At 38.8% G+C, this 144,179-nt stretch overlaps 1 long non-coding RNA gene across 1 annotated transcript; it reads right to left on the reverse strand.

Annotated features, from left to right (window-relative positions):
• Positions 1–2,498: 2,498 nt before the first annotated feature.
• Positions 2,499–68,236, reverse strand: LOC133225656 (uncharacterized). The gene is made up of 3 exons (XR_009729226.1): positions 67,940–68,236; positions 67,049–67,228; positions 2,499–2,966 (listed from the first exon to the last, which is right to left on the reverse strand). It is a non-coding gene; the product is annotated as an uncharacterized LOC133225656 (long non-coding RNA).
• Positions 68,237–144,179: the final 75,943 nt, after the last annotated feature.

The raw sequence follows: 144,179 nt of genomic DNA on the forward strand, positions 1-144,179 counted from the left end.
AAAATGTCTCTATTTCAAGCATTGCTGAGGGTTGTGCTGCTAAAGTAATGCAGCTGCTGGAGGTATCCCAGAAGGTCCACATCACCATGTCTGTGTCACAGGACAGCAGCACATCAATAAAGTCATGTCCTTGGCTGTCACATTGCTTATCAACTTCAAACAGAAACCCAAACCTAGATCTCCTAAAATCTAGTGAAGAAATTGTAGCCAAAGTTTTCTAATCACTGTCTTAAAACTCTGATGCTGGCATCAGTCATTCACTTCATTCACCTGTGCTGCAACCAAAAAGATGGGGTTTAAATTTGCACCAGAATTTAGTGCTGCTGAGTCAGAGTTACTGAGCTCCACTTTGGTTTTCCTGCTTCCAAACTTCTTTTCCTGCTTTTTATTAAATCAATATTGTTTAAATGGTGTGAGTTTAAATGGGGCATAGCAGCCTAAGTTTTGCTGATGAGTGACTAGTGTTTTGAGGGTAAGGAGTAATTAATTTCTGGAGCTACAAAAAAATGAATATACATACTGTAAAAAGAAGCTACTCAAATATGGGCAGGTGACAGTCAAAGTCACAAGTATCATTGCAAAAGAGCTGCTAAAGTGGAATAATATTTATGCACTGCAAACAGATTTGTGCTGCTGAGCAAATCTGATTCCTCTTGGGAGTATACCTTAGAAATATGTTCCTTTGCAGGCAACACAAGTAGGCAAACAAACACTTTAGTGTCAAATAAAATGAAATATAATACGATATACAAGTCCTCAAATGGAAAAGCAAGAGGTGGATATTCTCTGTTATCACTTCTTAGGCCTCTTCTTTGAGGAAGGGTGACTGGGAAGGATATTTCCTACTATTTGTTGATATTTTTTATAACCTCAGTGCCCCAGAAAATGGAAAGTGGGGACACCAAACATAATGAAACTGGTAAGAAGAGAGCTTACAATCACACTCATGTCCTCCTCTGTTTGCTAGTCATTAGCACCCACTTCCAAAACCATATCACTTTACTCTTTCCAGTACCAAACCTGCATTAATGGAAGTCTAACTGTTTCAGAAGGCGTTGGTGTTCTGTTTACATTGATGTGACAGCTCTCAATAGCAACACATTCAGGTGTGGATCAAAAATGATGAACAGTTCAAAAAATGGTTCAGCCAACCATTCTAGGGAGGAAGAGGCATTTAGACACACAGAAGACAGATATCACATAAAATACACTAAAACCTACATGCATCTGGCTATTTATTGAGTTCCAATAGTATGTTCAGCAACTTGCATGGGAATCTTCCAAAGAAATTATTCAGGTCATTCCAAATTATAGCATCTAATTTTTCCACCCCAGTATTTACACATTTAGATTCCTTATGCAGCTCTTAAACCCTGTTGGAAAATTTTACCAGCAGGATGTATGGGATCTTTCATCTTTAGTATCTGTAGCCAAGTGTCCATGACCTGCCCCATGGATATACAGACTGCCCAGTTCTTTTGAGCATGCAAGGCCAAATTGTTCTGCTTCAGTATAGCTCAGAGACTCCTCTGCCTCCACTGCTGTTATTCCCAAGATCACTAGGAGGTGAAGGGGAAGAACAAACAGGACAAATGCGTTCCTGATGTAAGCAGATGAAACCTTATAACCTCATTTTCCCTCACCCACATTTTAGGACTTGTCAGTTGAGTAACAGCTGTTTACACCAATTATGAATTTGGCCAAAGATATAGAAATAAAGCAGCGGATTATATTCCATGGAGAGTACATTAAAAATAAACTGCGTGTGTGTGTGTGGCAGAACTGAGTCTTGAGTCCTTAATTATAGGAAACAGGAAATACTTTGGTTGCCCTCCTTCCCAAGATCAAAATTAGTTAATAATTACACCACTTCTTAAAGGTTCCTTCTCCCTTTGGCTTTACTGCCACTGGGGAGGGGGAGAGAAAAACGAAGGAGGGGGAGGAAACCAGGGATCACCATAACAATATGTAGGTGGAAAAAAGAGACATTAAATGTTCTAAGATAAGAGCAAGGAAAGCATCGCTTGATAAAATCAGCTAGTCCTTCCCTTGTGCAGCACAGTAGGTCATTCAGGAGCATTCAAGAGAATTCTTTTGCTTCTGCTTTGTGAGGGGTTTTTTGGTGGTTTTTTTTTTTTCATAGGCATATTTAGGAAGCTGCAGAGCATTATCAAAAGACATTCAGGAGGTGGGGTGAGGGGCAGTCTTAGCAAAGGTTTCCCCTTTAGTGCCTTTAAAATGGCTGGCAATTTTCTCACAAAGATCCAGCTGGAGGTGGAGATGAAGGGACAAAAGTTTTTCTTAAATGAGATCAACCTGGCACACTTCTCTACTTTAAGGCATTGTCTCCTCTGTGTTTGCATTTCTTTCTTTTTAAACTAAACAAATTTAAAATTAACAACTCTTCTGGTAATCTGAGCCAGATTCCAAAAAATGTTGCATAAGACAACCCGGTGGCAGCATTTAGCCTATTACAAGCAGTCTGCACAGGCTCAAAACCCATTAAAAATCCTTTATTGACATTTTTTAGACCAGTATAATGACATAATTTGTACAACAGTAGAGGTAAACAGTGAGAATCCAGGCCTGCAGCTTCACGGTGGAAAGAAAACTCACATCTTGTCAATACTGGGCAAAACAGGCTGCAAATGAAGACGTAAAATCAGGTTCATGTTTAAAACATCTAAACTAATATTGCTCTGGGAAAGAAACAACACATTAAGAACAATGTGTGAATATCCACTGACAGCACTAAGTGCAGAATATTGTTTCAATAGTGTCGTTTGCTCATATATGTAAAATAAGTAGGATTCAGCTGGCTAATAATTTATCTGGTGACTTCTTAATCTTGAACCAAAAATATCCTTGAATTTTTCCAGAGAAGCTGATATCAGGCATCCACAGCAACTGTAAAATCTGCCCTTTTTCTGCTTTATACTGGCTGACAGTTCATCATAGTCTTGGCTCTGCAAAAGACATACATAAGTGATTAATTTAAAGCACAGCAAGTAATGCCATTAACATCATGTGCCTATGCTTTCCCATATTCAAGGGCTTACATTTGCCCAGTGCCCTTTCAATACAGACATACCTCTTGGGAGGGGCTTTGAGCAAATCTTATTTCAAAGAACGAAGGAGAGGAAAGAAAAGGATTTTTCTTCATAAAGGAAATTTCTCTGCCAGCAGCATAAAGCAGGGCTGTCCTCAGAGGGTTGCAGGATCCCTTCTCTTGTCTGCCAGCATCAGGGCACTACCCAGCTACAATGGCCACCACTGACTCTCCAGTTGTTAGCCTTGAACACTCAGCAGTATGATCAAGAGGGTTGGAACTGCAACTGAATAAAAGTTCTCTAAACAATGTAAATGAATATACAGTTGTTTTTTGCCACGCTGCAAAAGAAACCCCTCTGAACCTTTTAGCTTCCCTCGAAGAGTCCTGGCCTTGTTTTCTCGAAAACCCTCAGAGAAAGGCCCCAGGGCTGAGGCAGTGAGCATTCAATTGCTGCAGTCTTCCAGCAAATACCATTAACCCTTTGGCTGCTAATTCCCCTCCGCTGAAAAAAAATGGATGCCTGCTCTTGGACTACTCAGCATTTATCTGCTATCCTGATGTCCTTGAAAGTTCAAGGTTCAACAGCAGCTGAGCACTTAAGCAAGCACTTAGTGCAGTTTGGTGGTCAAAAGGATAAGAGCTATTACCTCCGAGGGCTCCTTGAGTGTTTTCAGCCCTGCTGCTGACCCACTGGCTATTCCCAGGCAGCTCCCTCCAACTTTGCTTCATAACGTTCACTAATATTGAATCTGTGAGGCTTACTTAACCAACTAGTGTGAAAAGCTTTGTATCTCCTGAATAAGAGGAAGCAATGTGAGGAAAAACACTTGATGTTACTGGATTTTCAACTGTAAACCCAATCAGCAAATTCTGGAGTGCAGCTATGCTGAACACACACATTCATCAGCAGGAAGCATTGATACTCTAGTCAGACAACAAGAGTGAAAATTTCTTATATCAATCTTGCAAAGACTGTGTTCTGTTGCTGCAAAAAACCCAAAGCAAAACATGTTCACACAGCCTGATAAAGCTCCCCTTTATCCATGTGCTTACAAAGACAGTGGGCATTTGCAAGTTAAATAGATTTGTAACACAGTGGTATAAAAAATATCACTCTTGGTGTTAAGTGGTAATTTCAGAATGTTGAGGAAAGGTTTTTAATGAGTTTACTGTTGGCTGCCATAGGGAAGATGATAGGACTGGGATCCTGGGTCATTAAACGCTTGGAATTATTATTCCTTTTAATATTGCAGCAGCCATAATGGCCAACTCAGTCTCTGCTACAAAGGATCGTACAACTGAGTCTGTTTTTCCCAAAATTTATTTGTTGCTCTTGTTTTTCTACTTTTGAGAACATTCAGCTGTATTTCTGTTCTCTCAGACTCCATAAAAAGCTTTCAAGACTATATTTGGTGAGAAGATAGTGTGGATGTTCAAGACACAGAAGAGTCACCCACTGCATTGTATTATCTTCTGCAGCAAATCACCACAAAAGTAATTACTGTGGTAAAAATCCAGCTCAGTGTTACTGAATGGTTATCAGATTCATCTGGCATAATTGTCAGAGACAAAAATCCCTTATGGTAAAAGAAATAAATTGCCAGTATACTCTGAAATATGCCTTCCCCCCATTCCCATTATTCTGGAAGAACTGAAATATTAAACATGGGCACTAGACAAGCTGTACAAAGCAAAATGAAGTCTGAATTTCTGTTTAATGAGTCATCACATTCCCTCTTAGTAATTCTTTTATGCAAGAACTTCCTTAAAATAGGATCATTAATAACATGCTATTCAAATGCCTCAGATGAATCTCAGGTTTCCACTATAAACACACTTGCTTGTGATTACCGCTTGAGTAACAGGATTTGAGTGTTAGTGCCCTGCTTATCCATTAACAGGTAACACTTAGAATTCAACCCCTGGCAAGCTGTCTTACAGCCTGACCTGCTTTGAACTAAGACTGCTAATGCAAGCAGTTTCACTAACACACATAACAACAGTAACTCCCTAGCAAACTGTCTCTGAAGTCTAGCACTGGTCTGAAATTTTTAAGCCCAATACTTTGGTTTCTGTAAGCTTGTTTTCACTGCTCAGGAGTTAAAACCAGACATGGTTTTGTCAGAAATTACACTCACTGCAAGTGGTCTAGAGGTCTGGGACATGGGACAGGGCTACGTAGAGGATGCTGTGTTCCTGAGGTCCAAAAACCAGTATTCATATTCCAAGAAATTACATTTTTAGACTATGGAGTCTTCAACATTATTGCTGCAGTTCTTCATGGTGCTTTAAACTGAAATAAAATTCTTTGCCTCTTAACATATCAGGAATGAAAGAAATTTATACCAGCTTCAGTGGCCAAGCCATAAACTGATAAGGGGAAACATCAGAAGAGTATGTTGTGTTGCCTAGGAATACAGTGGATTGTTTCAGAGATAACAATCCAGATTGATTCCACTTTGTGTACAATATACTCATTATTTCATTATTGGCTAAAATAATCAATGCAAATTTTTCTGTATTAGTTGGTTATTTTTGCTGCATTGTTGCCTAGCGTAAGTCTCATGAATTGTTGAATCAAAACACTGTAGCATAAAAATCTCCAGGCAGATAGATCATCACTACAGAGCTTTAATCCATTTACATCTCCTGTGGTCACATCTGGTGTTGGCTAAGACTTCAATTTCTGTTTTTTTCCAGCAATGACAAAACTGCTAGCTCCTGCATGAAATATTGGTCATTTGGAGAGACAAATAACAGGTATAGAGATATACACTTACCTACATATATATTCTGGGAGGAAAAAAAAAGGAAGAGGATCATAACATATATATTCTTGTCTGGAAAATAAATGATGTTTGAATTTGCATGGACTGCTCTTGATTCCCATGAGGCAGTTATTAGAAGTTTTCTTCTCATATTTAGTCATGTTTGGAATTGTTTTCAGGATGTTTAGACTCTTTTCTTCAAGTTGTCACCAGCTCATTACCACAGAATTGCATTTTACAAACAAGAGCTGGCTAGAGCCAACTTGGCTTGGCTACTGCTGCCTCAGGGAATTTCTAAAAAATGATAATTTCCCTGCCTTTGGAAATAGACAGGCATGGACCCAACTGCAGGCAATCTCACCTCTTTACTGCCTTTTGGAGCTGAAGCAAGCAGGTTTTGTTTTCTTGGAGGAATTATCCTGTTATTTGAAGAAAGAACATGCATACAGAATATTTTTGCCCCTGAAATACAGTACATCTGAGCAGACATGAAATTTCATCTTAATTATTCTCAAAACGCAGTGCTGTACAATAAGGTCCCTGCTGCACTCCCCTTGAAAGAATTACTGAAGCTGGGTGGCAGAAAAATTTCTTTCAATGCAGTGGTGAATCACGCCATTGAAACCAGTACTCAGTAGGACCCTCAGAACATTCAAAGCAGCCCAAGTCCTTGTCTTTTTCAAAAGAAGCGAAGGTGATCATAGCACCTACTGCACCTACATCCTTTTTCCTTAAGGGTCCCTGAGACTTAAACATTGTTACATTCATGATTGGCCCATCTGCACCTTGCTTGACTACAATTTACCCACCACTGATCCTTACACGCACACACACACACACACACTTGCGCAGTGATAATGTCATAATTAGCAACTGATGGTTTTGTCTAACAAAAATTATCTTGCTGCTGCCTTTGATCTTTCTGAGAGTGTCCCTTCTCGGCTTCAGCTTCACAAACTGCCTTCAAAACCACAGCCTCCACTTCCCTATGATTCTCCTTTTTGCAAAGGACTTGCAAAGATCTCCCCAGAGAAGAAAGTGCTAGCTTTATAGAAAATTAGAGGCAAACTTTAAGGGGTGGTCTGCCCACATGATTGCTCAAAGGTCCGAATGATGCGCTTTTTCTTGTAATTACGGTTAGACAGTAAGTGATGTTTAGTGATAAATTAAGTCAGCACATCTGAAGTTGACTTAGAATGAGAACAGGATATTAATCACCAAATAGCCATCATTTACCTTCAGTTAAAGCATAAATTGCAATTGTGAATAGATCAAACCAAATATAAGCTTATTCCTAAAACAACCTACAGGACAGATTCTCAGGCAGTGAGAGCTTCCAAAGTTTAATTAAATTCAGAGCTACATCAATTAACGCTAGCTGAGATCTGAGTCCAAAGGTTCATCTGTGGAGTAAATCAAGCACAAGTTACCTTAATATTAGTAAGAATATCCACATTGTTTGTTCTGAGTGCACAGGGCCATATTCTGATGCTTCTCCCAGATGGAATTGTACAAGCAGCTTCTCTGAAGTCTGCAGAATAATTCCCTCAAAATCATGCTCTAAGTGTAAGTAAGTGGCTACCTACAGTTATAGGTAATATCAAGTTAATTCCAAGTTAGTAAGACCTCCTGCAAGAGAAAGTCAAATTAGCTAAAAGGTAAGCCTTCACTCAGATTACAGAAACAAAACCAATGCACCCAGCAACTTCGAGTGTTCAGGTCTTCAAATGGACCTCTAGGCCAAGTTTGTGAAAATCACAAAAGAACAACTGGGCCCTTGAATAATTTTCACAGCTCAGTGCAAAATTCCATGCTTGGTGGAAAATTCTTGAAAATGATAGTAACAATTAAGAATAAAAAATGAAAATGTTTTAGAAGCTTTCTAGTGAGGTATATTTGTTATTTCCTTGCTCATGCTCATCCTCATTCTTTTGGGAACGATTTCAGACAGCATAGTGCCTATGAAAGCAAGAAATCCTACTTTTCAATCTTTGCTGTCATTTCCTTATAAGATTTTGGTCAGAAAATGAGACTAACATTTCACAAAAATGTTTGCAGCATTTTTGTCATGGTCTCAAAATGGATAAAAGTGTGTCAGAAAGTTTGACAAACATCAAAAATGTGCCTCTATGCTGTCAAGAGCATTCCCCTTCTTGATGAGCCAAGGCATGTACTACTCCCACATTCACACTTCTGCCAAAAGCTCTGCAACCTTTTCCTGTGGGAAGTCCTAAACATTGAGCTGGGAGATTTTCCCTCTGCATTAGGTAGAACACATCCTTTTACCACGATAACAGAAGTGCTACTTATCTTGGAAACAGGCTGATTATTTGAGCACTGCATCATCTGAGTACTTTTAGATGTTCAGCAGCTGAAGTGTCCTATTGTGGATCATTCCCTTGCAGAACAAATGTTGCTGTCTGAGGCTGTTCCAAACATTTGTTTGGCACACGAGCATTCCCTCTCCTTTTGAAGCAGTATTAAAAGCACTGTCAGCTCATTAATGGATTTTTTTTTTTACTTTTCTTTTGGCAGAAATGAAACTGTCACTGAAGGAAATATCTTGTAAACATTGAAACAACCACAACAGCATTCCATGTGCACACGCTGGAAAACAAAAACAAAATAAAAGCAGCCTTTTGCAATGAAACATGTCTTTCCTGAATCAGCAAAGACTCCTGTGACCTTGCAGCCGTTCTTTGGAATAGCCACTGAAAGCTGCATGAATCAAATGACAAAATAAAAGCACTGTAGTGCACAGGACAAATCTTCCAATGTTAAAGGAGAGCCACTGCTCTGAAAACACCAAGAACTGAAATCTTACCCATAGATTGACTTGTATACAAATGTCACCATGCCCACTTCAAAGGCCACATTTCCAAGAGGACTCCGCTTCCCTCAGAGAAATTCAGTAAAGATCAGGGTTTTAAAGGCCTCAGGAAACTGGATTTTCAGTAGAGCTTATTCCAGAAGGCTACCATTGATACTTAGATAAGACACGGGTAACACAACAAGTTTATACATAAAAAAAAATCCTTCTGATAAATAGCATGACGAGCATTCTATGTAGAAATGTAAGAATGTGCTTGTCCTTAGTCTCCTCCTCATCTTTTCCCCATTTAAATTGTTTTAATCTGAGACACTAAAAACATATAAATTCAGCTTGATGTACTCTAGGTATGAAAGGAAATAGACTTTATCTGAATTCATAGACTCTAAATAGGCACTCTCTGTAAATAATTCTGTGCCTTTCCTTCCATTACTGCTTATCTTTGACTGTTGTTTTTTCTTTCCTAGGTATTTTTGATGAAAGATGTGCTACAAAAATACGTGTGTTTTTCCAGAACATGTCTGATTTGGATGAAACATTAAAAAATCATTTAAAATCCTAGCCACTGAAATAAGCTACCAGAAAAAGGCCTTCCTCAAGTACATTTCACTTTAAAGCACCTAGTCCTCACACAATAAGGCAGGGGCAATGAAAAGTTGAAACTGGTCCTGCCTTCAAAAGGTCAATATGACTTGCTACCTCGTATCTGTGTCTTTTGGGTATGGCTAAAAATTGAATTGCTCTATTTAGATGATATTTAGATGTATGTACAAGAACAGGAAATGGAACATGTTTATCAAACTTAGACTCTGTGCTTTGGAAAATAATTTGTTAAGATTAGTGCCTTGCTAACACCAGGAAACTCCAAATAATTTTTTAGATCCATGCAAAATCAGACATTTGACTGCAAAAAACTCAAATAAAATATATTTTGGGTTCTTTTGATTCACTGTCTAAGGTTGCTTTGTAACTTCCAGGCTTGTAAGAAAGGCTAGATAAAAATTCTTTTAACAAGAAGTTAGGAGCTTGTTTAAAAGTGACAACAATAGCTTGGGGAGATAAGGCAGGTAGATAGATAGACAGGTAGATACACAGATATAGAGAGGTGCTGGGACTTAGAATGAAGTTCCCTGAAATGCCTTAGCCTCAGGTGCTCTCAGTCTCATGACAGATTTGTGATATGGACTTTGTCATCAATCAAGAAGAAAACTGGATCTAGAACTGCCATGTAATGTATGGGACAGTTTCTCCTAAGATGCAAGGTTTATGTAAGATAACCATCTGTCTCACTCATGCTTATAACGGTTTGGGCCAAATAACCATGCCCATCTTTGTGTCTCATAGCTGTCAATATCCGCTGAGCAGCCAATGATTCAGACAGCCTGAGTAATTATCTAGACCAGACCAAATTCTATACATCTTACTTATCAAAGATCACAGGAAATCTGGAGCTTGTTCTGATGTCCTCACAAGAGTGCTTGCAACAACAAACGAGCCTGCAATGCATTTGCAGGAAATTAAATCACTGAAAGGAACAAGTCTTCCTGGTTTCATATACCCATTTTGTGAAGATTTGCCTCTCTTTTTGGACCATATTACCTTGTGACTTCAATATTGTTTAAGAATATTCAGTAACTCCTGGTGCAATTAGTCCAGAAAGAGGCTAAAGGGAATATGTCCCCTCTCCTCTATATTTAATGTACCCATTTAGCAATTCAGTTGCCAAAATCTTGTGGAGGTGCTTGAAGGCGTTGTTAAGCTTTCAGTTTTACACTGAGAACTGGACAGGCAATATACACCCCAATACAGTCATAAAATATTATTTGTGAAAAGCACGGCATCCCTGATGTAGGTCAATTATTAATGAGCTTGGCTATGAATTAGTGTGTTTCAGTTGCAGAAAACAGAAACACAGTTTAGAATACCCTAGAACACTTGAATAACTAGTCCCATTTCCAGAAGAACAGGGAAAGCATTGGTTACAGCCCATTTTATTTCCCAGACCTTAACATGACAAGGAAAATATTATGTTTATTGAAGTCTTTCAACTAAGAGAAGGGATAAGACTTCATATTACAAAGTCTTGAGCAGACCCCAATATAAGTCTGGAGAACTGATGGCCTCTATTCTTGCTACTTTCCCGCTCTCTGATCTAATACTTTTAGGAATTTGTAGAATCGTAGAATCAAAGAATCATGAAATAGTATGGGTTGAAAGGGACCTTCAAAGGTCTTCTAGTCCAACCCCCCTGCAATGAGCAGGGATGTCTTCAACTAGACGTTATGTCATATCCGCTGTTGTATTTATCTGAGTACTTTTCTGCTGTACTGGAAAAGTTTACATTTCCACAGAAACCAGCCCTGGAAGGAAATTTTTCAGAATTTTACTGGAGAAGGAAACCTTGAAAGTATTTTTCCATACAAAACAGATTCCAAAGAACTGGCAGTAGCTAATCTAGTGAACACTACAACTATTGCTTCATCCCTCCTTATTTCAGAATGACTTCCTAAACCATTATTATCAGTACAGGTTATGTCCAGTCACAAAGCCTACATTTTTCCATTTGAAATACTATGAGAAATAATCATGTCATGACATTGGCAAATATGTTTTCCCTGAAGAAAAGATGACGAAATTCCATGAAGTCAAAAGAAAACTAAAATTTCCTCTCAGCTTCACCTATGTTTTCATTGTGCCTTAGAAGAGTTAGTGTTAGCAAACTTGAACACCCGAGTTTGAAAAAGGGGATGTTTGAGCCACTGGAAAATGAGCAACACAAGAAAAAAACGCTTCTTTCATTTGAGTCTGAAACGGTACATGTCAAATTGTAATGGAGTAGGAATAGGAGCAGACCTTTCCATCTTTAACAATATTTAGTTATTTTGAACTTTTCTTGGGTGGCTTACATAAATAAACACACAGCAACTTGCACACAAACAGGTTGTATGGTCACATGTCAGCAACTTTGGAGGCTGATGAAGGTCTCACATATCACTTAGATATCATCATAGATCTGGTAAAAGGAGCAAGGAAGTATCCACACTCATCTGTTCCTTTTCTTTTCCAGGCCAAATCATAATGAATCATCGCCATCTCTTTATCAACCTTGTATCTGTCACTGTCTTGAAAGGGCAGGGGGAGAACTGCAGCAGAAGAGACATAGCAGTCAGCTGCATCCTCAGGTACCTCAGGAGAACTGCTGACATCCCCCAGACTGACAGCTGCCTACACAGGGCATTACGTCACTGCATCACGCGCTCATTAACCAGGTGCTGCCAGGAGCGAGAAGCTAAGAGAAAGGAAGGTATAAATCATGTTTACAAACCACATGTGTGATGTCTTTCAGTCCATTTGTGGTCTTTCAGTAGCCCTATTTAGTATTCTGTACATCTGCTTGGGGTTTTGGTTTTTGGTTTTTTTTTTTGGTTTGGACTCGTCTTTTTTTTTTTTTTTTTAATCTTCCATGGCGTTTCCAATCATATCAGCTACAGAATTGCTTACATTGAGGTATCCATAAATTAGACTGCAGCCTAGGAGTTTCTAGTGTGTGAACAAAAGGCACAAATGCAAATGCAAGATGTTTAATTCACTGTTTATGTGTGATGTTACCCAGGTGCCAGTGACATCCTTCTGACCAGCGCAGAGGCACAAGGGACCAACTCAACATACATTTTTAATGTGATCAGCTGTGACAGCACATACACAGAGCAGACCTTGCGGCCTTAAAGCCATCCTTTTGGAACACTTCTAGGGGCCCAGAAGAAATGGTTTAATTAATCTTCTTTTTTTTCAGGATTGCAGCTTTTTTTTTTTTTAATATAAATTATGTACACTGAAAACCTGCCAATTATAGCAAATTAAGGGACTTGGCAAGTGCATCCCTTGGAGACAGATGGTAAATAACATTCAGATTCTGAGTTGAAATAGGGCTAGTGATTAACTGGTACAGGATAGAAAAGCAGTCCAAATAAATGAAATAAAAGGGTTTGATATGAATGCAAGTACCGTAGGTTCCTTTTTTGTGTGTGTGCGATAATAATGGCACCAAAAATATTGATGATTCATAATTAATATGCTGCAACCTCTGAGTGGCAGCAGGATTCTAGATCTTTAGCACTATTTTAAAAAACAGTGCCAGTTGTTTATTTTGCTTTCGCGAGACTGCAAACTGTCATTTCATCCTCTCTGGAGGATCTGCCAGTTATAAAGACAAGAGTGCAGCCTCACAACAAAGACAAAGTGCCCCTGTGAGTTGCAGAGGACCACAGGCAAAATTTCAGCGGAAATGGGTCCTCCTGAGGTGCAGACTGATATGATATAAGAGTAGAAGTACCTGAGGAGAGTGCGTTTGTTTCCAACTTGAGCTGCAAATGAAACAGGAGTGATGATCGCAACCTCATCCCCCACTGACCATTTCTCCATTTCAAAAATTCACTGCACCTACTGTTCAGAACAAACCTGCAGTCCCTGGCACAGCAGAGGTGGTGCTGATCAGAAACACACTGGCAGAGCTGCAAGGGGCTGGGAAGATCTTGCAGTACCTGTGTGAGCTCTGTCTGGGAACAATGATTATTGCTAACCTGTCAGTCTCAGCAGCACTAAAATACACCAAATCTAATTTGGCTTAAAAATGCAAAAGCAGAGATATATTTTTAAGAATCCAGCCAGAGATTAAAAAAAAAAATGACAAAGTCAAGAGTGTGTTAGTCATTTAATTCGTACTCTGCTTAGGATACTAAATTCAGGAAATGACTCAATCATGCACACAATTACAGCTATTTTCAGACCATAAATGATGCAGTACGCCAATGCTGATGCAAAAACATACCACAATTAGTTTCTGCAAATGCTCTTGCAATAACGCATCATTTCCAATCTAATTATGGCAACAGCATGCCTCAGGGCACACCTTTCTGTATGATTTCATTATTATTTGTAGGGTGACCTGACAATGATGTCACCAGAGTGCTGCTTCACCTTGCATGCTCCCAAGCACATGATAAGAAGGTTAATTGCTTTGATATGTGTTTAAAGGGTCCATTTTTCTTTAGATGTTAGAAGTACACAAAGCAATCTAGTTACTGCACTTTTCAAAGTAATACTTACACTCAGGAAGAATTAACATGGAATAATGACTGAGAAATTGGAGACAAAAGTAAATGATGGAATCTTTTCTAAGAATTAGATTATTTATTCAAGAAAATTTAACATGTCAGTTAGCGACTTTTCCTACAAACAAGTGGCCAGAGCTTTAAAGAAAACACATGAACAATAAAACCACAAGAAAAACTTCTATTCAACTTGTTCAGATTTAGAAAAAATTAAAATCCAGAAAAAATCATAGTAAACTTTAAGATTAAAATCTTGGCTCTGAGGAAGTGCCGGAGCTCCTGCTAGATGCATTAAGACTAGAATGACAGGAAGAATCTGCATCTTTACCTCAGCTGCCACTCTGAAATTATGTGTAACCCACTGCCTATAAGAGGAATCTCTCACTCTTCATAAACCCCTCCAATACCCACTCAAATGCAATAAGCCAGAGCTATAGGAGCCAGATTTTTAAATGAGGGACTCCAGTTTTCCCTTGAGAATTATTTCACTCATAGCCTTGAATACTTTTTCCTTCTTAGTTCTCAATTCAGGCTACAATATGTTGGTGAGATCAGATTTTCTTATGCTGGAAAATAAATTGAGCTCAGACAGATTATCACATTACATAGCAACATCAGACTGATGAATATTTTTCATGTATTTACAAAAATTCTGGAAGTTTAAATTATATTGTTTAGACTTTATTTTTAATCCACATTTCCAGTTGCATACACTCAAGGTCTTTCCAATTGCAAAAGATACCTTGCTAGCAAACACTACGTCACAGAAACTTGAAAGCATTGACTCAACTAAGAATTACATTTGAGTCAGATCTGTGAATATTGCCATGAAATTTCAAGGAACACATGGGAAATCTCAAGTTTCTCTGATACGTCTCAATTACATGAAAAATCTTGCCAATTGCAACTTTCTGTTTCTAGCATGCCATTATATTAACACATCTTATATGTTCAGACTAGTTTCACTTAGTTCTTCCCACATGTGACAAAAGGAAAGGCCTAAATATTTGTGCAGTGTGAACAAGTCTATCCTGCAGAAATTTCCAGTCTCTAGCATGCAACATTATATCCCCTCAAATTCTCCTCTCTTTTAACCCATTTGATCAAATGATGTTTAAGGGAAAAGTAGGCTCTGTGATGTAGTTCAAAGAGATCAGCAGAATGAGGAAAGCTAACGATAATCTGAACAATAATAATATTCCAAAAATTTCCACAGGGCAACATAAGGTAATTTTAAATATTATATAGACTTTTCTTTATCCATGGGTAAGATCTCTAAGAAATCCTGTTAACTGATTTATTCTTATTTTTTGGGGGGGGTTGTTGGGATCTTTTTGCTTCTTAAAGGAAAATATTCCATGAGATCAAAAAAATATCACATGGGACCATTAAAGGCAGGGTGGAGGTGGAGGGTGTTCTTCCGAGGGAAAAAACAAGATTATATTTGCTGGTTAAAGGCCAAAACAAGAATTCTGGAATAATAAGAACAGCTTTGTTTATGCTGTTGTGTTTGGTATAGTTATATATATATATCTATATATCTTTGGTTGGTTGGTCAAGAACTGAACAAACACTGCAAAGCAACAGTTCACAAACTTTTCTTAGTTCTGAACAGCTGTTTGTTTTAACTATGTTCATGTGCCTTTTCCATTATCTTACAGGAAAATTATTTTTTTTCATGTGTATGACTGCCTGGAGAATGGCTGCTCTCCACATGAATGCCAGTGCTCTGTTGAACAAAAGGCTAAAAGGCAAGACTTTTCCAGGCTAAAAGGTATGGCTTATCTGGTAAATGGCAGGAAAGCTATTGCATGACTTAAGCAACCAGTCACAAATTAGAGAGAAATAAGTAAATCAGGTAAAACACATTTGTGTTTGTTGCATGGCAAATATTTTTTATTAAAACTTGCCTTATTAAACATCTGACAGTGGCTAAGAACAGTTTTTGAATTCCAGGAAGGGCAAAACTCAACAATTAATCTTCTTAACACATTCTTGGTCCCTTCCTAATTAATATTTAAAGACATATATGCTGGAAAACATAATATGGTGAAATATGTATTTTACTAGCTTTTTAATTTGATTATTTGAGTAATAACACTGCTATCATCATATCAGAGTTTCACTGTGCTTGCTTCTCTCCTTGATCACCAGCTAAAGATGGCCACTGCCCTGAATAACTGGTAGTTCAACAGGAAGATAAAGGAAAACAGCTGGCTTCAAAAAGCAGATGGGTGGATCACATGGTAATAGTGAGAGCATAATTAACACAAGCATCATCAGTCACAGCACACCAGCTGCCAGCAAACCTGCACACACCGCTTTTGTGTTGTTTTGGCTTCTTCTTCAGAAAAAAAAAAACTCTTTAAACAAAGTTGAAATTCTCAAGAAGGCTTTTTCTGCTTAACTCGGGACTCTTGCCGAGTAGCTCTCCAGCTGTGTGAACCCTGGACCTGCCACAGCGTTATGTAAACTATTGATGAGCTCTCTGAAAAGATACAAATCTCAGCCAGGTTTGATGATTCCCCTGAGCTGTGAGAATTAGATTAAAGCAGGAAGCCAAACACACCAAAGGGGAAAAAATATGAGACTATGATTCCTTTGAGAGAATAATGGAGGGAACTGTATCACAGCAGTGCAGAAAACAATTTCACAAGGCGTAAATGAATACAGAAAAGAAATCCTATAGCACTCCTTTTGTGCTTGGACATATGCATTGCCTCTTGACTCAGATTTTAAGTGGTTCCTTTAAAAGTAATTTAAGAGTTTCATTAAGGATCTGGAGGGTCCTTTTATGCACATTGTCATCTAAAGGTCAGGGACCTGGAATACTTCTCAGATGTGCAAGTCAAGTGAGTTCTCCAGTCATATCTTGATCCCTGCTGGAATGAAACCTAATTACACTCTATTCTACTTCACTGTATCTCTGCTATCCTTGAGAAAGAAACCAGAGCATGGTGGCCTTAAGAACTTAACATGGTATGGTCCTGGCCAAATGCCTGAATGATGAGAGGAACAGGATACAGCAGGACACATTGAAGCACATGCTTACCACACAATTCTGCTATACCTATAAGGTTCCCTGTGACATATGTGGCTGGACTTCTATCAGGAACAGATGATAACAACCTGTTTTGATGCAATGTGTTAGTATGTTGGTTTCTTACTATTGCATTGTTTCTCCTCCTCCCTCTCTGTCTCACCTAGCTGCATGTGTGTGCATACGTTGTATACCTACTGCAACTAGATCAAGAAGTACTATGGTAGTACCAAGCCAATACTTGTGGAGTATGACATAATGTAATTGAAGCAATTCCACTCTACTCAAGAACTAACCATAACCATTGATGAAAATAATAAACAAATTCAAAGCTGCTCAGATCTTAAAAAAATATATTCTTCTGCTCTCTGTTTTCACACATTTGTTTCTTATCTTCCCTATTTAGCAGAGGATTTTAAAGAGATGTGTCAAAATATCATAAGACGGGCTGTTTTAGTATCAGTCAAAATGGAAATGAGAACTTTCGGTTGCTTATCAAACATACTATAATTAACACTCACATGTTTGTGAAGTTCACTTCTCGCTTATCTAACAAACAGAACAACTGTGAAATAAATATTAATAAAATACTATGGAAACTAAAAAAATGATTGAGAGTTTTTCTACAACTTGATTCTGTGTTAAAAACCGTTTGGGTAAAGTAAAAGTTATTGCCAGGGACAAGTCAAGTGCTGTAAATTCTTTACATGGAAAAATGTTGACAGTACTCTGAAGACGTCAATTTTTTATATTTTTTTTTAATTACCACAAAAAGAAAATAAATCTTCAGTTACAATCTAATTCTTACTTTGGAATGCTTGATTTTTATTTGTAACAGTGATCAAAAATCAAACACTTCATGATTAACTAAATGACATGTTTTGAGCTTTTTAATGGTTTACTAGGACACGACAATTGTTTCCTTCTAATATTTTCCAATACTTTTAGAAGGCTGTTGATAGTCAGTGCTAAAGGTGCGTTACTTAAGTAAAGAAAAATAAATAGATTGTAAATTTATAAAGGATTATAAATTTATAAAGGATATATTCTGGAACAAAAATAAATTTTCACTTACTGAATTAATTTTCACTAAGAGTGATCTGTCCTATTCACTTCATTTCCATTATGAATGGTTTAAGCCATAATATTTCAAGAGCTAGCCAAAATTGCAGTCTACAAAGTTTTAAATTAGGTTCCCAACATTTCTATAAAGCAGGTTTTCAATTTCTAGCATACATGGAACACAATAATTTATAAATTAGTGCCCAAAAACATGTGACACTGTATTCTTGATTAATATGTTCTTTGTAGTTTTAGAGGGGATATTCTGACTGAAGATGTTGATACAGTTACTCATTAATTAGTCACTTATCCATGCTTTTATGATTTAACATTTGAATGAATCAACACTTAGGCAAGAATGATTACTCATTTTTTCTAACAGATGTAGTGAAATATAAAAAGCTAAGGGAAGTGATCATGGTCACACACAGAACCACCAATAAAAGGAGTCCACCTTGAACAAGCAGTGGGTCAAATACACTGAACAGTTGCACACCCCATTGAAAGAAATCAGCCATAACTACACAGAAGCTTTGAAATCATATTTCTGGTCTTACCTTAAGCATAAATGCCAATTTTCTAACTATGCTTTAAATCAGGATTTTTTTCACTATTTGTCTCTACCAAAGAGCTTCAAGGAAGGTTGGAACAATCAGTCTCAAGGAAAAACTTTTATTGAAGGAAAAAGAACAAAATTTTCCTTTTAGGAGTATTTTCCTGTTTCCTCTTCCCCAGCCCAACTGACTGCAAATACAACAAAAATAGTTTTGGTTTTAAAGTAAACTGGCATTTATTTTTTCAATATGTTCATTTACAAGTGTCAAATTTAATCTGGTATTATACACATACTTTTGGGTAATAGTCTCTATTGTCTCTTTTGTAAATGAAATTCAGTTTGCATACTTTAAACTTACTTTCTAAAACACTTGGTTTGTGTTAGTTTTGAGCTGATTGAAAGCATACATCTTGAAGCAAATTAGATAGCAGCTTTTCAGAAATACCTCTATCTATCACAGAGAAAAGATCTTCTGGGCTACAAGGATAACCAGACTATGTTGTATACAATGTTTAATGGTATATTAGCTGAGCTGTGTAGTTTACTACATCACCTTACAGAAGCATCGTAGTACACAGTTCAGGTTGTGACAAATATCTGAAGTGTATCTAAAAACCAGTTAATATACCACACCATTTTTGTACAGACTATGATGTCCTATGGAAACACGTACTCTGTTGAATCATTTGGAAAATAGACGACAGTACTAGAACACAAATTTTCTTCAATTATCATAGCTAATACTGCAACGGTATGAAATCATGCTTAGAACCAGTTTTAGGGCAAGCAGTCACTTTTCTGAATTCCTGCCTAAGGCGGAGACTTCTAGACTAAGTTAAGTAGCATTAAAAGCCTTATGTTGTTGTGTAAAAGGAAACAGGAGCCTGCAATACAGCCTTTCCCAGGCATCCAATCTTAATTTTAATGCTTATTGTACTTATGACTAGCACGTCACTTGCAAATGCAGATGTTTGTTTCTTCATTACCACATGTGAATATCGCACATATTCTGTAATACCATGTTATGAAAAGGCTTGCATTTCAAGTTCACTTGAAGTATTTCACCTTTATTCAAACTTGTTGTATTACAAATGCTGGTTATATGGTAGCTTCTCACCATTGTGTAATTTCAAAGGACTGGGTGCAAATCTTTCAAGAGAAAGTAAATATGTTCTTTCCCAGGATTTTTTTTTTCACTTGTCCATACTCTGTGCAGTACAGACCATTGTAACAACCACAAATTACTTCTCTGCAACATTTTTAATAAGACATAATGATAAATTCTGTTTCTGGTATAGCAGAGGAAACATAAATTTATCAAAGTAAGAAACTGCAACCTCCTTTTACCACAGGCAGGCTTTTAAAGAGCACTCCTAAGGCTTTGCAGATATTGCAGAGTTAAAAAGCACTTTAGGTATTGATATACAGTACTGTCCAATAAGGTACCCCAATACTCATACAGGAACCTTGGTACTCTAGAGGTCTATTTGACTGTCTTTTCAATGGCAATAATAATAGCAAAGAAAACATCATTCTAACCCTGACTGGGATCTAAAACCACTCAGCAATCTGCAGGGCTGTATGAACTTGCATTTTGCAATGTTTTCAGTAGCACATTCTGAAAATAAGAGCCATATATTGGGGGGGGGGGGAGGGTGAGGGGGGAAGTAGCTAATATTTTTCTTCAAGTTCACAGCAAGCTAAGAGGAAGCCTTTTACTTTGGTTGTTGCTTCAACTCAGTCCAAGTCATTTCATCATTGTCTTTCACTGTTTCCCCACATTAACATTCAGTATGACACTAGCCTATTAATAGATTGTATAAGCATGCACTGCAGACATATTCACCAGCACAGTTGCACATATGGCTGTCACTCCACGTTCTGCACTGAAGGATGGGTCCTTGCAGAAAACATTTCTGCCCTCAGACTTCCACTAGCCAATTTGACATCTTCCCCAGATCACAGACCCGTGCTGGCACCTCCAGGGGCATGCTTGGGCCTATGTGCATGCTGGCTCCATGAATATTTAACAGAGAAATTGAGAAGAGACTTGCTAGTGATCCATCTGTTAAGCTGCTGGAGCTATACCAGGGACCCATGAATTGGCTGCAGACTTCTTCCATAATAATGCCAAGGTTCAACACAGAATTTAAGGCATTCAGTTGATCCACTGCCCAAAGCTGACTACTGGCAGGAAGGGTGGCCACAGTGCATAGCTGGTGACAACAAATTTACTGCAAAATAGAGCCAAAGCTATCTCTGAAATAATCAGCTGTGACTAATAATAAATAGTAACCTCACACTATCATATTTTTAGGATAAATTTGGCATGTTTCTACCCTATTTAAAGCAGCTAAGGTATGCTTTTCCTACCTGATTTAGGAAACATTGGCCTTATGTTAGCATGCTAAATAATGTCCCTTGGACTTTTTGGCTTCCAGAACTCACTTCCCCACCTAATACTGCATAATAATAAATGTATTTTGGAAAGACAGAATGGGATATGAGAGAGAATAGCTCAGCAGATCTGTTCCTTATGCCATCCCTTGCCACCTAATGAAATATGGTTGTTTCTTTGGGAACAACGTGGTCATTTCTAATAAATCATTGATGGCTCATAAAAAAATTGAGTCAGTCTCCTGCAGTGTATATCACTTCTATGTTAACATGAAAACTGTAGGACAAAACATAAGTTTTCTCCCTCTTCTATTTATTTCAGAAATTTTAGGGTTTGGTTTGTCATTTAAAATTTAAGTTATCTTGTGGTTTACAAGTAAAGTAAGTCACATTATTACTTTTCAAACAAGTTCAACTATTTTAAAAGAAAGTTTAGAAGAGAACAGTTGGTTGTTTTTCTCAGCATGAAGCAACAGTTTTGATTTTAGGTTGGATCTGCCTGCATTTTGCTTTTTCTCCTTGTCTCCTTTCGACTCACTCTCTCCATGGGAGTCATTCAAGGCTGGAAAAAGCCTCTAAAATTTTGCTCCTTTATAAATCCTTTAAGCTTGCTTAAACACAATTCTTAACAAATGAAGTCAGTTGACACCATCTGAACTGGACGTCAGCAAATACAGGGAGAAGCTGTGTTCAACATAATGGCCTCTAGTTATTCTTAATTTCTACAATACCAAAACATAACCCTGTCTACTAGGTTACAGAGCTGAAAAGACTTCTATGTCTCCACACTGACTACAATGGGCAGCATCATGAAAGATAACTCAGTCTAAACACAATAAAATGCCCAACTGCAATAAAGCTCCTAAGCACCATTAAAAAGACAGAGTAGTTAGTAAAACTAAGACTGTGGTTTGATGGCACCATAAATCTGTCTTGAGGCCTTCAATTTAATAGTGTAGCAATGTGAAGCACAGCCCTACTCTGGCTGAAACTCATAATTTTGCATAAAATTCACCCAGGTTTTTTCTGACAGGCTGTTTCCATGCAGGTATGTTTGTTCTTCAACGTCTGGTCCACGCAAGAGTTTCTCTGTACTTCCCTCATTTGGTCTAGTCCTGTATTTCCTGCTCTGTATCATCAAAGGACTCTGGATGTCACCAGCTTTCTCTAAACATGATCCCAGAGCTTCCATTTTGGCTGTATTTCCAGTTTTGTTTGTCAGTGTGGTTGAACCTTTCCTGACCATGGACTCCTGCACCAGCTCCAAGTAGTCAGAATTTTGTTACCCAGCAGCCGGCACAAACAATGCCAGAGTTTTTCTATTTCATGCCTTTACTTTTTCTGTTTGGTGGCTTTGCCTTTCCTGAAGTTCTGTCTTTTGGGATCTGAACAGGAGCTGCTGGCCTTACCAGAACTCTGTCAATGCACATTAGGATAGGATCTGCCATTTGCTTCTGCACAGATGCTTCGTTATAGGTTCCAAAGTGACCTGGAACAAAACAGCTGAAGACTGGGCTCCACAAAAGATTACCAAAAAAAAGCCAAGGTAGGCACTGCATGCAGCAGTCTTAACCATACCAGTTATGTATTGATTATTCTGCAACAATAATCAAGCAAGACCATGTTGCTTGTCATCTTATGGTTAGTCTAGATTGCCAGTGGCCTACAAACATGGTTATTCTTCTGGGATGAGGCTTGTGAGGTGAACCAATACTCAGAGATCTTCCTGCTCAGAGGCACTGTTCTGCCAGCATCATTTGCTCCTTGCACAGAGCTTGAGATCCTCGTAACAGCTGATAGTCCTTTCAATCACTTCCCAAATAGCCCCCTTAATGCCTAAAACAGTACCCACAGAAATTTTATCTTCAGAGCCCTTAGCCAGCTGCAGACATACCACCTGGGATTTCAGAAGGAGGTTTTAAGAAATTATTACCATGGTCAACTCACTTTCTGAGCTACTTGTAAAGGAAGAAAACACAGTAAATCTCTGATATTGCCGGATGGTCAAAACCTGCAATGAGGTTTGTCCTAACAATCTGTTGAGCAAAGCTAATTACCAGGCAGATTCTGTAGAGTCTTAAAAGTTTCTCCATCTGAGGACCCAGCATATAAACAGGATTTGCAAACCACATAAGACATTTAATGGTGGGAGGAACTGAAATCAAGGTTGGAGTTAATATTGACAGTACACAGTTATTCCAATAGCCATTACGAAATGCTGTATAGCTTTGATCCCATGAAAAAATTCTGTGCTTGTAGCACCGAATTAGAAGACAATTGGGTTTTTTTGTGTTTTGTTTTTTTTTATTAAAATAAAAAAATAAAATAATAAAATAAACATTTTAATAAAATAAAATAACTCTTAGGAAGAGATGTTGTTTACATCCTTATTTGAAAAGGAAGAGTTTATGCATCCACATACAAAATGTTTAACATTTTTGCTGAAAATGAAAACAAGCAGCACAATTTTGACCTGTACTGTAGAGCAGCATGGAGGAATTTGATCGTTGTAATCTAAATATATCCTGCAAGCAGTCATTCCTGTGGGAGGGCTGCTTGCAACAGCAGCAACGATAAACAGGATGATGCACAACACATAACTTTTTGCTTCTTTAAAAACATTCTGTTCCTTTCATAGTGAAACCTGAAGTCTGTGTGTCTGTAATTCTCTCTTTTAGCACTTCCAGTTCCTTCCTTTCCCCCAAAATAACATCTTTCACATACTGCTCTCCTCATTTCTCCTGCTGCACACAAACCACATCATGCAGCTTATCTGGCTCAGAGCTATGCTGCACTGATCAGCTAGTCAGTACACATACTTTGACCACTTAGATGTTCCCTCTCAGAATACATAATAGACTAAGTTTTAAAAGAGTTTCTTCCCAGAAGAACATTCATCATGGTTTCTACCTAGGCATTGGATACCATCTATCCTGGCTGAATTTTTTTCATCCTTCTATGAACATTTCCTAAGTTGATGAACGGGTTTCACACCTACTGGGCATGAAAGGTGCAAGCTGTTGGGAGGAAGAAGCTAAGGGGAAAGTGACAGAAGAAACAGACAACGTGATTTGATAAGCTAATTTCTTCAGTAAAATGGACTAAATATGTAAGTCAGTACAAGATCTTGTTTCATTTTCCTGATAGCAATCCTTTTCCAAGGACATAAGCACTTGAAGAAAGTGTATTTCTTTGTTACACTTTAAAGACATCCTTCAGAAGTTCATGTGGGTGTACACCTATACTGCCAAGTGAAACAGGACCACTCACTGAGTCTAAGTAGCTTGATTTGACTGCATTTACACTGCACAGGATTTTGCCCTGTGATTTTTTTTTTTTTTTTTGGTTTGGACATATATTAACTTCTGCTAGCCTCAGACTCCAACAGAAATGACTAGTGTCAGATAGTCTGAGGAATCAGCTGTGACCCTGTAGGCAGACTTTGGATAAGGTACTGCTGACAGTTTCTACTCTCACTAAAATCGAGATTCCTAGTAGACAGGAATCAAGGTCTCTTTTGTGTGTGCTTTATAAGACAAAGATACACAGTGATGACAAATGTGCTAATCCAGTGATGGAAATCTCTTAAGAAGTATGGAGTTTCTTTCTTTCTTTTTTTTTTTTCTTTTTTTTTTTTGCACAGCATGCAAGAATAAGGAACTCATAAAGCTACACTGGAAAGACTTTCACCACCCCCCCATCACCAGATTCCCACACACAGACACGCAGAGAGAAACCTTCCCTCAAAATTCAGCCTGCCGATGTTATAGGGAGCATTTCAGAATTCTCCAGCAGAAGCAGCCCTCAGGGAATAGAGCTCTGGGTTAAAAGATTGAACTGCTTTCCTTAGCCCTGGTCAGACTCCCTTTGAACAGCTGGTGTCATCCAACCCATACTTTGCCTGCCTCATCCTCACAAGCAAATCAGATATATGCTTATTTCCCTGAGTCATTTGCTTGTAGCAAACCTATCTCAAACATGTGATCTTATTACAATACTGTGACATATATGTTACTACAAATTTACAATGGAGTTATATTGATTCTTCATTTCCACCAGCATCCCCAATGGTTCCTGAAGTCATAAATAAACTTCTGTTTAAAACTGTAGTGGTTTTAGAAGGAACTGCTGCAATGAAAGATTAAAATTTCTGATTTTTGCCTTTGCTGTTTATTTACTCTTCCAGAACGTTATGAAGAAACACTGAAGTGATGACAGGGAAAATATTTATCTCTCTTTTGTCTTCCTTCATTGGAGGGGGGAGAAGGAGGCAGGGAAGAAGATAGAACTGTGAGGGCTGGAGGGAACTTTTTAAGGCAAAACTGTTAAGACAGACAAAGAGATGAAAGAATATTGTAAAAATTTATCAACTATGTTTGTTTGATAAATGCTTTTTATGTCAAGTAACACAGATGATGAACAGTTTAAAAAGCTGATTGAATACCAGAGTAACTGATTTGTCAAACACACTATTTGATGAAAGACAACAATTTATTGACTGATGGTTGGCTTTTGTTAATCAGATCTCAAATTCCTCAGTCATGAAAAACTCTCCTGAGGCCAAATCCTGAAATCTTTAATTTGTACCAGAGGTTGCTCTACACCAGAATACATAGCTATTCACTGCAGTCACGATGGTGTTATTCAACCAGTGGGCAATGCACAGGAGATGAATCTCTGCACTTGAGAGTCTGGTCTTTAGGTCTGAAGAATGCATTTAAATGGCCATTATAAACATCTCCACCAACCTCTCTCTCTATACAGCTGCTGATGTTTGTACAAAATATAGCTGAAACATGCAGAAAACTGCATGAAAGCACCAATCCTGAGGAAGCTCACCATCATCAAACATTTGAGCTTAAAAATACAGGTTCCACTGCAACACAGGAGCAGTTAAACCAGGAAAAGGATGCAGGAGATAAGTAGATTCACCCAGAACTAACAGTTGTAGCTATAGTTATCAGCAAAACAATTTCTCATTTTGTATATGCTTTTAATCAACAGCATATTACATTTATCACTGAAATAGACCATGCTTTTAATGTTCCTGGTGCTACTACTGACCTTTCCAGAAAATCCCATATTAGGTCAAAGGAGGTGATCCTGCCCCTTTATTCTGCTCTCGTGAGTAAGACCTCACTTGGAGCACTGTGTGCAGTTCTGGTGTTCTCAACATAAAAAGGACATGGAACTGTTGGAACAAGTCCACAGGAGGGCCACGAGGATGGTCTGGGGGCTGGAGCACCTCCTGTATGAAGATAGGCTGAGAAAGTTGGGGCTGTTCAGCCTGGAGAAGAGAAGGCTGCGTGGAGACCTCATAGCAGCCTTCCAGTATCTGAAGGGGGCCTATAGGGATGCTGGGGAGGGACTCTTCATTAGGGACTGTAGTGGTAGGACAAGGGATAATGGGTTAAAACTTAAACAGGGGAAGTGTAGTTTGGATATAAGGAAGAAGTTCTTTCCTGTAAGGGTGGTGAGGCACTGGAATAGGTTGTCCAGGGAGGTTGTGAATGCTCCATCCCTAGTGGTGTTTGAGGCCAGGTTGGACAGAGCCTTGGGTGACATGATTTAGTGTGAAGTGTCCCTGCCCATGGCAGAGGGGTTGGAACTTGACGATCTTAAGGTCTTTTCCAACCCTAACTATTCTATGATTCTATATTAGCTTTCCATGGTGGCCGTATAGACTTTGCAGCACCAGAGAGAAATATTTCCTTCTTGTTGCTGGTCTTCATTTGACATGGTCAAGGAAAAAGGCATGAAAAGAGTGAATACCCATGAGTGTAGGAAGGTGGGAAGTGGATGCTGGAAACTGAAATGCCAGTGCAAGGTTCCATAAACTTGTAGAGCAGAAGATATTGTCATTATTTATTTTGGCTTGTATTTTGCCACTACACCACCCCATCACTCCATTTCCCTCTCCATCCTTATTTCATTTTAATGACCAATGCTAATTTTGGGCAGCCCTAAGGAAAATGTGTTGTATAAAAGCAGTAGGTGCTAATGTGAAAATAAAACCAAACTAGAAACTATTTCAATAGCTGCCACTGCCTAATGATTAGAAGTCTTGCATTGATTTCTAAACCAGAAATTCTATGCTGCTTATTTACTTGTACTTAAACAGAATCATATACTGTGAATGTATTTGCAGATAGAGCTGAACTCTTTTTCACTCAAATTACTGCAGAGAAAAAAGATTTATACTGTTTGATTGCATATGTACACTAGCACTTCAGGTTACTTGCTTCTGTCAGAGCTGCACTTCTGTGCATGAATGACTCAGTTTAGCTTTACTATATACTATTACTACAAAGTGATATACTGTTGCCAGAGAGGCATGTGAAGAGAATAGGCATCCTATGCAACTTGACATTCACTGGGGATTGCACTTGAGCTATTTCTTATGTATGACTGCCTTTCTCCCTGCCTAAACTTTATAACCATTGCAGGAGGTCAGCTGAAGAAGCCAGATCAGAGGAGAACTACTGATGCTAATTGAGCTTGAGAAGAGCATTCTACACAAAACTCCCGCTATAAAAGACAGGGTCAAACAAAAGAAACATCTTGATTGGATGGAAGTCAGGGCATAAGAACAAAAGAAGTGCCTAGCTGGAAATACTTTGATGATTTGATTGAATCTGGAAGCAGGTTCCCCTAGCTTGAGCAGTATGCCTAAATTGACCAGAATGAGTGATAACTTGACATGGGCTATACTGCTAACTGCAAAGCAAAGTAAGATTTCAGTCCTCAGTGTAGGATATCCTCTTTCCTCACATTTTGTGTCCTTTCCTCATTCTTTTATCTTTTCTCCAGTTCTGGCATTAAACTTTCCATAGCTTAGTAGGAACATATGAGTAACATCTGTAAAGTGGGAAAAACCCAGGACAACTCATCCCAGAGCTGGTGCCCTCCCTAGCTCAGTCAGCCTGCAGCCCTCCACAGTAAGATGTACATAGCAAGGGCACTGATATGGCTATCTCCCATCCAGACCTGTTTCTGAACACCCACCTAACCTCTATCTTCCTGAACCCCTGGCTCCACCATACCCTCCTGTTGTCACAGGTTGTGCCACAGGAGGTGTAGGCTCCACCATATATCATTTGCAAGCAGGGAAGAAAGCAGAGCTGGCAGTCTGCGAGTCTGCGTGCTTGTGCTCTGCAAGAAACTTCTGGCTCTCATTTCTCTTATTAGGCTTCCCACTCAGAAGTGCACCTAATGTGCACACCTGCCATGTGATATAATTTTTACATGAGAAAAAAAATTAAAAAAAAAATTGAGATGAAAAAAAGTTATAAACCAGATTAACTGTAGGTGATTATGTAGTAAAATGAATATGCAATGGGAGACAGATTATATACAGATACTGATACAGATTTATTTTAATATTTTTTGTAGATAAAAAACATAAATCACCTTCATGCTCAACTTAAAATCATAGAATCATAGAATAGTTAGGGTTGGAAAGGACCTAAAGATCATCAAGTTCCAACCCACCTCACATGGGCAGGGACACCTCGCTCTAAACCATATCACCCAAGGCCTCCTCCAACATGACCTTGAACACCACCAGGGATGGAGTATTCACAACCTCCTTGGGCAACCTATTCCAGTGCCTCACCACCCTCACAGGAAAGAATTTCCCCTTTAAATCCAATCTAAATTTCTCCTGTTTAAGTTTTAATACCTTTCCCCTTGTCCTATCACTACAGTCCCTAATGAAGAGTCCCTCCCCAGTATCCCTATAGGCCCCCTTCAGATACTGGAAGGCTGCTATGAGGTCTCCACACAGCCTTCTCTTCTCCAGGCTGAACAGACCCAAATTTCTCAGCCTGTCTTCATACAGGAGGTGCTCCAGCCCCCTGATCATCCTCGTGGCCCTCCTGTGGACTTGTTCCAACAGTTCTATGTCCTTTTTATGTTGAGGACACCAGAACTGCACACAATACTCCAGGTGTGGTCTCACTCACGAGAGCAGAATAAAGGGGCAGGATCACCTCTTTCAACCTGCTGGTCACGCTCCTTTTGATGCAGCCCAGGATACAGTTGGCTTTCTGGGCTGCAAGTGCACACTGCTGGCTCATGTTCATTTTCTCATCGACCAGCACCCCCAAGTCCTTCTCCACAGGGCTGCTCTGAATCTCTTCTCTGCCCAGCCTGTAGCTGTGCCTGGGATTGCTCTGACCCAGGTGTAGGACCTTGCACTTGGCATGGCTAAACTTCATGAGGTTGACATCAGCCCACCTCACAAGCGTGTCAAGGTCCCTCTGGATGGCATTCCTTCCCTCCAGCATATCAATCAAACCACACAGCTTGGTGTCATCAGCAAATTTGCTGAGGGCGCATTCAATCCCAACTGTCCATGTCAGCAACAAAGATGTTAAACAAGACCAGTCCCAACACAGAGGTGAGACTGACTGGTCTGTAATTCCCGGGGTCATCCATTTTCCCCTTCTTGAAAATGGGGGTTATATTTCTCTTTTTTCAGTCGCCAGAAACTTCACCTGACTTTCATAATTTTTCAAATATGATGGCCAGCAACTTAGCAACTTCATTCGCCAGCTCCTTCAGGACCCCCGGATGGATTTCATCAGGACCCATGGACTTGTGCATGTTCAGATTTTCAAGATGGTCTCAAACCTATTCCTCTCCTGCAGTGGGCCCAAGGTCTTCATTCTCACAGTCCCTGCATCTGCCTTCCAAGACTTGGGTGGTGTGGTCAGAGCCTTTGCCAGCGAAGACCATGGCAAAGGAGTCATTCAGAGCCTCAGCCTTCTCCAAATCCTGTGTAGCTAGTTCTCCCAAGAGCTTCCTGAGGGAGGCCTACTTTCTCCCTAGTCTGTTTTTTATTTGCTATGTACTTGTAGAATCCCTTCCTGTTACCCTTAACATCCCTAGCCAAGTTTAATTCTAACTGGGACTTAGCTTTCCTAACCTGGTCCCTAGCTTCCCGGACAACATCCCTGTACTCTTCCCAGGCCACCTGTCCTTGCTCCCACTTTCTATAAGCCTTTTTTTTTCATTTGAATTTTCCTCAGCAGCTCCTTATCCATCCAAGGAGGTCTCCTGGCCCTCCTGCTACACTTCCTTATAGTTGGGATGCAACACTCCTGAGCTTGGAGCAGGTGATCCTTGAATATCAACCAAGAGTCTTGAGCCCCCCTCCCCTCTAGGGCTATATCCCATGAAACCTTACTAAGCAGGTTCCTGAAGAGGCCAAAGTCTGCTCTCTTGAAGTCCAGGGCAGTGAGCTTGCTGCACGCTCTTCTCACTGTCCTGAGGATCTCAAATTCAAGCATCTCATGATTGCTGCATCCAAGGCTGCCCTGGAGCGTCACATTTCCAATAAGCCCTTCCCTGTTGGTGAGCACGAGGTCAAGCATGGCACCTCTCCTTGTTGGTTCCTCTATTACTTGCAGAAGGAAGTTGTCTTCCACACAATCGAGGAACCTCCTGGATTGCTTGTGTCGGGCCGTACCGTCATTCCAACAGATGTCAGGGTGGTTGAAGTCACCCATGAGAACAAGGGCCTGTGAGCGTGAGGCTTTCCCTATCTGTCTAAAGACTGCTTCATCCTCAGATTCCTCTTGATCAGGTGGTCTGTAACAGATCCCCACAGTAATGTCTCCCATCGCTGTTTTCCCTTTAAACTTGACCCACAAACTCTCTGTTAACTGCTCACCAGTCCCCAGACAGAGTTTGGTACTCTCCAGCCTATCCCCAACATAAAGGGCAACTCCCTGCTTGCCAGGCCTGTCTTTTCTAAAGAGTCTGTAACCTTCCATTCCAACACTCCAGTCATAGGAGCCATCCCACCATGTTTCTGTGATGCCTATTATATCATATCCCCGTAGACGTGCACACATCTCTGATTCCTCTTGTTCCCCATGCTACGGGCACTCACTTAGAAAAATGCCCAAAGAAAGATACATCTAATACAGTAACAAAAATTACCAGAACTTTTCTGATTGATAGATAAAAATGTCTGATATATGCCCTGCATTCTCTAAGGATTCTGTGTAAATGCTGTGACATTCAGATCATGGACTGGATTTCACTATTTATGTATTTGTGTTGTGCTTCTTATTTTTATTGAGCTTCAAGTAATCCTTTACCAGAAAAAACTATGACATACTTTGACACTGAAAGCAGAGCAGATGAAAGAAAGAAGAAAAAAAAAAAAAAGGAATATTGGGAAATAAGACCAAGCAAAAAGCATGTATTTTTGAAGTCTGCAATCGTGACCAAAATTTTTACTGGAAATGAAGGCATGCTATTAATATGATTCCCCATGACACTACAAAAAGAATCTTGCAATAGAACAATTCAGGTAAAGAAACTAACTTCAGATCCCTTCAGGAACAAGTAAAGCTGTGAAAACACAACTGCAGTATAAAATCTGTTTATAAGCATTGGATTTTTTACACGTTTCAGAATGATTCAAACTAGGAAAAAGAAAGTCAAATAATTAGCCCACAAAACTATGGACATTAGAAACTTTTAATATGATCAAATTTAAAAGTATATGGGGTTTAATGATAAATATGTATCAAAATGCTCATGAGAAAATATTGGCATTACCAATGCTTTTCCATTTCAATAAATTATTGTGTAATACACTTTAATCATAATGGAGAGATTAAAATCATTATGTGGGTTGTCTTGTTTACCAATACATTGGAAATCAAAATACTATAACTAGTACATCTTACAGTAGAATGCTAATGAAAAATATCATAAGCATGTGTTACCAAGAAAATTTTGAAAGAAAAGTTGAGCTCTTTTCAATGGGTTCCTTGAAACAACTTTGAATTTTTTAAAGATTTTGCTGAATTAATTTGTTACTCTGTTAATAACACCACAATTACAGGGAAAACAAGTAGTAAGAAGGAGTGATTCACTGGACTCATTCTATTGCAATGAACCATTACATTCTAAGTATTTTTTACTGTGTAGCATATCAGTCTGCATTCCCAGTGTTTTAAAAAAAGTATTCGGATACTATGTGTCGTGGTTTAAGCCCAGCTGCCATGCAGCCTACTTGCTCACTCCCCCCTCTTCCTTCCTCCCCACCCTGCCACCATCCCCCCGGTTCCCAGAGGGATGGGGAGAAGAATCAAAAGAATGTAACTCCCACGGGTTGAGATAAGAACAGTCCAGTAACTAAGATATAACACAAATCACTGCTGCTGCCACCAATAATAATTATGATAAGGGAAATAACAAGGGAAGAGAATACAACCGCCCACCACCCACCAACCAATACCCAGCCCAACCGAGCTGTGATCAAGCCCTTCGGGGTAACTGCCCCCAGTTTGTAGACTGGGCATGACGTGCTGTGGTATGGAATACCCCTTTGGTTAGTTTGGGTCAGGTGTCCTGTCTCTATTTCCTCCCAGCTTCCCCTCCTCCCTTGCAGAGCATGAGACTCACAAAGTCCTTGGTCAGACTAAAGCAGCAACTGAAAACATCAGTGCCATCAGTGTTGTTCCCAGGCTGAAAGTCAAAAATACAGCGTGCTAAGAAGGAGAAAAATGACTGCTACTGCTCAACCCAGCACACGGTGTGAGGTATTGCCTAACGAACATATTTTATTACCTTGCATTGGAGCATTACTGCAAACTGAGCAGTCTTAGAAAGAACCTAATCATTACTCAGAGCCTCAGAGGAGTCAGCAGAACTTTTATATTTCTTAACATACACCCTGTTTGCAGCTTGCCCAGCACATGGTTAGAAAGAGGCTATGATCACCCCAGGTTGCTCATCATTATTGTTTCCACAGTGGTGGTCTGATCATGAAATCTGCTCAATAAAACACTGGCTGACAAATGATGATGCTGAGCTCCCGTTTCATTGAAATGCACTTTACCTTGAGCGCAAAGAAAAATCCCCTTTCTCTTGTACAGAACAAGAGCACCCAACTTCTCATAATTTAAGGACAGTCTCAGTACTTGGTTTGTTGCTTTGTATAATCAAGGAGGAAGTAACTCCTGATCATTTGCCCTTTCATACCAGCAAGCCCCCATGAGTCTGTCTACTCTTTGCAAGTTTGTACTCACTGATCCTGGACCAGCCCTGCACAGAACATAGTTTTCAGAGCACTGTGTGCTTTGGGTGACATTTTCAGAAGCACAAGAGAAGCTTTTGTGTTGGGCTGTGTACATATCTGGAGGTCAAAACCAAACATAGCAAAGCAGTATCCCTTCTTGAATAGGTAAGTCCCAAACCCCATTATCAGATAAAGAGATCTTGGCTCTAAAGTGCTTAAGTCACCTTTGAAAAAATATAATCAGGTGCTTTTGTAAAATGTAACTTGTTTGACTGCCTGGCTCCTGAAAGAGATCAGCTGCCTCATGCACACAGAAACTTTGACAGACACAGTAGCATGCAGAAATTGCACGTTTAGCCAGCTGCCTCCTTCGTTCTGTATTTAAAGTACAATTTCCTTCAGGAGAAGGAAAAGATTAGGAGCCTGTATCTCACTTCATTTACCCTCAGACACAGAAATACAAGTCAGTATTTTGAGGAGCAACATGAAAAAAAATCTATCACAAAAGATAAAAGATTATAATTTGAAAATCTGCCTCTTTCCTCAGAAAGGAGCTTTGTGAGGGAAGCTCTCTGCTGTTGAGGAGAAAGCACACACGTATATGTAAATGTTGTATGTGACGCACTGCTTCCCTTCTAAACATAGAGCATGTTATCAGCACCACTGTACATATCAGCAGCTCAACACCATGTTTATCTAATGGACCATAACAGAGAGACAGGCCGAGCGCAACAGATAGTGACATGTGTATGTTCTGAGCTAGTACAAGTCCTTTTTTCTCTTCTCCAAATGGGGAAGGGAAGGGGTGAGGGCATTACACGAGACAGATCACACGGCTGTCCAGCAGCCACTGAACCATAGCATAAAGGCCTTGTTTAGATAAATAATGACTCCTTTACTTTATTCTTAGATGTGGAAGTCTCTAGAGCTGAAACATAATGTTCCACAACTGCTTTTGGCATCTGTTTGTCAGAGAGAGGATTGGGCCATTTATAAGGAGAACCATTTTCACAAAGGTCTGCTCTGTTGTAGAGAGAATTCATCTCTTCCCATCAATATATCCCATCCACTTACAAAGGGCAACAAGGCAATGAGCTAAAGGTTTCAACAGAGTGTTTGGAAATGAACTAGGAAATCAAATCATGTGTCTTCCTCAAGCCTCTTCTGAACATCCTACAAAGTGTCCCAGGAAGAGTGCATTAAGCAAAAGAAAAACCCTCGTCAGCTGAAAAGTTTGGATTGTAAGACTTTATCTGTTTTGTTTTTTTTTTAACTTTATAATTGAGAACTCTTTTAGAATTTAACCTCGCAGTTTCCTTAGTTCTGGAAATTAGAACAATGAAGCTGACATAATTCCCATATACATCATGCAAAGGTTTAAGATCTCCTTATAAACTCAGTATCTGAAGGCATATGATTCACAGAAGACCTCGCTAGTTATAAGACAACCACAGCAGTCTGAGAGGAGGTATTTTCTCTCATTTCAGGAAGTGAACACTAGAAGGAAAGAGAAAAGTAAATAATGATGGTTACTTCTGAATCCTATGTCAGTTTCTGCTGAGAAACTGCTTTGGAGGAACACCTGCACTGTGAATAGTTTATTCATCAAATTATTCCTTTTTCCCTAGTTGTGAATTACCAGAAAATGGATCATGAACTCTATTAATCTATTATATACTTGACACTCACTGCTGTGCAAAAAGCACCTTAGTCTGTGCTCAGTTCATGACCCGATCACAACACATTTTACTAGTCATTCTGGAGAGCATGTAAGTGTTGAGTCCATCCAGGAAACACCGAACTTGAGCTTCACAACCAAGTGCAGCTCACTTCATTGTTCGACAAATACAAGTTCTCTCCACCTGCAAGGAAAGAGTGTGTCATACTCAAACACACCTTCAGTGGATGTCAGGCAGGAAGAAAGAATGAGAGGGGACAGAGAGGCAGAGAGCGCCTCCTTCTGAGGTTAAAGCCGGGTGAAAACTTGCTGTCTGGAGGAGTCGTCTGGGAGAAGGGAAAAAGCCCGGGGGGCATGAAAGCCTGGATATGTGGGGACATGTGCAAAGAGACAAGGGTCAGGTATGGTGACCGATTTTGAGCATCTGGCTTTATTGCACTTCTGGGAACTCTATTACTGCAGAAAGGATGGAGGGAGAATGCTTTAATTGACAGGCTAACACCAACAGGCTGTGATATTCAGGCGAGACCTCTGCCTGGGCAGGAGGGGGAATGAATCTTTAAACTGACTGCACGAGTGCTTCTGAATTTTTTGCCTTGCTTTTCATCTTTATAATGCTGTAAATTTTAGAATGAACTTTAAAGGGTAACAAGAAGGTATTATTTGATATACCTGCTTCATGGATAGTTTAACTAAGGCTCAGGAAAGTGAAGAGGTTTACTCCCTGTGTGAGAGGAAAGAATGGCAAGAGCATAACAAAGTGAAGGGCATTCGGGAATGCTATTTCAAGTATTCTAGAAACAAAACCACATAGTGACACCAAGCCATTCAGGAAGCTATAATTATCTGCTCTGTTTTGGAGAATACTTGTGACAAACCAGCCAGTGTTGCAAGTGGTGGCCTCAGATAAGAAAAGGAGTCTGCAAAATTCAAGCTTCAGCAGAAAACTTAGGATGAGTCACAACCACGGTTAAAACTGAAACAAAAGCCCACATTGCATTAAGATCCTTCATTAAGATAAAAATACACACACACACACACACACACACACACACACACACACACACACACACACTCCTTACTGCCTCCTACCAAGAAGAGTTCAGTCTTTTCCTGATGATTTTATATACCCACCCTCTGGGGATACAGCTGACTGCTAGCAATCACCCTTGATACACCACCAGGTATTTCCTGAGGGGAAATGACAGTCCTAATAGCTAGTGGCTGGTAAGCCTCCAGCTGACTGAGCCAGGAAAAAAAAAAAATCCTAGAAAAGAATTTAGAGGGGTTTTATAGGTGCAAAACTTTGCATCTCCCACTTCCATCTGCTTCTGGTTGCCAGGCTATAGAGCAGAAGTCTGTAACACATCACAGTGTGGCTCAGGTTCCACAGATAATCTCCACTACTGAGTGAACATGAGGGTGTGAAGGGCTCTGAGGATGCATTTCACAGCTGGTGAGGGGGAAGATTTTCGTTGAGAGAGAGCAACAGAATCCACAAACCTTCCGAGGGCTGCTTTCAAAAGCAGGTAAAGCTGTGCCTGTGCCACCCTCAGGTGCTGCCAACTTTGTCATGTCCTCGTGGCACAGCATCCTCAGCACATGATGTACACCTTAACACCCTGCTATGCCGAGGAACCACCAAATAAGCTATTGCTGGCCATCCTGGTTAACTTCACTCCCTAGACTTGGCAGCAAGGGGCTAGTCCCATCTGAATTGGGATTCTCAGTGAAATCCAAGTTCAGCCAGGTATTTAAATTACACTGTTGATGATCAGTGAGCTAACTATGCCAACTTGCAAATTTGAATTAATGGCAACAAGAAAGTTTTACCAATGGGAGAAGGGAAAATTCCTAACCAAGTAAAACAACAGGCTAATATGCACTACCTAAGCCATAAAGTATAATGCCTTGCAGCGTTCTTTGGCAAAGCTGTACCAGCCGGTTACTTCCTCCTTCCCACTTCGAGATTGTCAAGTTTTCCCACATAAAAAGGTCTGTTCAAGCTGTTTCGACTCTTCTGTCTTCCCCTTTCCTGCTAACCCCTCTGCTAGTTGTGTCAGTTAACTGCTGCAGTTTCTGTTAATTCACCTCTTAATAAAAATATGCACAGTAGTAAGAGAACTTTCTGTCTTCTTACATTTGTGAGACTCTTTAATGAGTTCTCTTATTACACAACTTAGTGGGAGCTGCTTTAATAGTCTTTCCACTTCTAAATTTCATATACTGCACAAAAAGCCGTTGCCTTACTTTAGCATTGTTACTCTCCCCAGTAGTATTAAACTGTAACTGTCTGACAGTATTCCCAGAACAAACTCTTCCAGTTCATGACATGCCTTTCTTTTGCTCAGAAGTGGCTCTCAGACACAGAAATGACATATATAAAGCAGCCATTTCTCAAGCCAGCTTGTTGGATGCTATCCGCTTTCCTTGGCAGCCGCTGACACGAAACCCCTCTTCTGGGGTGGATTCCTGATGAGAGGGAGAGTTACTGGAACACATTGCTTTAAGTTTAGACTTTTGCTTCCAATTTTTCACAGGGTTTGTCTGTGAAAGAGTGGGGTATAAGACACCTGCCGCCATCTAGAAGGATGGATAAATCCCAGTCCCATTAAGTTCAAGAAAGCTTTTACTCCCAGGAATTTTGGCACTTCCAGAAATTCCACTGCTAAACCTCCCAGGGTGAACATGAATCTAAAGAGGAACTTCCCATCACTTCAAACCCTGGATGACTTTGGCACTGGTCAGTATCAGCTTTGGGATTTAGAAATTTAAATCCAACTAATGAAGAATTAAAAAAAAAAAAAAAAAAAATGATGAGACAAAACCAGAAGTCTCCTGCTTAAATATTTTCTCTCTCAATAATATACATACATGCATATATACATATATATATAGTGTGCATACATACATGCATACATAATATGTATAGAAACCATGAATAAAATAAACCAAATCCATATATTCTAAAGATTTTGAAAAATCATACCCAGATAGGTATAGTATGCAAACCTAAGGCACTCTATATATGGCTTTTGGCATCCATTATTAGTTAGCAATAGTAGAATTAAATATTTAACAATAACAAGAAATTAACAACATTTTGTTGGCTTTTGCTTTTTGCTGTAAATCAACTTTAGTCTGCTGCTAGCTGGCTTTGTTTACTTAAATATGTTTCTGAATACTTTGTTAGAGACAAGTGTTGTAATGTTATTGCCAAATTTTTGCCAGATTGAAAATGTGCATAGCTTATTTTCCTTTTAAGACTGCACAAGAACACTGTTTCTGGCCTCAATTTGTAACTCCTGCAAGTTCTTACTGATTACATTTTTAAGACTGTAGTGCCTGCATGGACAAAGCATAGATCATGGCCCTCCTGTGCAAATTTTCACTAGTTTGCACAAATTCCTCAGTATGTGGTTCTGAATAAACTGGACTATATCACTGCCTCCAACACACAGCTTAGAACTGTAGCTCTAATAAAGACATAGGCACATGCCAGTTTCAAAATATTCGCTCAAAAGGGAGCCAGAGAAGCAAAATCTGCATTTAAAAAGTGCAATGCATTATACAGTTATGCATCTTTTTTTGAGAAAAGACTACCAGCTGCCAAAAAAACCAATCTTTAATGGACTTCCTGACTTGAATTCACTACAGGCTTTCTACACAACTCAAGCTGTCAGTGTTTGTGTGTCAGTGTTAGTACAGTCCACCTCTCAAAATCTCACAAGCTGGAGCACAGAGATGAGCTAAGAGAGTGCATGAACAGAGAAGTGGCTGGGGCCAGTAGGCAGAGCTGTGGTACCTTTCTTTGCTTATTTTTAAAGTGGGGGGGATATCGATAGGGAAAAACGTTTGACCTGGAGTACTGTGTTCAGCTCTGGAGCCCCCAAACTAAGAATGACATGCAACTGTTGGAGTGAGTCCAGGGGAGGGCCACAGAGATGATCAGAGGGCTGGAGCACCACTTCTATGAAGACAGGCTGAGAGAGCTGGGGTTGTTCAGCCTGGAGAAGGCTCAGGGAAGACCTTACAGCAGCCTAAAGAGGGCCTACAAGAAATCTGGAGAGGGGCATTTTGCAAGGGCATGCAGTGATAAGACTAAGGATAATGGCTTTAAACTGAAATAGGGTAGATTTAGATTAGATATTAGGAAGAAATTCTTTACTCTGAGAGTTGTGAGATATTGGAACAGCTTGCCCATAGAAGCTGTGGCTGTGCCATCCCTGGAAGCGTTCAAGGTCACATTGGATGCAGCTTTGAGCCACCTGGTCTAGTGGAAGGTGTATCTGCTCATGGCAGAAGGGCTGTAACGATGATCTTTAAGGTCTCTTTCAGCCCTAGCTATCTTATGATTCTAAGATGACTTTGGAAAGAGTGGGATAAAAACCAAAGTACACTACCTGTCAGACAACAAAAAAGGAGAGACATTATTTCTGTGCCCTGAGTAAAATCTGAGCTGTCACCCTTCCCCCACTACCCCTTTCCATGGTCTTCCTTCCCAGATCAGCAACTCACGCTGGTGACCCTCTTTGGGCCATTTTTTGCTGAAGACAAGATTTCTTTGTGCAGGCAGGATTTTGCAGAGGATATCACTTTCCAAATGGCACCTCCATGCTCCATGACCTGACTTGATAGCAGCGGAGGTGGTTCCTTAGCCACTCAGGGAGAATTTGCCTCCATGCTTCTGAGCAGTCAGCTTTTTGCTCCCTTCTTGCAGGCTCCACCCAGTACGGCAAGCATGGAGCCAGTCTAACATTTTATGCGAAGAACTGTGCAAAGGTTGTGGGATGCACACCAGGCTCAACAGATTGATTTAACATGAAATATTTACAAGTTATTTAGATTACATTCAGCTTAATGTCTGGAAGTAGAACCCAGATGGTTTTTTCTGCAAGTGCCAGTAATCATTTCTCATTGGTCTCAAAGAGTAATCTGGAGAGAAAAAAAAAGAAAAAAGAAAAAAGAAAAAGAAAGGAAAATAAAAGAAAGAGCAAGGCAGTTATTCCACTTATTATACGATCTGTAATGAAAACAATTAAAGTCTTCCTGTTCTTAACTCCATACCGGATTCATGTCCTGTACAAACACCTGCATTGAGGAAAACCTCTCTGGACTATCATAACAGCATTATCCACTTTCTGAAAAATGATTCCTTATAGATGTCAATCTGTAGTACGCATGTGGTATGTGTTACTCAGCCTTTTACATGAAGCTGAGCAGAAATAAGGGAATACTTTTACAAAGAGAAGTAATTGCACTCTCGGGAAAAAGCAGCTGATGTCTGACCATGGTAATTTAAACATTGTTCTGGTGTTTTGGACAACCATCTATCAAAACACAGCTAATATATACCATAATTAGAAAAAAAGACAATGAGATAGAGAAGGTAATCCTTAATGGGATAAAAAAAAACAAAAAAAAAACCAAAAAAAAACTGATATAATGAAGATTGGTCTCTGGAGAGAGAAGCAAGGGGGGTTTCGAAATAATCTCTGTTTGTTTACAGTGAAAACAAAAGAATAAAAACCACAGTTACTGGGTGCAGGAAAGACAGTGGAAAGAGTAAATACCAGACTGTCTTTAGCAGACAGGCATGGTCAGAAGCAGGAGAGTGGCTAATGTCCACATGTAGTTGACTTTTATCAGTGTCAACAATACATACCGATTATAATGGGCAGGCAACCAAATGAGTATAACTTGTAAAGGAAGAGAGAATATAAAGGGGGAAAGAAGAAATGTGTTCTGCTTTTGTTGTAAATCATGACATAAGGTAAATTATGGGAAGGGAGGAGAAATTCTTAAGAGAGTGAGAGCAAAGATTTGAACAAAAGATCAGTAACATGAATTTAAAGTAAAAAGAGACACAAATGTAAAAGGAAGTCTGCACAGTTATTCCTTGAAGAGAAAAGGACTGCCATCACCAGAATTCCACAACTACTTTCAACTTTATCCCTCTCTGTGGGGTTAGAGTTATTAAGCTGAAGTGCATTTCTTAATGACTGGATCATATTCTGAAGTTCAGAATTACAACACAGCACAGGAAATATTTATTTCTCCAACAGCCTGAGATTTATTGCCTCTTAGTGAAGACTTTCTATGTCAAATGACACTTTTCAAATCACTTTATTAAAGAAATGTAAAAAGAGCAAAAGGGAAACAAAAGGGAATGTGCTTTTTTGTCTGTCTTGTTGAGAAATTGATCATCTTTTGTGTTCAAGAATTAAATAATTTTTTAATAAATAATACTAGGACAGAAACTATACCAGTAGAATGCAAGGCAAGTAATTTCAGAAAGTTAGTTACATCGTATAATAGTGGGGAGGTAATAATAGAAAGAACTATTTAACTAGTTGTTACGGAGTGATCTGCCTGAAATAATACTAACTGAACTGCATGCAGAAGTAGTAGCTGCTCCTGTGCATGACAAAAGAAAATAACCTCCTGATACACATTGGAAAACAAAGACCAAGAGAAGCCATGCTGAATTTAACCTTGATTTGAACAGAGCGTGGCTCCGACATGGGTGACTTTTAAGACAAAAGCTTTGCTACCACCTGCCCCCCAAAGCGGGAAATCTCATATCTTTTCTGCCCAAGCATAAGTCAGCACAAGGATTCTCAACAAGTTCACAGTTAAAGGCTTTAGGCTGACTCTGAGAACTGGTTTTAGATTGATTCCTTCCCCCATGACCACCCTGAGGATGCTCATGTTAAATTCATCCTTCACTTGTTTTCTTCATTGCAGGGAAAACATCAGTTGCTCAGACAGAAAATGTTATCTCCCTCCTTTATATTTCTTTCTGGGTTTTCTCCTCTCCCACCCCCCCTTCTTTTTACTCTTTTTTGGTTGTTTTTGTTTCCTTTTGCTGACTGATATTAAACAAGCTTCTAATTCCCCATGAATCACCACAAATTCAAAACTGCAGGGAATATCCAAATCATTTCCACAATATAAAAATATTTTCTTTTCCTAAGATCTACCATCAAGGAAAAAAGACTAAAAAAATTAGAAACGGCAATGGTGACTTATGGGAGAGGCAGAGCTGTTGGCTAAAAGAGAAGAGAATGGTCCATACTTGTAACCAGGATTTGTCCCTTCAGGGCTGACATTGTAACTACAATCATCCAAGAATTTCAAGGGCCCATTCCGCAGCACCCTGCTTCACAAAGCTTCTAGGGCTTGAAATGCCTTCAAGAATGAAGATGTGGAATAATCAAAAGTAAAAACTATTACTCTTCCCCTGTACGAGTACAGAAGAAGTGATTTATTATGGAGGAGAGGTTTACAAAGTAACAAAGTCATATCCAGCAACTCCATCTCCCCTTGTAAGAAGTAATGGAACGATCTTTTAAACATTTTTCAGATCACCGCATTCTTTTTCCCTCATTCTTTTCTACTAATATCTTCATCTCCAAGTTCCTTTTTCTTTTCCCATTAATTTTCAAATGATCTTTCCTTTTCTTTTTATAATATGTAAGCTCCCTTCCTGCAACAGCTATGAATGATTTTTATCCTTTAGCAAGTTGAAGCTCTGATGACATAGCTCAAATGACATTTCCTGTTCCAGAAGTAAAAGGTTGAGAACTCAATTGAGAATAAATAGTTTCAAATTAAAATAACAGTACAGTTATTAAAAACACTCAGTGCTTTTTGTAATGCTTACCTGAACCAGAAACAAGCTTTCAGTGTTGAAACTGTACAGAGAGTAAATTCTCCTTTATATGTGTTCACGTTTTCTCTTAACATGCTTAGTGAAACAAGTCAAATGTTTCAAAATAGGAACATCTAGAGTGAGAGGCTGGGCCTTTCCAAGAAACAGTTGTAAAATACAAGAGTTCTCATTAAAGACTCTTGAATTTTTATTCATATATTCATAGATCTATATCTGAAGATCCAATATTTGGATGCACTTCAGTTGTAAACCCAGACCTTTGATTAGATAATTTTGTACAACAAATTGGTTTAAATCCACCCACAACCAAACCAGAATTTCCTTATTCTTCTCAAATTTTAAATCTCAGCTGTTAAGGATGACACATTGACATGGTGCTTCATAAAGCATATCAGAAACTTTACACCTGAGATGTCAGAACAGAGAGAATCACAATGAAATGTTATCACAGGCATGCTTGAGAAGTAAGACACACATAGAAGTTGTTTAAAAAAAAAATAAAGATCTATGGGATAAAAGCAATGGTAGATCTTATCCATGAAATCATACACAATCTTTTATCCTATTTATTTAAGGATATTTGAGCTAAGTACATCAAGAAAATAAATCAGTCACAATGCCCACTGTTTTTTAATTTACTTAATTGATATGCAATACAAAAGGAAAATTGCAAGTGCATTTATGGACACAGATAGTATATATGGCATAAGGTGTACTATCTCATAATATATTAATATAGTAAAAAAGCCAGAACATAATGAATAAACAACATTGAGGTAGTTGCAATAAGTGCCCTGATCCATCATGTTTCCAGTTGCCTCTGCTAAATAAATGTATATTTTCATTGCAGAAATTTAAAAAAGTCTTGAAAAACAATGGAAGGGCACACTGTTATTTCAGTTGCAAGAGTGAATCTTAGAAGAAGGAATTCATAGAAATGGAAGTAATAACCATTTGAATATCAATAATGATCTGAGCAATTCAGATTCTTGGCATGAATACAATGATATTGGAATGTCGTTAATTTCTTTTTTTTCTGGGGAGGCCATTTCACTTAAACATGCAGTGCTTGGACAGCTTTTCTACATTTAAATAGGAGTACTCAATTTTGGTATTTTCTATAGTTTAGAAAATCACCCTACTTTGAATACAATGCAGGCATTTCTACATGGAATCTCCCAGATTCCTGGGTCAAACCAAAGACCAGAGCACTTGCATTTTAAAGCTATCAAAGGAAGCAGAAGCCATAGTTTCTCCAGTTACGTATTACAGTGCACAGAGCTAGATGGGGAGTGTGTGCCTGCGTATGTGTATCTGTCTGTCACTGAAACTTTTCAATCAAGGGAGCAGTAAACTTTTCCTGTGTGTTTTCTCTGTTAATTGGTTCCTTCTATCATTCAGATTCCAGAGGATGCTGAAAGCCCCCAGTAAAGACATGGTATGTAGGAAAACCTACAAAACAAGTCTTTTTTTTGTTTTGTTTCTTTCAGCAACTTGTGAAATTCCTCATCTTCATCTTTCATTCCCCAGGGAGCAGTCTCTGAGGAAGTGGACGGCACCAACAAATCATCCGCTTTGAAATTACAGACTACTTAACTGAGAAAACTTGAAAGACCTAGTCTATTTTTCTATTGACCTTATGGTTCCCTCATATGATCCTAGCACCATCGTATCTGCAGTTACTGATTTTGGCTGCCAATTCCTCCTGTATTTTTAACAACAATTTCATCCGTTAGTACTCTTTTTCCCATGCCTGTATTTAATTTTCCTCTCCCCTCCATCCTCAAAGTACCAACTCCAGATGCAATGTTTCCTCTCACACCCTGCCCAGCCCCACAGAGACTGAGGAGCCTGAGACCATAAGGAACACACCACATGTCTGCTGCTCCACACCAGGAAAGAGCTTTCTGTGAAATGCAGAAAAACCTCCAAGGAACAGTGGCAAGAAAAACTCAACATTTGGGGTTTGTATTCACAAAAGTATCGGTTGTTTTTTAATATTTAAATTTCCTGTCAATTGATTGACAAATTAAATGCACTTCCCTGAATAGGAGGTCCACCTTAATATTCAGAGTACAGGATTTTACTTTCAAATGAAGAAAACCAAATACTTAGGGTAATAAAACCTTCATTAACTAAGGACTTTCAGGAGAGTTACAGAAGTAAAACTTGGGCAGCTATTAGCAATCTGATATGATGCTGTTTATTTAGGTCAAGTCTTCAGAGTGTCTCTTAGCCCTGTAATGATTTGTTAATATCTGTAATTTTCCTTAAGGCTAAACAAATAAGGAAGCCATCTTGTTTTCCACATCATTGGACCTAGCATGCTCCAGCAGATTACCATAGCAACCAGAACAAGTGTGCCTGGTGTGAAGAAAATGGTGTAGGTCTTATTTCATGAAAGCATGCTCCTACTCAGGTTGACTCCCCAGTTAAAAGACTTTTCTGTCCTCCAGGGTTCCAGAGATGCAAATAAAGAGATGTGAAGCTGGTCAGCTGCTTTACCTCAGCTTGTCATTCTTATTGATTGTCTCAATATAGAAACAAATCCAGCAAACAAGGAAAGAAGTGTTATGGAATTTCATCAAAGACTGGATTAATCCTCAAAAAGAAAACAATGTTGCTTTGAAGAGTGGGCTGAGACAGTGCGATTGTAATTTGTGATGACTGAGTAAACAGCTTGAACAAGGGGGTGTTCTCCGAGCCTTGGAAGATGATGATAGTGCATCTACATGATCTTCTGCATCATCAACAATAACATGTTTTGTCATCAGCCCTCTGTCAGTGTTTCTGAGTCACACACATTTGGTATAAGTGAAGATTAATTATAGATCTAATAATAAAAAAAAAAGATGTGAGGCTGTGGGATGACTGTTCCAACATAGCTTGTAGGCATCATTCATCTTATTATAAATGCCTTATTGTGGCATATTTCTATTAAATAAAAAAAAAAAAAAGAAAAGAAAAGAAAAGAAAAGAAAAAAAAGATCAGCTTCTCACAAGTTGCTTTTATTAAATCATAATTAAATTTTATAAATAAAGGTAAGCTTTATAATACCATCAATTAATGAATTGTCTCACCAAGATACCCGCTTTCTCAGCACAAGATTATGACTACAAAAAAAAACTGGCTGTAATAGCTTTGTTGGTTTTTTAATATTGAAACTGTTTCAGAAAAGATGTTAGAGAAAATTAAGAATATATGATAGGGCTGCAAATATTAACTATGAAGTAATTTTTTGCTTAAAATAAAATAATTGTTTTAGTAGGTGGTCATTGTCACGATACAGATCGAGCACCGAATGAAACAAATATAGATGCTACAAGCTGGAGTCAGTATAAGATCTGTCTTAAGTCATTTATAGTTGACCACGTTCATGTAAATGTCTTTTATTGGAAGACAGTCATCACAAAATTACAGAAAGCCTTCAAACACTTCAGAGATGTGGTTGCAATAGCCATTAGTGCCAGAGCATCCTGTCTGGAAAATTACTGACCACATAGTCTATTTCAGTCATGAGTTCCTGAACACCAGTAGATCCTAAAGCGCTCTTTTCTGTTCCCACTGAGCAAAGCAGAATCTGGCATTAAGTTTACTTAGTACATGCAGGGAATGCCCTTATATGTGAGATCAGTATAAAACATAGAGTGAATTAAGCTCTCAGATCCAGGGACATTTTTTTCCTTTTGAAGGTGCTGAATAGTGTTGAACAAGGCCCTGCAAGCATAGGCCAAGCCCCAGCTCATTGCCATGATTTGTCCATCTCTGGTATGGCCAGAATGACCACACACCTCATTTAAGTATTTTATTAATTTTTCCATATTTTGCACTCGTTCGGTGGTGAAATTCTAAAGTACTGGAGGGGCCCACTGACCTTGATACTTGCCCATACTGACCCACACACCCTCCCACTCATGGCTGTCCCGCCTTGGGGAAAATCTCTTGGTCCTCCTATATCATCGTTTAACCCAAGACAAGACCCAAACCTGACTCTGCTTAACTCTTGAAATCAGATGAAATGGTCGCAGGCAAAACACACTCTGTATGCATGCCAACATGGTGATCCGCATCACAATCAGCAAACAGGTCTCAACAGTATTAAAAAGCCATTCAAAAACTTCAAAACTCTCAAATGATGCTGTAAACAGTCTGGGAGGGGGGACTGGGAGGGTAAAAGAATGTTTCCTTCACAGGTTGACCACCCAAGATGGAGAAAAAAGATGTGTAATTGCTAAGCACTTTTATTATATACCTCTCAAAGTATAAAGGTGGTGACCACACTGAGAACATAAGCCAGATCAGTTTCATGACCAATGATTCTACTGTATTACAAGTCATTATCATAAAATACAATGAGACAAGAACCTTAGCCCAAGCCCCACACTTGAAAAACACTAACAGCAAATACTGGCTCTAAGTAAGGCATGATATACTGAAACTGTGAGATCAAGAGGAACAACTTTGAGAGCCAATAAATCAGCATTGTGATGAGTGACTATTAATCTAAAACAATGAATGCTTATCACAAATACAATTAGACACACTCCGGACAGATCTGTCATTATCTCAACCCCTTGCGCCCCACGTTGGGCGCCAAAGAGAACTGCCATGGTTTAAACCCAGACACGCAGCTTGTTCACTCACTCCCCCCCTTCTTCCCTCTTCCTTTCCTTCCCCCCCCCACCTCCCCACTCCCGGAGGGATGGGGAGGGGAATCAAAAGAATGTAACATCCACAGGTTGAGATATAAGAACAGTTTAGTAACTAAGGTATAACACAAATCACTACTGCTACCCAATAATAATAATGATAAAGGAAATAACAAGGGAAGAGAATACGATACCACCCACCAAAATGAGCCTGACCCCAAAAGAGAGCCCGTGCCCTTCCAGGTAACTCCCAATTACCTCCCAGGGCATGACGTGCTGTGGTATGGAATACCTCTTTGGCCAGCTTGGATCAGGTGTCCTGTCTCTGCTTCCTCCCGGCCTCCCCTCCTCCCTGCCAGAGCATGAAACTCACAAAGTCCTTGGTCAGGGTAAACATTACTTAGCAACAACAAAAAACTTCAGTGTTATCATCTCTATTCCCAGACTGAAAGTCAAAACACAATGCTGCACCAGTTACTAAAACGGAGAAAAACTGACTGCTACTGCTAAACCCAGGATATATGCAGACCTGCATTTTGTACTATACTCCAAATGAAGGATACACAGGGGAAAGGCTCAGCATGAATGCCTATTAGTTTAGGTTCCTGTTAAAATTTTCCAAACTTCTATCGATTTCCAAGAGAATTTCAGGTGGGTTTGAGTCCTAATTAAATGCCTAAATACTTTACTGACTTCCTTTCATATCAGGGTAAGTATACTCCAAACCCTAATTCAGAAAAATAACTGCTTCGAACTGAAGACATTAACACCCACTCTATTACTCTCCCTAGACCATGATTCAAAATATAATTCTGTCCTTTCCACTGAATGGATGTGATTCCCTATTACTCAATCTAACCAGCTAAATATATTCTGTTTAAGAATTATCTTGTAGATAAACTCAATAACCGCTTGCCTTGGACAATCAACAGCAAATTGTGGCCATGGTTTTAGCTCACTAACTAATCAGCATTTTGTCTAACAGTTTCCTAGACACTGTGCTCTCCAATTTGACAGCTCATTAGTTTTCAGCTCTCAAGGAAAACAAAGTGTTTTTATAAAACATTTGTTGAAAAGGCCAAATAAAAATTCAATTTGCATGTACATTTGCATGCTAGAACTGCTAAGAAGGCTTTTTGTCTTAAAGAAAAATGCCAGATTTTAAGAATTACTTTAAAAGACTACATTTTTAACTGCATAGAAACAATATAGGAAGTATACAGCACTATATAAAAATTAACAATCTTGACTTACAATACCGAGCAGAGTTGTGGTGGACTCACTGTCATGAAAGATAAAGCAGAGACTGATGATGTTCAGAGCAATAGTAGAGGTAAACTGGGATTTATATTGGAGAGATTAACTCAGACAGAACAAGAGTAACAGGATACTTGATGGAGATGTACAAAATTGCTACTGGTATGGTAATAAACTGATCAATCTCTCCTTTTATTAAACTTGTCCCATCATATAACAACACAGAGCTGCAAATTAAAAGGCAATAAATTTCAATTAGAAAGAGAAGTATTTACTTACAAGAGATATAGTACTGCACAAGGTTATTAAGTAAAATACTATAAACACAGTTTAAAAAGAAAGCTAATGTTGCAACCATTAATACTGTCTGTAGACATGAAAGTCATCATAAATGAATATTAAATCTTATGTTGTGGGGAATATAGAAAATGCAATTTTTCCTTATATAGTTCTACTAGCCTACTGGCTTGGTTCACTCACAAGGATTTCACTTCCCTCCATAGCATCCGCTGTCAGCTGCTGCCAGCTTATTCTTTATAGGTTTTAATTTTGTTTCACTGCCTACTGGTTGTAATTATCTCAGATGCATGAAAATAACATTTTATCAACTGATTTTTATCCTTTTCCATTTGGCAAACATTGGTTTCTTGTGTGTGTTTTGAGTCAAGCTGAAATCAACACATCTGTTTCAGTTTAATATCTTCAGTTTATATAACAAGACCTATGCAATAATATGATATCTTTACAGTGGTGTTTCCTAAGCAGTGAAATCAGGCCAAAACACCTATGGCACTTTAGAATATTACTCCTTGTAGGTAATCAAGGCCCTAATTATGTATTTCCCTTAAAAGACACCTTTGGTCATGCCAAACCACCTTTTCTTTTTCTCCAGAATTATCAGTTGTTCAGGAATAGTGTGCTTAGTCAATTATTACTTTGAAGTCCACAGATAGGGGACAAATAATCTCAGTTGAAGAGTTGCAGAGTAATGGGAATTATTATGTTTCACAAATTCCCAGTGATGCAGTATATAACTTAAGTAACAATGATTGTTTAGTACTTTTGGCATCCTGTAATACCATGAATAGATGCTACTGGAACTAAGAATCCTTCAAGTGACATCCATGTGCAAACTTGCCTGAGGACACAAGGGTTGAATTTGCTTTGAAGAGATGCAACAAAGCACAAAATTCCAGTCTGCTTCCAAATAAGCAGCCCTCAGTGATAAGGGTCTTTGAATGCAAATACAAAATTGTTATGCATTTTCAGACGCTTGATCTGTGGCTTGAAGTTGAATCCACACGACAGTAACTAATTAAAAAGCAAAACTAGTAAGATTTAGACTCATGACAACTTTCACCTAGATGATAGTTTTCTTATGTAAGGATCCTGAGGGCATCCATAGGCCTTGCCCTGGGGGAGCATGCCACCATATCACCAGCCTGGTCCTGTTCAGACCCTGTGAGACAGTGCCTAGCTGATGAGCACCTGCTTATGTGAAGGTCGCCCTTGGCTCCTTGTCCTCCCTCATGGAGCAAACCCACTAATGCTGTTCCCTGACATCTTAACCATGTATTTCTAAAAATTCCAACATTTTGTTTATTATAACACTGCTTCTCACCTCAGTAGATGATTTCTCTAACCTTCAGCTCTGTGTACTTATTCTGACCCATCTGGGGTCTTCCAGTGTTTGTTTTTTTCCTGTCACCAGTTTGTGCTATTCTGAGTAGTTCCACCCACCAATGGAAAGCATTTCTAACAGTGCTAAGGAATTCAAAAGTAGTCCCACAGTGAATTTCCAAATAGAATCCAAAAGTACAGGAGTTTTTCACAACCACCCCCAAGTAACTCTTTCTGAAGTTCATCTTCAGTTGACTTATAGGACTGTGAAGGGCAGGACACACAATTGAAGTGGGATCCCCTTTACTTACAATAGGTTCTTTCCCAAACTCTGGATTTCTTCTTTCCTGTAGCTCCAGAGGAGTTTAAATTTCTTGGTCAGAGAGCCATTGACTGGTTAAAAATATTACTTCTACTCTTTCTGCTGAAGCTGTCCCACAGTCAAGAAAAGGACTTTAAAACTCACTGGCCAAAGAGAAAATACAGAAAGAAAGCATTTACTCCACTGTTTAACAACAGGAGATTTCAGTAAAGTCCTGGCTTTTGGACTGTTCTTCAAGAATGGTTTATAAATTCTATCATGTTACTGTTTAATGTAAAATGTACAAATAAATAGAACCATTTTTTTCCTTCTAGCTCTTACAACTCACACTGGAAAAGCTCTTTTATATACTGTGATCACAAACCAGGTAATTTGTTTAGCTGCTTTGGCTTTCCTGCATTTCTCTGTCAGAGACACATTAATCTTTAATTGTGGTCACACCACAACGATAGTTCAGCTATGACTTCAGGGGACTCATAGCAATGCTAAGTTATCTATATTTATTTCATAATTATACTCTCAGAGCCTGCTCAGAGGTAAAACCTTACTATCACTAACGGTCCTTAAATTCGTCTGCCTCAGGTCAACATCTCAGCTGTCCACAGACGTGATCAAGAATAAGTCTGATCTTAGGTGTGCAATGACTAAAGATAAAACTTAAGACTACTATATTTCTAAATTCATTGAGTTGGTTAGACTTAGTTGTAACTCAGAGGATGTTCTTCACTCAAATATTAAGTGCTGTGCTCAGTTTGCATAACTTCAGCTATACCTTTTCCAGTCCTATATTTGGAGCTTCAGGTTCAAAGGGTCCTTGAGTCAACAAGATGTAGCTTCCTATTTCACCAGAACATTTTGGAAAACCTTATCATTTCATATTCAATACAAAGATAACATTTTTCCATAACCCTCTTCCAAAGTAATGGATTTCAAGAGCTAACGCTTTGAACCATAGCAAATTTGGGAGCTATTCAATGCTCTAGTGAAAACTATATTTCCCTCTTTTACCATGTTTCTCATTCTATACCAAAACAGCAAGTACTGTTTTAGAATTGTGAGAGGTAAAACTGGGCAATAAATCCTTACACACTGATAGCTTATGTTTTAGCAGAGGAACAATTTATATTGAATAATAAGCAAAACAATTTTCAGTTGGATGACTGACAAAAGAAATCATTGTTCATTCTTGCACAATGAACCATGAAAACCAAGTCAAGGTAAGAATGAAAAGAGTTGGTAATTTCATGCTTCAGGCAAAGGACTTGAGCTTAGAAACTAGCTGAGCTCATTGTCACTAGATCTCATTGAAACTCAAGAGGTTGTACTCATGGAAAGGTTATCTGTACATTTTTTCTTTATTTCAGTCCACATGGCTTCAACTTTACCCTTTTCAGTTTCACTGGAAGCTTCAGATCTAAATGTTTTGAAAACCTCAGATTAAACTTCACTTAAAGTCATTCTTATGTATCTCACCAAGGATTAAGAGCTTTTTCAACCCAAAATCATGAAGTAGTCCTAGTTAGCAAGAAAACCTGTCTTTACAATACAATACATTAAAAAATGAAGCCTGCCTTAAAAATCAAATATTAGTCAAGTTTTGTTTCTATAGAAGATAAATGTGGGAACTGGGCAACCAACAAGATGTCTCATGTATTTCATATACTTTGTACTGACAAAGCAATTCTCATTTAACACAGGATATGATTCAGAAGCTCTTAAGCACCTTCATGATGCCATTCAAGTCCTTCAGGTTACTCATGGGAAGGGTGAATGTAAGGTCAGTTCTGTCTGAGGTTCCACGTACATTGTTGATACCTGAGATCATAGATATAACTAGTCAAATAATGACAGAGAAAAAATGTCAATTTGCTGATCAGGAGGACTTGTAAAAGTACATTACATGGTGAGTCTATTAAAAAAAAAAAATGAAAGAGAGAGAGAGAACTTCCATTATTATGTATAAACACATGGCAACAGACATCCTTAATGCAGTGTGCAATGTTGGGTCCCCACCTTAAAATATGAGAACTGGAAAACTTTAAGGAAGGGAAATGTGGGAGATCAAACGTGCAGAATAATTTTCATACAAGGAACAGACAACCACACCAGAGCTTTTCAGCCTGAAAAAAAAAAGGATGCCCAAGGGGGAACATGACAGAAGTCTATAAAATCAGTAGCATAAAAAGGGTGAATCGGAACTCATTGTACTTCATTTTTTCCTCAATACAAGAAGACTTGCTAGTATAAACCAGCCATATAAACATCACAAACAATTCCAAGAAACCCTAGCTCAATTACCTACTTTAATATTCCACAGTAGCAGTATTTCTTTTTAAATGTACACAATTGTCTTTCTGAAAATCTATCCAGTAAGTTCAGCTACATGAATACCCCCAGATCCTTTCTGAACATTAAGACAGCCTGAATTAGATGAATACTCACCTACAGCCATAACTGAGATCTGGAACTGAACCCTTTCTGGATTAATTGTATACATTTCCTCCTTCCATGATGTTTCTTCAGTGTGAAAATATAAACAGCCACTCAGTAACCCACAGAAAAACATATTTTTCCTGACATTTCTTTGACAGAGCTTAGACTTATCATGACCTTCTGATAAAATTGGCTACCAAAATAAAAATGAAGGCTTTGGGAAGCATTTTGGGGATCTGAAACTGACTCTTTGGATATCTGCCCTTCTCCTGTACTGCACATCGGTGGAATGCTGTCCTGCCGATACTGTGTGATTGCAATTAATATGCATCCCTGTATATTGGACCAAGGGCTTTGGAGTCTCCCCTGCTACCAATACTGTGAAAAATATTATTCTCACAAACTTTCATAGTGATAATCAAGTAACGGCATAGTTAAAAGCACATAGTAAACATACAATTGGAGGTAATATGACTGGAACAGCTATGCCTGTTTAGAATTAAAATCTATGGTGGCATGCTGAAAATAAATGAAATGAGATACTCTTCTCCAAAAGCACAATTAAACTGTGGCATTTATTGACACAGTATATCATGGATGTCAAAAGGCTTTATGGTTTCCCAAATGATTAAATAGAGTAATAGAAAAACAAGACATTAATACCTGTTAAGCACAGAGATAATATACATGGTTAGGGAAACACATGAACTGCAGATTGATGGAATTTCATTAACTATGACTATAGGATTGTCCACCACCTATCCAAAAGTGGTTATCCACTTTTGACTGCTTTCAGGTAGCAGTTTAGGTGGATCTTTGGTCCAACCCACTGTGGCTGTTCTTATGCTTTTCCTGATAACTTCAACATTCCTCCAAGTTGTCACAGCAGACATCTCCTCTGATTCCATCTTTCCCCATCAGTAATTTGCTGTCAGAAAGACTGATCAGTAGGTAGCTACTAGCTTGTTGAAAATCCTAATGGGTTATGTCATGTCCTACAATGTCCTACTATTATTTCCAGATTAGAACACTTCCAGAACGCAATTCAATTTCTGTGTTTTGCAAGAGCTCTGCAATCTCTTTGCACATCTGATCAGACAATTGATTCATTAGAAACAACTAGAGCCCCAGTTATATTAGCTTGTCAATCTAAGTGTATGGAATTGTGTCATGCTGTGGTTTGCCTTGGCCAATCTGCTAACAAGAATACTGATAATAAATCTGATTGTTATTACTACTGTATAAAGTTTGTGTGGTCCTCTGACCTTCACAAATATCCTCTGACATCTGCTATTTTATACATCCCATGCCACTTTTACAAGTGATCAGGCTTCCTGCCTGCAATCTTATACCCAAAATTTACTGTATTAGCCAATCAGCTTCATTTTCACTGTCTCCCTGAGGGTTCATGACCTAGTACAGTGACAGCCATTACCTATCTTAGTTTCCTTGTGGGCAAGGGAATGCTACTGGAGCTTCGCTATTTTATGTGTCACACAGGAATCACTGGGATCATCTCTTGCCTCAAGCCCATGTCAAGTTGAACAGCTGAGGTTCATGGGACCTCATGTTTCAAGATGTAGAGATTTTGGAAGTTACTTTGAGAACAACTTAAAGCTTTTGGTTACATACACAATATTATTTGAAATATATATAATATATGCCAGGCATGTTGCTGGGCTACAGAGAGAAAAACACAGAGCATATGTGGATAAGCAAACCAACAATATTAACACAAAGAAACATTAACCCAAGCACATTCAGAAATTCTTGTGAAAACTGTAGCACCCCACTTCCATCATAAGCTTAAAGGCTGGCCTCCATATTGGCTTGACAATCTTCTCTGGTATCTGCCCTTCATTAATTCCTGTCAGGTAGAAGCTTAGTAGAATGAACTGTTGTTTCACCACATTATATTCATCTCCTAAAATTCAGCTGTTTTATTTTATTCTACGCAATTTGTCAAATGTGATGATTCATCACAGTAGGTCTATATGTCAATATCTGTATCAGAATAATACAAAGATAAACTTTCAGGCCAGTACAGCTGGCTTACTATTATATGCATTTATTATTTGCATTAGTCCAGCTCATCAGATTTAGGGACCAAAATAGGTGCAAGCTATCTTGCAAATACAGAATAAAATGAAGATCCTGCCAAGAACAGATTCAAAATACAAGAATTACTAGAACTGGTAGTTAGCAAAAAGGTCAAAGTTTATTAGTGGTGTATCAACAGATATTTAGAATGGGAGCGAAGAAGGATTTTAAAAGCACTTTGAAGAGAAACATTAAAGTATTTTGAGGGGTAAGGTGTCAAATTCTTGCCAAACCAGTTGACTCTTACTGTTAGTGACTGCAGTGGGGAAAACCATTTATGTCCTCTGTGGCAATGAGTTAACAATGACTTGATAATGCTCCACCACCTGATGCAATCAGCCTGCTCTCCACACATGGCAAACCAAGCCTGAACTGTGAAATTGTATCCTATAAAATTGTAGATGTCCCTGCAGAATAACACTTCATTGAGAGTTTGCAAGTATTTTTTGCTGACTTGGAGAATATTTGTATATTTCCCTCTCTAGAACAGATTTCATACAGCTATTTTTTATCCCTGAAAGACCACTTGAGCAAATATAAATGGTAATTATGTAAAACATGTAAGGCTAGTGCTGAGCCTCTCATTTTGGTAACTCTCTGTATAAAGGCACTCTAGCAGAAATCCAAGTGGATCTTGAAAATAAAACAGAGCACCTCTTTCTAAAATTAGTTTCACTATAAACATCCCACATGCAACGTATACAAACTGATTGAGTTCAAGCAACGTTTCAACAGTTATGAATTTATCTTAGTATTTTCACTTGCTAGAAGGAGAAAGTTATAAAAGAAAAGTAAATCTAACAGTGCCATGTGGCTGTAAGGGAAAGGTCCTGCCACTTCCTCCGTATATTCCTACTCCGGCACCTAATCTGTGTACCAGCTCTGGTGTTTGTCAAACTCCTTTGTAAACCAGCTCACTAACATGGCAAAAAAAAAATAATTTGAAAAGATAAATTATTATTTTCTTCTGGGTTAATAAACTGATTTGGCTCAAAAGAGAGTCTAGTGAGTGTCAGAGCCAAAAGAGAAGCAAAGCAGAATCCTCTGAGTTGAAGGGATGACCTTGAAGCTTTTATCTGGAATTACTTCATAGAACAATCATGATTCTGCAGTTATTCTATATTGTCTATTCAGCTTTTAGATATTCTGAATCAAAATAGAATATGATTATCTCATCCTACTCTTCCCATTCTTTACAGAAGTACTGAGTATTCCAACACTGAAGCGTGTGGTTTTGAAAGCATGGTGTAAAGCACAAACAACAGCAGCAGAAGTAATGATGGTCAAAGGTGTTGAAAAACCCTCTAAAAGTATGCCAATTTCTTTATTTTTGAGACATAATTTGAGGCTTGGCTTAGTCTTCAGAGAAGCTTCAATTTCTGTTAGCTGGAGTGATGCTGAGAAATACAGTGAAGAAAGACTCATCCAGTGGTTTGATTTACAAAAGTAATCACACGTGAAAACCGTACTGAAGCTAATGAAACTGCTACAGTTTTCAACAAAAGGTTACTGCTTGGGGGCCTCAGCCTGCAAGATCTCCATGACGTACTACTCTGGCACTTTCCATACAGATACTGTCTGCAGATACTGCAGTTCTGATTGCAGCATTAGATCTGATTCATGGAACTGTCTGAGGAAAAAGGGAAATGCTTTCTTCCTCTTTTGAATGTACCATGATACCACCTATGCAGCATTTTGTCCATATGTTTGCAGAGGATGGGGAGCTGGTAATGCTATTTCAAATATCACCTGATTTGTTGCCCCAGTTTTTATTCTGCCATTCTCCAAAGTAATTCAGTCACAAGAGAGACATGAAATCAAAATACTTACAAATGTCAGTTCTTCTCATAGTTGGAACAGATTCTACCTGTGTTAAAATGGAGATGAAATCTGATGCTCTGCCTAAAAGGGATGTTAAAAATCCTGTTCCTAATTCTGATTTTTTTATTTCTGATGCAAGCTGTCAGAGTACATCTCTGGGATATAATTTGAAGACATCTACTCTTTTCTGAAGACTTGCTTATATTGTCTTGCTTATTAGCTCCCTTGGGGTAAGCTGACTATAATTTCCGTGCAACTTTGTACTAACTTTATTTAAATCCAAGAATTTCATAGTAGTGACAGTGGAGTGAAGAATGAACACAGAGCCCTAGAAATCTTTGCCCTACATAAATTTTGGAACTTACTTAAAATGTCAGTAAACACCCAGGCATGAGGAAGACTCAGTCCCTGCGATGTTTGCTTTAACCTAATTCTTTGAGATATAAGGGAGTAAGCAGAGAACTTCCAGGATTTTCTGGACTTAAAGACATAAATAATACAGACTGAATGTATTTGTCAGAAAGCCTCCTTTTTGAGGGTAAAATTAATCTCCGTACAGAGCATCAACATCAGCCTGAGCAGCACTGATGTACCAGTTAAATCCTATTTTGAGAGTTTTGTTAGGACTTCAGAGGCCTTTGTTTTGGCCTCTTTGAGTTGGACAGATTTTCATTCTTTCTCAGTGATTTCTTTTCTTGCCAAGGTTAATTAGATCCAAGCTTTGGTTTGTTTTGTTTTTCTGAGTTGAAAGGTAATTTTCACTTCTTTTCATCTCATTGTAATGTTAAGGTATTCATCTGAATTTTGAATTGTAAAGAAAGCCATGAAAAATCATGGGACTTGAAACGGTTTTATGTATTTTGGCAATACTGAGAACAGATTGCTGCCAATAAACTGTTTGAGATAGATAGGAACTAATTGGAGTCATGTGGTTTTGGACTGATGTTGAGGGAAAAAAAGGAGAGATATTAAACATAGTTCAGATATTCTTCATACAAAGGTGCTTGAAATGTTGAATTTACCATATGGTCCATGCATGTAAACATGTTTCATCATGATCTACACCACAAACAGCTAGTGATGTGGACTGATAAAAGAAAGAGATTCTTCATGACTGAGGAGATCAGTGACATTACAGTGAGCAAATCTGCTTAGAATAAAACAGAAATTATTTTTACACACTGTCACTACTCAAATGGGCTGATTACTATACTGCAACACTATACTAACAAAGTTAAGTGACAATCCCTACCATGAAGTTTACAGTCTAGATCAGATTATTAAAGACTGAAAGCATTACTTCCTTGCAGCTGAGGGTTAGCTAAATAAAGTATCTTGGTGATTCCAGTCTTTCTGTCCATATAGGCCTCTAAAAGCCTACATAACTTCCAGCCACTAGACCTAACTCTAATTGATACCAGCATTTCTAAGACTCATGGAAGATATGAGCTGATAATTGAGGCATAGATATACAATGAAGTTATGGCTGCAGAACAAGTTACCTCCAATCAGCTGAGCAATGGTATGCATGATTAGCTCAAACTCTTTCATCAGGGTTGATCTAAGGAATATATTACTTCACTTTACATCTGAGCAGACTCAGAGCATGTGCCTAAATTTTACCAACAGTTAGCATAGTTAAACTGACATCTGACAAGGTAGTAAACTACGATAGCTAATTCATGTGTGTGACCTTTAATTTCTATTAATGCCAGTGTTGAGAACTATGATTTTATCAAACACACTGCATATGGTGGTATGAGTGGGACCTAGCCCTAAAGATTTTCTTTCTGCAAGACTTTCATCAAATGAATGCACACTTAGGTCAGAGTAAAATTTCAGACTGAGACAAATGTCAAATAAAGCTGGTAAGGCTCCCCTAGGAGGGCAGGAGATCACTGCTGCATAAAATTATGTCTTATTTTATCAAGGTCAGGATTACAATCAGTTTGCAACTATGTCTTTTCACCAAATAAATACCAGATTGCATTTGCAGGGCTTTATAAACAATGATTAGTTCACATGCTGAAAGGCATGCATTACTAACTCACCCACTGAAGCAGAGTTCATTCCCTAGGACAGTCAAATGAACAGCTTACATCAACACAGTATTCACTTTTAAGAGGTAGAGGATATCATAAGCATAAATATTGTTTGGAGATCAAGAACAGCAAAGGTAATAGGTATGCTACTGTCTATTTCTTCATTGTGCTACTGAACATTTATTTTTAAATGTGATTGGTGTTGAATTTTTGTGGAATATTTTAACTAAATAAAGCTGCCTAGTCTCAGAATTTCTTTGAGACAAAGACAACAATAATTAACAATTAGGACATGAGATTTGGGTTGACGACTTCTTTCCTGCAGCAAAATCTATTACTAGTAGTGTTAGGCAGCAATACTTTAAAATCTTTTTTCATACCACATTGCCATAGTGTTCCAGCAGATAGGACATTTTTTCCAATATGGGCACCTTTCAGGTACTGGAAAACATAATTTAAGGAAGTATTCCAAACTATCTGAATTCTACCTGAGATTTGAATTTTATATTTTCCAGAAGAACAAAGTGGTTCCATTTTTAGAACCAGTTCTCCTGGGGGGTAGGGAGGAGAGCATGCATGTAAAAGACTGACAATCCAACCTTGCCTTTGAAAGAAGCAAATTTAGCAGAAGCCGTAAATTCACTCTTTTTTTCGTAAGTACAGAGACAGCAGCAGCATAAAAGGTGCTGAGCTAGTTGAGCTATACTGTTTAGAGAAGCTTATAGTTATAACTGCCTATCCTGTTTAAAGACCCGTTTTCCTTTGTTGAAATTCTGGAAGGTGTGTGCTAGGTTGAATTAATCAGCATTCTTTTTAACTCTGCCTAATGACAAAGATGTAGTGTCTTTAAAAGCCAGTATAATTGTAAATGTAACAATAGCTCAGAAAAAGGAGAATTGTTCACCACGGGCTAGCAATTGGTGAACCCACACACTAGTGATGGAGCTGGAATTACAGACAAGGCAAACAGTTTTAAAGGAAGAAAGGGATAAATCTGTAAAACTGTCTTTCTACACAAAGATGATTCTAAATTCCTCTCAGCTGCTGCTTAATCTGAGAGATGCCTCATTCTGGACATGTGCTTTGTGGAGAGACCTAAGCTAGTTTCTAATACCCAGGTGATTAAGGAACTGCACTGGGAGGAGAGCAGTGGGGCTATAAGCCTCATCAGAGGTCTTCTGCTAGCGCCTGGTGCTGATGACATTATTCTAAGAGGGGAAGGAGATTGACTCAGGTCTCCTTAAGGAAGAAACAAAGGCAAAACTAGCCTTCCTGCATCCTAGGGGAGTATTGTGCTCACTGCAGCACTAGAGAAAGGCAAAACCTCTCCCATGACTTTAATTCCATCTGTTTGGGCACACAGTTCTCAGCAAACCCCATGCAGAAAAGCTAAGCAGTGTGATCTCCAAAGGTGCAACAGGGAGTGTGACACTCTCCTGAGCTTTTCCCCAGAGTTACATTCAACAGATCAGCCCACTAGCTTTTGGAACCTCATTCACAGCCAGCTCTTCGGGGGCTGTTCATGGTATGAAGATACAACCTGGGTATGTGGGATCACACTGATGCCACAGTATTTCCCAGATGAAGCCTAAGTCATCCTGTGAATCTAACCTAAAGTTCCCAGATTGGGAGGGGAAGAATGTGACAAAAATATGTCAGAAAATTGGAAACAGAAACTAAGAAAGAGAAAGGTCGTATGAAGGTCATTCACCCATTTTGAAGGTGGGAATTTGGACACAAGTTTTGTGGCGAGGAAGAGTTTACAGGTAAGTTACATTATTTTTGTTGTGCTTTCTTACTTTAAAATTAGCACAAATGAAAGAAGGAAACACAGTGACAAGCTGAAGACAAAAAGAGTCATTGTTTATTTTGGATGCAGAAAAGTGAGTAAGAGTTAGTTGTCACTTTAAATAAAGGATCAAGGAACAAGCAATCAAGTTTGCAAAATTCTATGTATTAACAAAAAACAGCAAAAGTTTAGCCATGCAAAAACACAGTTCTGGAATAATCTATCTATCTTACCCATCCCACAGTCAGATGCCTTTTAAAATTATTTCAATTAAACTATATATTTCCAACCTCTTCTTTCAGCAGTGAAAGTGGCTTCTCCTTTCATGCAACTGCACAGGTTCTTAAGGTATTATATATGTCATTACAAACATGTCCTTGGATCATGGCTTCTCAGCGGTAGCTGTCCAAGAATTTAGCACATCAGTTTACTTCTCCCAGCAGGGAAGTGGCATGGGACTTTGGGTAAGCCACTTCTCTTTGCCTGTCTTCTATAAAATGAAGATTATAACATCATCTTCCTGTTGAAATGACTGTAAATAATGCTAGGCAAGATTAGTTATGTTATTATTCAAACTAATTATAACAGCTATTCCTTGTCATACTGTTTGCTTTCTGGACCTTTGTTGTGGTTTAAATGCAGTCAGTAACTCATGCAGCCCGCTCGCTTACTCCCACCTTCTTTCTCCCCGCCCCCCTCCGCCCCCCCCCCCAGCTCCCGGAGGAATGGGGAGGATAATCAAAGAATGTAACTACCATGGGTTGAGATAAGAACAGTCCAGTAACTAAGGTATAACACAAACCACTGCTGCTACCACCAATAATAATAATGATAAACGAAATAACAAGGAAAGAGAATACAATACCACCTGCCGACTGTGCCTGACTGAGCAGTGAGTGCCCTTCCAGGTAAATCTCAGTTACTTCCCCGGGCATGACGTGCTGTGGTATGGAATACCTCTTTGGCTAGTTTGGGTCAGGTGTCCTGTCTGTGCTTCCTCCCGGCTTCCCCTCCTCACTGGCAGTGCATGAGACTCACAAAGAGCTTGGTCAGACTAAACACTTGAGCAGTAACTTAAAACATCAGTGTTATCAGCGCTGTTCCCAGGCCTAAAGTCAGAAACACAGCGTGCGCCAGCTACTAAGAAAGAGAAAAAACGACTGCTACTGCTGAACCCAGGACAACCTTCCTTCAAATATTTAAACTGCTCTGGATAGCTCAGTTTGAAATCTTAAACAGATTATAGCAATAAATCTCCTTGTAAATACACTGTAAGAAGGACATTCTGATTTCCTGAAGCCTCAATATTCCTCCTCAAGCAGTTGCACCATTCTTGTCTACGGGCATGGAACTGATAGATTTTGTTCACTGAGTGCACACTCATTTAACCTTGTATTCTATTCCAGTGAGGTGGCCAAAGAGAACAAAGCCGTGCAAATGGTTTATAAATGTGGTTGTATACGAGCATCCATAACTGACGGGAATATATCACTTTGGTTCTTCTGGTACCATTAATGCAGAACAACATTTTGCGCAGACCGGTTTAGGCGTATACTATAGCTTCCCAGAGGAAGCTTAAAGCTTGTTAACTAAAATCTAGAGAAGTATGGAAAAAAACAAGCCCTATTAGATACAAACACACCAGCAACAGGCTGGAGTAAATCACCTTCAGGACAAGTGCCTTATAGCTGTGGATGTCAGTGCCATAGAGGCAGAGAGTGAGCTATTGTCTTGCAAGCTATTTAGTTGAGTTAAAATACAGAGCAGGACACAGTCCCAGGCGAATCAGGGGACTGAAAAGTGCAAAGACTCTTCATATGAAATAGGAATAAGTGTCACACAAGCCGGTGTTTGTAGGAGGTCTCTCTCTGGGGACATGGCTTGAACTAGATAGATTAAATCAACTAAAAGCTATGCCTGTAATTTACATTCTCTGTTTTGTATTGCACTGTGGTACTAGTAATAGTAGCTGCACAGAGGCTTTATACAAAAACAATCCCTTCTTTTGCTGAGGCTTGTCTACACAGGGAAATTCTGTAGTATCTTTATATCAGCATAACTCCCCTTGTGGACACTCTTCCTTCAGAATAATTCCAGGATAATTACAATTATGCTGTATAATTATGCTGCATAATTATAAAAGTGAATTTATTGGTGTAAACAATCCCTTACTCTTTAGCTGAATCTACTTGAATTGTTCAGAATTGTCATTGAGTTTGCTGTTGTTTACAGCCTTCTCCAAACTTGTCAGTTATATGCATTCCCAGTCCACTAGCTGCTATTTATCCAAGCTAAACATATTTTATTGTTCTAATTTGTTCTCAGATCAGTCCCTCCAGCCTCATATCTCTATCTGCCATTGAAAGCACCACAGTTTTCTTAGGTCACTCTCAACTTCAAAAGCAGGACTTGGAAGCATGGCACATGTGCCCAGATGCTTTTAAGTGGCTACAAATTTGATTTGCTTGTTATCAGGACCTATAAAAGGAATTTCCTTCTATTGTTTGCTCAATAACTGAGATATTAATTCTTCTTACAATTTTATATGGTCTTACCACTATCCTCACTTTTACTCAGCTCTGCTGCAGTTAGCTGAGGAGTCAGAGGCCACATCAAGTGAGGTGTTCTAAGCCTGTGGACTGCTTCAGAGGATAAATCATCTATCACTGCTCCACATTAGCACTGTTGTCCTCATCAGCAGCCATCAGTTTCAGGGGCAGAGCAAGATGTGTCATCTTGCTTTAGGTAGTGGTGCAAGGTCACCAGCATTTTCAGTCTTGTTTCCCTAGAGGTCTGAGAAGCAGTTAATCATCACAGGATATACTGTTAGACAGGTCAGCATTTCAGTATTTAGAGAATATTTCTATATTACCTTATTTGGCAGTGTTGCATGACACTGAAAAACTCTTCACTGATCTCCATAGTTGCCTCTATAGAGTCAATAGATTGTTTACAATAGATTGTATAGGATATCCATACCTAATTTCCCTCCACTTCTAAACCATAGTGTCAATGATATCACTAATACTAGTAGTACTGATGTTAATAATCTGAAATAAAGCTGATAAACGGTTGTCATTTTCCTGGCCCTGACATTTGAAAGCATTTCTGGAGAACTTACTGTGATCCCTAGTATGAGTGCGCCAGACTCGTAGCTGTGCACAACAATGCTACTCCAGAGTTTAAGGCAGGAAGTATAGAAAATTGTTCAGTTTCACTAACGGGGGAAGTTTTGGACCTTAAGAAGTGATAAGGAGTAAGTCATACTTTGCATTCCAACTTCAAACTCTTGCTCAGTTTCACTCCCCATACACAAATGCACCAGTGAATTCCTTTTTGTTTCCCCTCCAGCCACTCCATTTTCCATCCAAGCAGAGGAAAACTTATTTCTTCTCTCGATTGCAAGTAACATCCTGAAAATGCTTTTTGCTGGTGCGTTCAGAGGTTGAACTGTGTTAGCTGGGAAGGATTAAGATAGAGCAAGTCACAAGGGAGTTCTGCTGTGTCCCTAATTAGCCGAGCTACCCAAATAATGTAGAAGGTCATCAGAAACAATTTTCACTCTGTTTCTCAGATAGGGGGAGAGGTTGTGTTCATCTGAGCACTCCAATCTCATTTTAAAGAAAACAGAAGGAAAGGAAGATTTTCACCCATTCTGATAATTCATCACATGCAGCAGTACAGCTGTTTATGTCAGAAGGCAGAAGTAGAAGAAGGGCCTTTGTTTCTGTTTGACCAGATTTTCCATGACACTCTCAGTAGAAGAGAGCTATTTTATTCAGTAGGGTGTAGCAGCCTAGTATTCTTCATTTCATTATTTAACATTAGCATTCTTCTAGCTTTTCCCAGTGGTGGAAATAAAATATAGAAGTTTCTTGAAACTCCTGTTCTTCCTTTGTTTAAGTGTGAACACAACTCATACAGACATTTTACAGTCTCAAACATCTGAAAGAATTACACTTTATAAAAAATTAGGATCCTTTCATATTCAAATGCCTACTCTTGGAGGTGATATGGCTGCAGAGACCATCTATATTACTATTGCTTAATTAAGCTATCACTGTGGTTGGAGATGTGTAGTAGAAAAAGAGCAACACTGGATCAAAGGCTGATTGGGTGGATGTTGCTGTGATTCACACGGGACACACAGTGCTGGGGCTGGTTCTGTACCACAGCCTCTTGGACAGGATTGCAGAGCGGTGAGGTACCAGGGCTGATGCAAGCCAGCACAGTCAGGGCACAGACAGCATTCATACAAGGGAACAAAAGAAAGGTAGATTTTTTAGAAACTGAAAAACAGAACAGTAAGAAATAAACAGAAGAAGAAGAAGAAGAAGAAAAAAAGAGCAGAAAGGGTAGTTTCCACTGAACACGCTTGTACATTCCTATTGGTGAGAAAACAGTTCAGGAAATAACACACGTATCTTTTATGTTAAAAAAAAAAAAAAATCTTCTTCAAGGTCTGTTTTAGGATAATACAAGGAAGGTAGCCAGCAACCTATTTTTGCCTTAATAAGTATCTATATGTCACATTCAGAAAAGGTCATCAGTAACTTCACTTTCAATTGAACTTGGTAAAAAAGCTTTATTCAATTAGCCTCAAAGATCCTGCTAATACAAAAATTCTAGCAATATTAGGAAAACTATATATATGAAAAGCTAGTTGTGATCGTGTCTCTAACTTCTTCATGGACTGGATTGTGTTGCAGAAATCAAAGAAATAAAAACTTGCCAAATAGGACTGGATAATTAAATTTTAAATAAACTGTAATTTTCTGTGGTATTATAATTCTAATAAATGAGTGAAAACATTGGTAGGCAGGAAAGTAAATGTTAATATAGAAATTTAAGGATAATAAGAGAAAGCACTAATACTGATTAGGATGATTATGATGATTATAACTTCCAGTACGTAAAATCACAATGAAAATTATCCAGCCTAGTATGCTCTCACAAGTTATACATTCACTTAGGCACTGGGAAAAATGTTTTCATGCCATAAACTATCTTAGATGGTTTATGAAGTTATGGTAGAACTTATAAAGAAATAAGGAAAGGAGTAAAACAACCAGAAGGGAAGGACAACGCTCTACACAGAGAAAAAGTTTTCTGATGCAAAAAGATCTTCCAAGATCACCAAACAGGAACACAGGAAAGTAAAAGATATATCTAGGGGACAGGAAAATATATCGATATAAATCATTCAGCGGTAACACTAGGCAGCATGGTGACTTCAGTTGCAGTCAATATTAAGATTTATTGATCTGAGAGATAAATATTGACCAAGGTGATGCCAAAGTCAATATTTAACTTTAGGGACCATAAATCTTAATAGTAACTGTAAAGAGCAGTCAGTACTATCTATGTTTGATATATATTTTATTGCCTTTTACAAGGGTATAAATGGTTTTTTAAAAGAGAAGCTGTTTCCTTCATTTCAAAAAGCTCCTTGACTTGCCAAAGCAATCCAGATGTACATGCTTGCCTTTTAGATATCTTCTAAAGATTGGGGTGCTTTCAAAATTGCACAAATAATTTGACTGATGAAGAAGCTTCCTATTTAATGAAACAAAAGCAAAACAGAAAAAAAAAACCCAACAGTTAACACCATGTTTTGCAGATTTATGTGAGCTATGAAAAGCTGACATACTTGCAACATGTTGCTAGATAAAGCTAGTTAACAACTTAGGATAAAATCAACAATAATTTATGTTAATTATTTGCAGATCTCTAGAGTTTTCTTAATTTTTCACTGCTCCACCTCAACACATCAACTGGGTTCATAAAATGTTCATGTACATAAGAGTATATAAGAGTATATGACTTATATTTACAAATTATTACAGTGTATGTACTACTGTACTGTACCAGTATTTTTGATAGAATGATAGAATGGTTAGGGTTGGAAAGGACTTTAAGATCATCAAGTTCCAACCCCCCTGCCATGGGCAGGGACACCTCGCTCTAAACCATATAACCCAAGGCCTCGTCCAACCTGGACTTGAACACTGCCAGGGATGAAGCATTCACAACCTCCTTGGGCAACCTATTCCAGTGCCTCACCACCCTAACAGGAAAGAATTTCCTCCTTATATCCAATCTAAACTTCCCCTGTTTAAGTTTCAACCCATTACCCCTTATCCTATCACTACAGTCCCTAATGAAGAGTCCATCCCCAGCATCCCTATATGCCCCCTTCTCTGGATTTAGTATTAATATTTCTATTGCATCTGCTTTTAATACATGTGAGTCATTTCCTAACCAAGGGTTAACAAAATAGATCTTTTTATCATTTGCTACTTCCTTCCTCTTTGCTTATATTAAAAAGATGGCACTGACAACCACAGCTAAGGTAAATGCAAGTTAATAAATACAAATCATCAAGCAAAAACTCCCATGAGGTAGCAAAATATAATTATTTAACAGTCTTGGAGCATTCTTAACCATAGCAATGTTCTCCCTAATGTTCACACAGATCTTTGTTATTACATTAGATGACGTTTTCAAAAGCCACTGCATACTTGACATCAACATTTCTGACACATGAAAAACACATTTATAATAAAGATTACTTGGACACTATTACAGTGAGTGCGCCCATCTCTTCCCCCCAAAACCCCAGCTTTTTTAGATCATTTTATAGGAACTAACCCAACACAAGGGAATGATTTGACACAATTTTAATAGGGCTTTAATTCTATGAAGAGGAGGCTTTATGAGGTTAAGAAGCATGACAGTTAACCTTAAATGGTTTATTCATGTCAGCACAGTCCAAAGACGTAATTAGTTGTAATGTACTTACCCTCAGAGTCAGGGGTTTAGAGAGGGAAGAGCCACTGGTGGCATCGCCCAGCTCCTGCTACTCACTCCTCAGGGGGCTGCAATGTCTAGTTTTATGTCTCAGGGTCCTGACAGACGATGGCCTTCCTTTCCAAAAGTCTCTGTACATTACCAGAACAATTTACGGGGAGATTTTTCATGCCTGAGAAACAGTGAACACACACACATAGTTATATCTAAATCAATGCTGAGTTCAGTTCATAGGCTTCAGCAGTGCCTCAGGTTTAACACTTGTTAACAGACACTTGTTAAGAGGTAGTAGACACTTGACAGGTTTAGTCTGATCACTTCCATGACCCAGTGAATTTTTGACTGTCAAAAGAAAACAATCAGAGTTGTCTGGAAAGGGATTCCTTTCTCAGGCTCTCTTTCATGAATTCCCCTGTCTTCAGAACTGTGCAATTAAGTGGCTGAGTTTGATTGATACTACTTCTCTTGTTTTAGGATGTGGCAAGGCTAGAAACTGTGGTAATTAGTGAACACAGTAAAAAGTCATGTCCATTTCCCCTTTACCAGTGCAAACACTGATACTGGGAGCACTCACATTCAAAGTTTACATGTAGCTGACAGAGTGCCATCCAAACTTTACTATAAGGGGAAGTCAAGTATTTAGCTCATTTTAAGTATCTCCAATTGTAAACAGTAGTGATAATACTGGGAAAGAATGCACTTCAGAAGAGAGATTACTCTAGACACGATAAGACTCTGAGATAACATTTTAAGAGAAGCAAACTCAGGGGTGGTGTCCTTTATCTATTACATCTCAGTAATCTGGCTTTTGAAATGTTCAGCAGGTAGCTGTATTTACAAACTGTAACTTGCGATGCTACCTGATAAAGAAAGAGACAGTCACCTCCGTTTGGGGAGGGGGAGGAACCTACTGCATACTTTGTGTTTCCACTACATGTAATCATCATCTGGCATTTGGCTGGGTGTAATAACTTGGTGTCTCTTTGTTCTCCTGTTACAGGATGAAGACTTTAATCAGTTTTGTCAGAACGTTTGCTCAGTTAATCTCCTAGCAATGTGTGATGAATAATATGCCTATTGACTGTCTCAGCAGTTGGTGGGTTCTCCACCCTCACCCCATAGTGAGAAGCATCTAGTTTCTGCTGGCTGCTCATTTTCCTGTAGAGGAGGAGCACTGGCTCTCTCCGCAGCCCCCAGCAGGCACATCCCACCCAGCCCACCCCCTTTAGCCTCACACCCCTCTTCTCCTCTTCCCCTCTGGAATCTGGAAAATGCTGCCTGCCCACCCGCCCACACCAGGGCTTGGATATCCACCGTCCTTGGATAATTATTCTGTCCCAGTCACCTTGAGCTCTCATACCACAGAGGGCTCTCTCTCTGCTGAGCTTTGTATCTTTATTTTCATACCAAGAAAAACAGATTTAGAGTGAACAGGAAAGTTTTGGCAACAACTGTCATCACATTATCAACACAGTGCTAGTGATGAGTAGTTGTGGAGCAAAGAAAATGCCATAGGAAGCTCTACTTCACTGGGACAAAAATATAAGGGCAGATCTGAGAGCTTCCTTCATCACTGACTCTGAAGGAGAAAAAGAAGGAAAAGCCCTAATGAAAATAGATCTCAATTGCCTGCAGTTGCGAACTGACTTCACAGCAAAAAATTCTAGGCCTCTATCCTGCATGTGACTGCACACAACTGTGGGGCCTGCCTGTGCCAGCTCTTTGTACAGCAGAGAACAGTGGTGAAGTTTCTTACAAGCAGCCCTGATTTTCACATGCTTGGTAACAAAAGCCTAACAGAACACTTCTGTAAAGTAGATGGTTTCAGCTCCCAACTCATGACAACATTTCTGAAAGTTCCTAAAGTAGGACAGAAATAAAATCCATTGCACAAAAAGCAGTGTAGGTATTTAGGACAGTGATATACTTTCAGTTATAAAGGCTGACAGAGAGACATTGTGCATTACGAAGGGCACAGAAAATGCTACATAAAATCTGGATTTGAGGAAATGTAAGTGAAAACTTCGTGACTTCCAGCAGCAGGGTCTTTTCAGACCTATCTGAAATGCATAACTGTGCTACCTGTGAATAAGCGGAGATGCACTGGTAATGTAATATTGCACTTGTTATAGAACTTTCATGCACAGGTAAATCTGCCTTAGATTAAGCTCCAGCTCTGACAGCCCCATTTCACCGAGTGACATGTGTGAAGGTAGGGTTCTTTTATTTATTATGCAATTTGGATTCAGCATCTCCCTCCCTTTTTAAGGGTGTTTGTTTTTTCAAACTGATGATTCCCACCTAAATAAAAGTAGCTACAGCCCCTGTTTTTATGCTTCTGGTTTATTCTCTGCCTTATCCCACAAAGACACAGCAATTATATCTGCTCCTCTGAGCTAAGTGATACCAAAAGCCAGCTGCTTTCTGTGTGCTCCTGAACCCCACCCAGCTCCTGCAGGCAACCTAAACTCAGCCATAATTTGTATTTGACTATTTGTTCACTCTCTTGCTGTAAGATGGCTCTGGTCTTCCAGTTTTGGTAATGGATCTCTTAGACATCTTGACTGCCCAACCAGGAGGACTGGTAGGATAGATAGAGCCAGGCATAGCATGTTAGGTCTCAGCACATAGGAGTTACTGTATCCCCAAATGTGTCCTTGCACATTTACATGCAGGTCTTACCCAGTGCTTTCCCCAAAGGCATAGCAACTGAATCATCTCAGAGCTCACAGTAAGCAAACAGATGGTCAGCAAGAATATGATACATGGTGATATCTGTGCATAAAAGTATGCATATTTGTGTGTGTGAATGCCTCCTTGGAGTGAGTATATAGAGTTTCACTACCTTTTCTAGGATTCTAGGAAGTTGTTTTCAGCTTGAATTTAGTGTCAAATAAATCTGGTTTATAGGTCACTTGTGATAGCTTGTGCCCAAGTTGCATAGCACTGCGAAGAAGATACAATCATATATTATATCTTAAAAAAATTCCTGATGCAAAATAAAGTTTCAGTTCCTTTGATATCATGTTTTGAAGCTCTTGAAACTGAGAAACTTGCTAAAATAAATGAAATGCTGCATAAAGCACCTGACAAAAGTGAATTATGCTAATAGAATGGGTATGTGTAGCTTACCATAGATGCATGTCTCATGGTCTCTGTTTACACCTCGGCATCTCATTCACACATTCTTGAGAGAAGGTTCAATCAAAAGTGGGGTGCTAAATAGCATGCCTTTAGTTAACTAGACTTCAGAAGTTTCTATGAGTAAAAATAAAAAAACAACAGGGAAGACGTACATTGTATGGATTTTCCTTTTCAAGTTGAAAAGGTTCTGCCCTCCAAGTATCAGTGCTTTCTTCTCTGTTCTCTTTTCGGAATATCTCTCTTTCTCATTGCTTCCTTCCAATGAACACCATTCATGCAAGCTTCTTAACCACCAGGTAATTTGCCATTTCATCAGCTCCTTCTGAATCAGCTAACCATTTTCTCAGAGCACTCTGCAGAACCGTCTTGTTGAATTTTCTTATCAAAAAGCATCACATTGCCACCTAAGTGTTAACAGGAAAGTTTTGGTGTGGGAAAGTGATGTGAGAGGACAGGCACAAGGGAAGAAGCAAGCGTGCACGTTTTCAGCAGGACACCTGAGGCAAACGAACAGCTCCTTATTTCCAGCAGTGCCTACACAATCTAAGTCTTTCCCCTGTATTTGCAGACCAGGTACCACACTCAGGCTCACAGACCCCTCTCAGAGTTCCCTCCACCAGGCTGTCTGGCTTATAGATGAAGAGAAAGGGAAATTCAGAGGGGCTGCAAAGGCTATGCCTAAGGCCCTTATTTTTGCCTCAAGTTCCTTATGCCTAAATCTGCCCTTAGTACCTTTTCTCTCTGAAGCTTGCTCACTAAAGCTAAAAGAACCAGAGCTTTTGCTAAAGACTATCTCTTTGAAGCTCTGTAGTCAGGAGTCATTTTCAGGCACACGTGACAATCTTTTCCAAACAGATCTGAATTTAGCATTTTAGGATCTGACACCTGGATTGAGAAAGCAAGACTTCTGTATTTTCTTTTCAGACCCAACTGCCACGATTCCAGTATACTTTGCAGCAGAGACCTTAATGCTGGTTCTGCAGTTATGATATTTGGATAGACGCCACTTCTTTTCTTGTAAGTCAACAATGTTTATGACTAGTCATTGGTTTTGATATATCTCAGAGTAATACCCTTTTAAACCAACAATTTCAGATCAGTCCTTTATGCTAATTCCAGTGTGCCAATGTCAATAACTGATCCGATCCCCCATTCTAAGGAGAAAAATTTTAGAACTTAAAACTTAGTCTTAGAAGATCACAGCACTACAGTGTATAAGCAAATTGTCATATATGGGGAAAAAAGGGGAAAAAAAACCACAGATGCTCTCTGTATTTTCCACAGACTCTCATGAGGTTTCCCTTTTTCCTTTTCTGCCTACAGACCTCTCCAGACTTTTTATCCGAGGTAAGTGATTGTCAGTTTATTCAAGGCACTTATCATATTTGCAAGAACTAGCACAGACCTCTCACATATTTGGTCTAGGTTTGATAAGAACATTTGCTCTTTATACATTAGCCCCACTTAAAACCTGTCAAAACCACCAAGTGGTCCTGCAGTCTATCATCTATTCTGCAGTGCAAGTGAAGCTGGATTGTTAGTTTCATCAGCCCTTTAAGAACAGATATCACTATTGCTGCCCCAAAACAGACACAGCTGGGAGAGGTCAGAAAATGCATACATCATATGACATGATCTGGCCTGTAGAAACCAGCTTTGTTCTCCTCCGCCACTGGAAGGTGCTCTGAAGACAGCAGAGGTAAATAATCAAGGCAGATGCTATAGCCCCTTAGGCTATATCTGTACGAGTAAAATGATGCTGGGCAGGCTTAGGCACTGAGCCTCCATCATCTCCACTATTAAATTTCTAGCATGGTTTTGACCCTGGCCAACTAGCACGCACCCAGGTAATCTTCAGGAGGACTTCCCAAGCAAGCACACGCCAGGGACTCTTCCCAACAGAGCGCCTTAATGCAACCACCTCATTCTCACTGGGTAAAAACTTTTAATCGTGCAGATGAGGGCAGTTAAGTGCCAGGTGACTTCAGTGGCAGAGAGCTGGACATGTTTGATTTACTAATATAGATGTAGCCTCACTGTCTAACAACTTCCTGTGAAGTTGAAAGCGGAAACATCTGAAGGAGCCCAGCAGGCTCCCATGCCCTGGATCGCCCCTCTGCTGGCTCTGAAAAGCCAGAATCTGAATTCTTTCCTAAAGTCTTCAGTAGTATGGAAGAAGGGGACAAGAAGCTATAAAGCAGACAAAATTCTCCAACCTCCAGATTGTCATCCCCAGACCCATACGCAGAGGGAAAATGGGAAAAACATGCCTGGGTTTCCTTGAATAGATTATGTAGTCTACTTGCTCACATTTGTCACATAGGCTAATGTAAAATTTACTGTCCATAATTAATCAACCTTAGGCAAGAATACTTAGCACTTTTACTCCATTTTTCATTTTCAAAGCGCTTTTCAAACACCACCTAATTAACCATCGGGAACAATTATTTCCAAGCTACTTTACGGGCACTTCTAAAAAATGAAATAAGCACATTTTAGCATGTATATGAGGAATCTTTTAAAACCGAAACAGCTCTATTTGTAACCTGCTGAAGGAATAAAAGCAGTAACAGGACAGTGATTTTCAAACAGACCAATGCAGCAGTCAGTTCTGTCCCTATGCACATGAAAGCCAGTAACGCAGCTTCATTTTTTAAATTCTGTCTTACATTTTCAGTTTGTCTCTGAGAGGACACCTTAATAATAAAGAACTGCAGAACTGGGATGAGGAAGGAATGCTTATTTGCAACGGACAAATGCCACCAATGGTCTTGGGGCTTTAACTCACATGTTCAGCAGTAATCCATGAGCTCTGTACTTACACCTGTAAGTCTCACCTCATCTCTTTCACAGAGGTAGCAGAATGAGCTGTGTTGATGTAACAGTAGTGTCTTCACCATCAAGGTCAATCCAAGGTCTTGCTGTATTTGCTCACTGAAAACTGATCCAACAGCCTTCCCTCAAGATTAGAAATACAGTCAACACTAGTCATTTTTGGCTACCTCTAAGGAGAAAGCTGGCTGTGGTAGTCCATGCCTGTCATCCCAGCTTCTCAGAAGGTGCGTGGATGCCCAAAAGCCTGGGGCTGCAGTGTGCTTGGCCAACCAGGTTTCTGTTTGGTATCAGTCTGATCATCCCAGAGAGGCTCAGCAGGTTGCCTAAGGAGGGGTGAATCCACCCGGGACAGAAACAGAACAGCTCAGCTTATGGCAGTACAGTCAGGTTTACCTAGGGGCATGTGATGAAAATGTTGATGGTTTAAACCAATAGGCCAGTTTACCACAGATTTTGATTGAGAGTGGACACACAGACCCTCCTGTCCTCTGCTACAGAGACAATACAGAGGTAAGGTGCAGACTGCAAAGGTGATATGTTAAGTCTGGCAGGTGTTGAGTCAGGGGTATCAGAGCTTAACAGCAAGTGCCAGAATCCTCTCAATTTACTAGTGCAAACAGGATTAACACTGAATAAATAAGCAAACAAGGAAGCACGAGTTTCCTTAGGACAGAAAGTGTGACATTTTCTCTGATGAATTAAATAAAATGAAGAAACAAAATATGTTTTATTAAACATTAAGAGTTTATGGATCTGACAACATGGCCCAGTGCAGTTCAGAGCAGATACCTAAGTGAGCTCTAAACAAGCCAGCTCCACTACTGGAAGCAGCATAGCCAGGCAAATATGGCATTCTACAGAGCTCATTAGCAGCCCTGATGCAAAGTCAGCTATATTAACTCAGACAGTGAATCACACTAATGTTTCTTCACTTCTTCTGAGGCCCAGGCAGGTTCATTCAGCAGGGGTAACTCAGTGCAGCACTTACATGAGCTCTCCAGGTACACATCAAGGGAGGGGACAGCAACCTTCCAAGGATGGTGTGTACCAGATGGTATTTTTCTTTCCCAGATTAGAGGTTAAACATGCTGGTAAGAACACTGTGGGATCCATGAGAGACTGCCTCTTACAGAAACAATATGCTACCATTTTCTATCATCATTAAATTGCATCTGTACAAGGCAGAAGCTCCTGCTGCTCTCAGAGCGAGCCAGAAGGTGGGAGCCACTAGTGTCTCTCTCCAGATGGCACAGCCCCAAAACCAGCTCTGTGCTAACCCTACTGGTGTTTTTAGAAATTGACCTCCACACTGCTGCTGGTTTCAGCACCCTAAACCAAATTGGCTGTAAGAGTCAAAGTGATGCAAAGAAAGTTCTGCGAGACTGACGCTTAAGGCTAAAGCTTTACTGTACATCCATTCCCTTGAGTGCTGTGCTTGGGCACAGCTGCCTTACAGACAAATTACAGAACGTGTTCTGGCTTAGAAGTAAGCAAACCTATCTTCAGTTCACAATGAAATAATTCAAGTGTCTTTCAGAAGAGAGCTAAAAATTGGGCTTTGGATTAGGTTGTTGACCTACATGCCTCAGCTCCCTGGCTGTGAAATGGGAACAGTCTTTCCAGCAGGGACATTGCTGAAAGAATTTCATTCCTGCTTATAAAATATTACTACAGTGAAGTGACAATAAGAGATATAGACATGTTAGTTTTACTAAACTATTTAGAATATTCAGGGCAGGGAAGATAGACCCAGCCTTCCTTTTCCTTGTACTAGTATAAATGGAAGCAATTGTATTGAACACAACTCACTGTATATAAAGCTTAATTTAAATCAGTTAGTGTCTTTCTATGCACTTAAAATGGATAATGGGAATTTTTCCGATCCTACTCACAGCTAGGCTACAGTGACCTTATATCAGAGGACCTGTTTATGGAGCTTTTCTGTTTTAATTTTTAGCTGGTTGAAAGGTTTTACACAAAGATCTTGGATGTTTTTATTTGTTTATCTCCATATCCCCCCTTAGGTAGAGCAACTTTCAGGATGCACAATTCTGAGCTTGAAAATAATGACTTCAAATAATACCTGAAACCGTTTTAGAAGCCAAAGAAGCAGATATTTTAACACTTAGCCATATGCAGAAAAAAAGAGACAAAATGAATTGCATCTACCTGGATGCAGAGAAGGTTTCTGGTTCAAGTTTGCCACGTAATCCCATATGTGTTTTTACCCTCCTTACAAATGTAACTATTTCAGGAACACTATGCATTGTAGACACAGCTAAAGGCTACACTTCATTGATCAGGGCTGATTCTGTTAAAATGCCTTTCTCTCTAAGGTGGAAGCTGCTCAGCTCAGCACCACTCAGAAGGGACATGATGACTGACAGGGTGTGTTCTCAGTCCACTGCAAATGTCAAGTGTAATGTGTTAGTTAAGCCACCAGACTACACCAGGATGCAGAGATGACTGAGTCCTAGCTTTGAAAGCTATATTATTTCAAACAGAAATAAAAAATTGAAAGGATTGAAAGGATAGGCAATTCTAACTTTTCCATTTCTAGCACATTATGTTTTCCAAAAACTGTGACAACAAAATAATTTCCCTGGATTTTTTTGTAAACAAGCTTGGTGGATGGGTCTTATGTCATACCACCATGTGAAAGAGGATCCAAGCAAGAATACTCCAGCATCAGGCCAGTAGGTATGCCTTTAATCACTTCAGAAATCTGTTTTCCCATAAGTAAACTTGCCAACATTCCTCCACCTATGGGTCTATGTCAGAAAACAGACAGTAGGACAGGGGCACCTCAGGTTGGATCCTTATGGCAGCTATAATGTCCTCCTTCCAATTGGACAGAAAAGTCAAACTTCCTTTTAATTTTGATTTAACAAGTTAGATGGTGCTTGAGGTCCAAAAAGACACTGAACTGATTATTTGTTCTACATTTACTTGTACAAAATGGGTTTTGCAGGCAATATTCTTGCAGGAAAGCCAGTCAGATGTTAAAACTTTCTACAGTTTGACTTCTGAAACAACAAGCGTAAGATGGAGTACTGTGAAATCCTGATTCTAGGCCTCGTATCTACCACTCATAGCAGTGACTGAAAAAGACTGGAATTAAGTGAATATGAATGCAAACGGCAAAATGACAACTGTGATGGTACCAGTCCTGATGAAACACTGAAGGTAGTAGACCAAGCAATGATGTGTATTACTAAGTAACATCCTGGGCTTTTCCAGAGGGTAGCACTAGTTTGTATGTATGGTAATTTACAAGATATCATACTATCAATGGCCTCTAGTTAAGTATACAATGAAATACACCATTCTCCACACCAAAGAAGCTAGGACCCTTTTCATCAGCTATGAATTCTTGACTAGTCAGTATTAACTTTGGAGCTACTTAATAGCTGTCCATTACTGCATGTCACATTTTGTTATGCTGCACCTAAAGAATCATACTCTGATTAAGAAGAATAGAAAAATAAGTTGTTGTTATGAAAGACCGAAAGGGTCCTGTTCACATCACGAAGCAATGGGTTTAAACTTTCCAAAGCACTTGACATAAAACTTCCAACAGGTACGGGAATTCCATTAAACAAGAGCAACAGGAAGAAAAGCAACTCATAAGCATCCAAAAAGACAGAAACTCATTACACTGCCTTTTCAAGCAGCCAGCTGTTGTTGGGTTTGTGTTGGTTTTGTTGTGTTGGGTTGTTTTTTTTTGGGGGGGGGTTATTTTTTATGACTGTTTATTTATTTTCCAAATTCCAAACTAAAATCTGGAAAATGATAAATATTAAACCATTAACACTCACAGAAATGCAGCCAACTTTCCAAATTCCCACAAGTTTCTCAAGCTTCAGCTTTGAGTGAATTCCTGTAGGTCAATTATTGACTGGGGAAGGGGGATGGGGAGCAGGGGGGATGGGGAAAGAAGAGAAAGGAAAGAACAAAGAGAGAAACATAAAGTGGAAAAAACAAACCTCTTTCTTAGAGAAGTATGGCACAGAGAGACTAATAGGGACAGCTGAACCAGTACATGAGATTGTTTTGAAATAAAAAATAATGTGTATTTTGTTTAAGAATTTCAATGAAAAAATTACAAAACTAGGAAGAAGAATTCCTGCTGGGATGGAACCTACAGAACTCCTTGAGCAATTTGAATAATTATAGACTTGGATAAATTGTAGTTAAACCATTTGTTTCAAATGTGTTACAACCAATAACTAAACCAGCAACAGCCTTTCAGCATAAGAGAACTGTTGCTAGCTTCAGGATAAAGTACAATAAGCTGCAGCTAGTCATTGGCGAGCCACACACTATGTAATGAAAAAGCTTTTCCTCCATAAAGCCTGTGATTTTCACTTTTCAGATACCAGCAAAAATAATCGTATGCATTTGCTTGCCATATGTACTCAGAAAATGGTAAAGGTATTTTTCTTAAATAGCAAATGCAGACTTGGGTTTTGTCTATTATATTCTTTAATTTCCAGAATGAGAGTTGTCTCAGTCATAAACTACTCCTCATTCTTAGGAGGCTGTAAAAGCAGAGGCAGAAAGAAACCTTATTTTTGTGTTAACAATGGCAGGGACGTCCTTTGCATTCTTGTTTAAAATTTTGTTTCCTGCCCTGCTCTTACTGAATTTGCACCAGTGGGTGATGGCAGGTACCAGCTACCATGCCAAATGTTTGAGCCTTTGTGTTTTTCACAGATGTAAGTGGTGACATAAAGCAAAGACTGATGTTGAGGGGACCATGGGAATTAATGTGACGTTTGTTTTATCATTTTTATATGGACAAGACTCCTGTAAAAATCCATGATTTTTTCAGTGAGCTCAGTACCATGACATTTCCCTGTCCAGCTACATCCTACAAGGCTCAATGCACCTCAGTTTTGCCATGATGTCTGCCAAACACACTTCTTAGAGAAGGATAGGGAAAGAAGTAAAGACATCAGAATTTGATCCACTCAAGAGGTGGGAAGAGGTTGCATATGCCAAATGTGCTAAGGACACCAAATTGCTTAATTTGACTAAGCTTAAGAAGACTGGGGGAAAACAATGGTATACTTCAGTCAAGATTGTACACATGTAATAGTTCCATGTGCTACAAATAAACTGCAGGTATGTTACAGAAATCACATTGTCACGGTTACAAGATGAGCCACAAGTGATCTTCTACCAGTAATCCCATTTACCCTTGCCTTTCACAAGGACAGTCATTTATATTCTTTCTGTAACTCCTTTGCATACACAAACATAAGTGTGCACACAGCTAATGCATCTAACCAGCATGTTCAACCCTTTCTCACTGCACATGCAGTCAATTCAGTATTTGCCTGTGGCTGCCAGATCATCATTGAAGTTTGGCTGCCCTCCCTGAAGTCCTGCTGCTTTGGATGTCTCCACTGTAGTATGTAAGGCAGTTGGGGCAAGGGAACAGATGCTTGCAAGGTCCTTTTATCTAGTGAAACAGAAGTGCTGAACTAGTAAATAGGTATCTGTGATAACACACTGAAACTAGGACAAAGCTAAAATGCACTTATTTTGCATCCCATTGTGAAATGTCTTCTTAAAAAAGAAAAAAATGGGTAAAACTAAAAAGGAATTAAATTAAGGAATTAAAATAAAATTAAGAAAGTAAGAAATATGATGGAGGGTGTAGTTCAACAAAAGTAGAATGTGCCAGTGCAGGCAAAATTCAAATTCCATGCACAAGCTGATGCCTTCTACTGACATTCAGACTGGGCATTTTTATGACCAACTTGGTGACTAACTCTCCTTAGTTTTTATTAGTGATCAGAAACACCAAAATTAACTGCTTGAACTGCTTGACTCTAAAAGTTGGGTGCTTGAGAAGTCTTGTGAGACTAGAGAAAAGCAATATAGCTCCAGTTCCAGCGCTGGGGAGAAGGAAGATGAACCAGATGATCATAGCACTTTGGGTCTTTATTCCTCTCTTAGAAAGATGGAAGACACCCTTACATTAAAAAATGGCAGCGGAGCCATGACCTCTACGTAATGAGGCATTCTGTGACTTTTGTCACAAACCTGAAATGAAGCTTTCGAGAGCTGGGCATGGGCAGAATTGCAAAATTTGTAAAAAACAAAACAAAACAACCAAACCAAAAACAATCAAAAAAAAAAAAAGAGAAGAACAAAACAACAATTAATATCAGAAAGAAGTTGTGATGCATTTGAGTTTAAACAGGTTCAGACTTCCTATGCAGTAAAAGAAGGCTGAGAAGTTTGTTGACATCTCAGTATTAATATTCAAACCTCTAACATGCTAGGAAAAACTGAGCTGCTAACAGCAACACTAACCAGATGGCAGCTTTGAGTGGGAGCTGGACTGGCACCTGGGGCTTGCCTCCCCTCACCTGAGAGACTGCCCTGTCTCCACAGTACCTCAGCAACTGCAAAACTCATGCTAAAGGCAGTAGACACCATTTGTACATACTTGGTATGGCTAATGAAAATAACTTCTAGAATTAATTTTCTTCATGGATTTTTCCTGCTCACACTGCATAGCCTTTCAGTTGTGCTTTTTTCGCAGGATATACCTGAGGATAATGAGGAAAAATGCAGTTTATATTATCAGCTTGGAGCTCTAGTCTAATATGGCAACTCCTTACCTGTTTAAAAGCATGTATTTCTGGACCCAGACCCAAGTCATTATGCTCAGATTTACATCCTATTTATTACCAATAAGATCTATATGGCACTGCATATATGATACTGACATGATGGAAGAGCCAAGGAGAGAGACACAAGGAGAGGCTGGACTTTTTGAGACATATTTTTGACTCTGCTAAAGAGCATCGTTAAAATGGAGAGTGTGTAGTATGGTCGAGAGGAGTAAGGAAAGATTGGAGCAGCAAATATTGAAGTGTCTTTAATTTTAGGATATAGGATACAATGGAAGTTGAGTAGATAAACAGAAGACTTCTGGAAAGAAACAGCATGCCTGTCAATGAAATGCATTTAAATTACAGGCTAACCTCACAATGCTTAGACAAAAGTATGTAAACTTCTGAAGAAGAATTTGAAACAGTCCTGAGCATTCCTACTACGTACACCAGAGGGGATGAAGAAGAATAATACTGACAAAAGTCCTATACCATAGGTACCTCAGAACTCTCTGTGGGAAGGGAGGAAACAGACGTCACTGATTATGAACTGAATCTTAGACATCAGACCGATACACATTTCTCAGCAAAAAATAGACAGTAGAGGCAGAAAAGAAAGTAGAAATTAATGAAAAACAAAAAGATGGACCACAATCACAGTCCTGTGTAAGTGAAATTTTCTTCTCTAGAAGGGATATCACCACAGTGATGACTGAGGTATTAAAATATAATTTTGATAGTTTTCCAGTGATTTGTTCTATTCAGTTTTAATTATTTGAGCTACTTTTGTGAACCTGTTCTATATCACTATAGAACATTTCTACTCATAACCAGCCAGTATCTCCTACTGTTTACTTTCATCGTGATATTTCCAGAGATAATTCTCTGAAAACCTTTAATGTGTCTTCTTGCTGTTCACAGTCTTAAAGTGTTTATTCATCATGATTTGAGATTTAAGTTGGACAAGCTAGATAAATTTGATTCTTTTAAACTTCTGTCATAAACTAATTCTTCTTGTCTCATGATGTTCCTCCTTTGATTTATTTGCATTTTCACTGACATTATGAGGTTTCCAGAAAACAATGCATGATTCTATATATACCCTTATCCATGCCAAAAGTTGTCTGGGGGTCTGTCAGTAAAGCTGAACACTACAAAAAAAACCTGCTGCTTTTCAACAGGGGGCTATGACATGGCCACTTCTCCTACAAAAGTCAAATTTTCAACCACTTCCCATGTTTGCAAAGCATAAAAAATATTTCACTCTACTGTAAAAATTTAGGAGACTTTGGATCTTCACTGATGGCACAGACTTGTTACCCAAGTGTTGGATTTGATACTTGTCATCCTTACATCCTTCAGCTTGTTGCCCCTTAAGGACAACTTTCTAATTAGGGGTAAATCTTCACAAAATCCTCACAGTCTTGCTAGAAACTGGGCCCCTTCCTCACTGGGAATGTTGAATTTTTTGGGGCAGAGCAGTCAGAATTTCTAATGTTCAGTAAGTGGAGGGAGCCTGGGGCAGATTCTCCTGCTTCCTCTGTAGGCAACTCTGGCTCATTTTTTAAGACCTTCGTCTGCATCACTTACCTAGAAAAAAAATCTCTAACACCTGCTTGGCTTTAAATATGTGAATAGAGTAGTGACTTTGATGGGAAAATCCAGATGCTTATATTTGAGTATGCTTTAAAATGTTTTGCTAAATCAGAGCCTAAGGACAAAGAAAACAGTTCAGAAAGTGCATCATCAGTAGAGAGCCATTGCCTATAACCTAAAATGAACTCAGAACACTTTAGCTCAGCTATTTATTTACTTTAATATTCACATGTAACTGTAAATCCTGCAGTGAGAATTACTGCACTGATGATACACAAGAACAGTCTCACGATACTTTCTGCACATGTAACAGTAGAGATCTCACAAGAGACTATGATCTTGAAAGTTTTTTAGCCTGATTTCTAAATGAAAATGCTTTGTTGTGCCTTTGGATTACCTTCAGAAATTTTGGATACCTCCTTCTGAGGTTCACCAACCAGTGTTAATGCAATGATCACAGTTTCAGTTTTAAGTGTTTACAAAAAGACAGAAGAATCTCCTTGGGGCAGGTTTGGGGGAACAAATCCACAGATTCACCAGCATCAAGTAGTTTGCATCAAGGAAAACCAAATATTTTTCATGTTGCACTCAATTTCTCAGTCACCACTGCCATTTCCCCTACCACTCCCCACCAGTTTCACACTGAGGATGTGCTATGAGGCTGAGTGGGGACATGCAAATCATGCATACATCCCTGGAAAAATGCTTGGCAAATCTGGCTCTTCAGTTTTGCATTCACTTGCCAAAAAATATTCCCTCATCGCCCAAGCCCTCCCTCTGCCATGCCTAATTTAATTTCAAAAGTCAGAAGCTTAACGGGGACATAAGCTTCCTAAACATGCTGTCATCTAACAAGGAATGTGAATTCAAACCTTATAATTATGATTTTCCTTAGGTACAGAAAAGACTATACAATTTTCTAGATATTCTTGTCCGCACGTGCTAATACAATGACAGGCTTCACATGCCTGGTGGGGACTTTTTCCCCCAAAACAGAACACATCTAGAGTTTTTTCACAGCCCTGCCTTGCCAACAAGACATGAGGCTTTTGTCTCTGATGCCAATGGTGCTGAGTTGTATAAATATTCCACATTTCAGGGCAACAAGCTGAATGATTCTGTAGAGAGCTTAGGGCAAATGAGAGTTACTGACCTGATATTTCTATAACTCAGTTATTTCATCTCTCAAAGGGGACCTGTATGCACTGAATTTTGGTCTTTTAAGCAAAAAAAATCACTGCCTTTCAAAGGCATCCCTTCTGCACCTTCCTTTTCTTCAACTCCTTAAGACTTAAGGACATACATTTTATGTGTGAATATATATGTGCGTGTTCGGGAAATGAAAAAAGGAAATGATAGAGAGAACATTCTTTTTCATCAGTAATTTTGAAGCAGCTTGTGAGACTGGACCACCTTCTTTAAGAGCAACCATTTTATGCCTTTTTTTAGCTCTGGTGAGGAATTCTTGCCTAAAGTGAGACTTCAGTATTTGCCAATAGCTCACAGTAAATACTTTTTTTGGTCTTTTTGTACTCCTATGATGACTGGCCTTCTTTCCCCTTCAGTAATCACTGTCTAAAAAAAGAAAACCTCCAGGCGCACTTCACTTCTGTCCCTTCCCCCTGGCAGAATGCCCAGCCTCAGTGTGATGCTTTTAAACCCTTCCCCCCACAGACACAAGGTTTCCACCACATTATTATCCTGCACAGCAGAGGAGGGGAGGCAGGGCTGTGGGATATGATACCGTTCAAGGAGAGCTAGATGGAGACTGCTCTTTAGGGTACCTAACCCTTTTCATTCTGTACGTGTGCACATACCCTTATGCATGTGCACATACAGACACATACCAGCACAAGAGAAATCTTTTGGCGCAGTGAATTTCGTAGTTGCCTTGGTTAAGAGGATTCTGCCATAAGGAAAACGTAATGAATATACAATGAGCTCAGACTGCCAAGCAGCCTAAAGTGCATGTGTGTGTGTCATGTGCACATGCAAGTGTGCTGGTTTAATGAAAATTCAGCAGTAGTTCCACCAAGCTGAGAGTAGCAGCCAAAAAAAGAAACAATAAAGAGCCTTTCTATTGTTGTGCAGTGGGCAAGTTCTCAGATAATCGTTCTAGATGTGATTCTTCGCACAAGCAAGCCACTGGGAATTAGCATGATGCCAAACAATTTGGGATGCTATCATGGCTAAACAGGGCTATCATCTTAAACAGTGCCACAGATAGATAGGTGACCAGCAGAGGAAGGCTGCATTATTCAAGGCATTTGGATGGATAAATTAAACTCGGATTTACTGTGAGGAATCTTTTCAGTGATGTAGCTTTATCAGTCACCCAGAAAATCAATATGGTTTTGCTATATCACTTTTACCGCTGCAGTAAGGGAAAGATCTTTTGTGATAAACTGTAGTTTATTTTTTTCATTCTTGTTCCCAAGTGAGCAGTCCACACAAGTCATTCAAAGCTAAGTGTCTTGCTTGCTTCCTTGCAGCCTAGTTCTAGTTTTCTGGCTCAAAGAAATTGCCCAGAAAAGCTAAATAAGATTGTGCTCTCCTTGAGCTGATGGTAATAGCATAAAACAATTGAGCCTGATATTTTTAACTTGCTCATAGCACAGTTTCAATAGAGAACAAAATAAACATAGAGACAAGTGTATCTAACTAGAATTAAGATAACCTGTGAAATGTCACTAGATGAGAAGATATCGTTCTACTGCTTATCCAGGGAAACGCTGAGGCTCTGGTCAATGACACCAAATGTTCAGGAGCAGCACTGGCATAAGCTGTCCCTCCCTCCTGCTCCCATCTGCTTGTTCCTGTTTCCATCACCACAACCATTTGCACCATGAACCAAATTGGAAAACTGATCCAATTAAAAAAAAAAAAAAAAAAAAAAAAAAGAAAAAAAGGCAAAATCAAACAATAAAACAATAAAAATGGGAGCAGAGAGACAAAATCAACTGCTAAGGCCAGAAATGACACTAATTATTTTTTATCATCAAATCACAGTCTCAGGCTACATTTCCATGTGACTTTTAGATGCTGTGTAAGATAATATCATACTACGCAAGATGTCTCCTTACACAAACAGCTATGATCCCTTCATTTGTGCCACCTTAGCTTTTTTTGCAGATGTGCTGTGCGCTGCATCAGAAAAAGGATCTTCCTTGAAAGGCTGTTTTTTTATACACCAACGGTTTTGGTTGGGTTTTGTTTGTTTGCTTGTTTGTTTGTTTTTTCCTGGAAAGAAGGCAGTGGGTTAGCTGGTTTAAGTAGATGGTTTGGGAGGCCTGGTTAGTGTGTAACCACGCAAGTGAAAGGAGTTATGTGCTGACAAGGGGGAAGGAAAGCAACTACAGTGGAGGAAGGAGGTTCTCCTTCCAAAGTAGAGAAGGGAATTGGAGAAAAGGTAGAATAAAGAGCTTCCACCAGTGGAGGCTTCCTGAACAACCTCAGCCCCAACATGTGTTTTTTTCACACACAAATTCAGCTGCAGCCACAGTGCTTATTCTGAAGCCATTTCACTGCTCAGGCAAGCCAAGTCCTTATGAAACGTTTGACACAGGCAAATCTACCAATGAATTCAATTCCTCCCTATATTAAGACAAGATCAATAACAAAACTAAGGCTTGAACTTCAGGAGAGCTGGGATACTGCTTGTTACTGCTTCACGTGGTGTAAGGATAGAGTTTCCAAAATCATCCAGCACAGCCTTGGGGCTGAGCCAATTATCAGCAAACCAGGTGAAAAACCTGACCACACCTTTTACATTTGGAGCTGCCTGCATTCAGATAACTAGCTTGTGTAAAGCGAGGGTAGAAAGTAATGTTGACACTGTGCACAGTCAATCAAATCTTGCAGCTAAACAAGGATGCCTTGGGCAAGACCTAGTCGACCCAGATTTCAGGACTGTGTAAATACTCTAATCCCGTTTATCTGCTACCTCTCTCAGGGAAAAGCAAATCCTCCATGGACTCTCAAAGATGCTCTCCTCTTTGTTAATTACATTTGGTCAGTTGAAGAACAGAGACAGAGCCATTTCTGTGACTAATTGCCAACAGCTTAAATTCCAAATACGAAATGCAGCAAGCTGCTTACAAAAGGGTATGAGGGAGGTGATCGTGGCAGGTAATTTTAAGAATGTGTGCATTTCGGGTAAAAAAAAAAAACAAAAAAAAAAACCAATGAAAAACAATAAAATCTGCTCTCACACATCATGAGCACAAAGAAAAAACTAAACTTCCTGTGTCAGTGACCTCAGGGCCCCAAAGAGCATCTCAAAAAGCATTTAACATTAGTTGAAGAGCCCATTCCCTCTAAAACAGATCTAAAACAAAGACAGATTACAATTACAGGCACTCAGATGTCCACAGAAGTGCCTAGTCACAAGCAGCACCCGTGATCCTCACTGCAGATCTATTATTTATTTAAACATTCTTTTTTCATTATATCTACTGTTGCTATCACAGATCCTAAGCAGCTACATAGAAGAGCATTGACTTAGCATAGACAGGAGGGCCTGTGAAATTAAGACCAGCAACAAAATGACCCATGTACTGCTAAAACGCAAAAGTTTCTGCAAGAGAAATGCACTTAGAATGTGAAATAAAGGCTGTCCCTCATCTGGAGTAAAATTCCCTTCCTGCAGCCTGCCTGCCATGAGGGTCCTGCTCTGGACGGGGGAGCGCGCTACCCGCTCTCCTCTGGTGGGAAGCAGTGCAGGTTTAGCAAGGAGGGGGGGGAGGCAGGAGGCTCAGAAATTCAAGCCAGTTCCTTTCAGTTCAAACTCCCAAGCATTGTCCCCCTTTTCCATAAAAAACAGTGCTTGTAGCTGCTCCACTAAAATGCAGATGTTAAATATCTTTTTTTTCCCCCCTTTTTTTTTTTTTAATTTTCTTCCAGAACTCGAAAGGGTCTGGCAAATCAGTGTAACATTACCCTGGTTTAGATTGTGCAAAGTATGTTTACCAAGGCTAAAAGGAATTTAGTACATACTCCCTCCCCCAGGATCTGCAGGGCTTGAGAAGGGCTGAACCAGGCAGGGAAAAAACTAGGGAGTTAAGAAAAAGAGCTACAAAGCAGGCAATTCTGTTTAATACACGTCCTTTTATTTTATTCTTTAATGCCTGGACTAAAGCATGCAAGACATAGCAAAAGAACATTTTTTTTTGTTTGTTTAAATCAGTTCCCTGAATAGATTGTCACTGCTGTTTAAAAGATACTTGATTTGTTCAAATTCTGCCTCCACACCCCCAAAAAGTATAGGCAGGGAATAGATTTAAATAGGGGAGTACCTTCTTATTTTTTTAAGACCAAGCAATTGAAACTGCTTGATTAATGCTGTAGCCACAAACAGCCCTATCAGTGCAACAGAAAGGTGCCACAAAGTGAGGCAGGGATGCCAACAAATAGCTGGGAGGCAAGAGACAGGAAGCTTGTGATTCACAGTCTCCATAGACCAGATGAATTCTCCCTCAGAAGTACTTGTCTCCATCAATTATAGATGGAGCTTGGCCAATCACCCAAGCTTAGACACCTGACTCTTTGCTGTCTAGCAGCTGGAAGCAGTAGTGGAGGGTAAATGATAGTTTTAGGAGGCATTTTGAAGTTTTACACATCTATGGAATATAGCAACTCAGACATTCTACATGGTGCAAGGCCTTGATCTCACTGGGCAAAATATGTCTTTCTCTTCAAAGTAGTCATGGAACTAAGTGTCCAGAAAATGCTCTGCATCTTTGCATAATAAAATCCTAAATCTCAATAGTAAAAATAAAAACAAATCTGACTTTACAGCCATGCTGGAATTTTTCTTAATACAGACTTCACAGATGCAAACTGAGACTTTTTTTTTGCATGGTAGGGGCACATTCCTGGCAGACTGGAATATTATGTTCTGTGTTGGAGAAATCTGACTGCACACTTGAGCACAATTATCATTGATTCGTCAGAAGAGCTACTTGTGCTACAACTTAAAGAACTGGTTATAGAGTTGGGCATTTTGTGTTCGACTATACCGGTGGCAGGGTACTAAGACATGAACTGTTTGTTTGCAGGTGGTCATACCGTTTTAACTACTGGGCCTGGTTGTTACAGTGAAATTCAATCTACAAGTTCTTCTGTGGAGAGAAATAGGCTGTTGCATTTGCCTTATTTTAGACATCTAAAACTGAGATGAATCACTTCCTGAAAGTGTCTGTATCTCTCCATGAAGTGCACAGAGTGTCTTAGACAAGGGTTACGTACAGAAGTACATAAGAAAAAAATCCTTCCTCTACCACTGCTTTTTCCTGCTGTGGAAAACTATTGTCAATATTCCATCTAAGTATTTGCATTTATGCAGTAGCTATAACAATTGCTATAACTCCTGTTACTAACACACCGCAGTCGCCCCAAGTGAATCATCATCATCACAAGACTAACTTCTGCACCCAACTCTAGTGGTAATTTGTGCTTCAGCCAAGCAAGACCTTTATCATATTCTCACCTTCTACAGGTGCACATTTACCAGCCATAGTTGGTGAGTAGTGAGCAACATGTATTTAACTATAGAGGAATAAATAATACATATAAATCCTTTTTGTGACCACTCAAGCCGCATTCTCAACAGATGTGTATGAAGTCACATTCACCCTGTCCTTCCTTCTTCACTTTCAATGTAGCATGCACGAAATACCGGAAGCAGAATTAGAAATTATACACTGAAATTCCCTCAGATCTTAATTTTGCTGCCTGCTGCAGTTACAGGAATAATGCTGTTGTTAGTTATCTTCATCCAACCTAGAAAACAGAAACAATATTGTATATGTGAAGAATTACAGTTGGCAGACCCAAATAAAACATGACACAAGTCACAGACCTTTAAATATGATCAGCTTGAATCATTTCAGGCCAGCAGGCCAACGAATTAGGTGTTCAAAAAGTACTTAGACAAGCAGGACAATAATGTTGCTTGGGATCCCAAGATTCTCTCACCATCTATAAAATAAATACAAACAACAGCAATAGCCAGAAAGATGGAAAATTTTGCTCACAGGTATTCTGTTGATAGTAGGATAAATAATTAATAATAATTAATAACCAAGGCATTGTATCTGTACAAATTATTTGCTCAGTGATATTTATAGAGTAACACTTTCAGAACTTTCAAAGCATCCTCATTTTTGAAAATAAAAGCACTTTGTTACCTTTCAAGTCAACGAATGCTTTCTGGCTCACTATCTTTAATCTGAAAACTTCTTTTCCAGACATCACAGCCCAAATGTGCAAAGACAGAAAATACATGACTCTTTTGCACTGCATCTAGAACAACAAACAAAAAAAATGATTCGGGGAGGTTGCCACCTCAGTAATAACCATATGCAACCTTTTGTTGTGTTAATAATTGTCAAACATGCAAAACCTGTCCAAAAAAAACCCGAAGGTCTCTTCCCAGAGACACTCTGAGGTCTTGGAGGGTTTTACTCTTTCTGTTTCAGCATGACATGCATTGTCTTTTTAGCACTGTGATTATCTTTGCCTCATTGTCTACCTCAGGAAAAGATATCATTTACATTGCTACCTTTGTGACTCTTTAGGTATCAGATAACCTACTTAGTGCTGGCTCTCCAGATGTTGAGAAACTTGGACTTCACTGTCCTGTGAGCCTTTTGTGGCAATGCATCTACTGTCAGAAAGGATTGTTTTCCCCATCACCTCTCATAGTAGATAAGATTTACAGAAAAACATGCCAGTAAGACATAAGGCAGGCAAAAGTAGCACAACTGCTGCTGCACTGTGCTGTTCTTTTTTCCCCTCTCTCTCTCTCCAGAGATCCCCTGCCTTAGTTTTTCTCCATCATTGCACTAGATTTATTGCTCTAGTAAATTTCTGCAAAAGGTAAAAAGGAAGATACTTGAAGACCCTGGGGACTACCAGCATGGATCCCCAGGCCAGCCAGCCCTCCACTGAAACAAAAGCATTCCAGAGGTTTCAGTTGTTTCACCAGCACTAAGCCAGAGCAACTGGAATGAACAATAGAGGGGTTGGAGGACAGATGGGAAGGAAGAAGATTGCGTGTTTGGAAGAGTAAGATGGAAGAAATCTCTGGATAGAGATGGGAATCAGGGCTGGGGATAATCATGGCCCCAAGGGACATGTGAATAACAGCAGGAGGAGCAAAGGAGGAGTGAGGCAAAGGTTTAGAGCTCGGCTAGGGAACAGTGTGCCTATAGGGGGCCTGATCCCCTTTGGGGAGCGAAATAGCGTTGCCCTATTATATATTTTGTCTGACTTTGAATTAAAGTGAAACATTATGTCTCTCTTTTCAGATATTATTTAGTTTGGCTGTGTGCTGTAGTGGAATGCAGTGCATGACTGCTTTACCCCTTTCACTACAGTAATTTGCACACTGAAAGAAGGAGAGTTGTAGAGATCTTGTGAGATGGGCCATGGAAATGTCATATCATGCTCAAAACTTTACTTAGCACCACTGTGTGCTTCGTTTAAAATCTGATAAACCCCATTCTCACATTGCACTTTATTTAAATCTGACACTCCAGTTACCTGGAGCGAGTGCTTTGATGAAGAGAAACATGGAGGGTAATCCACCAGGACACATTAAGCTGTTACAAGTCATAAAACATCTGCACCCAATGGCAAGCTATAAAGCTGAATGGATAAAGCTATTAAGTGCATAGCATTGCTGGGCTGAATTCTTCCCCCTGTGAGCACACTCAGCTGGTTCACACACAAGAGGTTTTCTCATGATGGTATCATGAGCAGCTCATATGATTATAATTTCCAGTAGGGAAGACTGTTAGCAAGAGCTGATTTAGGACAAATTCACATGCTTCTGGTGAGCACAAAACAGAGTATATAAGATTCCTCCAGTATTTACTGAGCATATGATAGGTGTCTTTTCCCATCACATCTGCTATATAACTTTATAAAATGATGAAAACACCAAGAATAAGCTAAATTTAAAAAATACTCAAGTAGAATGGAAGAAGCCAGTAATGCAAGAAAATTGTATATTTCAGAAGCCATGGTACTTCTGAGCCCTTTTTATTCCATTCTTACTTCTGTGCACAGAAATGAACAGAGGAGAAGTGGTGACACTCAGTTCAGCTCTGCTCTAAAGTTCAGAGCCACCAGCGACCTGCCTGGGCTCAAGGAAAGCATACCCTGGTTAGCAATGACCAGGTAGAGCACAGGATGAAAGGGTCCTGCTCTCTTTATATCCAAACACTTTTACCGTCTTTGCTGGCTGAGACTTAGAGATTGACATAGGTTTCTTTCCAACAGCCTTGCACAGACGTGAATTCGCCCACTCAAGTATAATTCCAAGAGACCCTATTTAGTTTTTTAAGGGGGAGCTCAAAGCATGCTCAGAGTGGAAGGAGCAGAGACATTGTCTGTATGGTCTCACAGAGTCCTACTGATATTGTCCAAGAGAGATGACCTTGTAATCAATCCACTCAACTTTTTCTAGCACTGTCATCCAACATAAAATCCACTCAGTGGGAACCACACTCATTAAAATCTGTAATAATCTTTTCCTGGTCTGACAACCACCAATTTTTCCTATTTTCTGTGTGTGGACTGCCATTTTCCACACAGGAAACAAGTTCTTGTTGCCACATGGTTCATAGAGTCCAGCCTGGGTAAGAACTAGGATTTTTGCTTCACCAGTATCTTCACCATTTTTTTCCACTCAGAACAAAGAAGAAATACATTACTTGCCAAACAGATTCTCCAAACAAAATCCTGGTGACTCAACTGAAATTCCATTTCTATAAATCAAAATTCCTTTAATCTTTACCAGTGACAAATTGTTGACATTGAAGATTAATTTCCTCTGCAAAACTTCACACTTTGTAAAAAGTAGCATTTTCCAACAGGAAAACGTTAAACTGAAAAATTACTATCCTACTATACCTACCATATTTCTGGGTAATCTTGTCTGCAAACATTAACTTAGCCACCACCTCTAGCCAGTGTAATCACTTAAGCAAACATTCATCCAGTCACTATCTCTGAACAGGCAACTCATTAAGCTGTCTTTTTGCTATATGTCTATCTTCTTTAGATCAAACAGAAATCCCATCTTGATTCTCTGTTCACGCAAGCGCAGGTCCCCTCATGCATACCAGACCACCATTTTGACTGTATAAGATATCTGCACTTTGGATTGTCATCAACCAGTCAGACCACTCCTTAGGTCTTTGTTTGCAGGGTATATGTAAATTTTGCAGATTCTGGCTGCATAGTATCTCCAGGGAAAGTGTTATACTGTAGATACCTGCTTACATAGGTAAAGCAAGTAAGTGAAATTGTATGACAGTATTCCTATACTGAAAGCAGTACAGAAATTTAGACAGTATATAACTGTCTAAAGACTGTATCCCTATATTCCTACCTTTTATTCCTTCCCATATCACCAATACTGCTCTTATTCACTCACTAGAATTTCAAATAGGCATCTACATGTCTTCTCCCATGTTTTTCTTTCTGTCTGGGAGAAGTTTCTAGTTAACAAATAGATTTCATTAAACTACTATAAATTGTTTCTTAATAATCTCTCTTACCAATCAGTTTGCAAAAAGAATTGGCAATGGTTTAGTTACTGGTGTGGTGAAGCCACTGTCTATTATGTACACCTACCTTACTGGTTCTTTATATTTCTCCGTTGGGCTCTAGCAATTTGCTTTCACTTACTTATACTGTGGGCTCTTTGCAGCAGGTCTTCCCTTGGAGTCCTAGGCATGCTGTCAGGCAACTGGTACTGCTCCTGAAAAAATAAGTATAATTTGAACAGAGAAGAGAATCAGAATCATTGCATCTGTATATTCCAGCGCAACATCACTCTTTTCACAAAGATCTGTGATCCTGAGCAATATTTCTCACACTTCTGTAGTTTGATGCAAGCATGATGAAACATTTCTCGTTTGAGCATGGCACAAACTATTTATTTATGAAAGCTCACTCTTTTGGAATGAACATATTTTGGAGAGTCACAGATAATGTTATTTGCTGTTAGCTCTCGAAGAAAGGAATGCATAGTATGTGTTGCAATGAAGGCATGAGCTTCAGTTACTCTGTGAGCCACAGCAAGAAAGTTCTTCAAATAAAAATAACTTGAACATGTACACCATAAATTTAAGCAAGACTTTACACCATATCTATAAAAAATACCTGCATTTTTTTAAAAGAAAAAAAAAAACAAAATATATTATTATTAAACAATAAAAACTTTTGTTGTTGTCATGTCCATCCAATGATACCTATGTATTAATTCTAGACTAGCTAGATATTAGTATATTTTGGTAGGTTTCACACAATTATCCAGACCTAAAGAAGACTATTACACATGAATTACTCATCCAAAATCAAAACTAAAGAACTTGAAGCAAAACAATGTTGACATTTGGAATACTTCCTTAACGGGATCATTGTTTTCACAAGATTTCCTTTTTCTATCTACAGTTGCCAGACATTTGGCATTTTGCATAAGGATTATTCTTTTGTGCATCAATTTAGGGTTGCATCTCTGCAACAGATATCTCACTGGAACCCCTATAGCTTAAATTTTTTCAGAAGGTTGGAATAATATATCCTTGATCCATGAACCTTGATAACATATTGCTTACAAATTGTCTATGTATACCATATCATTTTAGGGAATAGCATGATTTTAGCAGTCTGGAAATAACTTAAAATATTTCTATTTGAATGTCTGCCAGCCAGGGCTAATTTTGTTATACAGTAATCTGGAAAGATGCATCAGACTCTATTTTACCTGTCTCCAAACCCACTGTATAGTTTAATGTTACAGGATAAGAGGCATTCCTGTACTTTTTCTATTTTCTTGTTCTGTAAAACAGTAACCTTCCCTGTAAAGTTACCTATTAAAATTATTTTAATGAAATAATGTATCCAGCCAGAAAAAATGGCTTTACTGTCAAAACTTGACAAAGAAGCATGATCTACTGTTCTATTAAAGGAAATGGGGTCCATTTTCATGTTCTAGGGCCAACATGATTTTTGCTTCAGCAGACTATTGCTTCAGTTTACTGAAATGTAAAAGAAGATGAGGTAAACCATCTATTCTAGTGGCTGTGGATGAATTAAATTTAGCAGCATGTAAAATTTGAGTTTGGTGTCACGGAGCTTTTACTAGACATGTCCTAATAAACAAGGTCTGGAAGAGATGACTCAGACCACCTCTAACTGTTTTGAGACCTTGATATCAGCTTAAAAATTCAGTCTCTTTTTCAGTGTCTAACAGTAACTTTTGAATCAATAGCTTGCATTTTGTCTTGGACTAACATTGGTCAGATAATTAAGAAAACTAATTACTAGTATGGAGTCTAACATGTCTTAACTTTCTTTTCTGACCTTAGTAAGCAAACATTCCAGCAGAGGTTTCTAAACAAAAGGCCTTATTTTTAGGGGTTCTGAACACAAGCAGCTTCTCTGAGTCAGTGTCACTGAACTGGGAAGGGACCTCTGGATATCAGTCTACTCCCCCTGCTTAGAGAAGAATCAACAAGGACAGGTTGCCCAAGACCATGTCTACATGGGTTTTGAATATCCCAGATTTTGAATGGACAGCATCCACAGTCTCTGGGTTTGTTCCAGTATTAGACCACCCTCACAGTAAAAATATTTTCTTACGTTTATAAATGGAATTTCCTGTATAATTTCAGTTATACCCCTGTCACTGGGAACAACTGAAAAGAGTCTGGCTCCCCCTTCATCATTTCCCCTTCTCTTTCAGTCTGAACAGTCCCAGCATTCTCAGCCTTTCCTCACATGAATGATGCTCCAGTCCTTTTAAACACTTCTGTGGACCTGCACTGGCCTCTCTCCAGTATGCCCATGTATCTTTCGTACTGCTGTCCTGGGTTCAGCAGTAGCAGTCATTTTTCTCCTTCTTAGTAGCTGGTGCAGTGCTGTGGTTTTGACTTTCAGCCTGGGAACAACGCTGATAACACAGATATTTTTAGTTGTTGCTAAGTAATGTTTACTCCCATCAAGGACTTCTAGTCTCATGCTCTGTCAGTGAGGAGGGGCACAAGAAGGTGGGAGGAAGCAGAAACAGGACACCTGACCCAAACTAACCAAAGAGGTATTCCATACCACAGAACATTATGCCCAGTATATAAACTCGTGGCAGTTACCCAGAAGGGCTAGATCGCTGCTTGGGTCAGGCTGGGTATCAGTTGTTGGGAGATGAGCAATTATATTCTCTTCCCATGTTCTTTCCCTTATCATTATTATTATTGGTGGTAGCAGCAGTGATTTGTGTTATACCTTAGTTACTGGACTGTTCATATCTCAACCTGCGGGAGTCACATTCTTTTGATTCTCCTCCCCATCCCTCCGGGAGTGAGGGGGAGGAAGGTGGCGGAGTGAGCGAGCGGCTGCATGATACTGAGTTACCAGCTGGGCTTAAACCACAACAACTGTTGAGCCCAGCAGAAGATCCATTACTCCAGATGTACTTCCCTAATGCAAGAAGAGAGGAAGATCATGTTCCATGTTTAATTCCTGTGATGCCACCCAGGGTACCATTGGCCTTCTTTGCTGCACAGGCACATTTCTGGCTTCTGTCTATTTTTTTTCTACCCTGACCCCAAGACCTTTTCTGGAAAGCTGTTTTCTACCAGCCTGTACTGATGCTTGAGTTATTCCTTCCTCAGTGCAGAACTTGGCCTTTCCCTTTGAGAATCTTCATGAGATTCCTGTTGACCCATTCTTGCATCCTGTCAAGGTCTTTCTGAATAACAATTCACCCATTCTGGCTACCAATCCACTCCACACGGTTTTGTATTGTCTGCAAAGTTGTTGAGGGTACACCGTGTCCCATCAGGGTAGTTCATGAAGATGTTAAACAGTATTGACCCCTGGGGTATACCTCTAGTGACTGGCCTCCAGCTAAATATTGTTCTGCTTTTCACAACCCTTTCAGTCCACCTCACCGTCCACTTGTCCAGCCCATACTCAGTCAGCTTCTCTCTGAGGATCTTACGAGAAACAGTGTTGAAAGCCTTGTCTATGAGGTATTATGTGATTCTGAAAGCTATGCTAAAATCAAGATAAACAATATCAGCCACTACTCCCTAGTCCACTGAGTTAATAATTTTTTGTAGAAGACTCTCAGGTGAAGGGCACCCCCCCGTCTTTGGGTCAGGATCAGGCCCTTTGAAGGAAACCAGTGTCAGACAGCATTTCGAAAGTAAAAGATTCTCTACTTTTACTGAATTTTTTTTCTTTTTATCCTTTTTCAGTCAACATAACTTTACAAATTTAGCAAAATATATGAATAGGTTGTCATGCATATCTATATTATATAACAAAAAAATTTCAACCATCTATACTAAGTACATCCAGGGAGGTTTTTTACCTATTATGTGTTTTAAACTGACATGATGTATCCTACCCTTTCCATCCCCAATGCTACAGCCAAAATAAACTTGCCTGGTAGAGAACTAGAGTGGAAATTTACTGTAATTCTACTTTTAATTCTAAAAGTTAATGTACTTTTAAAAGGTATTAATAAAAGTACTTTGAAATGGATTTTTAAAAATATATGATCCTGGCAACGCCCATGGTATCAGTTTTAAATAAGTTCAAATAATAATCAGTATATATAGTCTACAAATCTCATGAACCTCCACTTCAATTTATTGTATATCTTTTTGTTTTCCAGTGTACATTTTACAAAAAGGTAATACATTAAGGACCTCTTTAAAAAAAAAAAAAAAAAAAACAACCCTGGCCAAATACATACCTTAAACTGAGCCTAAACTGGTCCCCTTCTATTCTGTCAGTGCCATGGATTTCAGAGAGGCTTTGTCAGAAATAAAATGGGGATTGAGAGTGTGTATTAAACAGCTTTCAGATGAAGAGTCATATATTTAGCTTCGTTTACAGCTTTACCTTCATTTAGCTTTATATATATCTCCTATCTCTCCCTGTAAAAAAAGGTCCTGCATGTATTTCATCGCACAATCAGTGACAGAATTATTACTTCCATTAAAATACAGGTAAAATAGCTGAACAGCACTTGTGATCCATAGGAGGATTTCCTACTCAAACGAATGTACTGAGGTTTGCCTGAAATCCTGTTGAGAGGACTGTTTGCACATGTCAAATAACATATGGAAGAATGTGGCAAAATAGAAATTACCCATATGATCACACATTGACATCAAATCTGTGTGTAGTTTATTTTTTTATCCAGCCCTATTTCTCATGAGACAGTACAGACATATAGGGAAAAAAACAAACAAAAAAACAACCAACAAACAAACAAAAAAGAGTTCATATAGATAAGTAAGCAGAAGAACTCAGTGGAAAGGGTATTATTAAAATCAGTAGGCTTATATTTCCAGACCAGAGGTGAACAAAAGGGGATGTAGTTCCCCCATGTAGCACAATGGACTTTGTGATACAAATTTTGGGACCTCACCTTCCCTCCCTACTTTTTAACTTACATTCAGGTCATGCCTTCTGGCATGTGATTGTGCTTTTAAAGATGCTTAATATATAATTAAAAGAATCAGAACAGCTTTTTTTGTTACAACAACCCACAAAAAAAGGAGGTCCCTAGGGAGTAATCTTCTAGTTTTCTAATTTGTATTATCCTTTGGCCCCTTCTTGGTGTAGTGCTATTTCTTTTCATTGGTGGTACTGAAAGTTGTGTCCCCTTTTCTCTTCATCTAATTTCAAATAATAATGAAAATTAGGTCATGAACCCGCAGTTAAGAAATTTCTGTAGTTGGTGAATGAGCAGGTTGATTATTCACTATGGTTTCTTTAAAGCCCTTGCAATGGAAAAAGATTTTACTTGGATCAAAATTCAAAACTATGGGTATTTGTATCAAGTCCTTCTCTAGGAAATCTAAGCTTTCCAGTTTTGCATGCAACACAGACCACAGACATCTGAATACACATCAGCTCACTACAAATAGGTATTGATAAACTGTTGATAAACAAGTTGTGCACTTGGCTTATTTGCAACACCAGCTACCACTTCTAATTTAAACAACCCAACGATCTGTTCTTTTTTATTTACAGCATATTCAATCTTTAGAGCTTCATCCTTTAGAAGTGAGATGACATGAAATTATACCTGTCTGGAATATGTAGCTATCTCTCTGGAAGATGCAAACTCAAGAAAGAGAAATTATTAGAACAAGTTATCTGACCCTTTCTCAGATAGTTTGGTGGAACTGTGGCTGAATGTCAGTTATGAATTTGTATACGTCTTTGAATAGGAGGCAGAAGAAACAGACTAAGAGAGCACCAGACAAAGCCAGAACACAAATTGCGACACACAGCCCACAGCCAAGCCAACAGAAAGCTTTTGGGATAAGTGAGGATCAGAAAAGAGCTCAGAGCTTGAAGTAAAGATAGCATCTCTCTCCATTTGATATGTGTTGTACTGAAGAAAAGAAGCCTTTGCATATTAAAAAAAAAAAAATAAATAGTATTTCAGCATCAATTTCTCCTTCCTTCTGACTTAAACTATTCAACAGAATCTGGATTTCTGGCTAACCGCTCAAATGAGAAAGATAACATTGAGCTTTATGGGCTCAGTACAGGGAGTAAGAGGGACAATTCAGAGGCCTGTGATCTGACTAGAAACTTTCATAACCTCCTCAGTCCTTTAGTCCTGTGAATCTATGTGTTCTCTTAATATCTGTTGATATAACTCTCCTGTTTAACATTACAGATTTGAATTAATGGCTACAGTCCTACTGTTTTACAGTCTTAATGCTCTTCAGTGCAAATTAACTTTGAGAGCATGTTGAAAGTAGCTGGAAAATATTCATGCAGTCAAAGCTGATATGGAAAAAGGTCTACAGACTTAATTTATTTTCCCTTCATCTCTAGGTTCATATCATCATTTCCCAGGCTACTTTGGATTTTTTTTCCTTTCTTACTATTTTGATGGCTCCAGAGAGTTTTGCATTATATTTGACTGGGGTTATCTTGGTTATAGGATCCTTGTTAATCTGTTAAAAGCGTGCCCAATTGAGAGGCACCCTTAGACTGAGCAGATCAGCATTGTATGTTCCCACCAAACTCATCCCACATCAGTTCTCTCTAAATAGTTCATGAAGTTTGGCTGTTTTGACACATAACAGGATGACATTAATTCATAAAGGCAGAGTTCATCAGATAATATTCCTATGATTTATTTGATTATTTGTATATTTTTGTGCCTCAAATTATTTGACAAATCATTCTTGACAAGATTTGACAAACTCTGTAAAGCTCACCAAACAGCATTTGCTTTGTAAAACATTGGTTTAGATGTTAGTTTACTATCTTTATTAAAATTCATAACTGGGGATTTCTGTGTACCAAGCAGTACACATCAAAAGATTCCTGTTATTATTTCTCACCCACAACACAGATACAAGAAAAATTTGACTGAAGTACCAGTGCTAGTTTAGAAAAATTAGAAAAAAAGGGTTTCTCCTGAACTTTCTAGCACTTCTGGTAACCACTGCACACTACAAGATCAGCCTTTTTGCCACATTTCTGGTGATTCTAATTCCGTTTCCAAAATAGAAAGCATATTATTCAAATTTGTTCTAACCAGACAACTATATTTAATCTGGTGCTGTGTCTGAACTTCCAAGTCACATTTTTTCTGTCTTAATGCAAAAAGACATATTTTTAAACAGCCAGCCCTGCAAACTTAGCCTTGGTTCCCACTGTCAAGTGTGCCTTTTAGGATACTTACATCATAGTCAGTTGTAAGAGTTTACAGCCAAATGCTGGTCTCTTAAACCTGCACAAGACGATTGCCTTCCTTGACAGATCCAAAAGCCAAAATAAATCCATGTTAGTTATTCTGTTCATAGGCTTAACAGGAAAAGTTAAGGTCTCAGAGTAATAGTTGCATTGGCTCTGTGGGGCTAAAAACAGGAAACAGAAATACTGATTTATTTCTATGACACTAGTGTGAATAAATATAATTGACTAAATTCAAGACTCAAATGGGTTGAATAAGAAAATGCCATTTAAATTGTAAAACAGCTCTTGAGATTCTCCAGAATGCAGTATGTTTCCATGATTCTAAATCAAAAATACAGAAGTAATGAGGGTGATAATATGGTTTCCCACCTGTACCTTCTGCAGTGCTGACTTTCATATTACTGATAATTATGTTCATAAAAGCATTGCATGAATGAAGCTTGCAATTGCATAATTGAAGAAGTGTTATCTTTTATAATATTTTCCTTGGAGGAAATAGTTAACTCATGCTAAACCTATGACTATCAATAGGTAAAGCCTCGCACAGTAGATATCTATTTCAGCTATGCTTTAGAACAGGATTGCATAACAGTTGCTGCAGTCTTTTGTTACTTGTATCATCCTTCCTGTTACGTAGCATCTTTCACACTATTCATATTCACATCTTACACAATCTGAAATGCATCGGAATCCTCTGTATCTTCCGCAGCCAACATATGTAGCTTAGCATCAATAAAAAAGCATTATTAAACTGATTTGCCAGGGCACTTCATACAAATAGAAAACATTCTGTGAGCTCTCTGGAGATGGAAATTTCCAGTCCTTAGAGAATTTTGAATTTGTTTCGAATGAAATCAGAAAATTTATGCACCACCATTGTCTAAATGTTCTTTACATTTCAGAGAAATCAGAATTTAAACTACTGCAAATAAATACTGGTTCAACTTGACAATTTCATTTTATTTTAATAATATATATATTGCACATGTTAAAATAAAGTCTTTAAAAGTGAAGAAATTGAAGTCTTCATTCTGACACTGTCAGACCAAGGCAGTCTGAGTCTGTTAAAACTTTATTCTTCCCTTTTTCTTCAAAAAGGAATTTCAGAAAAAAAAAAAGATTGAGTGATGTGAAGTGGTTGGATTCATATAAAACTGACAGTCTCTGATTATTCCAGAGGGACCTTGACACGCTTGTGAGGTGGGCTGATGCCAACCTCATGAAGTTTAACCATGCCACGTGCAAGGTCCTACACCTGGGTCAGAGCAATCCCAGACACAGCTAAAGGTTGGGCAGAGAAGAGATTCAGAGCAGCCCTGCAGAGAAGGACTTGGGGGTGCTGGTCGATGAGAAAATGAACATGAGCTGACAGTGTGCGCTTGCAGCCCAGAAAGCCAACCATATCCTGGGCTGCATCAAAAGGAGCGTGACCAGCAGGTCAAAGGAGGTGATCCTGCCCCTTTATTCTGCTCTCATGAGACCTCACCTGGAGTACTTTGTGCAGTTCTGCTGTCCTCAACATAAAAAGGACATGGAACTGTTGGAAGAAGTCCAGAGAAGGGCCACGAGGATGATCAGGGGACTGGAGCACCTCCTGTATGAAGATAGTCTGAGAAAGCTGGGGCTGTTCAGCCTGGAGAAGAGAAGGCTGCGTGGAGATCTCATAGCAGCCTTCCAGTATCTGAAGGGGGCCTATAGGGATGCTGAGGATGGACTCTTCATTAGGGACTGTAGTGATAGGAAAAGGGGTAATGGATTAAAACTTAAACAGGGGAAGTTTAGACTGGATATAAGGAGGAAATTCTTTCCTGTGAGGGTGGTGAGGCACTGGAATAGGTTGCCCAAGGAGGTTGTGAATGCTCCATCCCTGACAGTGTTCAAGGCCAGGTTGAACGAGGCCTTGGGTGATATGGTTTAGAGCGAGGTGTCCCTGCCCATGGCAGGGGAGTTGGAACTTGATGATCTTAAGGTCCTTTCCAACCCTAACTATTCTATGATCCTATGATTCAGCCACAGCTCTTGCAGACAGCCCTAGTTAATATATGCAGAAAGAAGTCAACAAAACAGGAAGATGATTAGTGACTTATCACTAAGCATATTGTACTGAATGGCTTTAACACAAGGAGAAACAAATATTCCTGAGTATCATACTGTACTGATTTAGAGACTGATTGAAGGGTCATTTAACAATCTGTTAGGGTCTGCAAAATAGAGACAGATTTCTCTTGCTGGTGTCATTTTGGTCCAGCAGCTGCTGGAGTTCAAGAATATTTTTTTTAAATTTCTGCTTAGCACTTGAAGTCCTACTCTGAAAACTCAATAGGTCAACATGCTACAAACATGTTTTTCTCCCAGTAGACAGGATCCTAGTTTGTTGCCATCATTGTTATGCATATACATTCTGTGTTCATGTGTAACTGAGCTATATCAATTAGAATAGGTCTGGTATATTACACCTGGACCTATACACAAGATAGAAAAGGAAACATTATTAGTAGTTACCTGATTTTTCAGGTAGGAAGCTAAATCACAGATTTCATTCACTTGCACAAAGTCAGTTTGGGCAAAAGTACTAACCTGGCACCTTTTCTGAGCCTTCTCTGAGTGCCTTGGATGCAATTTCAATCAACTGAGAGTGCAGAAAACATTCTGTTTAGAGCACATGTCTTTCTAAATCTACATGGATGTCCCTTTGGAGTGTCCCAGTGGTGTATCCACATCTAGCTACAAAGTGCATTTTGACTGCTAGGCTAGCCTGCTCCTTCTGCAAACTAGTTTATCACTGTTCTGGTTGGAAACTCCAGGTTGTAATGACACAGAGCTACCAGAAAAATGTTGGCGATATTTTGTTCCTGTGAATTGTCTGACACAAACAGAATCATAGAATCATATAGGTTGGAAGGGACCTCCTGAGATTGTCTTGTCCAAACCCACTTCTCAAACAGGGTGACTTAGAGCAGGTTGCCCACAACCGTGTCCAGATAGATCTTGAGTATTTCCATAGAGGGAGACTCCACAACCACTCGGGACAATCTGTTTTTGTTTTGACCACCTTCACAGTGAAAAGAAATGTTTTGGTGTGTTCAGGCGGAATTCCACATTTTAGTTGGTGCTCATTGCCTCTTGTCCTGAGTATCACTGAAAAGAGCCTGGCTTCCTCACCTTCATAACTTCCCACACACATTGATAACATGCTCTTTATCCCTGTGGGGCTTCACTGGACTCTCTCCATTGTGTCCCTATCTTTCTTGTACTTCAAATCCCAGTGCTAGACCTAACACTGTGTCTCGCCCGTGCTGAGCTGAGGGGAAGGATCACCTCTCTCTCAACTTGCTGGCAAAACTATGCCTAATGCAGGCCAGGATGTTGTAGGTAGAGCAAGCTGTCTGTTGTGACGGATAGGCAGCAGGACCTCATGTAAAGAATATGGTTACCTAGAAAAGCTTACTTTTAGATGTTATTGAGTGATAACACACTGCAATAGGACAGACCTGAGTGCAATAGGACAGACCTGAGTATAGGTGATGAGCAAATCCCAAACACATCTCTTGACTACCTAGCCACAGTGGTATGCAGATCTTCTGGGGAAATTTACTTGTGTGACCATGCAGAGCTTTGTAATCCCAGTAAGGAAACTAGCTCCTTCTAAGCCACAGCATTTATTAGTCCTTCTCATGACAGACATAAGAATAGAAAGCCATAGAATATATTTGCTTCTATAACTGGCAAAACAACTGGACTTTTGTTTCACGTACTAGTGCTAAAAAAAACAGTTAAGCTTTGACTGCATGAGCTACATTCTAACTTAATTCATTTATTAAATTTGGTGGGTTTTAATGGCTTATAGGAGAAAAATTACTGATTAAAGCTAATCTGTAGGCCAAACAGCCTGCCGTCTTCTGTTTAAGTGCCTAATAGGTCTACAATTGTGATCATGGTACGTCTAGGACATTTCAAGGATTTCCATTGGGGTCTTACTGACTCCAAAGCACAATTACTCAGTGATCAAGTGAAAGGCTATGTGGTGGCATATATTATTTGAAGGTGAGAATGTTCCACATTATTCTAAGTGGTTCTTCTCTTACTGCCATTTTTTAAATTGTTAGCATTATTATTACCCAGCATTTCCAAGAATCAGCAGATACATTCAGTGAAGGATTTTATGCTTTTCTAATCTATCGCCATGTAGCATTCTTGAAAACTAAGTAAACCACAGAATAGGTCAGTAACCAGTGTTAGAAGTTACTGAAAGCAACATCACATATCAGTTCTGTGACTAACACTTATACTGGTTAGGCTCTACCTAAACTGACCAGAAATGCAGTGTTAGTGGCATCTTTCAGAAAAGATATACACACAGAACACTTTTCAGAACAAAAGAACTCTCCCTGAAGATGAACAATCTTTGGTAAACAACCAGCCTGTATTTACATTATTCACCATTTTCACCCAAGCATCTTTTAATATAAGATATACAAGACCTGACAGTAGATAAATAACTGTGGGGAACAGAAACTCCATTTATAGTGAGATTTGGAGCCATATCAGTAAAAGATAATTTTTGAACATTCCTTGCATAAGAAAGTAGCACTACTGTTTACATGGCCTGATACATATTCTGCCTGCATTTCATTTAGGAAATAAACACGCACTTCTTTACCACCCAAACTTTAATAAATTTCAGGGCAGAATGGCTCTTTTTTTAACTGTGACTCATTTTTTGCTAATTCAATCACGCTGGAGCTGACAAAATAACGAAGGTTTTGGAGGTATTTTTACCATGTTTGTCACTCTACCGAATGACAGTGCAAAGTTCTCTTGTCTGAATTTCAATCAAATACTTACCAGGAATGCTAAGCCTTTCAGAATCCCATTGTACCTGTTTCATGGCATGTGAGTTATTTGCTTTCATCTCCCCTTTACTGTATAAAAGAGGATCTAAGGCTGTAAAAACTTCAATCCAGAGATTCATGCAGCTGTACATAACAGATCCTTCCTCTCTCGTCATTGCAGCACAACATCAAACCAAACAAAATGTCTCAGAAAGCTACAGTGTTTGCAGCAAGGCTGCCACAGGTCTGCTTTTTTTTTTTTTCTTTTGAAAAAAGTGGCTGAATGCCCAGCACCTGCCTCCACACTGACATTTTCTGAAACACTAAGGTAGGGGAATCAACCTTTGTCAATATCATCTCAGTGATTTGCTAGAAACAATGAAATAAAAAGCCTCAGCCTTTATCCGTGGTACTGGAATACGGGATTAAAATAAAGGACACATGATTTTATTGATTTAACGAGGGATGGGGGCCTCAGTGGAGCGTCCCTTGTGATTAGGGAACAAGCAGTATTTGCCAGTCACACAAGCAGTTCTTTCCCATTTGCCTGGCTTTCCCCATTTCTTGGGAACTTGTTTATGTATTTGGCTGTTACAATGACCCACAGAGTTCACTCCTGTGCTGCATGAAGCATTCAAATGCCTGCAGTGATTTCAGTCTGTCTCTCTCAACAGGGAAAGAAAGAAAGACTGAAGGGATTGCAGCACAGTTCTGCAAACTAAAGAGATGAAGAAGAGCAGATAGGGTGAGAGAGGAAAAAAATCCACCTTTAAAAATGCTAGATAAAACACAGCAACAGGAACAGGAATAACACCTCCTACCTATGAAGTAGGCTGTGTGCAGAATGCATTAATCTCTTAGTATATATTATCAGATAGGAATCCCTCCCCCCAGCTATAACCTAGAAAGTAAGCTAAAGGAGTTCACTCATAGTGTTTTGTGCTAGATTGATCCATGAAGAGTGAGTTAATCTCCTCCCTTAGACCTTTTAACTTTTTTTTCTTGAGGTATTCATACGATATAAAAAGACATTTTCATATGGTAATCTCTCCTTACAGTGTTGCTTCTCAAAATTAGCCAGAGGGATGAAACACAATGAACAGTGACTTCCCAGGAAAACAAAAACACGACAAAAGGCAAAACAAAATTGAAAACATTGAAAATTGAAAATACATTCCTTACTGTTGGTTTGGCTGTGGTAACAGTTACTGAGGCTTGATGTATATAAATATAATACAATGGATGTAGGCTTATGTCATAAACACACACTGTAATAGTTCTATGTATATAAATACATATCAATAAACCAGATATACAACATCTACTTTGCCCACAAGTTAAACTTTCTTGGTTTCCTCTAGTGTTACTGTCTCTGGACCCCAAAAGTTAGAAAGAGCCAGTGCCTGAGCATGTAGTTTCCAAATCTTGCTCTTCTCCCCTCACCATTTTTGGTTTCCCCCAGCTGAGCTGCTGTGACTCCTCCATCTCCTTTACTTTCAGTAGGTGAGTCTGAAATTAGGGGGCAAATAATTTCTTCCCAATTATCTTAAGCCTATGCAAGAGAACCTCTCTCTCAAGGGCCTTCGCTAAAGTGTGCACACAGATCTGATGTCTAGACAGTTATGAAATATAGGTGTAGGGCTCTGCATATGCAGAAGAGAAATGCATCCCAAATGAAGTGCCTTTATTAAGGAAGTATAATCACTGGCATAACTAATTACGTCAATACCACATAGTTAATTAAACCCATTATAGTTACTATTCCCATGGAGGAGAGGTCAGACAAAGCAGCCACCCCCCTGACTCTGCCGTACCAACAAAAGAGAGAGAAATTAAGTATATCAAACAATGCTTCTTGTTCAGGAGTTAGCAGGGCTCACTGGAAGATCTTTAAACTACATTTAAATTGGGAAAGGGATGAAACCAGGCTTGCTACAAATAAGCCTGGGGGCAGCACACCAACATTTGAAGGGCAGTGCGCTAGCGAGGTCCTTTGGTCTGCCATCTCAGTGGCAGTAGGAGATGGAGATCCATGCAGCAGCAAAGACAGAAAAGTTACTGATATGTTAGAAACCATGGAAGTACTTGAAAGTGATCAAGTAGAAATAGGGTTTCTCCTGCCCAGAAAGGTGTCTGGATCAATAGCCCAGCTGAGGTGCATCTACACCAACACATGCAACATGGACAAGAAACAGAAGCAAAGTGTCCCTAAGTACCATGTCTACACTTCTTTTAAATACCTCCAGGGATGGTGACTCAACCACTTCTCTGGGACATGGTTTAGTGGTGGACTAGACATTGCTAGGCTAACAGTTAGACTTGATCATCTTGAAGGTCTTTCCTAACCTAAATGATTATATGATGCTATGAAAAAAGTTTAATGACCACACAGCAAAAGAACTTCACAGAGGTAATTTATGTTGGTACATTTGTATGGAACTTCTTCAAATGGAGGAATTAACATGCACAGGATTTTCATTATATTTGTGCTAACTGAACAAAGCAGAAAATACCAGAAAATACCAGATTTTTTTAAAATGCGATTTAAATACATTTCTTCACCAGTGGATATATTTGATAAGTGACCAGAAAAATATGACATAATTTGGGAAGATAATGAGGTTGGCACTGCCACTCAGTCAAGTCTAATCCCATCCCTCCCACCTAAAGGTTGAAGAGATAAAGATGACATTGTAAGATGCCCAGAAGTGCTGGTAAGAAGAGCTTTTATTTCTGTTCCCAGTCACCCATCAGAAAAATTCTCATAGGTTGCTATCACCTGCCTTATGACAAGGATGATTATACTCTGAATCCAGGGATTGGGGTTAAAAATCTGAGCCATAAGGAGTTCTTGTAGAAGAACTTGTAAGATCTTATTTATGATCCACTTAATACCTGAAGCAATAATATCAAGATGCACCAGGTATAAAATGCTCTAACAATATCATAAAGATCCTGCAATTTTTGTGAAGGACAGGTATGAGTCATAAAGCTCACAAGTCTCAGAAATACACTTATTCACACGTGCACAGTTAAAACAGAAACCTTCACAAAGTCTGAGAGGTGCTTTCACCAAAAAATAGATATTACAGTCACCAGTGTCTGTGATAATTGCCTATGAGAATGTTTTTCAGCTTTGGACCCATGGATTCCTAGGGATCAACAGCATACTCAAAAGAGATCCATGAGTGGTGCCCAAGAAGTGTATTTTCACATATGTCGTTCAGCAACCTGATACAAGAAGCTTCCCTTGAGATTCTGGAAATCTGCAAGTCAAAAAGGTTGCAAAGCTAGTCTGATCCCACCCTGAAGGGAAAGAAGGAGGGATGAGAAAGGGAGACAAGGGGAAAGGGAGGAAGGAAGGAGAGTGGAAAGAAGGGATTAAGAGAGGGAAGCTGAGGGACAGTAAGCACTTAAAACTTGATATTTTGCCTGAAAGAAATACAATATTTGCAGGGAGTAAAATTGTGCTGCAAAGTTTTTTACCTATACAAAGCAATTCACAACTTCTTAATAATGACCCACCAGCTTTTAACACGAGAGTCATCATAAAAGTATTATTAATTGTATATTATTGTTTTATGTAGTGCTAGACACTGCATTTCTGCACATAAGAAAGTCAGACTACCATGAAAACCTTAATATCCAAATAGAGAATAAAAATCAATGAATAAAAGAAATTAAGTATTATTAGTCTTATTTAAAAATATCAAATGAGACACATAACAATCAAGGATGTGTTAATATTATGCACTACAATGTACAATAAAAATCACAGACTAGTTCCAAATCAGCTGATTTGCCCAGAAATCATCACAAAATGCAAGTCTCTGAAGAGATAGTAACTTGACTCAGAAATTATACTACTGCATCACTACAACACTGCATGCAAGTCAGGATGAGTGCAGATATACCACATGTGACAAGCTCAGTGTCATGCAGGAAACTTGTGGCAGGGATAGTTATGCATGAGCTGGAATATGCTAGAACCAAGGCTAACCTGCTCCATGTTAGCCTTTTCCCAAGGGAAACTGAGATGGAATGTGTTGTGTTAGTGAGGGTGCATAACACCATGGGCACCTGTATTCTCCAGTATTGAAGTTTGCAGTATGGTCTTTTGTTGTGTTTGCTGAGCCAGCCTCAGCCATGAGGTTCATCCTGAGTCCAGCCCAAGTTATTGTTCATCAACGACTGGCCACACTTCCAAAATCAGAAAGATCTCTGAAAGGAAAACCTGTCTTTATCTTTGTTGGTGGCATGTTACATGCCCTAGGGTAGTGTCAACATTGTGAGTTCAAACAACATGAGATGAGAGATTACATCACTCCTGCCTGCCTATATAAACTAGCCTCAGCACCACTGTTATGCTGAAATAGGGAAGGCATTGCTACTTTAGCACACTTGTTGCACTCCAGCATATTCTAGCAAGTAACCGCATGGTATACCTAAATCTGATAGGGAGAGTGAAACCCAAAAGTATATGCAATCAGGTAGGTGCTGCAGTTAGGATAACTAGAACATGAAGAGCTTTGCAGTAGGCTGGACCAACCATTCAGGTAGCTGAAATCGCTCTTCAATCTGTTTACCCTCAAAATATCGTTAAGATCAACACAAGTCTCAGTCTGTTCCTACAGGAGGAAATACATTGCAAGGCTCAGGGTGACAGTGTCAGATCTCAGTCCTTATGCTGCTAAATGGTGAGAGAGGTCCCTGGTATGCATTTTGGCCAGATCACTCAAAATTCTCCAATCAATTCCCAGGTATGATTCAGAAGTTAACCCATAAAGTATTCCAGGTATGCAGTTAGATATATCCAAACTATTTCCTGCTTTGGAAACAAGCAAAATTCAATCATATGGGTAGAGCCAGACCATGCCATCTGAACACAGGGCAGAGAAATGGCAATGACACTGTTTATTTTACAATACAAAATAAATTTAGTTTGGATCTGACTTAAGCATTAGTCCCTAGACTGTCAGACTTTGTATTGTTCTGCTTTACTAATTTAGCCCTTAATTTCCTGAATTTCCACTATTAATACTTGAAAACAAGCCATTCTAGAATGTCAAAATGTTTCAGATATGTCAAAACAGCTTTTGAGCATGGGATTCCTCCAAGTTCTTCTTGTTTTTGCTTAAGGTTTGCTGCCATAAGATCATACCTGCCAGCAAGAAAACTCTGTGATCCAATGAAATAATAGGCAAGTCCCATATGGTTTGTTTGACTCTTTAATTGGAAGGTAGGCAGAATGGGCATTTAAGGAATGAGCTCTTCACCGAAGTGGATAGAGTAACATTTAGGGAACAAGATATTGCTCTTATTCTTCTATGAAGTCTAATCATACACTGCCAGAAAAAAAAGTGACTGAATGATTTTTTTTTGCTGTTGTCACATAACAGTTTCCTAATCCTAAATAGGACAGCTGTACTTGTCAAATGTTTTCACTGATACAAGTGTTCAGTTCCAATTCAAACCAAAGGCAGACCTGTGTGCTCTTCCTGTCAGAGTGCTAAGACCAATTAGGGAGAGCTCCAGACACCTACCAGAGTCAGAACTCACTGTGGAATTAATGTTAGCTACTGGTGTTTTTAAAGTGCTCTTTGGACAACCCAGGTCACTAAAACAAAAAAAAACCTTGAATAAAACCCCTTATTTTAAAATTGTAAGGCATCAGGGAAGAGCTTTTGCTAAAAACAAGAACAACAAAAAAAAAACTAAAATTGATCCCACTGTGTACATTCGCAGCACTAAGAATCTGCTTCTAACTTTCTGGCTTGAGGCACCAGGTGAAGACCTGCCAAGATTGTCTCTTCAGAAAAAACTGGCCCTCTGATTCATTTGCCATAGAATGACTTTATTTGTCACAGAGCAGGCTTTTGCTATATGCAGCACAAAGACACTAGCACTGGATAGCGTCAGCCTGATGCAGGAGCTAATAAAGTGAAATGATATATAAACAAAGGCTATGATAATCATTATAGGTCCTGTTGTTTTTCAGTACATGTGATCATTCCTGTTTAAAAAGAATCAGTTACTCCTCCACTTGATCTTCCTTCATAAGCAAGAGGAAATTATGTGCTATTATCCTCTTTGGAAAGTTCATCCACGTATGTCAAGGAAAAGCAGTGACCAGTGATTTCCAGTTGCTGGCAATTATTTATATGAAGAAGAACCTTCTAAGCGGTGGACTGAAATCATTGTTATTATCACTGAGTGTAGAAGATAGTCCAAAACTCCAGTTTCCCCTACAGCATCTTCCAGTGAATAAGACAAAAGAATGCATGCAGAGCAAAAGACAGTTTCATGCCTTTCTATAGAGAAACACTAAAGAGGGCCCATCTGTAGCAGTAGCTCAAATAGCCAGACCTTCCTTCAACTTTCTGTTTTTTATTCAGGCTGCAGTTTCTTACTGCAGGAAATGCTGTTGACCTCTGAGCAAGCCCAAATGCTACGAATACAAAACAACTGACATTCCCAAAGGTGAGCTTGGAGAAAACCTGTTCACCTTCTTCCATGTGCCCCATCCTTCCTCCTTCAGATACAGATGTCAGTTTTGGCAGCCTCAGTGATGAATGGGGTGGGTGTTGACAGCTGGAGATGAGGGGTTCAGACAGAAGTACAAATCACCGAGGTTGATCAAGTCCTGTGATGCTGACTTTACAGCGGGAATAGGCAAAAGAATAAAATGCAGCTAAACACATGTTCTGTGGCTTTCAAATTCACCTCAAGTAGTCATTCAGTTTTCCAAGATGCTGGTGGTCAATCTGTCTTGCATGTAGACAGGAGCATGACCATACTGTTGCAAGATGTTTCTAGTTCTTATGAGCCAATAAAGTCATCAGCATTATAGAAAAAATGAGAAAAAGAAGCTGAAAAAAATCCATCAGCTTCCTATTCCCATCTTTGCTACATTTGTCAAGGTAGTTAAAGTGCATTTTCATATGGTAAAACCACCAAACATATGTCTAATTAACATTCTTACTGAAAGTATGATTCAATCCATCTTCTAAAACAGCACTGCCTTTAAGTTGGCAGAGCAGTATATGCCAACCTATTGGTAAAACCCAGAAATATGGGAGTGGAAATAAGCACTGAGCGATCACCTGTTCCATTTGCTGCACCACAAACAAACCAGCAATATCTTCCCCATCTCTCACAAAGGTCTATCTAATATATATACACCAACTGCAATGCCATAATGTCTGTGAGTAACCCATTTTAACTCTTTACCATTCATTCCAAGTTTTTTATAGTTGCCTTTCGCATTCTGTCTTATCCATCATGGACATAAACCGCAGCTGCCTTCCACATCACTGCAATCTTTCCTTTGTTTGTATTGCACTATGTGATATCCCTGCTCAGTCTTTGAAAATTTCTTCTTAGGCTGAAAAAAGCCAATTTATTAAAATTTACCTCACAGTCATGTTTTATACCTCTCTGATCATTCTGTTTGCTGTCCTCTGGGCTCTCTGGCTAGTCCATGTTTTTCTTAAAGTTCAAGTGGGGAAACTGTGCTCTGTTTGAGACCTTACCAATGCCAAGGAGGATCATTTCATACCCTCTGCACACCACAGACCTGTTTAATGAGAACGCTGCAGGCTGCCTTGTTTGGTGACAGGATGGCATGTCAGCTCACATTCAGATATGTTTCTTTATACTACTCACAGCCTTTTCTAGGAAACTGCTACCTGACCAGTTATTCCTATATTCCTACTTTGTATTTGTGCAGCTGATTATTTCTAACTAGGTGTTAATAACTGGAACTTTTTCTTTCTGGAAAGTCTCCATTTATTTCAGGACAGAACACCAATGTGAAAGACTCAGTTTGCCACCAGTTGTGCACAAGAAATCTGCACTATCAGAGACCAGAACAAAGCCAACATAGTCAACAGTAGGCTTTCCACTGTTTTCGTGTGAACTTTTCATTGGGATCTACTGTCTTGAAGAATAAGAATCCCTGAACTCCCACAGACATGTATCAGTGATTAGGCAGGCACATAACAGGGTAGGATTTGGCCTAAATGCCTAAAGTAATATTCAAAGTTGCTCATCAAAATTATAGAATCATAGAATAGTTAGGGTGGAAAGGGCCTTAAGATCATCTAGTTCCAACCCCCCTGCCATGGACAGGGACACCTCCCACTAAACCATGCCACCCAAGGCTCTGTCCAGTCTGGCCATGAACACCACCAGGGATGAAGCATTTACAGTTTCCCTAGGCAACCCATTCCAGTGCTTCACCACCCTAAGAGTAAAGAATTTCTTCCTTATATCCAATCTAAACTTCTCCTGTTTAAATTTTATCCCATTACCCCTTGTCCTATCACTACAGTCCCTAATGTCCCTAAAATTCAAGAAGCCTAGTCTTTCCACATCTAGACAGGCAACTTGAGACATCATATGGACCATTTATGAAAACCATTATTTACCTTGGTTAGTTCTCTCTGATTAAGGATTACATGCACAACTTGAATTTAAGACTTGAGCAACTGATAATGTCATAGTAGTTCCTTTATATCAACTACATATGCTAATGATTTGCCATCAAAAAAAGAAAATACACCTACTTAACAAGATACATTCACTGAAAGATGTTTCATAAGCATGGTTGTCTAATATCAGTTTCAAATGCATCCATAACACACACACAAAAAAAAAAAACAAAAACAAAACAGTGTGCTGCTTTTAAAAGTTCAAGGAACACCATCATCAGCTTAATTAGACACAAATTATAGTAATGTCTCAAGACATGCAACAGTTGTCCTAAGCCATGAAACCATTTAGACTATATTTCCTCCTCTAAGAATGGACGAAGGATGGTCTGGATAAACCTTTACTGGTCAGCCATAGGATACCTTGCTCACAAAAATAATTTCTCTTTCACTATCATACAGTTTTACCATTATGTTCATGCAGGAGTTTTTGCACAGACATTATAAAAAGGCATTTTAATTTTTTTTAATGTCACTGTGAACAAGCTTATCATACATAACAAAGTCTAAGGCTTTTCTGAAACCTCCTGAACTTTTGGCTTCTCCTGATGCCTCAAGAGCAGAACCTCTAAAATGTGGGCACCATACTGAACATAGATTTTTCCATGCAATTGCCACGGATTTGTGTGGAAACAACTGTATGAACAAATGATCAGTTAGGTCAGTAATAGACTGTTTGCACCTGCAAAAACCCAATTTGTTTTTATAACCATGGTAACCACATTTTCATGGAATCTCTTTTATTTTTTTTAACAAGGTTTTTATGTGTATTTTGGGGGTGAAAACCCTCCATATTTTGTGATACACCTAACCACACAGGCAAAATTGGGCATTATTTTAAAACTTCACTATTCATAATGCATTAGACACTGCCACACAAGGGCAGCTGAGATCAAGCTTTATAGATCCCACCCAGCAAGCTTATTTTAATCAAGCATTTCTGTGTGCAAGCAAAGCTAGTGAAAGGTGCCAGCGTAGAAGTGCACAAAACCAATGTTCCCTATTTAAAGGGGTGGTATAGCAGCTGTGGAAACTTTCCCTACACTTCCATGCCAATTTGTCTCATCTCCAAGCTCATTGCTAAGCTTAACCATGTTGCTGATCTAACCAAACTGATGCATGTCCAAGTGACGATTTGCATGTGCAACCAGGGGATGTGTATACAGCCTGTATGGAGTTTCACGTTCATTCACGTACAAGCTTAATTTGGAAAGAAAAACAAAACCAAACAATTTACTGCAGCCAGTGGGGACCAGGCTTTCAAGTGGTGATTCATCAAGTTCCCATTTAGTTTTATGGGCCTGCCTATATTTCCTTTTCATTTGACTATGCTAGGGTTCTGCGCACCATGGCAAATATTTGACAGCTTGCTCAGCAGGCTCTGTGCTCTGCAGAGCTTGCATAGTGCTACCTATTATTAACTGGTTTCAAAATGCATTCTCCTGTAACCCAACCTAAGATGTGACTATTACACTTGTCATCCCAACATATGCAGAAATAAAATGCTCACAATTAGTCTGTTACATTTTTGTAAGTTTAATTGGTTAAAGCTTCCAAGTTTTAAACAGATTTTGTAAAAATACTTATCCCTGTAAAAGCAAACCTGATTGTCCCAAGGCACCTGACTGTTATATTCACTTAATTTGCCTAATATACAGTGGTCTAGAGACTTCTGGAACATGGTGACAGAATGTTTAGTAAAAAGAGCACTTAATGTCTCTACTGTTTTAAAAAGCCTTTTGAACCCATTAGTCTGAAGGCATTTCACAAGTACACGTTGAACTTCACAGCTCTTCTCCTAACAAGAAGAAGCCCAAAGGAAGAAGAAAATCAATTCATGCAAGCAACACCAATGGACAATTCTTTCTGATGAAGGTGTCTGAAGTGATTGATGGCAATCACTGATGCCGTTAGCTGAATGATCTCATGACGAGGAAATTCAGAGAAGTTGCTTCTGGAAAGCAAATGATTGAGCTCTTTTCAAAAGTGTGCATGCAAGCTTTGCACACAAGAAAGAACTGGAACAGAGACAGCTGCAACTAAACTGAGAAGAGAAATTCATGCAAGAGACTTCAGCAAGCTTTGTCCAAATGTTTTACCCAAAATTTGCTGCTGTCCTCCACAGCCACTGGTAGTAGCCAGCCATATGCCTGTTATTGAAGAGGTCTTTGTTGAAGATCTGTTTCCAGACTAGAAAATAAAAGGTTTATCATGCTTTCAGTTTAGTGGTCATTTAAATACTCATTAAAGGCTTCGGGCTATAAACTATTTTTGTAGCTATTGCAATCAGAGCTTCTTTAAAAAAGGGCATTTTAGAAGATGAATTTTCAACATGTATGTGCAACAGAAGAGTTAAGTGTCACTGTTTGCTATGCTTAATTATCAGGTGCTTTCTTGGTGAATTCCTAATAATTGCTTTTAGAATGCTTTAGAACACTAAAAATCTGATGTAAGTAACATCCTTGCTGTTCATTTGGTTAAAGACAACCAATCTTGACATTTTCCCTTATAGAGATTTATAAAGTAGATGTTCTAAAAAAGAAAGTAATATAGTTTAATAAATCACTTCTTATTTATAAATAGAACCATATGTATGGTCACCCTTTAAAATTTTGCCAGCTGCCTTAGATAACTAACTTAATCACAGTATTTCTGAATTGTAAATAGTCCCTGTAGTAAGTTTGGAGCTATTTAAGAAACACTGCAACTAGGCAGAGATCCAAAGAATACTGAAGTCTGTGGGATCCTTTCTGAATTCAGGAGAGTTTGCAATGGACCCTTATTGATTTAGCTGTTTTCCCAAGACAAAGTTTGCAGTTTCCAAAATGTAGCTGCAAAAGCTTCTTCCCCTGGCCTTAAATGTGTGTAATTAAACTTGACACTATCAGAGTGCACCATATTAGAACCAGTGGATATTTCAAGGCATTATTCAGCCAAGCTTCCTGAATGTTTGTGAATAGACTGAAGACCTCTCATGGCATCAAATACTGCAGTATGTGTACATATATGTCTACATATATATATATATAGTGCAGCAGCTTTACTACTACTGAAGGTGTTCCCAGTGAACGCTACAGCAAGGTGCATGTTCTAATAGGCAATTCCAGTGGGAGCCAAGCTGTGCAGCTTTGTGTCACAGTTAGCCAATTTATAACTTAATAGACAGAAAGAAAGTGAAAGGCAGAGCGAACAAACTGTGTATTTACTATTTTCATGTTCAGAGCCAGAGAAAAGGAAGACACAGCCAGCAGCACTTGATAACAAAGAATGATATTGTGGCCCTGGGTATTCTGGGCAAACCCTACTCTGCTCACAGATTACTGCAAACTGAACTGTTGTAGTTCCCACAAAGTATATTTAATTTGGTCATGCAGCCCACTGACCTTGCTACCAGTGAGAAAAACAACAGTGCTGTCAGTCATGCTTCAGGCAAGTAAAACAGCTAACACATTCCCAGTTCCTCAATATGTCCCAGTATGGGCACACATACACATACCCGCACACACTTCAACATAGTCTGAACCAATACCGTTAAAAGTTCACAAGTCAGTATGTAGTAAATGTGGGTATATAAATACATTTATACACACATATGTATATGCACATAAAATTTTTTGAAGAGTTAACAGTGCTACTGTAAATATAGAAATACATATTCATTCCCCCTTCAGACCATTTCCACCAAAAATGGTTTTAAAGAACAAAAAGTAAATACTGTTTATTTTTACTACTCTTTTCCTCCTGCCAATCACACTACCTTAATTTCAGTCTATTTTTTTCAATATCTAGATTCACATAAAACCAGATTATAATTATTTGACATTCTCTGGCCAGAGAAATATAACAGAAAATTCTCCTCAAAACTTGAAAGGCAAACATTGAAATAGATATAATATTTAAGTTTAACCCTCATTGTACTAGTACTTTGCAGACTATCAACCTAATGACTGTTAGTGAGAACCATCAGAGAGAGGGAAATCAATAACAAGGCTTTGCAAGGGTTTTATTGGCTAAACTGAGGCTGCAGGGAATCCATCAGAAATCAACATGGAAAAAATACCTCATGGATATCCCTTCTCATCGGGCTGCACTGTGGTAGTAAAGTAATTGCTCTAGAAGTCTATATCTTCTATAGAAGCCATGGAGAGAACAAGCTCTGCTTTGTCTGTACCCACCAGCCAGAAATGGCCTGTGTGAGCCATATCTGAAGCCAGGTCAATAGCTGCATGCCTATAAAGGCACCCTCTATTAGAGTTCAGAAGCAATCTGTCTTAGTCATGGGAAACACAAGCCATACCTGAGGTTTCAGACACTGCAGCTGGCTATGAGGAGGACAGTCAAATTCTGATCTCTGCTAGATTTCTGAGCTGATTTAACTGGCTTTTTAGGTTGGGTATCTGTTGATTGTGGTCTTCAGTTTCCCCACAAAACACTAAATTAATAATTGAATTTGTGGCTTCATGAGTTGCCTGACCATTTTATTCTACCTCAGTCAACCTCATTTTCCTCTTTCTTCCACTCACAGAAAAGAGAGTATAATATTTCAAGTACCTCTGAGGCAGAGAAAACAGAGATTTCAATACAATAGTCCTGAAGCCTAAGAGCTGTGAAGTTTTATATAAATACAAAGTTTGCTCCACGCAGAAATCCAAAATAGCACTGGTAATTGCGAAGTTAACAAAGTTAACAGCTTCACAACACAGCGAAGCTGGTAGTTACTACTGCTGAGAAGATACTGGAAAAGAGTCATGCTGACATGCTTTACGTACTTCATCCTCAAGCATACCTGTTTCACCAAGTTTTAGCTCATGGACACCTAGGCAAGGAAATAAATAGGGATTAACTGTCAGCTGTGGATTCTGTTTAATTGCTGCCGCTGCTGGTGTTGGCAAGACTCATAGTTTAGAAAGCTATCAGGTCTGCACACTTCCTGACCACAAGAGAAACTCATTTAAAGAAAACTATTGATTTTTTTGTGGTTTGCCAGTCAATCAGAACCAGGCTCCATTACATAGGTAGGAGCTGTTGCCTTTGCATAGCTCCTTCCTAACAGTTTGTTCTTTCGGGTTCTGTGGATCACAAATTTTGGATGAGACAATTCAGATATTGAAGATTATTCCTTACTGATGAAAAAGGGTGGATATTGAAAAAAAAATACATCTATAGTTCTATCAGTAACTCTTTGATTTGGCCAATATCTTATAGATAAATCTTGAGAAACGTTCTTTTCTTACTTGACATCCTATTTTGCACTCAAAGCAAATGCTGAGACATCAGAGAATGAGGGCAGCATAATAAGACACGCACAGAACTGGAATTAGGGAACACAATACAGTTCATATCAGATTAGATACCTGATGGCAAATCTAATCTTCTGTAGCTGGTCCAGCTGTTTCAGGTGGTTTACACAGCTGTTATAAAACTATTTGTTTATATTTGTATCAATGGGTAATTTATGGCAGGTCTTTTGAATAATTTATCTTAACAGTTCTTTAATATTCTTTAGCATTTTATTTCCCTCTTATAATGGTGTTTAGAAATATTAAGCATTCAGAATATGATCAGAGAAAATTCTAAAAATTCCTTATCTCCCACAACTTCAAAGTAACATTCTGCTGAAGAAATAAAGGTATATGAATGCCAAAAAATACTTTCCTCTTAGAATATTCACTTCCAAGATGACTTCCATGTCATTTTTACTCAGCACACAAGATTGTAAACATTTTGGACCCCTTTCAACTCTGCTGAAGCCAATCCAGATGTTGAGTGCAATATATTTATTTTTTACTTTCTATTCACTCAGCATTAGGCATCAGCCAAAATTTGCCTCTCTCCTTGTGCAGTCTTTTCCATTAGTACAAGGGAACATGTAAAATGTTTTCAGCTGAAATATGCAGGAAGAAAAGATAGCCAGTTTATGTGATAATAACTCATAAAACTATGTATTAAATATTGCCAGCAAGGCACTGAGCATAATTACACCCAGTTGTCTTCCATTCCTCTTTACAAAAATGACATTTTCTCATTCTTGTTTTCATTCCTGATGCTTTTGTCATAGTCACTAGCAGTGAGAGAGACCAAGCTCCTATTCTTTCCAAAGAAAAAAAACCACATAAAACTGCATTTCGAGTGAGGATTTAGGAATCTGAAGTGAGGCCTAATTGATGAATTCTACAGTGCAAAAAATAAATAGACATTCTGCCTGAAGTCATGTTGTTTCTCCCCCCCATATACAATTCTAAACATGAGAGAGAAGGGAACAGGGGAGGATAAAAGGGGAAGAGGTATTTTGGCTTACCAATAAATACTATCAGTTGAGACCAAACAACCTGAACTAAGCTATTCCAGTGCACAGAGAGAAGCCTGTGAAATAAAGGAGAAAGAAATTTTATTTTCTGAGAAACAAATATTTCAAGAAAGTAAGAAAAGCACATGCTATAATGGGAAATGTTTTTAAAAGCCTTTTTCAAATCTTCTTGGCAAATAAAGTTTTGTTTGGTTTGGTTAAAAGCAGTGTGGCTTACGCCTTTGGCATTCAAATTACATGCTAATAAAAGTGTGCTTATAAACTTGAATAACTACACTGTACAGTCCCAAACACTGCACCCCTGAATCTAAAAGCTGCTACTGCCAACATATGTATATTGTCCAGATCTCTCCATCTGCAGTCAATTACTTTCCTTACTATGACCAAAAAATCCCAGTCTTTTACAGCATACTCCCAATTATTAAACTGCAGTTCTGCTCTCCAAAAATTGCAATTTTTTGTCATCTTCCCAATTCCATATCAAATGCATTCAGTCTAATTATGGCTTTTCCATCAACTTGCAAAGCTTTGCAAATCTGTGATGGATTCTGAGAGTGAAGCTAAACTTCCTTCATTTCACTGAACATCCTGAACAAAGAAAGCTGCAGACCAAGGTAACTCCTTGTTTATACCTGTGCAGCTCCATTGGCTTCAAATTATGTTTTCTGCTACCCATGTATAACGAAAATTTCAGCGCCTTATTATTGGTGCAGTTGACTGGAACATATTAAACAGTGTTGGCAATGCACAATGCACAAGAAGAACTAGATTAGTTTCTTCTCTCTCCCTCACACCATACCGAAGGACAAGGATTGTTAAATAAAAATCTGCTCTTTTTCAGATCACTTTTCACACTCCACATGTAACGTAAAGAACTACCAGTTGTGCTTTATGATTATGTTGTTCCTACTGAAGCTGTTTTCCCTAGTGCTGCAACCTACCTAATCCAGAAAACCCTAAGGGATGCTGGAAAACACAAGGTAGAAGTTGCCATTACTTAGCCAAATCAGAAGGGTTGATTGGGTCTTCACCAACTGTGATTCCTCCAGACTCAGCTGAAATTCTTCACAGTGATTGAAGGTTTCTACAGTGTTGAGCTGGATGCCCAGTGCCCCTTAAAACTCACACCACAGTTGTTATATACAGATATCTAGAGAAATAAATAAAGAGGGAAAGGGAAGAAAATTCTGATAAACTTCAGACAACATCCTATACATCACTGAGAATTTTTTTCAGGTTTAGGCTTCATCATGAGAGCTTATAAATGCTTTTCTGTGTGAAGTTCCAGCTGAAGAGACTGAACATCTGAATAGCTTGATTTTCTGTTAGACGGGTGGATGGCAGAAAGCCTGCTAGTACTCAGAACTGATTTAATCACTTTTCAGACAACAAAGGAAAGAGCACAAAACAGACACAAAAAAAGAACTGAAGAGATACCAGAGCTTGTCACCAAAGTGACACACTTCTGACAACAACCAGTGGGCAGTGACATAAGCTATACTTGCCTATGCCTGCCTTGGGGCTTGTACAAATCCCTGCATGCTGGGCATATAGAAGTCAATGAATAAACACTGGCATAAGAAAACAAGGAGTCAGGCCCAACATGTTGGAGGTTGCTGGCATTTTTACAAGATTTACTACTAATCCTATAGTACATCTGATTCTAAGTGACAGCATGTGGCACTATCATAAATGTCAGTTGCATTATTGTTGCCACTTTCACCCCCTAATCTTAGGAAAAGCAGAGCTGTTGAGATGTTGGAAAAGAGATAGAATATTTTATCCTGATGTTGAGGACATATGATCACCTATAGCTCTCCACTACCCTGAAGGGGGGGGGGGGGGGAAATGTGTTAAACCTTCTGAGCTCCTCTCATAAGATTTAGCAAATTACCAGATTCATAGGTATAAGCAGCAGCATGAGGGAAAAAGGGCTGTTAGCTAAACTTCCCAGTGCATCTGCTTCAGTGGAGGTGAGGTACATGTGTATGTGTGCACTCATACTGAGGGGGTACTTTGAGGGGCTTACAAGAGATTATACGATGTTGTAATGGGATATCAGGGGTTTAGCAGCATGTGCTGAGTGAGTCATTCTAAAAACTCCTGATAAAACCTGACCACCGTGACATCTTACATTGTAAGATACACACACACCCCCACACCCACCAATGGTTTGCTAAAAAAAAAAATCATAAAAATCTCTGACACCCTAAAATTATAACTGAATTTCTTTCATTTATCTTTTTATTTATCTGAGAAAAAAATAAATTCATAACGCCTCTGAAAAAAGTCTTTATAAATATTTCAGTGAAAGAACAAAAAAATTGTGGCTAGTAGAACTGCAGTGTGACAAACATCAGAACAGACCAAGATTCCTAACAGTGCTGATGAAATCTTCAGCCAGACTAACTATATTGAGGACAGAACACAAAAAATAGTGTCAGTTCCAACACTGCATTCAATGCCATTATGAAGTGCAGCTCCTAGTTTATTTTTTGGAATCAGCACAAAAGGCAAATACCGATTGCCCTTTACCAGATTAATGAGAAATAGGAAAAATAAAAATAATAATAAAAAAAAAAAAAGATGATTTGTGGGGCTGAAACACTGGTCATTTTTTATTTCTTTTACTTAGAAGGGCCTTTTGTCATTCTTACTTGGTTACACTCCAGGTAAAAGGTGCTTCACTATTAAAAGCACAATGCCAGTGGCACACAGTCATTACAGAGAATACCATTAACCAGCTTCAGTAATTTTAAATTTCAGTTAAGCTTAAAATTAATTAAAGTTAAGCAATTTTAGGGCTTGTAAAGCTACTATGGATGTGCTTTTGACTGAGTCTCTTTGGGATATCATCACAGGCATTGGTTGTAAATTAATGTTTTTGACATTTACCAAACATCCTGCTAAAGCTTCTTAAGATTAGGCAGTTCATGTTACAATCAACTTTGTTTTAAAAACATAAAATCATTGTTTGAACACCAACCTTTGCCCTGAGGCACATCTGCTGAGGAAGAGACAAAAACAGGTTACATCATTTTGTTAGCTTAAGATGGGGCCCTCAAAATATATACTGAAACCAGAATCTTAAGAAATCACGTATTTTATTTTTATTATTCCAGGAATAAGGAGTTGGCATGCTTGTCCTTCAACCTATAGTGCCAAAATTAATACAATTATGCACAAGAGCCTTGTTTTATACAAAATAGAGTTTATATTTTCAAAATATTAATACTTGGCACATGCAAAAGAGCTTTCACCATGGAAGAATTTCACCTTGCCTCACAAGCAACTAAACTTATTGAGTAACCTTACAGAGGAAATAAGAACTGTCTCTTCTGAAGTATCTATTAAGAGAACATCAAAGAGAATAGAAGGCTGTTCTCCACTTTCACATAAAAAGACACAACACTGGGAAGGCAGACCAACTCTCAGGGATACTTCAGTAATGGGTCTGCTATTAGCATGCTGCTGAATGCTTGGATTCAGATAAATGCCTCAGAATCTTGCTGAAGTGGGGTTCTTCCAGCTTGATACAGTTAAGGAGCAGTGGAGGCTGTAGACCATCTTGGATCAAAGCATTCATAACTTCTATTCACACCCACAGCAGAACCACTGATCAAAAGCTGATGTGACCAATTTTGGTGAAAGTGAGGCTCACTAGCCATTGCAGAGACACAAAGGTGCTGCTTTGCAGCCTTTCCCCATGTTGAACACTCCTTCTTGCCCCTCCAGCTAGAAGTGCATGCACAGGCTGCTTCATCTGTCACCTGAGCTTGGGAAGCGTGAGCCTTAGGAAGTCATTGAGCAAGATGAAAGGGAAAGCATGGTCACTCATCTTGAAAGAACTCATTTCCCTTCCCAAATTCATCTTCCTCAGTTCATTCATCTTCCTGCCACCTCCCATTTTGAAGTGAGATGCCTTGCTTTCCTTTCTCTTCCTCACTATTACAGTCAGATTGTCTCACTCTTTCATTCCCCCTTCTCAAGCATAACATGGTGCTATATCCACGGAACATTTCTTCAAGGGAAGAAAACACACTTCATTGTGCTGCAGTGACAGTAACAAACCTCTCAGTTCACCTCCTGTGAGGTAAGACACTTGCCTTTTGGATAGATTTTAGGTTTGGAGAAATTTCACAGGAGATAGATAGTAAAATAACTGCAACTGAGAGTTCCAATGACAAAAACTTTCTTAGACCTGGCTAGCTGATGCAAATTACTGTGTGGCATTTGGGTATTGTCTTGAAAAGAGAAGCAGCCAATTATTCTTTATTCACCACTTGGTAGGTTCTAGTATGAAAATGCCCCAGGGAAGTGTATCTCTGCATACTTAGGCACTCACAGAGTGCTAGTGCCCACTTGCCCCAGTTTTCAAAACTTCAGAATTTCAATGCCATTTTCATTTCCATGAAATCTTCACTACTTTCAGCTGTTCAAATATCATTGTTCCAATGAAATACTGTCACTGCAATGTTCCACTAGAGCCTTTTAAAACAACTGAATTATAAAGTGTTACACAAAGGGCATTTTGTCTCGTTCAAATAGAATAATGACAAAATTAATCCCAGGAGGAAAAACACATCTCAGACAAGAGCTTTTACAGTGAATTTAATTTTTATATGTCCAATTGACATCTGATATCTTGTGAATAAGGTGAAAGAGCTGGTTCATCAGAATAGACTCACTTTTCTTATGACTATGATGGAGAACTTTCTGTGTCATGATAAACCATTGCCAAATAATGATACTTAAACATGCAGCCATGATCATTACACATGCCATGGAGCTTATGAGCTGCAAATTCACATCTCAAATTCTTCAGAATTAGATGAAACAGGATAATCGGATAAATCCAAAAAGTTCAAAATCTTTTGGCTTCTCGTCATCGTGTTGGCCTAGTTGGCTTCTCATGCTCACCCAGAGAAGCAGGGGGTAGGTTAGGTGCACAGCCCAGATCTCTTGGCTATCTGACTGGTGTTCGTCGAGAGTTCCACTGAAGCTTGTTCTCAGGGTGAAGATGTTTTTTAAAGCTTACTGTGCTCCCATATGCACCAATAATTCTGATGGAAAATTAATCTGAGTATGCTGCAAAGGGCACAAAAACTGTATGAAGACACCCTTGACATTTTCAAGAATCTTCAGGTTGAGGTTTTCCATGAGAATTAGGTGCCTGAAAATACACATTTCAAAACCTGGCCGAATATCTCAAAATACCTTCCTGCAACTTCAGGCTTCCAAACACTATGTGAAACTCTTGTCCTCAATCACAGAAGTCAGGCAGTGAGGCATCAAGTAGCCTGTCCAGATAACTTAACTAAGTCTTCTGGAATAAGCACTTTATGATAACTTCATTCTGTTAGACTGCCAGGAGCTTGCGCTCTCATATTCTCAGGATGTTTGGTCCAGGATTTCACTCAAAACAGATGCTTTTTCAATTCTATTTACTTTTATTTTGCACTGTATCGCATGAATTGAAACACAAATTATTAGTCTGAAAACCTGAAAAAAAAACAACTAAATAAGGCAGTATTAAAATTAGAAATTACATTCCCACAGAAGTGATCCAAATTAATTAAGGATGAGTTTAATTGAAGTTGAGTATGGTTTTCAGCATTACCTAAATTCTAGTCCTACTTGATACTGGTGAAAGCTTCTTGTTATGTGGGGCCTGTTTAATAACCCACAGGATACAAATATACTGCTTAAGTCCCTTTCTTACAGCATATATGTAAGCATCACACAGCAAGGCTATGACAATAGCCATGACATAATACCTTGGTTGGCAGTATATCTACACAGCACGCTGATTGAATTACTGTTCAGAAATACTCTAACTAGTCTTAAATAACAAGCAGAATAAATCAGGCTTCATGGAAGTCCATTCTGTCATGACTAGGTGACTTGCAGTACTAAGCAAGGTTATAATAAGCTGCCTTGGGTATTTCTAGTCTGAGAGGCAACCTGCAATGTAGGCATAGTAGTGGAAATGCTGGCAACATGAAGCCACAAAAAGTGAACCACCTGCATATCCCCAGAGTCAGCCCTCTCAAACTAGTGCTCAGGCAAGGGTAGAAAATCATGTATAAAAGTTGGTGGAGCATTTCTTCCTAGCATTCTGGGGACATTTCACCCATTCACAGAGATCCTGTGCAAGGGCTTCATCTAACTCTAGACCCTTTCACCCTAAATGAGAAGAAGACATCAGAGATGTGGACTGTCAATCAGGCACTTTTCTCTGACATCAGATCTCTTGTAAGTCAGTAGTCTCTCAGGTTCTTTGAAACTATCATATACAGGTGTTTCCATGCAGTTCATGCTGCTTCACCGTTTGACAAACATGCCGTCTAAATGAGACTATTATACCAGGGATCTCACTCCAAGAAAGTCATTGTAGTTTCAGATACTCCTCTGGCTCCCTGCATGATGGAGCAGCTTGGCACTACCTGGAGTTTTGGCAAGTGGTATGATTTTCAGCTCATTTCATCCTGAGCTTACATCATGATGGACAGTCAGACTGTAAGCCTAGGAAGCAGGAGGGGAGCTTGTTTGCTTAGTCTGAATCTCTAGGGTATGCTTACTGATGTTCTAATGTAAATGTTTATGAGGGATGCAATAAAATATTAAACTAAATGAATAATTGATATTTACTTTATAGTAATTCAGATCCTTGCTTGTTTGAATAAAATCCATTATTTACAATATTCTACTTAACTAGGAGTGATTTCTCTTTGTTCATGCCACTTACTAATTACTTGTTCCATCTGACACATTTTACAGAGCCATATTGAGATGGTTATTTCATGTCAGTGTTTAAGGACTTAGTATCTGTTTTCCAGATACTCTGTAACATGAAAAAAAGAGCTTCACTAACCTATCATTTGCATGGTAGATAATTTTTAATGGATTTTTGACGTACACAATCATTACCAAGATGTAGGTATATTAATGAAATCTGAATGATGGAAAAAGATCCACAAAACGCTTTATCTAGCACACAGCTTGAATAACTGAGTTTGTACTTATGATACGCATTACGCACACATATTAAAATTATAATTTCATGGACAAAAATCCCTAAATCTTAAAAAATTCATACCCAAAATGCATTATCTAGAAAAAATTACTCATTTGTTAAACTGCTTCAGTCATCTAATTAAACAGCAAAATTCAACCTCATCAATAATCTGCAAGGCCTGGAAAGTGAGTATTTAAAACTGACAAGTCAACAAACAGCACACTGCTTGAAAATTAACTATCAAAAGTATTCGGATCAAATCTACTTAAATACCAACTGCAAGTAATGCAAACAATTCATTCCTGTTCTAATTATGTTATCAGTTCAATTAGTACAGGCCAATCTCACCCATCAATTCATGTTACATATCAACAACCTGCTAACATGCCACTAAGCCAATGCACAATCATATTTTGTGCCTACATAGGTAATTACAGAATGTGCAGTGAAGAAGGAATCTCATTTCCCTGCTAAACATAGGCATACCCCACAGATCAGCTTTCACAACCTGTCTTTTAACACTGGGGTGTGAGAAACATCAGGAAAGGAAGAGGCAAAACACTGCATGTGAGCTGCTGCCAGAAGTTCCACCACCAAATTACACTGTGGATCTGCCTTGCAGAACTAAAGAAGAACATTATAATACTGTTGTAATAAACATGACATAATTCAGACAAAATCTTTTTGCATATTAAGTGCCAAATTTCTTCTCCTTGAAACGTAATAAACGCAATTGTATAGTAGGTGAAAGGCAGTGTGCATACATTTATTTTCTTGAAGAGTAGCTTAGAATGCTTCCCAGTGAACAGAAGGATAACTTTCTTACTAATATATTAAAAACTAAGTGAATAATTGAATTTATACTAGCAAAATATCAGTCACCTTCTCTGGCTGGTGCTTTATAGGTAAGCAAGGGACCTGTATGATTTTGTAGTAACATCAGTCTGGAAATATAAAGTGCCAGATTGCAATGTATAAAGTTACTTCATCTCTCAGTGACCTCTGACTTTGGAGGAAGTTATTGGAGAGTTGCTATGCACAAGAAATGGTGAACAGAACTTATAAAAAAAACCTGACTGATTATTTCAATCATCACGGAAAGGAGGATCTTGGGTCCGAATCCAGCTTCCCTGAAAGATGATCTAACACAAAAATAACTACAAACATATCACTATTGGAGAATTTTTTTATTCCACTATTGACTTTTCAATTTTCAAACTACTGACCTTGGTGTTTAGTCTAGGCCACAACTGTTTGTATATGTTTTCCCCTGTGCTCTGTCTTTTTAGATATGGGATTTTAATAAACATATAATACACAATTACATTTAGGTTTTGTCTACAATTTTACCAAATAAAATTTCTACTACTAACATTTACACCCTTTGTAGCTGCAGAGGACCCAAGACACAATGCTTTTACCTAACAATTATGTTATCATTAATACACACTTGGAAAAATTTAATCAAATTCAGCAAAATAATACTGGAACTAACCCTTGACTCCAGTCCTGTCCTGTTTTCCATGCACATAGAGGAGCTTTAAGGTAAGGTTGATAAGACTTTAGATACCTATGACTTAGAAGAATGAAGTGTTGGCCTAAGTTAGTCATATAAAATCTTTTACGATCCATTGAAAAAAATAGGAACTTTTAAAGCATGAATCACATCCCAAAGCACCCATACAGGCCAAATGAACTGCCTTCTGAGAGTACCTATTTCTCAACACAGATTTAAAGACAGTCAGGGTGCCTAAATTGCAAAAGCCTAGGTGTGATGAATACTACTCACTGAATTTCATTTTTAATTAAAAAAAAAACACACCAAAACCTTCAAGAAAAAATGGGTACCCCCATATTATGAGCCTCTGCTACCAATCTATCTTAAATATAAAATCAAGATGGACCATCTGGGACACAGTGAAAAGTAATATAAATAGATACATGGATAGCAAGAAGTACAATACCATGAATATTTCAATACCAGCCCAAAATAACATGGCTTCTTCAGGAGACCATGTAAATCAGGCAGTATCACTCACTATGTTCATACCTCCATTTTAACTTCAGCAACGTAAGAGGAGCAAGCGTTTCAGATTGAACATAACCCTACCACTTTATTTCCTTTCATTTTTTTTCATTTAAGCCATAGAATTCGAAGACATTTCGGTATTGTCCTAGTACGCTGGTGAAATTGAAGTAATTACTCAAAGTAAACTACTCCAGCCATTAGGGTTCCTGTACCACTGCAGGCCCAGAAAGTAGGAAAAATATTATTCATCTCTCTTTTCCAAGGTGCAGGTATCTCCTTCCAGGCAGCAATTCAAAGGGTGGCGATAATCCTAGAAGCATATATGAACATTGCTTTCCAGAAACACAAAAGAGCTTTCCACCTGCCAAAAGTAAAAGACTGCACCTACACTATGCAATGTACCTTTCCAGTCAAAGTGCCTGAAGCTTCTCTGTGTCTGTTTTCAGACCCATTAGAACAAGGTCTGATCAATTTTGGTTGCTTCTTTAAATCCCTGACTTTTTAAATGTTCAAGTACTGTCTTTTACTGCTGCATTTTGCAGTCCACCATTCTTCAGGGCGGCTTGACATGGATTGCTCCTGACTGCAGTTAAGAGGGACAGCAGTACCATCAATTGTGTGGCCCTGCTATCTTCACAAACCAGCTTTCCTCAAACTGTAAACAAGACCTTGCTGAGGATTTATTTGTGGACATGCAGAGTAAACAAAAGCCTACAAGGATAGTGCCAGATTATACTACCTGTGGTTTGCAAGGCTTTCTGAAGGAACCTACTGCATTTGTGAAATATTGCAAGCCTGGAAATGTCATGCAATGATGAGAGCTGAAGAGGACACTGGATAAAAACTTGACAGATCACACTACATCCTCCACACATATAACATGTTTAGTGATACCTGAATTTTTGTATTACATCACTTTAAAATGGCTAGTTGTAAACATAACTAAAATGAAAAGGATTAACACTCCTTAGATGTTTCACCTTAATCAGCTACTCCAAAGGAGTAGTCCAAGCATTTGCAGTGTCTTCAACTTTTCCCTGTGACACAACACTCATAAAAAAATGAGAAGTACTTTTAAAAAATCTGTATGTGAACTTAGTGCTCGTGAAAATGAAGAATTTACAACCCTAATTAGAGCCAGACATAGTACACTGCAGAAATTTACACTCACAGAAATAGCTAGCATTCTTTGGCTCTAACTTGAAACACCCTATCTCCCTGGTCCTTTTTCAAATCCACATTATTGGCTAAAGAATCATGACAATAGTGCTCACAACACATTCGATGACTTGCTCACACTTGGTTAATGTTCACTGAAGAAGGAACCACTTTCCTCTTTAAACAAATCTTCTGAATCAGGTGTATCTCATAGGCCACCTTTCACAGACAAGTATATTTCTTCATTTGCTTTCTCAAGGAAAAGTTTCCAAAAATGAAATCCTTGTTAGGAAACATGGAGAGGGCTTGCCCTGAAAATACCAAATAATCCCCTCTCATGCCTGCCCAGCACTGCAGCTGACCTGAATAGAATAACTTCAGACTATTTTCTGGGAAATGCCTTCAACTGTGACCCATGGTGTGATATTGACATAACCTGTGTCTGCTCTATGGGCTCCAGGACCATTTCCCAGTTTTGGTGACTGTCATTCCTCTCCCCACACACACTCTCATGTCTTAGTTCCCACATAGCAATAACACCCCAAAAAAGAGCATACCAAAATGAATGTCATTAACTTCCACTGGGAAACAAAGCATATTGGTGGGTTGGGAAATGAGGACTAGAGAATTACATGTTACTTATTTGTGGATTAAATTATGAAAATACAAGCACAAAAAAAATTCCATGTATTCATACTATGTTTCCTTGAGCTATATATATACATAAATATAAGTAAACAGCTTAAAATCTGGTCCTTTTCTGTTGATAACAGGGAATTCACTTAGAAACCCTGGTTAACTTTAGAAAGGCTCTATATGCAATAAAGGAATATAATCAGCAAGAGCAAAAAAGTGCAAAAAATTATTCCCCTCATATCTTTTACCTTTGGATAATGAGCATGCTATCCAAAGAGCTGACTATACAAAACTGCCAATTCTGCGATCCATGTATAATAGTGATGATCAGAAACCACCCTAAAATAAATCTTATTTACAGTATTCTTTAGCCTTAAAAGCCTGCCTTGGCACTAGTTTTCCTCTCTGAAAGCATCTTCACACTTTATTAGGAACTTTTCTCATGCACTGAATGAATACGTCCAAAGTAAATAAAACATAAGAAGCTGTAACATTCTTATTTGTTCGGGAGGTGCTGCAACCTTCCCTAGGGGTGTCCTCTGAAAACTGGTGGGGAACAGAAAATTTACCACTGGCATAGAAGGTTGCTGTGGTATGAGAGCCTTCAGGAACCTGATCAGCCACCCTGATGGAAGCACAAGCTGGCAGGATCCTGGACACTGGAAGGGTTAATGGAGAGGAGCCAGAAGACAAATAGGGGTGGGGTAAGAGTGCCCCTGGACAGGGATGACTAGTGAGATCTTAGACTTACAGTCCTTCTGTCAATATTTGCCAGGTGTAAGGGCCTGAGGAAGGAACAGGCTGCCCCTCTCAGCTGTATATGTAGTGTCATGTCCTGAGGTCACCCTACTCAGTAGAGGGATTCAGAGAAGGGAGCAAGCAGGGTACTGCAGCCAAAACTCTTTGTTTAAAAAGAGACCGCATTATGCTGCCATATCTTCCCTGCAGGGATGCCTGTGGTTTCAGCCCTGGCCCCGGCCCCTCTGCACTCACCTGTACACATGTCCATCACAAGCCAGGTGAAATGCATGGTTTCCAGACACAGGTCTGACACAGCTCCCCGGACTCCCTGCACCTCAGTTTGCTCTTAGCTCTGTATCTACCTGCCTGTATTCCCTGTGAAGTTCAAACTTTTGGACTGTGATTGATTACTGACTTGCCTCCTGAGGGTCCCTGGGTGACCACCACCCTTTGGAGGAATATATAAATGAGTGGTGGCTGTGACGCAAATGGGACACTGCTCCACATCCCTGTTCCAGGGCAAAGAGCGGAGACTAATGTTTTTTCATTTGTGAGAGAGTTGGGAAAGTGTCTAGTATCAGATGTAAAATTATATTGAAATAACAAAACATTTACTTAAATTCACTTTCTTCAAATGAAAGGCAACCTCACCTATTTTCTCTTTTCAGATACGATATTGACAGGTCCAGTTTTTTATTCAGTTCACTTGAGACTTTAACATAACATTATGTTAAAGCTAAACTTTGTGCTGTTAAATTCCCAGAAATCATTTTTATGTGGCCAAATAAAGGCACAGACACTAGAGATTTTAAGAAAACACAGTGGTGTTTATTTGATTTTCTTCTTATATAAATGGATTTTATGTACTGGAAAAGTAGCTAATCTTGATAGATGTGCATGTGGTAATATAGCTGATGGTTACCAAAGCCAGACAATGTGCGCTTTCTTTTTCCAAGCCTCTTATTGAGGAACTGTGCTGATACTTAAGTAAATAAAATGACAAAAAGAGAGGGGATAGAAACACAGAGCTGATTAAGATCAAATTAAAAATAAATCAACAGCAAGTCCTACTGAAATGCAACTCCAGAAGCTGCAGCAGTGTCACAGCATAACACAAATGAAGAAAAATGCATTGATCTCTAGAAATAAACATAACAATCATTTCCTCATGTACATCATTTGGGCATTTTAAAGGACATTTGTTTGAAATACCTAAATTGATTCAGCTCATGAGATCATCACACAGCAGTCTCCAAAAAACTGGTGAAGCTTATCAAAGTATTGATGGATTACACTGCCCCACATGCAACAGGGTACTGTGAAAAATCTTTCTCTACTTTGTCACCCTAAGCTTCAAATATCATCATTCTCTAAATGTATCATTTGCATGGCTATCTGGAGCATAACATTTCTTTCCCCACATTTTTATATCTGCTTTTTTCTTCAACATCAAAAGTCAAAAATTTGCTTTAACCCTTGATGTATGCAGGATGCTACATCCCTAAATTCCCAGCACAACTCAACCTGTACTTAAAAAGAAGAACAGAGGAAAAAAAATTGTTTGCACTGTATGCTCTATGTTTAAGACAGAAACAGAGAGGCCCACGCAACTACTATGTAAATTGGGGGTTTTCTTGCACTTTATCCCACATCATGAGGCTGATCACTGAAAGTCATACAACACAGCAGTCTAGTCATGCCCTAGATCTTCTCTATTATCATCAGAGTGAGACAAGGTAGCAGTTTGCACAGGAGTAAGAGGTAAGAGCAAAGCTTCCAAATGGAGAGATAGGAGTAGATATCAGAAAGCCAATCTGAGCATAAATAGTAGAACTCTAACAAAAGTATATGAAAGCTACATCAATGCTATACTTCCGCATGAAGCCTTTTATTCAAGAGTCATTGACATGAATCTATATCCTACCAATTGAAAGTCTCTTTACTCTGCAAGTGCTGTTTTAAAGAAAGCACTTCTGTGTAAGTTCAGCATTGTGCAGTAATTTTGTAGGGAAAAACTGTGATATATTATTTCTTAATTATTTATTTGCTTGATGACACCAAAATAATCTTGACTTTATCTGCATAAATACAGAATTAATAAAGTCCCTATATCCCAAATATCTCCTCTATACCAATGCTGCTGTAAGCCACTTACATTCAACATTGAAACTTTGAGCTTGTAAACATTTAGGTATGTGCGTTACTTGAAGCATCGCAATAGTTTTATGAACGTCTCAATAGCCCTTGAAAGTTGTTCTCATAAACATCATCCCACTAGAGCATTAGGTTAACTTGCTTGGGTAGTGGCATCTGACACACAGACCTAAGTGCTGGCTCATCTCCAGTCCTGATGCTGTGACTGTAACATAGCTTAAGACACTCAGATTATATCCTATTCCTTTTGGAAAATACAATAGGGACTTCAAGTTCTATCTCAGTGTTTCCAGAGGTGTTCTTTAATTATAGAAATTAGAGACTGAAGTAGTCTCTTAGATCATTTTTTCCTGCAGAAAGTTATTACTACAGCCCAGTCCTCTTACAGAGCACTGCAAATGTCAGGAGAATCAGAATTTCAAGCACTTTCCTTGAATACCTGACCATTTTCCCCACCTCTTAATATATTTATTTTAAGCAATGAGTACAGCTGCAACAGCTAAATTAAATTTCATAGAAAGAAGGACTTAATATGATGGGAAAGTAATAATGCACACAGGCACAAAACTAAATGACAGGTTTGTTGCTCCTGTGTTGATTATGGAAGACATTAAAAGCAAGATTGGAAGAAGAAGAAAGATAGGAAGCTAAGATGAAGAACAACAAAGAGGAACTAGTTGAACACTGGGAAAAGTAGGAAACAGTTGTGTTAACAGCAAGAGTGGCAGCGATGCCAGTAACACAAATTGTTTGACATGGATAGGCCACCTGATGAGGACACCAACCTGTTAGCAATACTGCAGCACAGCCTAAGTAAAAGGTTTGTGTTCACTTTCACATGGTTGTAGGACTCGTTCACAGATTATGATAGTTCTGGAAATAGATAATCAGATAGCACAGTTAACCAGCTCATGAGTGAGAGCTACAGGCAGGCTAATTGGAAGACACCCCTTTCTGAACTCCTGTGGAGACATGTTAAGCTTGTTGCCAGTGAGGTATCTAAAGTCTGAGACAGTTCATTGGTCCACCTTCATCCATGCCTGCAGCCTTCACCTTTGCTGAGGAGGGACTACAAGTCCTTCCACGCTGTGGGGTCTCACATCTAACCTCAGGACTGTGAGGTAGGCATGGGAAGAAAGCATGCTTCTGAGAAAGGCAGACACGTGGAGCCAGCTGCTACCAGGAAACTTGTCACCTCTCACAGCCTTGTGCAATAAGAAACACCCAGAAAAAAGAGGAGTGCCAAGACCAGGCATGAAGTATTCTGATGACTACCACAGACTCCTGCCGTTCTCCTTGCTGGGACAACTGGGCGCAGGAATCAGTAAGAAACAATGGCATGTGCATTGTGCAGTGGTAACTATGCACACTTGGGAAGTGTGTCACAGACTGCAGCATGCAGCCCTCCCTGGTACAGGAACAAAGCACAGGGGCTCTCTGACCACATAGCTGGGCCCCACTTTTATGTATCATGGTTCTGTATTTCTGTATGCCAGTAAATCTACATCAATCAAGTATGATATTTACTTTTAGTGTGAAATAATACAGAAGAAATTATCATTTTCTTCAGCTGAGATACATCTTTCGTTATTGATTTAACATAATACAATGATTAAAAATTGTAATAGTGCTTTGGCTTTTTGGCATTTACACCACAGTGCAGTTATATTAACTTGGAAGTTATATTCAGTACCTGCTCTGCACACAAAACCACAAAAAAATACTCCATCAGGGACACTCGGATGTATATACACCTGCAAGCTAGGGCTTCCCCAAGTGCTTTCAAAACCAAGCATAAAATCCCTAAAACCAAAAAAGAAAAGTTAAAAGTTTCAACCTTCATAAGCAGCAGGATGCTTTGATCAAATCTTGTTTGTGATTGTGATAATTATATAGGAAAATATGTCAGTGCAAATGTTTGAAAAACAAAGGACATCAAAGCACTTAAGAAGTCCTGTTTGGTTATTTGCTTTAGAAGTATCCTTGACAATACTCCTGTTGGTAACAGCCTATCTCTCAAATGGCTAACTAAATGTCTGAAATAATTATAACAGAGCCATGGCCAAAGCTGCAGCACAAATATTAAAGGCATAGAATTCAAAGCATATAGACCTATAGGAAACAAGAAAAAAAACCCTGCTGTTTTGTTACACATAACTTGATTAAAAACTGGTTCAAATCATGATACATGTAGATAGTCATTCTGTCCTAACTTGTCAAAAAATGCATCTAGAAGATATTGAAGGAAACTAAGCAGCTGTAGAAAAACAGAAAGTAAGTCTGAAGCATGTCACCTGTTAGAGCGCATTTTTAAAGGTTTAGTGATCTAAATCTTTCAAATGTTTCATAACTGTTGCATATTGTATTCATAGCCCTCAGAAAAAGTCAATTTAAAGTAATATAAATTTGGCAAAGGGGAGAAAGGTGTATAATATCAAATAAGGGCATGAACCAATTGAGAGTGAAAGAAGATAAAGCTAATAGGTGGGTGGTTTGAAATAGCATTTGCCTTCAAGAGGACTTCTGAACTTGAGCTTTCAGGAGATTTTGAAGAGGGTGAGAATTGCTGAGGATTGGGTTCTTTCAAGGGAGAGCACAGAAGAAATGAGGCCAATTATACAATTACTCTAATATTATGCAACTCAGAAAAGGTCAAAATGTAATTATAACAAGAGGGATGCTTTATCTGGTTTGCCATTTAAATATTGTATTTGCCATTTAAATATTGCGTGTTTATTTTGCAGCAGTGTGGGTTAGTGTGATGAGAAGCTGCTCCTTACTCTGGATGACCTGTTTGCAACCTGGGCTCCCTATTTTGCCATTATATGACTGAGAAGGCAGCGTTAACTTTGGCTTTCGGTCTGTGACACTCTGGGAAACACAGTTTGGCAGAAGACTGATATTTTGCTTGAAGGGATTATTTATTTTTGTTTTTTTGGTTTTTTTTTCCCTGTAGCTGGTCAAATTAAATTAAGTTGTTTTGCCGAAGGAAAGAGAATTATTTATTATAATTATTTGCACTCAAAGTCGGTTAGCTTTGCAGCATATACAAATCTAATAGGGGGAATAGAAAAGAATGACTTTAATTGTTTAGGGTGGCTGATGATGAATAATTTCCGCCTTTAGAGAAACCTCGGTGAACCACCCATGGGTGGTTCCTTCTGGTATATGTTAGGTATGAGAGAAAACATCAAAAAAGACAGAAGACTAGATTTAGCATGACAACCTAGGGCAAGAATTCTGTTTGCACTTTTTGCAAGTATATCAAGTATATCTGTACATACATGGAAATCTCTGTTTTACTAATATTTTTTCGAGAATAACTGTGCTGACTCTAACTTTTCTTTTTACCCATTTATACCCAAAGGTAAAGCATTGCTTCATGTGATATTATAAACTAAAAGCAACAAAGAAATCTACCAAATCTAATACAGATAAGACAAACTGGAGTAATGCAGTCTTGTCTAAGGAACCTTTACAGAAAAGGGTTATAGTTAGGGCTGAGTTAAGCATTAGCATTTTCTCTCTGGCCATGGCCTTAGGCCATTCCCCTCTGTGTGCAGACAGGGATGCACTCCTGGGTGTCTGCCCTCTTATATTCTCTTGAGTGTCAGCCTCACCTACTCCCCTTAGCAACAGCCAGTCTTTTCTTTTTTCCTCTTCCTCTTCCATGAACTCTTACTTCTAGTACTTCTGCTAACTCAAATAAACAGAGAGATTGCTTGAGCTTAATCCATAACATACTTGGGGGAAAAGGATAAATGACCTTCGGTTGGGCTGCACATGTTGGTGGACCAGGAAACACCTTCACCTTTTGTCTGGATAGAGGCCATCTCCCCATGCTCAACCTGCAGTGATTCTTTAGTCCTACATTAAGGGCAGTCTAGGAAAAAAAGATACTCCGATCCACAGATGGGATTTCTATAGGAAAAAGGTTATATATATATATAGCAAGATATAAATATATATATATACAATATATAAATCTTGTATAGCAAGATTTAAGGTTATGAGATTAATGTTTTCACTTTTAAAGTGAGATGGGCAAATACATTTTGAGGAGGGATAGAATGAATTCTATCTTCACCTATTTATGGTGAACTTACACCTGTTTTCTGACATGACATCATAATTTGTATTTGGAGGGGAAGGATGGTGAAACCACTGGCAACAATTTGATCAGGCCCTGTCACCCTCTGAATGCTGCTTAAATTCAGTGTTCCTTTAAGCAGATATGTAACTGATTACAGAATCAGAACATACTCTGTTTATGTAACCGTGGAGAACTTTAACGACTCTCTGAAGGAGACCAGTTCACTATGACTGAATTCATAAGTTTAAATGTTTTTTATACAAATTACTTTTGCATAAGTATGTTTTTTGTCAAAGTATAGGTTCTCTTTTAGGTTTGGGTCTTTCAGTGCTTTCTTGAGTGTGATGACATTGGGTCAGATTTATCAGGTAAGAATAAAATTAATAAAAAACAATACTTGGGGTGCCAAGTACAAGGCTTTTAGGCAATGGGACTGTTAGTTAATAATTAATCATCCATTTGTTAGCCATATTTAAACAAAACTTACTACAGTTTAAATCAGGAAAATGAAGATTAGGCCCTCAGCTATAAAATAGAATAGTAGGAACAAGAAAAATCAAAAGCTCAGATATCCACTATTACTAAATACCGTTCAAAGAATACCAAGGTGGCAAATCCTTCTGAAATTTGAATGGCTTTCATGAAACCTGACTGCTTGCCTAAGTTCTCCTTTTGACCCTAACCCACAAACTCTCAGTTGGCCCATCAACCACCCCCAGGCAGAGCTCCAGCCTATCATTGACATAAATAGCTAAACTCCCTCCCCATCTGCCTGGCCTGTCTTTTCTAAAGAACCTACAACCTTCCATTCCCACACTTCAGTCATAGGAGCCATCTCACCATATTTCTGTGATACCAGTGATATCATATCCCCATAGACATACACACATCTCTAATTCCTCTTGCTTATTACCCATACTATGGGCATTTGTATACAGGCATCTGAGCAGAGCTCTGAATAAAGCTGACTCGTTGGCTGGAGCAGCTCAGCATCACTCTGAGCATTTATTGGAGGTGCTGGCATCTGACTGATAGTTTTGGGATGGATTGGTGCCCTCCCCCAACAAATTTAGTTTAAAGCTGCTTTGACCAGCCTGGCAAGTTTCCTACCAAAGCAGCTCTTTCGTCAGACTGGCCCCATCAGCCTCCAGTAGACCTGGCTACTTCTTCACATCTAAATTAAAATCTTAATAACACAGCTTCTGTTGAAGACATGGTTGAGACCCGTTCTCCTTTGTCAGCTCTTCTTTCAAATCTATTACATAAACACCTGGAAACAGTATTCCCTATCATCTACACACAAAACAAACCTGACTGCAGTTCTTTGTGAGAAAAGCTGGCCATAAGTTACCTCAAGTACCTGTCTAATGTCTTTCCCATTGAAGGAGCTATGAGTGAACTATGAAGATTTTAAACACTGCTCAACATCACACATCCCACTCCTGTCTCTTTGCCTTCCCCGCCTTAGGCAAGCACTCAGGTTTCAAGAAAGCCACTCAAACACCAAGCAGAGACAACTTCATTTAGTTAAGGTTCTCCTTTGCTTGTTGTTCACATGCAAAATGAAATACTATCTGTGGTGAAACTCTGGGAAATTAATAATATATGATGAATATATGATAATATATAATGAAATGCTGAACAAATGGACTCACTTGTGCTGTCCATTGAGAAAACTAAAAAGAGAGTTTGTATGATAAAATTGTAAACCTGCGAAAATAATCGCTTATGACATCTCCAACTAGGCAATAGACTGCCCAGACAGTGCTGTTCAGTCACAAATTCTGAGGCTATAGAAGTGAGAAGAACAGAGTGTTGATGCAAATTAAAGCCTACTTATGATGAACAGTCTGGGTTGTTTTCTTAAACTCCTGGGTTTTGTGTGTAGAGAGGGAAAAATAATCTGTTCATAGAGTTACCCTTTTGTGTTCTTTTATTTTTAGAAGTTGTGGTGTTGTGATTAACAGCAAGGAATGGCCGCAGGGTAATTGCAATAGTTAATGAAACGCCACGCTCCCATACAACTTCCTCGAAGATTCTTTTTATAGATCTCACATTGGAGAGGAAATGAACTATAGAACAATGTGCTACCTATAAAATGATAAATCATTTACCACCTACTTACATTTTTTTCCTTGCTATATCACTCTCCAGCTTATTCAAATATTTAAATATTCACTTGTCCTCCCTGGGTGTATCTTTTATGAATTTTGTTTCTTCAGGTGAAACCTGCAATCATTATTTTCAAACTCAAGCAACCACACTGTCATCTAAATGACACAATAAAATTCTTTTCAAAGGTGCTTCACATATGCATCACTCCTTAATTTATCTCATTTGTTGTCAGGAATATAAATTATATGTGAACAATTTAGGAACCTTTTCTCTGGGTATCTAGTTTTAGTTATTTGATCCTGAAAATTTTGGCAAGAGTACATCACCTGGAATAATGAATCACTGAATAAAGGACAATTTGTCACTGTGGGAAAAATGCCAAAAAAATAGATCAGTTATTGAGGTTTTCCATCAGCAGTAAATGCCTACACTTCTAAAGCTGGTAATTCTATTTAAATGCATACAAACCTGGCCCAGCAATTCCTTGCTTACAGACATCTTGAAGAAAAAAAATAGGTAGATTCAACAATCCCATCAGGAAGGGCTAGATACTGATACAAACACATTATTTAATGACACATTAAATACTGAATACTCATTTGACTATTGACACATTAAATAGTAAATACTCATTTGACTAGCGCCTTTTCTATGTTTATGGCCTTCATTTCCTGTTATCTCATGGTTATTCACTGATGGGTTTTCACTGCATATGTCATGCACCAGGTTTACATCATCAATAAACATTTCTGAAAGTAGACAATAATGAAATATCATAATCAAAGCAAAGTGGAAGTCCTCTTAAACCATACCAAAAATGTTCAATATATTCTTCTGGAAAAGAAAATACTCAGTGCAGCCTTCTATACTGTGGTACTCCTACAAAAGCAAGTGCCCATATCTGTAAATCACAAGATACAAAGATCTTTGACCGACAGGTCGAAGGAGATTATCCTGTCCATTTACTCTGATCTTGTGAGACCCCACTCGGACTAATGTGTGCAGTTCTGGTGTCCCCAACATAAGAAGGACATGGAACTGCTGGAGCAAGTCCAGAGGAGGGCCACGAAGATGATGAAGGGGCTGGAGCACCTCCCATATGATGACAGGCTGAGAAAGTTGGTGCTATTCAGCCTGGAGAAAAGAAAGCTGCATGGAGACCTCATAGCAGCCTCCCAGTATCTGAAGGGGGCCTATAAGGATGCTGGGGAGGGACTCTTCATTAGGGACTGTAGTGAAAGGACAAGGGGTAACAGGTTAAAACTTAAACAGAGGAAGGTCAGGTTAGAAATAAGGAGGAAGTTCTTTACTGTGAGGGTGATGAGGCACTGAAATGGGTTGCCCAAGGAATTTGTGATCCTCTATCCACTGCGGTGCTCAAGGCCATGTTGGACAGAACCTTGTGTGGCATGGTTTAGTGGAAGGTGTCCCTGCTCATGGCAGGGGGGTTGGAACTAGATGATCTTAAGGTCCTTTCCAACCCTAATTATTCTATGATTCTGTGATCTTGTGATGCCTACACTGTAGTGTTATGCATTTAATCGTTTCCATGCTACTGCAGGCTCTACTATCAATCCTATCAAGAACGATTGTGAGCCTTTTATCAGGCAAGCCATATCCCAGGCTTTTCTTGCAGTGTAAACGAAAATTCAGAAGACCTAAGTAGCCTAATAAGAACCTGGGATTGTCAATTTCAATGAATTCAAATTAGTAGCCTATATTCCTTATGGAACTTAATGTTCTACTTTATCAGGGCTTTATTAAAAATGCTTTGAGAAACTGAAGGTATAAGTCAACCCACTGTCTTAGCAGGTAGTGAGATTTTATACACAGAGGTGTAAGTAATGTATGAACATAAAGCTGAACTTGTTCTTTCTCATGTCTCCCCCTGCTTTCCTAGAATCACTTTCACCTCCTTTGGAGTACCCCACAGACTACAAAGTGGGGATCTGTATGACAGCCAACATCTTATTTTGAAGATAGTATGGTATTCAATAAACTGACATCTGCTGTAAAACAATGATGTACAGTCCACTATTGAAACCTATTGACTTCTGAGTTAGGTTCCTAGATGACATAGACGTCTATGTAAGTTTAATTTTCTATTTTTTGTTACCTCCCTCACTAACTCGTTCAGCCTGTTCTCTCATATACTTCTCATATACCTACCTCCTTTCTTTCATCAGCTTGCTCAGTGTGCTGGCCAATAAGCTGTTTGTCATAGGGTACCTGTCATTTCTTATATATCTGTAGAATGCCTCAGCTCTGCCAGGGATTACAGATGGTACTGTAGTATAAGTGCTGTAACTCAGAGGAATGTAAAAATAAAATCTGATACATCTGTGTTACATATAATGATGTTTTATTTTCCTTATATGCTTATTATATCCTGACTATATATGTCAAAAATTAAGTGAACAGTGCTCAGATCTGCACGGATTATATCAAGGAATATGACAAAACCTTTAGTTGGTACAGAATTCACTTCATGGAAGTTAAAATGCCTAAGTGGCAGTGGATATTTTAACTGTACTGTGAATTATGCCGTAGAAATAAGACATATATTTATATGCATCACTGCTTCTGTCACTATTAGCTAATTACCACCCCCCACTCAATCCCCGGTTATACACTCCAATTCGCCATCTCTATTTATCACACCATTCTACACCTTCTTGTCATACCCCACTAGAATCTATTTCTTCTTTCCAGCTCAGTAGCCCTTTTTCAGACTTTACTGAAAGAGGTTCCTTTTCTGTTTTGTGAGTGTAAGGATGTCCATCAACTGAGACCTATGGTAGCCACATTACAAGCTCCATCCTATGGAATCTAGGCATTCCTGTTCCTCTCCTGCTCCTCCTGTTACCTGTATTAAGAAGTCATTACTGCTGGACTACCCGTAAAGAGTGCTTAAAGCATGTCCGTACCCATAATATGGAGCTTCTGCTCCAGAAGTTATTACTCATGCATTCTAGGAACTTCTTCTAATATGATATGACCTATTAAATGATCCACTAGACTACAAGCTTGGACACTATTGTATGACATTTTGGCAAGCCATCTTATCTCTGCTTTAATTTCAGCATTTTGACAATAGATTTTGATTTCTCAGCATGAAAAATATTATAAGATAGCTAGTTTATTTTGGGGTGCTTACCAGTTTGTAGATAAGTGCATAACAGAATAAGTAAAACAGAGGCTGTCATTATATTCTGCTTTTCTCATGTCCCTTGTTTTCAATACCTATATTAGCTTAGAAATGTGAAGAATCTTTTATCCTCATTTAAAAGCATATTACAGTAAATACTGGTATCTTAGGTGTTGAAATCCCTTTGTTTTTCAGCTATGTATAGCAAGGACTCTCTGTTTCCAGATTAAGAATCTCAGTTGTCTAAGGGGAGGTAAAATTAATTTTGGCCTCGGTGACTAGGCCAATCCTATCATGACTGGTGTAATCTTTGTAACAAGTTCCAGCTCAGGCCAAACTTATAAATGGTTTAGGTCAGCTGAAGCCTCCTCCTAGCTAGTTTCACTGCCTTATGCTCTGAGCAAGGAACAAGTAAGCAATGACACAGTGTTCTAGCATCCCAGACCATGCCAGATTTTGTTGGATTTTATGATATTAGCATGAACTTTGATGAAATGTCTGCTATTCTAATGAAACCCTGTTTGGGTTTTTGAAGGAGAGTTTTAGTTATTACTCCAACAGCAGAAGAAAAAAATTAAAGACTATTCCAGTCATGATTTGACACTTGAAACAGGTGTACTCCAAAGGAGGACTAGCACACATTAAGTGCTCTCTTATAATTTCTGATATCCATGGTGGCTGTCACCCACTAGCTGAAGCTCATAAAAATTTATCAGCACTTGATAATGCACTTGGAAAGACTGAATTCTCTGGAAATATGCTTTACTGAAGAAACACAGGAATGTTGGATTGCTTACAATGAAGTGATTGAAATGACTGCCAAGAAAAATCATGCAGGTTTCATTATAACTATTAATCTAATAGGTTCACATTGTACTCTTTATTTAAATCAGAAACATATCTACAATTTCCCACACTTACACTACTATTAGCTTTAGGTGAAGAAAGGAAAAAACAGATGAGGCATCAGGCTTGGGACTGCGAGCACTCTGTGTAACCTAGAAGCAGCCATGGCCATATTTTTAAAAGTGCAAAATAGAAATGGAAACAAACAAAGCCTTCCATACCTCTCCAGTCAATTTGCTCTCCATAAAACAGGCTGCACTCGGTGTCTGTTCCAAACACTGCTGCACACGGGCAGCCAGCCACTGGATTTCCATCCATGTTACTCTTGTCTTCCTATTCTTTGACTGTTTTTCTTTCTACATAACTAAAGGAAAGATTTGAGCTGGAAACCTGGTGCCAAACAACAAGTTCTGTTCCAGCCCATCTCTGATGTGAATGTTTGAAACACAAGAAAATAGGAACTGAAGACCATCACACACATATGCATTCAGAACCGTAGTGATGGGCTACTGTATTACAAATGCCTTTTTGTCTATCATATAAACTGCTCCATAGAATATTTATGCCCTAGGCCATGCCCATGGTACATACAGACAGCTACCAAAACTTTCATACACCTTCCAACAAACTTGAATCCTTTTATAAAAAGGTAAGGTAGATAAATATAACGTGCCAAAAAGGAGATCTGGCAGCAAGGATTCTACAAGATGCCGGCAAGCAAGTGATGTTCCATGGTATGGGAAAAGCTTAGAAAAAATACCACTTAGGTTGCCAGTCTCAGGCATAAGAAAATTGCTTCATGACCCCAGATCTGATCACTGATTTAATCCTGAGTGTGTGAGCAATATAATCTATCAGAAATGTGTAAATTTAACGCCACTAAAAATACTTCATACATCTCTGCCTAGCTGTCTCCGTTGCCCAGAGAAAGGTGAAAAAAGAACTCCCATTATGGATCAAATAAGGTAAAATTCTTTCTAGCCCCCAAAAGTGATCATTGGAAACCCTAAAGCATGGAATTAGTATGATATACAGTATATACAATATGTATTACACCACCTTTCAAAATCAAGCTTCTATTAACTACCTTGTCACAGATACTAGGCAAATTAAAGGTTTGGAAAGTGTATTCAGTCACAGATTATTGCTGAAATTCTTCTCTACAAAACAGCACTGCATCTTACGCTTGTAACCCAAGACACCAGAGTACAAAAGATTGCTTCATAAACCTATCACCTTCTCCAAGTTATTCATTAAGTTCCTAGTTTCAAGGAATTGTAAAGTCACAGGAAAACCTCTGGAAAAAACCTCTGGAAACAATTTTCCAGAAAAATAACAAGTTTTTCAGTTTTGAAGATTTTGACAGGGGTTACTGAGATTCCTCGTATGCATTACTGGTTCTTTAGTGTCAAATGCATCTTTGCAACTCAGATTATCTGCATTAAAATGGTTTTGGTAATCTGTGGTCATGAGTCAGAAGTCTTTCAGAATCCAGAAAACTCAGTACCCAAAATTACCTGGTTCTGGCACTTCTGTAGTTTCCCAGTTTCTGACAAGTGCAGTGGGAAGAACAGGAGCAAATACAGTCAG

This window comes from Neopsephotus bourkii, unplaced genomic scaffold (assembly GCF_033783945.1).
Source record: "Neopsephotus bourkii isolate Nb327-2 ecotype Australia unplaced genomic scaffold, CSIRO-AGI_Nbou_v1 NB_1765, whole genome shotgun sequence".
In the NCBI taxonomy this organism is placed as follows: Eukaryota; Metazoa; Chordata; class Aves; order Psittaciformes; family Psittacidae; genus Neopsephotus; species Neopsephotus bourkii.